This window comes from Synchiropus splendidus, chromosome 14 (assembly GCF_027744825.2).
Source record: "Synchiropus splendidus isolate RoL2022-P1 chromosome 14, RoL_Sspl_1.0, whole genome shotgun sequence".
Lineage (NCBI taxonomy): Eukaryota > Metazoa > Chordata > Actinopteri > Syngnathiformes > Callionymidae > Synchiropus > Synchiropus splendidus.
The window spans coordinates 841,650-985,828 of record NC_071347.1 but is presented as its reverse complement, the minus strand read 5'-3'; the positions used below and the strand labels follow the sequence as shown (position 1 = coordinate 985,828).

The 144,179-nt window shown below is 41.7% G+C and overlaps 6 protein-coding genes across 15 annotated transcripts; 4 read left to right on the top strand and 2 right to left on the bottom strand.

Annotated features, from left to right (window-relative positions):
- The first annotated feature begins 19,803 nt into the window (after nt 1-19,803).
- On the top strand, nt 19,804-27,371 carry hsd17b12a (hydroxysteroid (17-beta) dehydrogenase 12a). 2 transcript variants are annotated; one of them, XM_053886689.1, is made up of 11 exons: nt 19,804-20,051; nt 22,814-22,860; nt 23,171-23,246; nt 23,718-23,825; nt 24,535-24,599; nt 24,688-24,732; nt 24,988-25,022; nt 25,227-25,308; nt 25,591-25,656; nt 25,733-25,882; nt 26,545-27,371. In XM_053886689.1, exons 1-11 carry the CDS (start codon nt 19,880-19,882, stop codon nt 26,680-26,682), a joined length of 984 nt encoding a protein of 327 aa, XP_053742664.1. In that variant the 5' UTR covers nt 19,804-19,879; the 3' UTR covers nt 26,683-27,371. The 2 variants fall into 2 exon arrangements, with proteins under 2 accessions (XP_053742664.1, XP_053742665.1); XM_053886690.1 differs by lacking the exon at nt 19,804-20,051 and adding an exon at nt 20,078-20,871.
- A 12,078-nt stretch (nt 27,372-39,449) lies between these two features.
- Nucleotides 39,450-40,043, top strand: c14h11orf96 (chromosome 14 C11orf96 homolog). Its single transcript, XM_053885989.1, has one exon. It carries the CDS (start codon nt 39,450-39,452, stop codon nt 39,711-39,713), a length of 264 nt encoding a protein of 87 aa, XP_053741964.1. The 3' UTR covers nt 39,714-40,043.
- Nucleotides 40,044-65,696: 25,653 nt separating this feature from the next.
- api5 (apoptosis inhibitor 5) lies at nt 65,697-81,546 on the top strand. The gene is made up of 14 exons (XM_053886211.1): nt 65,697-66,034; nt 67,189-67,350; nt 69,585-69,678; nt 70,813-70,878; nt 72,269-72,420; nt 72,860-73,066; nt 74,001-74,105; nt 74,569-74,658; nt 75,469-75,650; nt 79,135-79,228; nt 79,318-79,374; nt 79,511-79,590; nt 79,675-79,817; nt 81,055-81,546. Exons 1-14 carry the CDS (start codon nt 65,963-65,965, stop codon nt 81,132-81,134), a joined length of 1,584 nt encoding a protein of 527 aa, XP_053742186.1. The 5' UTR covers nt 65,697-65,962; the 3' UTR covers nt 81,135-81,546.
- An 8,967-nt stretch (nt 81,547-90,513) lies between these two features.
- Nucleotides 90,514-103,716, bottom strand: tdg.2 (thymine DNA glycosylase, tandem duplicate 2). Of its 2 annotated transcripts, XM_053886242.1 has the most exons (10): nt 103,620-103,700; nt 103,333-103,432; nt 102,462-102,802; nt 102,049-102,245; nt 101,847-101,916; nt 101,362-101,497; nt 101,201-101,283; nt 98,654-98,748; nt 98,396-98,567; nt 90,514-92,814 (listed from the first exon to the last, which is right to left on the bottom strand). In XM_053886242.1, the coding sequence occupies exons 2-10, from the start codon at nt 103,389-103,391 to the stop codon at nt 92,735-92,737; spliced, it is 1,233 nt and encodes a 410-aa protein (XP_053742217.1). In that variant the 5' UTR covers nt 103,392-103,432; nt 103,620-103,700; the 3' UTR covers nt 90,514-92,734. The 2 variants fall into 2 exon arrangements, with proteins under 2 accessions (XP_053742217.1, XP_053742218.1); XM_053886243.1 differs by lacking the exon at nt 103,333-103,432 and having other exon boundaries at nt 103,620-103,716.
- An 815-nt stretch (nt 103,717-104,531) lies between these two features.
- Nucleotides 104,532-106,029, bottom strand: LOC128771044 (protein brawnin). 3 transcript variants are annotated; one of them, XM_053886152.1, is made up of 3 exons: nt 106,000-106,029; nt 105,621-105,759; nt 104,532-105,246 (listed from the first exon to the last, which is right to left on the bottom strand). In XM_053886152.1, the coding sequence occupies exons 2-3, from the start codon at nt 105,726-105,728 to the stop codon at nt 105,151-105,153; spliced, it is 204 nt and encodes a 67-aa protein (XP_053742127.1). In that variant the 5' UTR covers nt 105,729-105,759; nt 106,000-106,029; the 3' UTR covers nt 104,532-105,150. The 3 variants fall into 3 exon arrangements, with proteins under 3 accessions (XP_053742127.1, XP_053742124.1, XP_053742126.1); XM_053886149.1 differs by having other exon boundaries at nt 105,886-106,001; XM_053886151.1 differs by lacking the exon at nt 106,000-106,029 and adding an exon at nt 105,907-105,996.
- A 1,399-nt stretch (nt 106,030-107,428) lies between these two features.
- LOC128770574 (sorting and assembly machinery component 50 homolog A-like) lies at nt 107,429-141,044 on the top strand. Of its 6 annotated transcripts, none has more exons than XM_053885191.1 (16): nt 107,432-108,398; nt 110,259-110,317; nt 111,207-111,317; nt 113,409-113,510; nt 113,582-113,669; nt 113,787-113,893; nt 124,772-124,902; nt 127,247-127,334; nt 127,405-127,533; nt 128,887-128,958; nt 129,033-129,119; nt 132,047-132,117; nt 134,842-134,909; nt 134,992-135,129; nt 135,215-135,356; nt 138,067-141,044. In XM_053885191.1, the coding sequence occupies exons 1-16, from the start codon at nt 108,281-108,283 to the stop codon at nt 138,110-138,112; spliced, it is 1,557 nt and encodes a 518-aa protein (XP_053741166.1). In that variant the 5' UTR covers nt 107,432-108,280; the 3' UTR covers nt 138,113-141,044. The 6 variants fall into 6 exon arrangements, 4 of the variants coding, with proteins under 4 accessions (XP_053741166.1, XP_053741165.1, XP_053741167.1 ...); XM_053885190.1 differs by having other exon boundaries at nt 107,433-108,398; nt 134,989-135,129; nt 138,067-141,041; XM_053885192.1 differs by lacking the exon at nt 107,432-108,398 and adding an exon at nt 108,438-109,909 and having other exon boundaries at nt 134,989-135,129; nt 138,067-141,041.
- Nucleotides 141,045-144,179: the final 3,135 nt, after the last annotated feature.

The window sequence follows — 144,179 nt, the reverse complement described above, 5'->3', positions numbered from 1 at the left end:
CTCTGTCAAAATATGACCATCGTATGGACACCCCCTTAACGGTTGATATATGCCACTGTCGTGGTGTTGTCTGACCTCACCGCATCTGTCAGGTCAGGTCCACCGATGTCATCCTGTGTCAAGTATTGTCCACCACTTTGGAGAAGGTCCTCGGACCCAAAGAGTACCCGAATGGTAGTCAGTTGTATTGAAAATGATTGCCCTCTCCTGTGGATCTCCGATAATGTCTGTGATGTGGGAGGATGGGAATATAAATATATGCATCTGTCAGGTTCACCAAGTCTCTCCAGTCTCTTGGTCTGACACACTCAAGACGTTGGCTGACTGTCAGCATTCTGAGCAATTGTGATGAAATGTGAGTGTTTAAGCTCGAAAGATCCAGAATGGAAACTGCCAGCTTTTGGAGAAGAGAGTTTATCTCTCGTTCTAAGCACACCGGTTCCTGATGAGAGAGGGCCCTGCTCTGTGCATCCGGTGGAACACGGGAGGTCGGCGATAAAGCTGAAGTGCATAACCCTTGTGTAATGTTTATCCATCAACAGAGAAAGAGGACCGCACAGGTCTATCGTCCAGAAAGTCTGACTACCAGAAAGTCTGACTTGGCCCTTGGAGTGTGGTCACCCGGCCCCCGAGAGGAGGTGCCGCTCACAGTAAGCGATGGGCCATAATCTTTACATGCATGAGTACTATAGAAAACACTGAGTCAATGGATGCAACCAGTTGCATTAACGCCCTGTAAAGGTTGTTCACACTGAGGGGACCAGCGAAAGAACTCAGGTCAGATTGAGGCACAAACTTCATCAGAGCCTGTTCTGATCTGGGCATGAGTCCAGATAATCCAAGCCATAACAGTACATTGAAGTACCCCCATGAGCAAGGCTGCACATGGGAATTCAACCTCCACATGCATCTCAAATGGGAGTGTGGGAACTCATGATTGGTGTTAGCCGATTCCATGTTGTCGAGAACCAAACATCTGAACCATGAAGCACTTTCATGGCAGAAGTGTCAGCTATAATCAATGCTAGACCTCTGGTCACATCCATCAGTCCAAGCAGAGATGGTAGGCCCGCAAAGTCGCGATAAGAACAACATCCCAAGACAAGGTTAGAACAATCCTCAGGTCCATCTCCGAAGTGGTCCTGCTTCTGACAAAAGAAAGATGAATGTCCCAATTCAGATGATTAAGGTAGTGGCATGAAATGCCAGAAGGGGAGTGTGATGTTCTTAATGTTATGTATGTTGGTTTACTCTGAAATGCTTCTGTAGTGTTGATCTTAGTGGAAGACGAAACCATGTAGCTTTATTTCGAAGGTCCGTAATCCGGAAGTTACAGAGGAAGTACAGAGGAAAAACTGAGATCGCTGTGCAAAAGTTCGTCACGGTGTTCCCTGTAAGAGCTACGCACACACGATAGGCTGTTAGATGAATGTTACATTTATTCCCATTGTTAATTGTTATTTTCGTTATTGTCATTGTTATTGCTAATCATTAGCACGTTTTAGCCAAAGCTGTCAACTCAGAAGTCTGTGAATGACGCCATGTTCACTTGACAAGATTGTTGGCTATGTGAATGTTTACTATATTTCTTTTTTGTGTTATTTTTTAGTTTCACTCCAATTCGAGGTTAATCTGACCAAGTGGCAGATGCTGAACCCGTCAATAAAAGGAGCAAGGATGCTGTTTATCCATGTCCGCGCTTGGAGCAAAACACATGAGGAGAACAGAAGAGGAAAAATATTGTTGACACTGCAAGACTAAAGAAGCAAGTCACTGGCATATCTTTTCAGGCTGTCAGAAAATCAAATCTTTTTGGTCAGAAATCCATGGTCATGGTCCATGGTTTTTGTCATAAATATTCCCTTTAAATGAAATGAAAACTTGTACTTAGGTGACTCACATTAAAGATTGGAACCCAATAGATAGAAAATTGCTTTGTATACTGATGGTAGCCAGTAAAATAAATGTATAACAAGGAAATGGTAGAAAGTAGAACCCCCACCAATGAAGTCAGAACAATGTTGATTTGCAAAAAATGCATTTAGACTCAAGGTCCATTCCTTCCAACCACTGGTGAAGATCCTTTCGAGACTTTGTTCCCTAGTGCATTTGACTAACTGTAACTTTTCGATTGTGCGTACGTGTCTTTACTGCTGCCTTCTTGGTTTCTTCCTCACCCTTTTCTATTAGCCTCGTGCTTCGTGTGAGAGTTTCTGTAGCTCACCTTTTGTTTTCTCTTGTTGGCTTTCTTCCTCGTGTGTGTGTGTTTATTCCACCTCCCAGCGCTTTTTGTTGTTTGCGCCTCTTGAGTTTATCCAAGTGCGTTTTGGTTGACCCTATTATTTAGGCTTGACTTTAATTTGCCTATTTTCTGTTACAGGTTTTACCCCTCATTTAAGGAGGGCCTATAGCAGGGGTGGTCAATACGGTCCTCAAAGGGCCGGGGTGGTGCAGGTTTTTGTTCTAACCTAACAAGCTCACACAGTTTGACCGATGAGGTGCAGCTGTAAAAAAAACCATGTAAGACCATGTAAGCTGGACCAATGCCACTGAGGGGAGGAGCTTAGGAGGCTGGGTTGAGGGGAGACGTGCAGAAAGGCTTGAGGAGTGAAATGTGGAAGGTGGGATGGATACGAAGAGAGTCAGGGAGCTTGAGTCTGACAGCCGAGTCAAGTCGCCTTGAAGAGACCGACAAATCGGGGCGTTAACTTGAGGGACTCAAGCAGGGATCTGTAGGTCCCGCGTGGATAGCCACACCCATTCCCCTGGTTGGTGGGGCTGGGACCCTGCTCCGGTCAGCCAGTTGCTTAGTGCGCTCTACAGTACGTGAGAGGGCAGCTTGTGTGTGGGACCAGATCTCTCAGTGGCTTATGTGTTGGCTCACAGAGGGGACGGCAACTTCTGGAACAATAATCTGTCTGCTGGCCAGTTCCATTGAATCTTCCAGCATCTGATGGTCAGAAGTGGCCATAACAGTACAAGATGGCACAGCGTCTCGGTCTGCTGTAGAGATATCCTCTGCAGGCCTTCTGGAAAGCTTGACAACATCTTCTGTCCAGTCTTCATCAGAGGTGTCCGCGGGGCCGACCAAAAGATGCACAATAGCTGGAATGATTGGACACATGGATCATTTTGATGACACCAGAGAACAATGGACAACATATATAGAACGTTTTGAACATTATATCCTGGACAATGAGATCAGGTCTGCAAAGAGATTGCTGGTGCTGTTTAGTGTGATGGGTTCAAAGACATATGGACTTCTCCGCAGTTTAATTGCTCCTGACAAGCCCGGGGAGCACGACTACGACAGTGTTGTGGATGTTTTTGTGGAAACGTCTTCTAGCGGAGAAAGACCTGACATTTCAGAAAGCAGTGGATTAACATCCAGCAATTAAGCAGCTCACTCAAAGTGAACACCATGTTGGCACAGAGAGGCGGCATCCGCTGCTGCAGGAAAATCAATCAGTCAGAAGTGGTGATGGGCAAAACAGTTTTAGTTACTCAGTTGATTAACTCTCATTCAGTTAAAAGAACGAATCTTTTTTCGAGTCTTACACTTCTTAGTTTCGCCACCTTGTGGCGACATGCAATACTGCGATTGAATTGTAATTGCAGTCAGATTTAAGCGTCAATTTAATTGACTTTGCCAGCATATTACAAATAAAACAAAGTGTCAAACATGGCATGCTGTTAAACATTTTTGACCAAATTTTGCAATTTTTCGGTTTGCAGACATACTGTATGCAATTCACTGCTTGAATGAAGTGGTTGGACATCATTGCATGGTATAAATGTCCAACCAGCACAACGTCAGAGCCTCTGATGCCTTAATTAGTTTGATTTATGCATAACAACAATATTAATCATGAGGCATACAAATGACTCTCTCCAGCACATGGAACAGGTTCTGCAGCATCCTCCTTGACACCCCACAGGTCTGAGAGACAAGAATGTTAGTGGTCACACACTGCACCAGCAACATGGTTTTAGCATAGAAAAAGTACCTGCTATGGGATCATACACCCTGTATTGCCCACATGTATTTTTGTGTGAGGTCTGGCGGGGCATAGGGTTGAAAGGGGGAAGGGACAGAGAGAGATGGGGCAACAGGGAAGGGAGGGGACCCCAGATGAATGGAAAATGGCTTTGAACATTGTCACCATTCTTCATGTGTCCGAGATGTCGCAGAATGAGTACCATGAATTCTATAAGAAGGTTTGCCTGAAAATCACACACAGAATATTACATTGAAAATAATGTCAGTTATAATAAAACAGAGTTTATCTTTTACAACAGCAGACAAAATGACTCAAGGATCGCCTATGAATGAAGGAGAGTGTTTACCTTTGTTGTTTCCGAGACAGTAAATCCTACGTGAGTAGCATCATAGCACCATACATTTATTCTAACTTACCAGTCAGACAGTCTGTTCGGTGGTAGCTTCAATGTGGTGTTGGATCGTCTCATGGCTTATATCATCGTCGTTCGGCACTGAAAATAACAAAAGCCTCAGCACCATAAGTGTTACTCCCACAGCCGTCTTGTGAACCCATGTGGCAGACAACAGTTAATGACCTAGCAGCCTACATTTGCTTCGCATCCCGTTTTAACTTAAATAAAAAACTGTAAAAGAAAACCCGAGGGATGCGCCCAATTTAATGCACGCACTACCGTATTTTCCGGACTATAGAGCACACCGGAATATTAGCCGCAGCCACAAAATCTAAGACGGAAAATAGATCTTTATTGTACTGTTTTGTACTGCTGTTTTCGCCCTCCAGTAGATCGTCTCTGTTGGCAGAGCTGCGGACACGTGGGTGAAATTGAACTTTGAAGTTAAATCATGATGTGATGAAACCGTGATGTCATCGGTTTGATGTGACAAGCCTCAATATTTTTGCCAGCATGACGCTCTTTAGTCTGTAAAAACTTGGGATGCTCCTAGAGGCCGGGACTGGCTTGGTGAAATTAATGATTATTTCTTGGGCAATATGCTTTGCGTTCCGAATGTCACGCTCAGACCAGCAAGTGTCCGCGAGTGACTGAAAACTCCCTGTGCTCTGTCCAGTGCTGGTGTTTTAAATATTGTATTTTATTTGTGGCGTTAATGCCTTTAAACATGCATGTGCTGCAGGATGCAAACTTAACATGACAGACTGAAAGAAACCACTGCAGTAGTATGCCGTTGCCAAGCGAGCGGACACATCAAACAGCAGGTGGTGTTTCATCAGAGTGCAGATTTTATGATCGGCAATGGCAGGCAGTGATTGGCATTCACCGATCACGCCGAGATCAGCCTTTCATAATCAGTGACCGATAGATTTGAGCAGCCCTAGTAAGAATCCATATATTAGCCGCGTCGTATAAGCTGTAGGGTTCAGACCTTGAGAAAAAAAGTTGCGTCTTGTAGTCCGGAAAATATGGCAGTTAACGTCACGTACTGTATTCGCCCACGATCCCACAATGCAGCACACGCGAGCTGCTAGTGGGACAAACCATCTTATTTTGGTGCCCTATCAGACAGCGACGAGGAAATCATACATGAGCAGTCAAAGAAAGAGGAGCAACATATGGATTCATTTTATTGAAACTTCGGCCACTGAAGCAAAATGCAAGGTCTGCAAAAAGAAGCTCTCCACCAAAAATAACACTTCAAATTTAACAAGGCACTTAAAAACCTCACATCCGACTGAGCTGTTACCGAAGGTCGGGAGAAATGTTGCCACCACAGCAAATGGAGCCACCACTTCCTCTCCGACATCTGGATCAGCTTCTGTATGATGGGTGAAGAACAACTGCGTCTGAAGCAGGATGTGGCCACAAGGTGGAATTCAACATTTTACATGTTGCAGCGATTTATTGAGGTGAAAAACCCTCTCATCTCCACTCTGGCACTCATGGAATGCCTCTCTGCCAACACTGACACCAGATGAGTGGAAAACGACCACGGAGATTGTTACCATTCTTCAACCCTATGAAGAGGTAGTGTTAAGGTTCTAGACGCGGGGCAGGACCCAAGTGCAGTGGTGAAAGTGTCACAGGAGGCAGGAGCAAGTTAATACAATTATTTAATGACAATACAAAAATGTATAACAAAAGGCATCACCGAACTGGGAGAAGAAAACAGAAAACGAATCCAGAGAGTCACCAAAACTGGGACGAGTCCACAATGGAATGAGTCCAAACGAAAAGCGTCACCAAACCGGGAGAAAGAATGCAAGAGTCTGTAACAGGAGAGCAAACACACGATGAGCAATGAAACAAAGTACACCATCGAGGTCGTCAAAACGAACGCTCGAGTAGGGAGTTACAGAAAACAGAGAGAAAACCAAGAAGCCACACAGAGCAGGGAGAACAAAAGAAGTCAAACCACAAAAACTCAGAACACCAGGGTTTAGAAATAGTTAAACAGAAGATAATTTAAACAACAGATAAATGTACGACAGCAGAGATGAACGAATGAAGCAAATTACCAGTAGGAGCAAATGGAGTCGATCTGGCACACGTTGCTGGAGACCAGGTGTTCTTATTCACAGATGATCAGGGGTTGATTGGCTGCAGCCGTGTGCCACAGGAACAGGAAGAAAGGAGGGAGAAAACAAAACAGGACTCAAGGGACCAAAATAAAAGCGGAATCATGACAGGTAGTCACTGACGTGAGTGCTGAAAGGGAAGTAACATGAACATCAGCTGTTGCACCACAACAGTTTACGAATGTGATAACATGTTCAATATTGATGAATCTTATTCCACATACTTCTTTGGCAGGTTTGTGACTGCTTCAAAAGTCATTTTGATGAGCAGAGGTCTTTGCAGATGTGGCACTCCAAAATGGATGACCACAATTAGCCAAAAATTTGATATGTTATTAATGTTGATCAATTGGCTATTTAGTGTTCTTTTGGAGTTTTGCGAGTGTTTTTTTTTTAAATTACTGATATAAGACGGTGAGGCGGAACTATTGTCTGGGGTCGGAGTTGCGAGGGGGACACAAAGTGTTACAAAGCTCTGGGAACACGTTTCATCAGACGCCGCTCGGACTCCAGACGAGACACCTGTTGATATTTTGTTGTCTTCTTTCGTCTGCACGCAGTATTTGCTACAGTTGACCGTCCTGGGACCCGTAACACAGAATTGCTGCTGAGCATCAAAGAAATCCTTCAAACTTTGCACCTGTAAAGAGTCTGGACAACTCCCTGAAGTCAGAAATGACCAGACGATTTGGCAGAGTGGAGTCCATTGACAAGCTTGCTGATGCAACTCTCCTGGATCCCAGGTTCAAAAAGCAAGCTTTTGTCAACCAGCAGAAGGCAGAGTAGACAGCAAAGAGGGTCATAGCAGCTGCAGCAGCGATGACTCCCACTGAAAGTGATGTAGAAACAGAGGCGGCATCAGGTGCTGTAGTCGGCACAAGTGCAATGTTTTGGAAGGACTTTGATGAGAGAATGAAAAGTAGGAGGCCTGGAACAACATCAACTACATCAGACCTCATAATGGAGATGAGGGGTTACTTAGCAGAGGAACACATACCTCGCATGTTGGACCCACTGTCATGGTCAAAGAAATGTTGTTTATAAACGGCTTTCTGTGGTGATGAAGACCAGGTTGTGCATCGTGGCCACATCTGTACCATCAGAGAGAATATTTTCCAAGACTGGGCAGATCATCTCTGACCGGAGGAACAGGCTGAGTCCATCAAGGGTCAGCCAACTTGTTTTTGTAAATGCCAACCTGCCTTAAAGACGGATTTGTAAGTTCATTTTTGTAGTTCACAGTTCAAGTTTATCACTCAATAAAACAGTTTTGCTTTCACAACTGTATGCTCTACTTATGTCAAACAAAAACGAAAGCCATAGAAATACAAACGTGTATGATCATATTGCGATAAGTGTCAGTAACAATCATATCTATCTACATATCAATGTAGATAGATATGATCATCCAGCACTTCTGTTGGAGCTACAGCCAACGATTAAGCATTATTTATTAGTCACAAGAAGTTCATGACAAGACTTCCAGTAGCGCCTTTCAAAGTTAACTAAAAATGACGGTGATGTGAGGAAACCGAATCTGCGCATGCGCAAAAGTGAACTAATAACTCCGTGAGATGACTCGTAGTTCTCAGTTCATTTTGAAGAGTCGTTCAAATGAACGAATCGTTCAAAGAACGACCCATCACTAGTCAGAAGAGGACTGATCGTATAAGGATCGTGGTTGCTGTGGACGCACATTCCAAGTGGCCTGAATGCATATTATGGACTGTACCACAGCTAACTAAGCTATTCAAGTGCTTTTTAGTTGCCATGGCACCCCCACATTCTTGTGAGTGACAATGTATCTCAGTTTTGTTCAGAGGAATTCTGTACGTTTCTAAGATTAAATGGAGTGAAATACATCCTGACCTGCACCATATCATACTGCCACCAACCCCAGTGTTGCTGTGGTAGTACAGAGGTCACAGCAGGCACAACAACCTCTGCGCCAACAGCACACTAAGGACAGACAATTTGTTGTTGAGGAATCTGTCTTGGTTCGTGACTACTGAAGGAGGGAGGAGAAGTGGTCACAAGCGGTTGTGATGGAAAGACTGGTCCAGTGTCATATATGGTAAATGTAGGTGAACAAGGTGCATGGAAACGTCATGTTGATTAGATGTTGACACACCCTGAGTCTGAGTTTAAGTCACAGGATACAACAGTGAACGCACCTGTGGGTCCAGTGCGACTGCCTCAGAGTGGTAGTGACAGTAAGATAGCTCTCTCTTAAAAGAACGATGTTTGTGTTGAAATCACTGATTTACCTAAGAGCGGTCAGACTAGGGAACCCACACAGGCTAGACCACGGGTGGGTAATCTGGTCCTCAAAGGGGCGGGGTGGTGCAGGTTTTTGTTCCAACCAAACAAGCTCACAGAGTTTAACCATTCAGGTGCAGCTGAAAAAAAGCACCAGGCTGACAATCAACTGATTATACCCCTAAGACACCTGACCCTTTGTGGAACAGTTTGCCCACCTCTGAGCTAGACAGACAGTGGTAACACCACAAATCGCTAGACCCCAGCTTGTTACCGTGAGTAAATTCACATTGCATAGTTCACTATTAATGTAATGTAATGTTGAGTGATAAGGAAACGTTACAATTTGAATGTTTTAATGTCTCACCTTCGCCTTCTTCTGCCGCTTATTAGGGGTCGGGTCGCGGAGGCAGCATTCGGAGCAAGGAAGCCCAAACATCCTGATCCGCACAAACCTCCTCCAGCTCTTTCCAGGGGATCCCGAGGCGTTCCCAGGCCAGACCGAAGACATAATCTCTCCAGCGAGTCCTGGGGTCTCCTCCCGGTAGGACATGCCCGGAACACCTCCCCAGGGAGGCGTCCAGGGCGCATCTGGATCAGATGCCCGAGCCACCTCAGCTGGTTCCTCTTGATGTAGAGAAGCAGCGGCTCCACCCCGAGCTCCTCCCGGATGACTGAACTCCTCATCCTATCTCTAAGGGTACGTCACCACCCTGCGGAGGAAACTCGTCTCAGCCGCTTGTATCCGCGATCTCATCCTTTCGGTCATTACCCAAAGCTCATGACTATAGGTGAGGGTAAATCGAGAGCTTCGTCTTGTGACGGTCCGATACTGTGACCGCAACACTGCTGCCGCGGCACCCACCCGTCTATCAATCTCACGCTCCCCTCTTTTCCCTCACTCGAGAACAAGACCCCAAGATACTTAAACACCACCACTTGGGGCAAGAACTCTCCACCGACCTGGAGAGAGCAAACCACCATATTCCGGTTGAGAACCATGGCCTCAGACTTGGAGGTGCTGATCCTCATCCCGCTTCACACTCTGCTGCAAACCGCCCCAGTGCATGCTGAAGGTCCCAGTCCGATCAGGCCAGCAGAACAACATTGTCCGCAAATAGCAGATATGAAACTCTGTGGGTCCCGAACCGGATCTCTTCCGACCCCTGGCTGCGCCTAGAAATTCTGTCCATAAAAGTAATGAACAGAACCGGTGACAAAGGGCAGCCCTGACGGAGGCCAACATGCACCGGGAACAAGTCTGATTTACTGCCGGCAATGTGAACCTCCTGCTCCGGTCATACAGGTACCGGACAGCCCCTAGCAGAGGGCCCCGTACCCTATATTCCCGGAGCGCCCCCCACAGGGCACCACGAGGGACGCGGTGAAATGCCTTCTCCAAATCCACTCAGCACATGTGGACTGGTTGGGCGAACTCCCATGAACCCTCGAGCACCCGATGGAGAGTATAGAGCTGGTCCAGTGTTCCACGACCGGGCCGATAACCACACTGTTCCTCCTGAATCCGAGGTTCGACTATTGGTCGAAGTCTCTTCTCTAGTAGCCTGGAATAGACCTTTCCAGGGAGGCTGAGGAGTGTGATCCCCCTGTAGTTGGAACACACCCTCCGGTCCCCCTGTTTAAGCAGGGGGTCCACCACCTCTCCACACTCCTCCCAGAGAAACTCTCCCAGACTGGGAGTTAAAGACTCCACTGACAGAGGGTTCCGCCAGGCGTTCCCAGTAGACCCTAACAATAAGTTTGGGCCTGCCCGGTCTGACCGGCTTCCTCCCCTGCCAGCGGATCACACTCACCACTAGTGGTGATCGGTTGACAGCTCTGCCCCTCTCTTCACCCGAGTGTCTGAGACATGATGTGGTTAGATGACACGACCACAAAGTCAATCATAGACCTCCGACCCACAGTGTCCTGGTGCCATGTGCACTTATGGACACCCTTGTGCTCAAACATGGTGTTCATTATGGACAAACTGTGGGTGGCAAAGAAGTCCAGTAGTTGAACACCGCTCCGAGTCTTGCTGTCATTGCCTACGTGGGCATTGAAGTCTCCCAGTAGTCCCCGGTTGGGGCACTGTCAAGTACCCCTCCCAGGGGGGCGCTACTGAGCAGGCTATGGCATAAGTAAGTTTTCCTCGGCTCCTCCACTTTGCATATTTAGTTAAAATACATATCTCCAACATTTAATACAATACAAAAAAAGAGGCAGACAAGATGATCAAAGGCAAGAAAAAGTTCCCCGCTGAGTCGGATGTGCACTTGAGAGATAAAGAGGAGCGCCACTCTGACGAGCTAACCAGCGTTAGCTCACAGGGCTCCCCGGATCATGAGGCCATGTCGCAAAATACTTCGTCATCTATACTTGAAGCGATTAGACAGATGGACAAAAAGATGGACAACAGATTCGATGGATTGATGTTGGCACTCAATCCCATAAAAGCAGCATTATCTGAAAACTCAGGCCAAATAAGCGGACTGGAGGACGCTCGGGATGACCACGAGACACGCATTGCTGACTTGGAGAGAACTTGTGAACGGCTGACGTCGCTTAACCGGAGCTTGAACACTAAACTCTGTGATTTAGAGGCGCGGTCGAGGAGACAGGACATAAAAATAATGGGGATCCCGGAAAAAGCAGATAAAGGCTCCCCGACGGCGTTTTTCATCCTGGGAACGGACAACTTTCCTCACGGGATTAAGATTGACCGAGCGCATCGCGTGGGCCGACTGTCCAGCAAGCCCCGCATCATTATCGCGAAACTACACCACGACCCAGTGAAAGAACGAGTGCTGCAAATAGCTCGGTCCAAAACGCCGCTGAGTTATGAGGGACATCGGATCAGCATTTTCCTGGACCTACCGGCAGAAGTGATCAAAGACCAAAAGGAATTAGATGGAACCTGACGAGTTTTGAGACAAGCTGTACTAAGACACGGATTTCTTTTCCCTGCTCGTTTAATTCTCACACACCACGATGACACCAAGATATTTAATTCCAATACTGAGGCCGAAGACTATGTCGATAAACACATTCAGCCACGACAGACGTCGACGGAGAACACCTCTGCGACATGTCAGCAATGAAGAACGGTAGAATATAAAGTGGAGTAATAAAGTTGGTAATACTGGCATGAGTATCTCTTCGCATACGTGTGTGTCACAAAATTACTGTTTGACGAGTTATGATAATCGTGATATTGCCTGTTCTGTTCATTGAGTTCCACAATGCTGTTTCGTTCGGCCGGTTCCAGATACGTTGTTCTATCCTTGTTTATAACCAGTAATGCAACGTTGCTGCATTTATGCTGCCTTTTCTTTATTTTATTTTATTTATTTATTTTTAACTTCATGTACCACCTAAAGAACTTGATAATTCAAGAAAATAACATGAATATTGGAGATTATGCTAATAGATATTTGATAGAAGAGGAGAAGCTTGAGCTCTGTATTTGTTAGTTGTTACTGTTGACTTTAGAGAGCTGCAGTCAGGCCGAATCCAATGTGTCTTCTAAAATGGGTCTTTGATATGTTCTGGGGAGGGAGAAGTTGGGGAATTCTGTGTTTTTTTCTTTTTTTGTCATTGAGAAAGCAACTATGATGTGGGAAATCGGGAATTATTAGTCGTAAAACTTGCCTTAGAAGAGTGGAGGCACTGGCTTGAGGGGGCAGAAATACCATTTCTTGTCTGGACTGACCACAAGAATCTGGCCAGATGGGCACTCTTCTTTGGACGCTTCAATTTCTCCCTGACTTTCAGGCCTGGGTCCAAAAAGGCAAAGCCAGATGCTCTCTCCCGTATCCCTGAGAAGACTGGACTTTTGGAGACACCAGACACCGTACTGCCCAGGAATTGCTTTATCTCTGCTGCCGTCACATGGACAATAGAAGAGGAAGTTAAGAACGCCCTATCAGCAGCCAGATCCTGGCAATGGGCCCCCAGGTAGGCTTTTTGTTCCTGACTCAATGAAGACCAAAGTGTTAGAATGGGCCCACTCCTCCAAACTCACTTGTCACCCAGGAGTCACTAGAACAATCTCCTTCCTCCGGCGCAGGTTCTGGTGGCCCACATTAGAGCAGGACACCAGGTCTTTTGTTTTCGCCTGTCATGTCTGTACCCGAAACAAAACTTCCAATCAACCCAGCTCTGGCTTCCTTCGACCACTCCCGATTCCCCGTCGACCATGGTCTCATATAGCTCTGGACTTTGTTACTGGGTTACCAACCTCTCATGGTAACCCAGTCATCTTGTCCGTAATCGATCGTTTTAGCAAGTTTGCACACTTCTTCCCTTTGTCTAGCCTACCGTCGGCTAAAGAAACAGCCGACCTACTCATGAGTAATGTTTTCAGACTACATGGACTGCCAAGCGACATTGTTTCTGACCGTGGACCACAATTCACTTCTGCTCTTTGGAAGGCATTCTGTTCCGCCATTGGAGCCAGTGTTAGTCTGTCCTCAGGTTTCCATCCACAAACGGTCAAGCAGAAAGGGCTAACCAGGAACAGGAAAAAACCCTCCGTTGCCTCACCTCTGCTCAGCCTTCCACTTGGTCGACCCACCTGCCATGGGTCGAATATGCCCACAACACTCTGGTCTCTTCTGCTACGGGTATGTCTCCTTTTGAATGTCTATATGGTTACCAGCCACCGCTGTTTCCATCTCAGGAGAAGGAGATCTCCGTGCCCTCCGTCATGGCACATATCCGCCGGTGTCGGGGAACCTGGCGCAGAGCTCGCTCCACGCTCTTGAAAACTTCTAAGCGTTATGAGCGTTTGACTAAGCGCCACCGCCAGACAGCACCCAAGTATTGAGACAAGACTGATGCCAAGAAGCTGGCTCCCAAGTTTATTGGCCCCTTTGAGATCCTGAGGATTATTAATCCAGCCGTGGTCCGCCTTAAACTGCCCCGAACCCTCAGGATTCACCCCTCATTTCACGTCTCTTGCATTAAGCCTGTTTCTTCTAGCCCCTTGGCTACACCCACCCCTAGCCCTCCTCCTCCTCGGATGATTGATGACCACCCAGCCTACACTGTCCGGCGTATCCTGCGGTCCGGGAGACGTGGTCGTGGAGTTCAATATCTTGGATACGGCCCCGAGGAGAGATGCTGGGTCCCACGGAAGAACATTTTAGACCCTACTCTCCTACAAGACTTTTATAGAGACCATCCTGAGATGCCCGGTGGGCCGCCTGGAGGCGTCCGTTGGAGGGGTGGTACTTGCACAACCTCTTCCGCTGACGTCACCGCCCAACCCACCTCGTCACATCCACACCTGCCTCCAGTCTCCTGAAGATATAAAGACCGGACCAACCTGCCAGTCCTCGCCTGTTTGTCAGCCCTTCATGGTTTGTCTTCGAGCGAGATGATCTGCTATTTGCCACTTCCTGCTTATTGTATTACCTGAGTTATTTCAGTTGGTCTTTTCTGCCTCAGAGCTTCAGCCTGCCTGCACCTCCTGCACTGTCACCGTACAGCCAGCTGGACTCCTGGACTCTCACCAGCCACTTGTCTGGGATCTCTACCACGGCATCAGAAGACTCTTCCTGTTCCGCACAATTAAATAACCATCTTCTGCTTCCAATCTGCGTTTGAGTCTCCTGCTTCAGTCAACGTTACATATTTATACACCTGTTTTTTATTGGCGACAATGGCAGAGCAGATGACCCAATCCATCCTTATTTGGTATCTTGCTTCTGTCATCTCATCCGTTCTCCACCTGATTAATTGGTTTACGACGCCACAGATGGTCTCCAAAAGGTTCCTTCATCAAGCCTCATGTCCGATGCCATTCCCTTATTCTCCGCATCTGTTGAACTCAATCTTTTTATTATTTAACAAAACATTATACAATAATTCAATTTTAATAATATAGCTTGATGAATATATTTATTTTGTAATATAATATTATTCCCATATAATTTAGTGGATAAACTGAAAAATTATATTGAATACTGGCGGACTCTTCCAGTATCATTGATCGGAAGAATTGCAGCAATAAAAATGATTTCACTGCCAAGATTTCTATACATATTTCAAAATACACCTATATTTTTACCGAAAACATTCTTTAAAAAAATTGACTCAATGATTCTTCCCTTCATTTGGGGCTATAAAACCCACAGAATTGGGAAAAAAAACATCTATGCAAAGCAAGGGATTTGGGAGGCCTCGCACTCCCAATATTTCAGCATTACTACTGGGCCGCAATATGTCATACACTGACTTACTGGCAAAAAACATTTCCTGAAGCTCCAACGCATTTAACCCCATTGTGGCTGGCCATTGAACAAAACATTAAAGGAACTTCCCTCCCAGCTTTGCTGTATGCCCCTAAGGGGAATACAGGCTCTCTCAAAAAATATGGTTTCATTATCGAAAACCCTTTGAAGGTATGGCAGCAAATAAAGAAAACCCTGGATGTAAAGCAATTCAACCGAGCCGCCCCCATTTGTTATAATCATGCATTCCCTTCTTCACTCTCAGATCCTGTGTTTCTGATTTGGAAAAGTAAAGGATTAGTTAACATTCGGTACTTATATGCTGATAATATATTCTCATCATTCACCCAACTCCAAGATAGATTCTCACTTCCGGCATCACACTTCTTCAGATATTTACAAATTAGAAATTATATTAAAACTAACATAACTAATTTTGAAACCGATGATCCCCCTCACTGCATAGAGTCACTGATGATGAGCAAGCCGGATGCAAAACACCTGGTCTCTTGCTTCGTCAATGCATTTTCAGTACAGCCAGATATGTCGACACAACATCAAAGAACATCATGGGCAACTGAAATAGGCGTAGAGATATCAGATGAGACCTGGCTAAAGTGTCTGCAGGCTATACACACATGCTCAATAAATTCCAGACATCAATTAATCCAATTCAAAGTTATTCATAGATTGCATTACTCTCGGGTTAGATTGCATTCGTTTTACCCAGATTCCTCCCCAAGATGTACTAAGTGTCATCAGAGTGATGGTACACTGACCCACGTGTTTTGGTCCTGCACGAAACTGAGGAATTTTTGGGCCCGTATTTTTCAAATTCATTCTGAGATTTTCAGATGCAATATAGAACCTGATCCCAATGCTGCAAACTTAGGCTGGTCAAAACAACTTGCAGACCTAGGCCGTCTTAAGACCCGTGCATTTCGGTACGGAAGTATTATTGCGAAGAAAAATATATTGATGATGTGGAACAAGGAAGCGACACCATCAGTTGACTTATGGCTAATTGACATGGCTAATCTGTTGCATATAGAAGAAATAAGATTTGAAAGACTTGGAAAAATTAGGACGTTTAAGAAAGTGTGTCAACCTTTTTTTGATTACCTTTCATCCCAGTAAAAACATCTGTGTAGCTCGTCTAGGTGTCTGTCATGGATGATCGTCAAAGAATAAATAGATCACTCAATCTAATCTTTTTTTTTTTTTGTTTTTTTTTTTGTTGGTTGTTTTTGTTTTTTGTTTTTGATTTTTTCGTTGTTGTTCTGTGGTATATATATACAGATGTGTATTATAATTTGTGGTTTGTCAGTATTATAAACATATACTAGAGACCATACTCGAGTGAATTATATACTGCAATGTGATTTGTGTTTTCTGTTATGTAAAATGTAAAATAAAAAAAACAATATTACTAAGTACCGCTCCCAGTGACTCCAAGATGGCCAGGTGGTCTGCAGTGCTGTTCGGCCCGTAAGCCGCGACCGCTGTGAGACACCTGTCCCTAACTCGAAGGCGTAGGGACACGACCCTCTCGTTCACCGGGGTAAACCCCAACACGAAGCTGCAGAGCTGCGGGGCTATGAGCAAGCCTACGCCAGCCCGCCGCCTCTGTGCTGTAATAATTACTGAGTGTGAATAAAGAGACTGAAAAGAGTGCTCAAAAACAACAGAAAAAGTGTGTTGTTTAATCTAATATCCAGCTTGCTGTTTATGCGCATTCAGCGTAGGGCTGCCACCAAAGATTAAAAAAAAATAGAACCAATATCTATGTACCATGTACAGTTGCACAATGAACACTACGACCATCAAGAACACAAACTATTAATAAAAGGAAAACACAGTCTGAATCAATCTTTTTTTATAAGACTTGTATTACTCCTACTTCATCAAGCCTTGACATCCATCCACCTGTCAGACTTGCATTGCAAACTGAACAACAACTGGGCCACATTCAGGAATTTTGTCTGTCTCTCACTAACAAGCCTGAGAGGCATATTTAAGCACTTTTCTTTTGATTAACCTTCATCTGCATCATTTTACATCACTATTGAGGAGTTTCCCTGGCATCTACTTATCTCACTCCATAACAGAAGTCGATCTTATCTTTGTGTGATTGCATTTTTGGAGCACATTTATTTGATACTGCAGTTAGTTTCAAGTCAACTATACCATACTGTATAACATTGCTACTATAGTCTATAGGAACAATGAGCCTAGAAGAGTATGTCCAGGAGACCACGACTTGAAATAAATGAAAGTAATGAATCCCTTATGCAGCTCTCCAGTGAATTTAAATGTCAAATGCCTAATTGTGTAGACATTTTATGCAAATCTAACAAGTTTCTGTCTAAACTGAGGACAAATTTTCATTAAAAATTGATTAATTGTGGTTCCAAGTTAAAAAATTTGTGAAAAGATGAGCTCCCATTCATTAAAATTTTGCAAAGATCTGCCTAAACTAACATCATAATCAATCGCTCCAGGAAATCACAATTCTGCGTTCGCAACTTTATCAACAATTAATAAAAAATCTAAATCCTGGAGGCACTGCATTTAAGTTATCATCTGTCATGTGACTGGGATAGGAAACATTTTATTGTATCCAATTTGTTTTGTGGTTTACAATGAAAATGTAATTAAGTTACTGCTGCCAGTCAAACCAAATTTACTTCAGTGGACTTTGATGTAGTCCACATCCTCAAAATATGTCCTGGATTAACGTCCCTAAATTTGTGTTATAACAACTCAAATGTTATGTACAAACGTTTATTTTGACATTTATTTTAAGCTTGACTAAATGTAAGCCCAGAGTTCTCATGGCATTTATTTTCTTTTTATTTGCACAGCAAAACACAACCACAATGTCACGCTAGGCCCATGTTGTTTTTCAGTCAAATCCTATTTTATCAAATTTGTTATTTAAGTTTGGTGAAATTTTCTTTTATATCTGTTTTGTATCATGTCATATCGTGGGCATTCTTTCGACTTTCGTATTTGTGAGGTCACTGGTAATTGGATCGAGCTGAACTTGGCTTCCCGACTCCGACAAGGAACTGGAAGACAGCATATGGCTGCACAGTATTAAAAAGTTATACATCATTTAACATCTTGCGCATGCATTTTCTTATTGGCCTTTCTCTTTTCTCTTTTTATTTCTCAATTTACTGTATTCTATCAGTAATTCTTTTACTCTAGTCTCTTTTTCATCTCACCACTCCATTGTTAAAAATTTTACTTCTCTTTTTCTCTCTGAATCTGTTTCTACTGAAAAACAGAATCACTTCATTAGATAATGTGCATAGAATCGTATTTTAAATCACAAATGCAGTCATTTGAGTATTGCCATAGAGCATTTCTACTATCAAATCAAATCTGTGATGTAATATCCCCACTCAACTCTGTTTCACCAACCTGTTTGACCTGAAACAACTGTGGTATGATGTGGTATCAAGGCAGCAAGTTCAGCTGAGCTTTCAGCGCTTTTGTAATGCCACGTCAAAACTTCAAGCTAGGTATCCATCCACGTTGCAGTGATGCAACGACTACACAGATTTGTCCAAAGAAAACCATGTATTATGGTTATTTTTTTAGCTTGGGCAATGCAGCTTGTTTCTGTTCAACATTGTGCCACAGCCACAAAAAAATGCTTAATCTCATACATTACAGCTGACAGTCCAAAGTCACTTTGTGTCCTCAAATTCAGTTTTGGAAACCTCTCTTTTCTCCTTATCAGACCAAAGTGCTTTTTACATCTTTGCAATTGTTGGTCGAATACCAATGAAGTGTTTGATCTGAATTTTTCATCACATACGGAAATTCATTTTATTTTCTGATGTCACAAACATATTTGACTTGGGAAAGAACTTATTGCAATCCTTGTTCAATTGATCAATCAAGAAATCATACAAAAATTAAACAGTGACATAACAGAACAAGAAAATTTGTGATTTTGAGCAACTGTTAGATGATTCCAAAATAAACGTACAAACACAAGCGGTTAAAACTAAGAGTTTATTGAACTCAGTTGATGTGTGGGAGAAAAGGGATTTATGTGAAGTCTGAAACAAGTCACTTCATCTGTCGATAATCACTCCTCATCCTATCTATCTATTTGACACACAGACACACACACACAAAAAAACCACTACTTGGCAGAAAGTCTAATGGCATAATTTTGTACAAATCCAGACACAAATTACAATGAGATCACTTGCTCTGGAGAGAAGGTGGTTGTTTTTGTGATTTTAATTCAAAGTATTAATTCAAGAAAGTTATTTACGTTTTGGTAGTTTTCTGACCATAGGAGTGGTATTTAAGTCCTGTTCCTTCCACATCTGTTTGACATGCTATAAGAGAAAATGCTTCACTGTTTTCTGTTTGAACAGTAATTGCCTTTATTGTTAATTTTGTTGAATTTGTTAACTATTTAGACTATCACCAGTGAAACTGTCACTTCATTCATAGAGTGGCTCGGGCAGTTTATCTGCGTAAACCAGGGTTTCCAAATCACAACTGAAACCAACAAACCTGTCACAAACCTGTTCTGATGACAACTGTTCTAATGCGTGCCCAATCAAAAGCAATTCCGGTCTTCTCACCGTGAAACCGGTTTATGGGAGGAGCCGGACGAAGTGAACGATCTTCTTGATTGACAACACCAAAAACCAATGAAACGCAAACAGGGCAGCCCAACGTGACAGAAGGGAGAGAAGAGCGCCCTTATAAAGGGGCCGTCCTACGTAGTGTGGCCAGGATATCGTCGCACGTTGCGCACTGTTTGAGTTCTCCGCGCGTTTCATCACACACGCCAATACACGCTGAATCGCGGTTATGGATAAGACCCGGGACACCTTGCGCATGGCCGAGACGCCTCTCTTCTGGGTCGGCGCATTCACCGTCGCATCGTTGGCGCTCTGGCTCCTTTACAGACTGCTTTCCGGATTCAGAGTCTGGGTCTTGGGTAATGGACAGCTGCTCTCACCCAGCCTGGGCAGATGGGCAGGTGAGTAACTTCATTTTCAAGATGCGAGGCAGCTGTTTTAGGCTTGGAAACAAAATGGTTAATTGAATCACAGGTTTGAAACTCAAATCGTGATTGTCTTTTCTGGACGAATCGCAGCATTTCTTTGTTTGAGAAGAAGTTTGGCGTTGCGCGACAGGCTCAGATGAACGTTCGGTTGATTTCATTGACCGGGAAAATGGTTGTGTTTGGCAACGATCAACATAAAATGAATGAACTAGAGGTTGGTCCTTTTTTAACACCGTCTTTTTTGTTTTGTTAAATTATTATTACTGCCCGGATGTGATTTATGTTGTTGTTGTTGGTGATTTCGACAACCTCAATAAAGTTTATAAAACCACGTTACCATCCGCATGAAGCAGGGAAATCGCAACTAACATTCAGCTCTTACATGTCCCGAGCCTTTTTGCTTTGTCTTGAATTGCCTTGTCATGCGGCATCTTTATTATGTTTAATATTGTCTTTATAAATTTTCTAAAGGCTAGTCTTGACTCATTCAAATAGTTCTGCCGATATTTGACCATGTTGATACTGCCTTTTTTTTATTACATGGCCCTTATTTTATGTTCGTTTTAACTAACCATACTTCACCTAAATCATGTTTTAATTTCCGTCCAAATGTTTTCTGATTCAGACCAAATGAGGCTTTTTTGTCAATTTCGTACACATTTTGTAATCGTTATATCCTGGAGTAGCGGTGCATACTGATTTTTGTTGATTGTTTCGCGGTCACTGGGTGTTGTTATGGCACCATCGCAACCCCGAACCAGGTACCGGGATCATGGCCCAATCAGGATCTCAGGTTTGTTAGCCGTTTTAGTTACCACTAAGTGAAATGTTTTTTTTATTTATATATAAGTTATGATGCCACTCCCTGAAACCAGTTTTGAGGACTCAAAGTCACCAGTCTGACAGGTCATGATTGAGAGGCCATGGGAGGAGGTTGGTGAAAGTCAGTATGCGGCAGGTTCACTGGCAATACCAGATGTTCCTGTTTGGCCAGCTTAGACGGTGGTGTGATTTCTGTTCTGCCCTTTGTCAAATGGTTCATGTCATCTACTCGAGTAGGATTTTGTTGAAATATGCTCTTATATTTGAAACCTTACTATAAGCTACCATTTTTAACAGACCTTGTACTTCATTTAACAAAGATAAACACACAAATGCCAATACTCATTTGCTCCCAGGGAGGGGAAGGGGTGGAGTTAAAATTTTCAAAACTTGCTAACAGCAAGTTCAACTTGAAGGAAAATGACTTAAACCACGACTAACTAGGCTATCAGGTTAATCAGTTAATCAGTTATTGAAATATTTGACTGAGCCATTTATTTATTTTCACTTTGTTGATCAAAAGTATCTCAAACAAACCTGTTGTGTTGGAGTTATATCAAGGTAATAATTCCTGTGAATTCTCGCACGGGTGATCGGCTTTCAAATTGGACTTGTAGTCTATGTATACATTAACACATTATTTATACCATTTGTATAGTTACAAACACCATAGTTCATAGCATGTCCAGTAAAATGAGAGACAACAAAAGTGCTTTGTGAAATACACGTTAAATGATGCACTCTATTTACCTCTCCTTCCATCTACTTATGGTCCCAAATGCAAACTAAATGTCTCAAATATGTGTCTCACACTTGCAGTTTTTTTTTTCTGGTTCTCTACCCTCTGTGCTCTGCTGCTTGCCTCCTCTTTTAAATCAACTGTGACAGTCATCACCACTGTGCTTGGAAACTCTTCTTCGTCCCTCTTGATCTCTGTCTGTTACAGTGTGAGATGCCAGTTGCTTGAACTCATCTTTTTCCACTCTTGTGGGTGTTCTTTATTCACTTTCTCATTCTTTTTTTTCAGACATGCTTCTCTTATCTTTTTTACACGATATTTTACACAATACACTTGACAATTAAACATTCAGTGACATCTCATCGCTCCATAGGTAACTTGGGTAAAGTGTTTTTTTTTTTGTTTTTTTTTAAATAACTTGTTCTTTAACCCCAGATAAGCACGTGGCCTCAACTAGTATGTTAGTAAATTAGTTTATTCAAGTAACATTAGGCTAGATATGTGTAGCTAGTGTCAGATATATTTGTCTTACAAAAACACAAAACATCAAAATGGAAATTAATTACTTTGATATTTAAGTCAATTTAAGTCAGGTTCCTATGGTTGACTTTTTTTCTGTCATATTCTGGTGTTGTCCTGTACAAAATAACATGCCATCATAACTGTTGTGAAAACTCACTTGCTTGTTCAGCTGAAACAGCTGGCCACTATTTTACTGTATAAAAAAAAAAAAAAAAGCTTTTCTAGGTCCAGATGTGTGATGGAGAGCTTCTGTCACTTTGTTCCTTTTAGTTTCGTACATGTATTAATGGTTGAGGACATTGTCATAGTCTAAGACTATAAAACCATACTTCAGTGTAAAGCAAAGAAAAGCCAACAGTTTGAACAATATTTTAAATGTTTTGCTTTTGAAATGTACTCTTTAAATACACAGGCCACGTTTCTGTTTCCTCATGTGTATGTCCAAATGCACAGATCGATCTTTAAGATGCTGGATTTGTACTTTGGTGTTTGGGCAAAGCTTTCTCAAGAGCATCTTGTTTATGTGCACTGTTTTTAGCAGAGAAAGCAGAAGTAATATGTTGCTCAATGTGAATGTTTGACTAAGAGCGGCTGAACTAAATTGACTGGAAACCTCAAATGTCCCCTAACTGTTCCTCCCTTGTCCTTACAGTTGTTACAGGAGCTACAGATGGAATTGGGAAGTCCTATGCTGAGGAGGTGAGGTTATTCTTCCTTTTTCATGAAACATAAGGTATTGAATTTATTTTGCAAATGCATGCATTAACGCTGATTAATCAGTCGTCGTGATTGTTCAGTATGTCAACACAATTAACTGACAACTGACTTGTATTTTATGTATTTCCACTGATAAGTTTAATCATAAAACAGTTTCAACGTACTGTGTTTCCAACACATAGAATAGAATAATCGATCATTATTGTTATCGCTGAAATGACCAAATTTATCGTCATATTTAACAATGTGATGTGTTAATGTCCATCCCCCCCACCCCCCATCCCCACTAAAGCTTGCTCGCCGGGGTTTTTCAATGATGTTGATCAGTCGCTCTCAGGAGAAGCTGGATGATGTGGCCAGGTCACTCGGTAGGTTATTCTTATTTATGTTTATTTATTTATTTTTTTGACGCTCACTGAGTTGTTTCCAAAGACATTATTGGTTCCATGGGACAATTGTTTAAGGATTTTCGTGCTATAATGACTTATTCGGTCACTTATACACTTCCGTCCATCAACTTTATGCACAGTTATGATTCAAGTCCACCGAGCCAGTTCTGATGGAGAGTGACCATCCTTAATGATTTGCCTGGAGACAGGACAATAATCTCCACCAAACTTCTAAGTACTTGTTGAAAAAGTTTCTCCTTTACAACCAATCTGACTTGTGGTCCTGCAGTCAATGTCACCCAGTTAGAATTTTGGCCTGAACCAGTAGTCTTTGCAATGCAACAAAACAGGTAATTGTCAAATGGGACCCCTAGTTTGTTATGTATTGCAGACATTGTTTACATCTTTAATCATTGTTCCAGCGATTCATTTACCCTTTCTTTTTTGCAGAGGAGCAGTTTCATGTCCAGACAAAGACCATCGCAGTTGATTTTGGAAGGACTGACATTTACTCCAAGATCGAGGAAGGACTGGCTTGTCTGGAGATTGGAGTGCTGGGTAAGATTTTTTTTTTTCTTTATAACTCGGCTTCTCTTAAGTGGACTTGGTGGGTGATGGCAATAATGGAGATCAGGTTTTCAAATGGCAATTAAAATGGTTTGATTGTATGGCTTGATAAGAAAGTTCAAAAGTTCTCATGTCAGTCATGCATTTATTTCATTCGTATTATTGAGGTGGTAATCAAATTTTTGATTAGCACTTATTAATTTTCATTGAATGTTTGCATGTGAACTTGTACTTACTGAAGTACATTTTAAAGTTGGCATGAAACATGATATTCTTGTGATGGAACTGGTGCGCATGTTGGAGTGAGTGTGTGGATCTTAGCTCACTCCCAGCCATAGGATTGTTTTGTCTTGTGGAGACCAGGATGATTCAGTTGACACACTTCATGTCGTCTCCTTCAACAAAAACTGCCTTTCTGGATGGAAACTGGTAATCTGAGCCCGCAAGTTGCTTGTGTTGCACACTAATATGTGCGGCATCCTCTTGTGAAATGCAAACTATGTGCATTTAACCCACTTGCTTGCTCTAGTCTCTATTCCATGCACTGTGCACACATATTGTGTTACTTTCAACTTACGGTGGCGGTGGGATAACTCTTCAAAAATGAAATATTGGAGGAAAAATTTAGATTTTTCTAAATCTCAAAAATTCAATGTCCTGCTGTGGAGATATTAAGAGTTGCATTTTTTTCCCCCCACAGTCAACAATGTTGGTGTGTCCTACCCTTACCCAGAGTACTTCCTTCACATTCCTGATCTTGACAATGTGAGTTAAGTCTGTTTAAGGACTTCAATTTGCAATTCCAGTTCATTCCAGTGTGTGTTTGTAACACAAACTCTGTTTTCTTTTATAGTTCATCACAAACATGATCAACGTTAACATGACCTCAGTGTGTCAGGTTGGTATTTGAATACCCGTAATGTACATTTTCCAATGTTGACTTTGAAATGTAAGCATAGGGAATTCTGTCCAAGCTTCACCTCCTCTGTTTCTTTCTTGGTATAGTTATCTGTTGTTCTCAAAATAGCAGGAGGCAACAATAGTATCATGCTCATAACCCACGCCCCTCTTCTCACCAAATAATGTCCATCTTGCCGTCCTATTCCTTTTCTGTCCCACTACCACCATTTTTGACAACTGTTTGTTGTTCCAGATGACCCGGCTGGTGCTGCCCAGAATGGCAGAGAGGTGAGTGACTTTTTTATTTAAAAATAAAAAAAATAGAATATACAAGTATCATCACCCCTGCAATGATTACCTTGTAGCCTGTGGGATTGAAGTTGGCAGTTGTCATAAGAATAAAAAAAAAAAAAAATTAAGTATACTTTATTCACCTAAATTGTGAAGAAAAATATATTTTTATGTTGTTGATCCTCGTTTGTTTGTTTTTAGATCCAAAGGTGTAATTCTCAACATCTCCTCCGCCAGTGGCATGTACCCTGTACCTCTACTAACGGTCTACTCTGCTACAAAGGTCTGTGTCGACTCCCATTCTGCCACTTCAGATTTCAACAATTCTGCTGTTTAATTTTGAATTTTTCTTTTATGACTTTTGTCACCGATACTTATACAAGTGCTTTTGGGGATCAATATATAATAATTTATTAGGTAATAGGAGTCATTAGGTGAAGGTATAACCTTTAGTTTTCAAATTACATTTTGGGCTACACTTGGGGAATTTGCACCTGGAATCAAAGCTCAAGTTTCAACCAAACAGTAACTTTGTCCAGCTAAACCCTGTTCCTTCTGGTTTCAGGCTTTTGTGGACTTCTTTTCTCGTGGTCTTCAGGAAGAATACAGACGCCAGGGCATCATCATCCAAGTTAGTAGCTGATAAGATATTTGGTTGGTTTGTGAAGAGAGGTTTGTGTTAACAAACTGTCTTCTAAACCCTGCAGAGTGTGCTGCCATTCTTTGTGGCCACTAAAATGACCCGGATTCGGAAACCCACTCTCGACAAGCCAACCCCCGAACGCTATGTGGCAGCTGAACTAAGCACCGTTGGTCTGCAAAGCCAAACTAATGGTTACTTTCCCCATGCTGTTATGGTAAGACATCACACCCAGAGAAAGTTGGTTGTGTTTTAGATCAAATAGTTTTTGACTTCATTAAGTCAACATACAGACACCATAGAGGCACTGTTGTGAGAGATGAACTATGAACATAAACCAAACCTGTGTGCTACAAGGTCCAACGTGGGGCCGAGATTAAATCACAGGGGCACATTAAAAATGACAAAATCTATTTGAAAAATAAAATACATTTTACGAAAATGTATTGTAAAAACAACAATTCCACTACATGTTAACAAGCGTAGTTCCCACGCCTTAAATGAGTCGCCACGCCCCGAGAATAAAAGATTACCTCACATGCTCATATGCATTGAAACGAAGTGGAAATGTCTTGACAAACTGATAAAACATATGAAGAGCTGGACCGCTGCTGATTGGAGAGAGATTTACTTCTCAAGATGGCATATATCTTGACAAGTCGATGTCAAACCTTTCACCTCTGATTTGTTTCTCTGTCACGTCTTTGTCTGCATTCTGTTCAGTGTTTTTTTTTTTAAATGTTGCTCTGCCACTGTTAAAAAAATTTCAGTTTTGAATTAATAGTTGTGGTCTTCCAGACATCTCTTTCACTGTTTTTTTTTTTTTTTTAAAGCCTTTGATTGACTTTGTTTCTCTCTCTCTCTTATTAATCCTTGCAGGGATGGGTGACCACCAAATTGGTGCCAAGCAACATTGTCATCTTTTTAGGTGCGAGGATGAACCGCCTGCAGCGTACTGGTTATTTGCAGCGTCGTAAGCTACGACAGCAAAATGGTGCTGGTCCAAAAACTGAATAGGTGGTGGCCCAGTTCTAGCCTAGTACAGCCTTCAGGTGTTGTCTGTTAGTTATAATTATGATTAATTGACCTCACTGCCATGTTGCGCATGTGCGATTGTGAAGTATTTGTGGAAAGAACGTGTGTATGTGATGAATACTTACAAGGTATATTAGGTATAACACTGACAGGAAAAAGGGTACTGATAATAAATCCTGCTGTTGTAAGCAGTGCAAATGGTGGTGGTATTTTTTTTTTTTTCTGGACCGTTATTTATTTTAGACTTGTACAAACTCACAATTGGCTTGCTTAGGTATCAATCTGTGTATTCATGTTATGAAACCCAGATTTATGGGAAGTTCCACTGAGGCATCGTCTAAGCTACTTTTTACAATGACTGAGGCTCTTCTTACTATACTATCTCTAGGGCCTCCTGACTGAGTGGAATTTTTTTTTTTAAATGTATTTCAAAAATGTTTTCATAGCGCACACATCTTTGTTTCTTATTAAAAAATGGCGCAGTTACTTCACTGTCAATTGTGCCTTTGCCATGTTGAAATGTGAATTCTGTAATTACCCGTTGTAACCTCTCCCTAAGGAACTGCTTTGAATGGAGGAAAAACACTTCACTTTCATAGTGCAGGCAGTTTATTCTGTTGCACTACAGTTACATTTTCTATTTGTTATTAAAAATGCATATGCTGCACAAAGTTCTGTTTGAATTTTATGTTTGTTGCATTCTACGCTGTGATGATTAATTCCTGACGTGGGGTTTCAACCTGCTGATTTCTTCTTTTGCACTTTCTTCTGCTCAAACTTTATATCTGCAGTCAACCATAAGTCAAAGCGCCCCACACACAAGAAAAGAAACAATCAGAATGGATGACTTCACTCTTGGCCCATTGATCGATGCTGAAGCAAAAAGCCACATTTCAGCAAGTTCATGCAAAGAAAAATGGAGTTGCGGGGACAGTGATGATGCACAAAGTGTGATCGTTGGTCAAAGTTTTATAACACTTATACTCAACTTGGCTGAGACTGAGATATGAGGTCTGGTTTGGCTATTGTTTATGTACAATAATTTCTTGTTTGGGAGAATGTAGACAAAGCTGATGACAGTAAAGGGGCGTTGCATTACTTGCACCTAAAATATAATCGTGAATCATTTGTCAATGCCAGAGTAGAAGTTCTTTTCCAAGGCAACATCATCTTGAACTGAGTTCTTTGTCATCGGCCATTCTTTAACTTCTTTTTTAACTTCATTCAGCATAGTACCCTCCTCCAGAAGGAGACATCACAGATGCATATGTTGGCTTCATCTGTTTTATTTATTGTGATGCTCGTAAACCGTGTGCTATATTGGCCTCTCTGTTCAGAGAGCACAGTATCTTGCTTCCTGGATTTGTGGGGTTATATTGAGACAGTGGCACTGAGGCATGAGGTTTCGCGAGCTTAATCTACAGAAGCTACCTCTTTTTTGGCTAAGAAGTCTAGCTGGGTTTCCATGGAGGGTATTTGTCAAGGTGTGTCTTGGTCACCAGAGTCAACTTTTGTGTCTGCTTTTGCATACTGTTGTTCTCCTAACTCCTCCCACACCCGTTGTTTAGCTCTAGCTGGTGCTGTGTGTCTGGCTCCTGCTCTCTTGCAGCTGCTCATCTGTTGTCCCGCATGTCTGGCATTTCACTGAGAAGCTCGCTGCTTGGGGGCTGCAAACAAGGACACCATGCATTTGATGTTAGATGAATGTGAGTACAGCCCAGTGGGGTCGACCCCCAGCATCTACCCTCTGGATGAGACGTTGTGTCTGTTTCCAAGTCTGCGGGGGAGGACAGACCTGAGTGGTGAGTGAGGAGTGGTTCTCCCACCCAACAATGAAACTGACGCATCTTCAATGTATGCAAGGATGCAGATGAAGGTGTTCACATGTCCTAAGATGGTGTGGCTTTGCAGCCACTTGGTCAAGGACCTAGAATCCACTCTTTCCATGTGACCCTGAGGCATATGTCAGGTACAACACAGTGGCTAGGGCAGACTTCTCTAATGGGCTCCTACCACTATGTGATACCCTTGCCTTCTGTCTGGCGTCACCCACCTCCTTGTGGACCCTTTGCCCTAATGCCGTGTAGCAGCAAGCTGGAAAAAGCTCAGCTAATGCTCAGTCACTGGTCGCTGCTGTGCCATGCTTCCCTGGTGAGGAAATTCAGTGTGCCACTGGTGGCTGCACTGCATCAGGAATGACAGTCAAGCCCACCCAATGTGACTGTCTCTGACACTCGGCACCTCAACATCGGGTCTCCTCAGGGCTGTGTTCTCTCTCCATGGCTCTTCTCCCTGTACACCAACTGCTGCACCTCCAGCCACCAGTCTGTGAAGCTGATCAAGTTTGCGGATGACACCACCATCATCGGGCTCATCTCAGATGGAGATGAGTTGGCTTACAGGAGGGAGGTGCAGCAGCTGGTGTCCTGGTGCTGCCACAAGAACCTGGAGCTCAACGCCCAGAAGACAGTGGAGATGATCATGGACCTCAGGAGAATCACAGCTCCTCTGTCCCCTGTCATGTTGGCTGGTTCACCATTGTGGACTCCTTCTGCTTCCTGGGAACCACCATCACAGATGACCTTGTGGTACACATCGATTTAATATTTGTGATCTAAGCCAATGATTCCTAACCATAGGGCCGCTTAAACACCTCTGCGCCAAGAGACTTTCAGTTTTAATACACTTGCCACACATATGGTGAAAGTAATAGGTCATTGAATTAACTTGACAGCTGAAAATTTGTGTCTTCTTTAGAGTTCATTTATGAAAAATATTTATGATATTTAGACTGTCTTGTTTATTTTATTCAAAATGTGAATTATGATTTTCTCAGCAGTTTGCATCAAGTGTATTTTTTTATTCTTTTTTTTTCTTCAGCAAATTTGATGAATATGAATAGCACCTGCTTCTGCTGGTGGTTGGACTTTTTGATGACAAATATCTTGGCACCGATCACATGGTTTCATGTCATTTCACAAGGTTTTAGTTTGTTTGCATGTATGGTTATTACACACACAAATGAAATCAGTAATTATCGAATCAGTAATCAGAATAATCAGTTCCGTTCCATGAATGGGCCCCATACCCATTTGTTTTGGAAAAGGTTTGCCATGAGATCACAAAGGTTAAGAACCCCTGATCTAAGCCATACATGAACTAGTGCAAATAACTGACAATTGTTCTACTGGTTTTTCAGTTTTCTGACTTTGTTACCTCATTTTCAGTGGCACCCAAATCAGTTGTCAGTGTCAGAAGAAAAAAAAATCACAAAATAAAATACATTTTCAACAATTTTGGAAAATTACTATTGTGCTTTGGCCAAGGCTTCATTGGAGGTGTGGCATTAAAAAAATATGTAGAAAATTTTTTTGACGCATATCATATCACACTTATTTTCACCTTTTGTTAGCACTCAGAGCATGTGCTGACCAGTTGAGTGGAGTTTTCACTGAAATCTTCAACCTGTCCCTATCAATGTCCATTGTCCCACCCTGCCTCAAAACCTCCACCATCATCCCCATCCCTAAAAAGTCAGCAGTGGACAGCCCAAACGACTACAGGCCGGTTGCACTTACGCCTGTAGTCATGAAGTGCTTTGAGAGACTGGTCTGTCAGCACATCAGGACTTGTCTGGGACTTGTCTGCCCCCCACTCTGGACCCCCACCAGTTTGCCTACAGACCAAACCGATCCACCGAGGACGCCATCACCATAGCACTCCATACTGCGCTGAGTCACCTGGAGCACCAGGGAAGCTACATGAGGATGCTCTTCTTGGACTTCAGCTCAGCATTTAACCACATCATCCCGGAGATCCTGGTCCAGAAACTGTCCCACCTGGGCCTCACCTTCCCCATCTGCCTGTGGGTCAAAGACTTTCTGACTGACCGCCCACAGTCGGTCAGACTCGGCCCCCACCTGTCCAGCACCATCACACTTAGCACTGGTTCCCCACAAGGATGTGTCCTGAGTCCCCTCCTGTTCACGCTCTACACATCCGACTGCTCCCCGACCCATCTCTCAAACACCATCATTAAGTTTGCGGATGACACCACCGTGGTTGGACTCATCTCAGGGGGCGATGAGTCTCACTACAGAGATGAGGTCAACAGACTGACTACATGGTGTTCAGTAAACAACCTTCAGCTGAACACCACAAAAACAAAAGAACTCATCCTGGACTTCAGGAAGGGCAGAGCGGACCCGGCCCCTCTCCACATCCACGGTGACTGTGTGGAGAGGGTCCACTACATGAGGTTCCTGGGCGTGCAGGTCTCTGATGATCTCTCCTGGTCTGCAAACACCACAGCGGTGGTGAAGAAGGCTCAGCAACGTCTCCACTTCCTGAGGGTGCTCAGGAGAAACAACCTGGAGGAGAGGCTGCTGGTCACCTTCTACAGAGCCGCCATAGAGAGCGTCCTAACGTACTGCATCACAACATGGTACGCAGGGTGCTCAGCTGCAGAGAGGAAAGCTCTGCAGAGAGTCATCAACACAGCCCAAAAGATCACTGGCTGCTCTCTGCCCAGCCTGCCAACTCCCGCTACCTTAGCAGAGCTGGCAACATCATCAAGGACTCGTCCCACCCCTGTAACTCTCTGTTCGACCTGCTACCGTCAGGCAGACGGTACAGGTCACACAAAACCAGGACAAATAGACTCAGAGATAGCTTCTTCCCGAAAGCTATCTCAGTATTGAACAAAAACAATAAAACCAGATAAAACAGTCTACAAAATTCATTATCACTGACCACATCGCTCACAGTGCAATAAAGAAAAAACTATGTGCAATAACAAGTCACTGACGTTTACATCCGGATAAGTGCTACTTTCTGTCATTACGCTCTTTTACTGCTGCTACTTGTGTATATACTATTTATTTATTTTTTAGTACCTACTGGTTGTTCTCTGCATGCTTGACTGTTTTTTGATATATTCTTTTGTACATTGTTTGCACCAAGGGAGTAGCGCTCAAATTTTGTTGTACACTGTACAAGGACAATAAAGGCTATTCTATTCTATTCTATTCATAGAACCCATCAGAAAATGGTTTATTTTTCAATATTTTCTCCCATGGCACCATGCTGGGGGGCATGGTGCCCATTCCCTCATAGGAGATATAAATAACATAAATAAAAAAAAAACAATTTAATGCTGACAGAAAAGACCTGCATGTTTGTCTTCAACATTTTCAACAGTTTCATCAGTACCTGTAAGAACTGAAAGGTTTGGCAAAATTCTCTGAAATAGTTATGGAATTCCTAATATAAATGTTATCCACTGCAGTTGTGTAAAAAAGAAAATCAAATTTCAAGTGACTATGTGTAGTTTGACAATATTTCCTTTTGGAGGGGCCGCTGGTAAATGAATCTATTGCAAGCTGTCGTAATACTGGGTCTTCGGTCCCGCCGCCTGTAATATTCCTGGAATATGTTTGTAGCAGTCTAGTATTTACATTTCATTTAGTGTGGCGCCATCTATGATATGTTTGTTGCAATTGACTGATGACGTAACTTATATGGGTGTGATTAAAACAAGAGGATTCTGGGAAATAGAAGGGCCAGAGAAGTTGGTGAGCATGTTGCGCTGTTAATAAAGTATCCGTATTTTCATCTTGGTTCATCCTGATCATTTCTTGCAAGAACCCCAAGAACAAGACATGGTGTCAGAGTGAATCCGAATACCGAACAAGATGGAGGTTGCTGGAGTGCCTTCCCCTCGGATGGATTGGGGTGCCGTTAACTTACCTGAAGCATGGCGGAAATTCAAACTACATGTGGAGCTCATGTTTTCCGGTCCATTCAAAGGAAAAGAAGAACAAGTGATGTGTAGCTATCTACTCCTCTGGATCGGAGATAAAGGATGAGACATCTACAACACTTGGACACTAACCGAGGAGGAAAGTAAGAAACTCCAAACATATTATGATCGCTTGGAAGAATACATCACGCCGAAGTCAAATGTGATTTTCGCTTGCTACAAATTCCATGAGAAGGGCCAAGGAATCGCAGAGCCATTTGACCAGTTCGTAACCGACTTAAAACTGCTCGTGATGAACTGCAACTACGTGAACAGTGACGAGATGATACGAGGCCGCATCGTTTTTGGGATCAATTCGCCTCGAGTAAGAGAGAAGCAACTCAACGTTGGGTCAGACTTAACTCTGGACAAGGCCATAGATATTGCCACAGCTCATGATTTGGCACAAGCACAGCTTAAGACGTTCGCAAGCAGCAACAGTGGTCATCGCGAACAAGCAGCCTGCGCTGTTGGTCGCCAACCTCCAAAAGATTTGGTGTATAAAGAGCGCCGCGAGCGAGTGAAACACTTTTCCAGAACTCCGCAAGAGGGAGACAAAGACCGCTCAAAAGTATGTGGATATTGTGGCAACAGGGCTCATGGATTCAAAGAAGTGTGTCCATCAAAAGGAAAACAATGTAAAATCTGCAACAAATGGAACCATTTTGCTAAAGCTTGCAGGTCTAAAACAAGAAAGTCAATACATTCTGTCGACGAAAATGACAATAGAGACGAGGATAGCTTATTTATCGATGGAGTCACACAGAAAAATGACAACAATGAGCAAGCATACGAAAACATCCAAGTTGGTCTGAATAAAACAATAGTGAACTTTAAAGTGGACACTGGAGCAGTAGCGAATGTCATTCCCACACGAATATTTGAATCCCAAGAAATCCAGAGTGTGCTGGAGCCAGCACGTCGCCCACTGTATGGATATGGTGGAGAAAAGCTCGTCGCTCGAGGCAGGTGCTACATCAGATGCCAATACAAGGACATCAAGTTAATGCTACGAGTACATGTCATAGACACCCTTGCACCACCATTACTGGGATTTCAGGCATGTTTGGATTTCAAAATCATTAAGCTCCTGCTTTCCATCGCAAGCACGCATGAAAACTCAGTCTTGGATGAATTTGCAGATGTCTTTAATGGAATAAGGCTGTTCCCGGGTGAGTGCACCATCCATATCGACCCCAAAGCTGTACCTGTAATTCATCCACCAAGGCGTGTCCCCATTGCCCTGCGAGAACGCCTCAGACAGGAAATACAAAGCATGGAGGATCAGGAAGTCATCGTAAAAGTCACAGAACCCACTGCATGGGTCAACTCAATGGTGGTAGCCGAAAAGCCCCGCACAGGCAAACTGAGGGTGTGTCTCGACCCCAAAGATCTAAATAAGGCTGTCCAAAGACCTCACTATCCATTGCCTACTGTTGATGACATCACATATAAGTTAACAGGAGCCTGTTACTTTAGTGTCATGGATGCAAGGTCAGGCTATTGGTCGATAAAACTGACAGAGCAGTCGTCCAAACTGACCACATTCAACACTGTGTTTGGGAGATACAGATTTCTCCGTCTACCATTTGGACTGATATTTGGCCAGGATGAATTTCAGCGGCGAGTTGACGAGACCTATGAAGGGTTACAAGGTGTCACAGCAATAGTAGACGATGTTCTTATCTACGGTAAAAGCAAAGAGGAGCACGACAGGAACCTGCGTGCAATGCTGCAACGCTCCAGAGAGCGAGGTGTGAAACTAAATCCTGAAAAGAGTACTATATGTGCCACTGAGGTCACCTACTTTGGACATTGCATCACCAAGGATGGAGTTAAACCAGATCCTGCTAAAATGGCAGCTGTGAGAGAAATGGAACCACCAAAAGACAGGAGTGAGCTTGAAACAATTCTTGGTATGATCAACTACTTTTCCAAGTTTGCACCGATGCTGTCTGACATCAATGCTCCCCTACGTCAACTCCTCAAGCAGTCAAGTGAATTCATATGGGATACACAGCACGATGAAGCCTTCAGAAAGGTAAAAGAACTGATCACAAGAGATCCAGGTCCAGTCTTGGCATATTATGACCCTCACAAAGAGCTCAGGCTACAAGTCAATGCATCCAAGTTTGGGCTGGGTGCTACCCTCATGCAAGATGGAAAACCCATTGGATACGCGTCAAAGTCGCTGAGTGAAAGTGAAGTCAACTATGTGCAAATTGAGAAGGAGCTATATGCCATTCTGTTCGGATGCAAACGCTTCCACCAATATGCCTATGGACGTCACATCATTGTGGAAAGTGACCACAAGCCACTCGAGTCCATCATAAGAAAACCGCTTGCAGCAGCGCCTCCCAGATTACAGAGGATGATTCTTCAGCTCCAAAGGTATGATTTCACCATTGTCCATGTACCAGGCAAGAATATCCCTGTAGCAGACACTCTCTCCAGGAAGCCGTTACCTGACCAAGACGCCAGCCTAAGCAAAAGCATGGAAATGCAGGTACACACCGTTGTTCACAACTTACCTGTCAGTGATGCCAAGCTCAAACAAATCAGAGCAGAGACCATGAATGATCCACAACTCATGCTCCTGAGAGAGACGATCAAATCAGGTTGGCAGAAAGAGAAGAGAATGTGCCCTCAAAGTATAGCAGAGTACTGGAACTACCGCGATGAAATTTCAGAGATGAACAACATCCTCTTCAAGGGTGAGAAAATATTGCATTGTGATGCCAGTTAGAATTGTCCTGAAGTTACATTTTGAATTTTGTAGTTTTGAAAGGTCAAGGTTTGTTTTGATTAACGAAGTTTGTATCATTAAAAGTATAAATGCCTGTTGATCTCGACAGAGTATACTAGACCTGTGAAGTATATACATTTTTTTTTGTTTTTTTTAAAGAAGGGGGATGTAATATTCCTGGAATATGTTTGTAGCAGTATTTACATTTCATTTTGTGTGGCGCCATCTGTGATATGTTTGTTGTAATTGACTGATGACGTAACTTATATGGGTGTGATTAAAAGAAGAGGATTCTGGGAAATAGAAGGGCCAGAGAAGTTGGTGAGCATGTTGCGCTGTTAATAAAGTATCCGTATTTTCATCTTGGTTTGCATTTCTTGCAAGAACCCCAAGAACAAGACACCGCCCATCCCACATTTATTTGTTTATGCAGAAAGACGAAAGGCGAAACAGCAAAAAATGTAATCAGAGATAGCAATCTACACAACAATATCCAGCTTATACTTAGATAGGCAACTCTAGAAGCATCTATCATGCAGCCAGTGGGGAAAGGCAGGATCCAGCAAGGGACTGAAGCAGCTGCAAGACGCAGATAATAAAACTTTATTTTAACTGCAAAGTTTGGACATTTACTGAATTGGTGACAATTCAGTAAATGTCAGCAATGTTAGTCATGAGAAATAAATCTGTAAGATGCAGTGTCATCACGGGTTCATCTCCTTCACATGTCGGGCTGAAGTGCACTAGTTGAGTTCCGCTAGCAGCAGGCATCGGTCATTGTGATGTTTATCACTGGATTCTTCCATGAAAAACATGTTGAAAACCATCACATTGGCTCTCATTTCAGCTGTGGCAGTGCGCCACCATTGTCTACAGCGCTGTACAATAATAAAGACGAAGTCTGCTAAATGCTAGTGGACATTAGCCATTTTGCAAATCCATTTTGCTGGCAATATTTACACTATACTGTGATAAACACAATAAAATGAGTTAGGGACACGTACACATTTGTTTGCATCTCAAAATAAGTTCCCCACATTTGATCACACACCCAAGCCCAGCGGTAAAAACAAAGATTGCCTTCCAAGTTTTTGCTACTGTATATTGACTAACATGACTAGTGCGATTATTAGCATCGTGGCTAATTATTTTGCCCAGCTATATGTTCACTGTATGCTTCGACAGTGCAATAAAACAAACAGGAGACATCCATAATTGTGTTAGAACTTGAACAAGTCATTTTTGCTGGCAAGCAATTCATTGAAAAATAATTTTCACCATAGAGAAAGTATATCTAGCTCCCGGTTTAACACTGCGGTTCATCTGTTTTGCTGCAAACATATATACTACACTTACAGACAAACAACAAGCATATAGATACAGCACCACTTTTGGATCAGGAGAAAAGCCTTTCATAGCTCTCAGTTCTCGTCAAGCTGTAAATGCATCAACATCAAAGGAAGCCAGCTGGCTACCGAGATCGTTTTGCCGTAAAGTGTCACGGTGGGGGTGGTGTTGGGGCTGTAATGCCACTCTCAGAACACGCCTCTGGGTGCCTCGCACAGTAAAAGTTAAAAGTCCAAGGGAGCGTTTACCAGAGAGTCTGACTCCAGGATTTTTGTCTGTTCATACTGACACTTGTATTTAGGTCTTAATGTTATGCATTGTTGCTTTAAGAATAAAGAAGATAGGCGAACCTATACCTAAAATAGGGTGACGGTCTTAAAAAAGGCTAGGGTAAATAACTGAAGAAGGTTGCTTCTATTTTATGGAGCACATCAATGGGGACCTGGTAAAAGTTTAACATGGCATTTGCAGCGCTTGCCAAGACAAGAGAATCACTTGCGTGTTTTCTGTCACTGTATTGTTCTGCTTTGAGTGTCCAAATGGCTCAAACTGAAAGCTTTATAGAGCATGGAAAACGTTGTAATGAAGCAGTCAATCTGTATGACATTAGTATCAAAGAGCATTCCAACTCATTCAGCTGCTGGTGCCAGGGTTGCACAGATGAGGCGGAGGATAGTGGGGACTCTACAGTGTACTAACGTCTGTTACGGGAAAATCGATAGTTTGACTAGAAAATAAATTGAAACGAAAATATAGGGGACAATCTGAGGAAAATGGTAATACAAGGGCAAAATTTATAAGTGCTGGGCATTGTCAGCATGGAAGTATTGGAAGTAATTAGAATTCATTAGCCCATGTGCTCTGGCAGTATCTCAGTATATCTTCCACAAGAAAAATCTAAAGCTGACAATCTGTCTGGGACAAGAAAGTACAATAAAAAAGAGGGAGAAATTATCAAAACTGCTCTTCGCTCTGAGCTTTTTAAATTTCTTTAAATTGTTGGAAGAAATACTACTCATAGTACATGTGAAGTACCAGAAGATGTATGGTATTATGTTATCTAAGTATCAGTTACAACGCTGTGTAATCACAAAGACAAAGATGCAGCTGTTTTCCTGTCGAGCTTTATTACATCATGACTGTGTGTTTTCATATTGTAATGGTTTTGGGTGTGTTCGTGTGATGGGGTGAGGGGTCGTCTCGTGAGAGTGGCATGGGGAGGTGGTAATTCCGGTTCCGGGGTGAGGGCATGTGTGTGTTGTTTGCACCGACTGCATGAGTGAGCACAGACCAATAAAGAAGGATCAAGCTCACGACTTCGCCTCATCTGTGAGTCCTCCACGCCATCCTGTGACATTGCAATATGGAGCAAACAGCAATCAGCGTGAGCATCAAAATGTCCATTCACATGTTTATTTGATTGAGTTGACTGTGGACAGAGAATTAGAAACTATTCTTCTTCAATAAGTTCCACAACAATCACAGGGTATGATGAAATGTGGCGCTGGAAGAAGAAGACTCTGCTGCAGCAGCTACAAATAAAACATGACATATGACATATTACACGTGCCCAAACAAGACGGACCATAAACACTGCTAATGCTAGTGGATCGGCTAAACTATTTTTTCTATCTGATAAATGCTAGCGGTGGCTCATGTTGGAGTTAATCCATTTTGCTGGGTATATCTACACTATACTGTGAGAAACACTAAAAAATCAGTAACTGACATTGACACTTAAAACGTAAAAACAAAGAATGCCGTACAAGTCCGGTACAAACATTGTTTTTTTCCTACAATACATTGACTAACATGACTTGCGCGATTATTGGCATCGCGGCTGATTGGTTTGGCCAGCTATATGTTCATGGTACACTTCGACAGTCCAATATGACAAACAGCAGACATCCATAATTGTGTTCACACATGAGCAAGTCACTTTTGCTGGCAATCAATTCATTTGAAAACTATTTCCGCCATACATGAAGTACATGAGGCACCCATTTTAGCACCACACTTTATTTGTTTCGCCGCAAACATATATACTACCCTTGTATGCAAACAACAAGCATATGCACATTTGTTTCCCCTAAAAATGACTTGGTAACACAGCAGAGACAGCAGTGAACAAGTCAAGTAGAAACATTGCCACTTTAGGATCAGACGAAAAGACTTTCATAGCTCTCAGTTCTCGCATGGCTGTAAATGCATGTTCTGTATTGACACTTGTCTGGGAAAGAAATACTGCTTATACTACATGTAATGTACCAGAAGATATATGATATTATACAATATGATGTAAGAAACATTAATTCAGTAAAAAGTAACAATTAGATTGTATTAGATAACATTTGATTTTTTTTTGTTTATTAACTGATAAATAAAGCAACGCTCAAACTTTCATCCCTGAGGACAGATGTCTCAATAAAAGCAGTTCAGTGCTGCTAAAATATTGCCACCTGTCATGTATATTCTGAGTGCTGTAACCGGCTGACAGTTACCACATGAGCCAGAACCATGAGTTACTGAGTGGGATGAGGACAAGGAAGGGATGGGATGGAAACAGGGAGGGGGCGGAGGTTGTACTTTGTGGGGAGTTACAACTATAAAAAAAGAACATTTGAGTGGTCGTGTTTTAGTAAAACTCAGCTTAGCAACAGACAGCAGAAAGTGTCTGAGCTCAGGAGAGAAATCAACTAATTTTGAATTTTGGATTACTTGGACAGAGCCTTTTCTAGACTGTCACAAAGTCGGTGGACCAAATTGCACGTTCACTTAAGAGAGACAACACTGATGGATGCCTTGCATCCATTGGTTGTAGAGGCTTCTGTTTTCCACAATATTATAGCCTAAGTGATGACCTCAGCCATGGAAGAGTTCCCTCAGCGGTTGCCGATACCCAAGGGCCCAGCCAGAGGCAAGTTCTGCTTCCGCCGTCCACGTGAGGCTCGCTTCAAAACACAGCCAGTCACATTTGCTGAGATTGCAGAAGTTGAAGAAGAAGGCTCCTCTCCAGTGGAGGAGGAGAAGGCGCGTCGCTCCTTTCAGCAGTCACTGGAAAACTTGGTACGAAGCTCGCAGACTCTCCATGGCCCAACAACCACTCATCACGGTTTTTGATCTTAAGGCAGTGATGACCAGCATGACTCTGCCGCCCGCCATCATCTTACTGGATGATCCATCTGGACTTCAAGATCAATTTGTCTTTCTTGGATACCTCTAGAAAAGGCAATTGTACACAGATTCCATTTGCTTTCTGTTCTTGTGTTTACTACATAAGCAATTTGCAAGCTTCAGAAATGTAGAACAAAACTTTAGAAAATGTGCTTTATAATTGTGTATACATCTTTGTAACCATCAGAATTTTGTATCATATATTACTCATCATGCCAGAACTCTGTGATAGACTCAGTTAAGTAGATTCACATATGAAAATCCATAGAAACTTTAGCCTGTAATTGTGATCATGTCTGTCTCAATACCTGATACTTAATAAACAATGTTCATGTACTTGATTTTATTTTTGTTACTCCATACACCGTGCATGTGCACTATTTACGGGCTAATTTAAAGTCCAGTTTTTAAGATAACAACAGATAACAGATAAAACATAAAATCTGGGCATTTTCAAATTCATTAGAGATACTTATGAATATTGTAATTCAGGTGTTAAAGAGCCATTGTGTGAGGACCTTCATATCTCTCACCTCATCTAGGACTAGGATGGGATCGTCTGTGATCAGAAGCAGCATGCTCATTTGCATTCCTCCAATTGAATCCATTAAACAAATCTCCACACGTTAAATGTGGAGGATTTCTCTATGAGGTATGCCAGAACACCCAGAAGGAACGGAAGAGCCTGAAACTATGGCTAAAGGTTACATTCAGGAAACACGTGTACGAGCAGTGAGGCAACTCATTCCCGCTTCTCCTCTAGGACAATCACAGCCCTAGATCTGCTGTGATTGTTGTGTCTCGTCAATCACCATTTTTAAATCCCAAAACTAAATGCCTCTGTATCAGAGTGTCCAAAAAACAATTAAAATCTTGCACATTTGGTGTTTCATCTTTAATAACAGTGAAGTTGCACCGTTGGAATTATGCTCAGTTATTTGGTAGAAATCTGAACCTCTTTCAGGGGAAACTCCATCGTGACCCATACAGCCTCACTCACAATGTAGGGCAAAGTTGAAGCAAAGTGACGCGACTCATTTGGACTTGACGTGGTGGGAATGGGGATATTTGATGGCTGATATTTGAGCAGGAATTTTCTTGAGCAAAATTAATTCCATGACAGTGACATTGAGACATTAACTGCAGGGGGACTTTATTCTGAAAAGAACATTGTAATTTGGCTTGGCTTGCTTACATGCTTGATATTGATAAGAAGTGAGTGAAAGACATTTGTAGCATTGACCTCTATCATCCTTCCTCAGCTCCAGAGTTACAGCATCTAAATGACTGCCAAGTTGGTTTTATTGTATGTATGAACAGTTCTACACCACAAGTTTAGTTACTCTGGAACCTGTGTCGATGAGCGCAATGCATGAAGTCCCATTAATGATAACTCTTTGGGGTGAAGTTCTGACCTGAAGAACCGCACGCGGTCCTACTTCGATGGCAAATGTGGACACACGATTCATCTCCTTGCTGACATTTATTTAAACAGGTCCGTCTCTCTGCGCTGTCGTGGATGTTTCTGAGAAGGTGGAAGTAAAATGACTGCACTTCAGCCCCCTCTCATCTCTGCAGTGACAGCCAGTCAAGTCTGGCTGCTGCTCCATGATCTTAATCTCACCACCACCAATTGATTCTCACCCACCATTCCTGGAGATGGATGAGTAGACGAGGCAGTATCTGATGAAAGATCAGAGGCATGCTACAGAGACATGTTAAGGTACGTACACACCGAACGCGACATTTCTGTCGCTGTAGCGCCAGTCGTCAGCAGCAGGTAGCTTGCTCAAGTCGTCGTTAGTCGCCACCTGTCCGGATCGAAAGTAGGTCAGTCGCCGGGGGGCGTGGCCTCAAGTTGTTGTGGACGGTGGATTGAAGATGGCGGAGCCGGTGCTCAAACTATCGCTACTTATTAATTGAAAACATGGAAAAAGAGACGTCTCTCGTTTCGTAGCATTCGCCAGAGCCGCTCACACTGGTGAATTTAACTTCCTGCTCCAGCAGCGTCACCGGGATACGGCCGCTTCGTGCGGTACTTCAGGCGGAACCGCCGCGAGTTGGACGACCTGTTGGTCCGGATCAGTGGCCGAATACAGAACACCAAGTACCGCGGTCTGTCCTCTGGCGAACGTCTGTCTTCGGTAAGCAACTCCATGTGTAGTTATGTACGGCGACTTGTGTCCAAGTCTTTCTGAACTGTCATCAGTTCATGAACTCCGCGGTCGTATCTGCTGTATGCTTGAAGTAATTTTCGGAGATATATAATCTGTCATCGTCAATAATTTGTACACTAAAGTCTTTTCAGTGAGCGCCACTTTGTGGTAATCAATGAATGCAACAGTTAAATGCATTGTGATGAAACAATTTATCCTAGATGCACTGTTGTATGGTTGATATATACTTTGTTAAATTATCACCAACATATACATGTTTACATATCCATGTATGGTTTATATTTTGCAGATCTTCGGTAACAGGAGACTCATCACCAACTGCTTCTGTGTTGGTGACCGTCCACTTCCAGTAGCTGACCAGAGGACCACGGCCACCGACCACATATGTTTTTGTTGAAGATGAGGCTTCTCCTTTTTGGAAAAAAAACAGTTATCAGTGCAACAGAATTGCTCATTCAAGAGTCAGCCACCTATTTTAACAAAGCATAGGTTCTTGCATATATATTTCATCTCTGCAATAAAACAAAGCTGTGTTCAACTTGTTTTATTTTTTTCAGTGAATCCATTTTTCACAAAAAGAAATGTTCATTGTCAAACACTTTATTTGCAAAAATAAAGTAACCCCATTCATTTATACTCATTCAATACACACAGAATCACAGTCAAACTTGAAGTGAACTACGTAGGTGTGTTTTGAAGGATCTTCCTCAGAGGGACGAGGGTCAAGAGAGGCGGAGGAAGTGGGGCGGCATCCGGTTCTTTAATGAAACTGTGGCTAGAAAATAAGAAAATAAATGAAGGGTCCAAATGATTTCAGTCAGCTGTTGTTTTGCTTGGTAAAGTAACATGTTCATTTTAAATTTATGTGGAACCTGGAAGGAACGAGGACCTTGAAAACTGTCCCTTCTTCTGAGCTGGGTGTGTGGAGGGAGTACATTAGTAGATGTTTGAGCTCAGCTTCAGCATCGGGGGACCCCTTCCTCTGTTGGTCTCTTCCATCGGTGTCCTGCACATAATGAAGTCGTGAAGTTGAGTCCAATTACATGCCATAGTGATGAGTACGAATAAATAAAATCTGTATAGGACAGCAATAGTTAACCTAAAGCAAGTCATGTCACTATGACAGTGAATGATGTAGTACAATAACATTTAATAAAAAAAATAGAATAATACTAGAAAATACTATTTCTACATACATCAGGAGCAGCAGTGGATGAGGAGCTCCATCCTCCTCCTCTCCTTAATGACAGCATAGCGTGATTACATTATTGTACAAGCTATACAGAAAACAGCAATACAGAAAGCTACATACATTTTTATATTTATATATTAATCTAGTATTCAGAATGTCACCACTAAATGAACGTGCAAACCTACCTGCTGCCTCTCCAGTCATGTTGGCCGAGGTCTCTCTTGGAGATGAAGGGCTCCAGAAGAGAGAGGACGGTGAAGAACGCTCACTTCACGGCACTACAGTAGATGCCGCTGACCACTCCGCTCCTCGGTCACCGTCCTCCCCTCATATAAACAGACCCTTCAGGACGTCTCATCTGAATTAAATTAAATCAGAAACAGTACTTATTTATCCCGTCACCATACATACGTAGTTTCTACCGTCGCAGCGGTGCATTCGCCTCGTAAACTCGGTGGACATTGCGTTTAGGCGAACATAACTTTAGTAAACTTACGTAAATAAAGGTCTCAACTCACCAGGAACGCCACCGTTGTGGCGAACTTTCCCTCCGGACAAGATTCTTCCTATTTATGTTCCGGTGGAAATTAAAAAATGCACGATTTGAGCCACTCTCAGGACGGCGGAAAGTCTGCTTGTAAATCGCAGCGATTTGCTTCTCCTCCGCCGGGACACGTCACTCGCGGATCTGGTCTCTGATTGGTCAACGCTCCGCAGGTGGTGAACTTCTGCGACTGTCGCTGTACCCCGGTTGTGTCGTCTTGAGTAGCCGGAGTCGCCGTATGTAGCTCAAATCTTGTAGCGTTGCACACCCCAGTCGTGTCGCTGCCATGTTGGTCGCCGCTGGTCGCCGTCAGTCGCCCAACCCCATTGACTTTCTATGCAAATCAGTCGTGTCGCTCGCGGAAGTCGCGTTTGGTCTGTACGTACCGTTAGTGTTAACACAACAGGTTGCAAAAAAAAAAAAACAGTTGAACTCAAACACCACGTAACTATAACAAAACGCTTCTCAAGGAAGGAATCAGAACTCACTTTTGGTGAAATGTGGACTTACTCCAAAATTCTTGATTTGGTTCAGACTAGAAAACATGTGCACAGGCTAGACAAAAAGACGGTGCGCACTCAGATGGAACACAAGAACACAGGGGCAGATAAGGGGAACAAAGCCAAACCAAGGTGCAGAGAATAACGTGAGATTAGAATAGAATAGCCTTTAGGTATCCTGTTGTATCCTTGCAGGGTACAACAAGATTTGAGCGCTACTCCCTTGGTGCAAACAATGTAAAAAAGAATATATCAAAACAAACAAGCATGCAGAAAACAACAAATAGGAACTAATAAATAATATACACACAAGTAGCAGCAGTAAAATAGCGTAATAACAGAAAGTGGCACTTATCTGGATGTAAACTTGAATGATTTGTTATTGCACATAGTTATTTCTTTATTGCACTATGATCAATATGGTCAGTAATAATGGATTTTATAGACTGTTTTATCTGGTTTTGTTGTTTTTGTTCACTACTGAGATAGCTTTCGGGAAGAAGCTATCTCTGAGTCTATTTGTCCTGGTTTTGTCTGCCTGACGGTAGCAGGTTGAACAGAGAGTTACAGGGGTAGGACGAGTCCTTGATGATGTTGCCAGCTCTGCTAAGGTAGCGGGAGTTGGCGATGTCCTCCAGGCTGGGCAGAGAGCAGCCAGTGATCTTTTGGGCTGTGTTGATGACTCTCTGCAGAGCTTTCCTGTCTGCAGCTGAGCACCCTGCGTACCATGCTGTGATGCAGTACGTTAGGACGCTCTCTATGGCGGCTCTGTAGAAGGTGACCAGCAGCCTCTCCTCCAGGTTGTTTCTCTTGAGCACCCTCAGGAAGTGGAGACGTTGCTGAGCCTTCTTCACCACCGCTGTGTTGTTTGCAGACCAGGAGAGATCATCAGAGACCTGCACGCCCAGGAACCTCATGTAGTGGACCCTCTTCACATAGTCACCATGGATGTGGAGAGGGGCCGGGTCCGCTCTGCCCTTACTGTAGTCCAGAATGAGTCCAGACAAGACAGACAAGATATCCCCAGGAAGACGCACCAAACACTAATTCAAAATATAACAATGTGTAACATTTAGACATAAATGCATTATTTTCATATTTCCTGAGATGACAGATTTCAGTTTGAACAGTCAAAAATCCCAGAACCAGACTCTCCAGCTCTGTTAAATGCTACCTTGGACTATATAACTTTCTCTTGGCGAGCCACCCTGGGGCATGTTCTGTGAGTGGTGTCACAGCCCCAATTCCACCAACACTTTACGGCAGAGCGACCTCGAGCTCCTTTGTTTACATCATTGCAGAATGGAATGACAGAGCAAGATCCCAGGCAAGAGTCAGTATAGGAGATGCATTTACAGCCTGGCAATAACTGACAGCGATGGAACGCTTTTGAGATGCTAACAAACGTGTGTGGCAGGTTGAGCCAATGAGGGCACTTCCCCTTTTTACCACCTGGAGTCGCCAGAGGACCCTTTATTAAGGTGGTGAACTTCTACGGGTCCTCTTGATTTATACTTGGGCGTTGGCAGCTCCTGGCGTTCGGCCGCGATCGGGTGTTTGTACACGGCCCTGATCACCTACACACCTAGCTACAGCGGTGCTTGGGTAGGTAGGTTTTGTTGCCGAACACCATTTTGCTGGTTACCAGCTCCATTCAATGCTCACCGTATACTTTTTAGCTTTTTAGAGGTGGATGGAATCGTTACTCTGGTTGCAGGTGTGGGTCAACCCTCGCTGAGGTGGGCTTATCGCTGTTGTGTCTGCTGCGCCTATACCTTTCGTAGTTGATCAATCGAAAGTTTAGCCTATTGTTTTTAGCCTCCAGCTGGACCAGATCTGTCAGCCGTGCTGTAGCGGTGAGTGGCGGCTCCTTGCATTCTCCCCTCGCTTCAGTCACGAGTGCCGGTTCGGATCCATTGTGGTTGGATGGCCACTTCATCAAACCATTGCACGCTGCTGTTTTGTCTCCCCATTTTGTTTGCTACACTGTCCCACATCTTGGCTTTTCTCGCCAAGGCTCTCCCCTGCTACATTCAACAACTAAGGATCTGATCCAAGTGATCAGTAGTCGGAACGGCACATCAACGTGGTGTTCGTCTGTGCCTTCTTTTTGTGTTTATTTATTTGACTTCATATACTGATTTTGTTTACATGGTTTTGTTTGCAGTGTGGTTCTTTTAAAGCACATTTGTCCTATTCCTGTTGTGCGTTTTGTTTACCGCTACTCGCATTACTTTGGTGTGTGGGTGTGTGTGGGGAAGCGTAGTGGGCGGAACAAAAGATGCCAGAAGTTAATGCCGCTACCCAGCATGCCCGATCCCAACCCGAGCGTGCTGGGTAGCACCATTAACTTCCGGCGGGCTGTGTCGGCTGTGGACCACGGGGCACTGCTGGTACTCGTCCCTCTCCCTCTCTCTGCAGTTTAGATGATTCAGGAGTGGCGGTGGGTTCACTAGTGGTGATTAGTGTAGGGCCTCCTTCCTCCTTTTTCCCAGCAGCTGTTGCGGCCCAGCAAGTCCAACTGTACTCCAGTCTGTTGCAGTTTTTATTGTTTTTTTGACAATGTGAAAATATTTTCTGTTACTGCGAAAATACATCTAATGATGCATCTGGACACATCCTCAGTGATGTTCCTGGTATCATTGGGTGTTTCAGAAAGATTGTGCGACAAAACCCCTGCATCCCACCTCTACTGGGAAGCACCTTGCTCTCCAACCAGCCTGTTGACAGTCGCTGATCAGTCCTGAGTACTTGGAGAGCTTCCTTTCACAGGCTTCTTCCAGTCGATCTTCCAACGGGACAGTCAGCTCCAGCAGCACAGCTTGCTTAGTGGACTCTGACACCAGCACTAAGTACGGGCGCAGAGTGGTTGTAGCAATGTGGCTGGGGAACTTCAACTGCCGTTCAAGAATTAATAAATTGTAACTTTGTCTTTGTCCACATCTGTCTAGGGTCACTAACTTACGTGTCCTTCTATTCCTGGTGGTAAGATTGCCCAGGTGGCATTGTTTGCCAATAAAATGAGACAAGTTTGTTTTTGGTTTGTTGTCTGAGGTAGTATTTGTGGTCTGCTTGTACTGTTTGTTTGGTGTTGATCTAGATTTTCTTCTCTGGTCTCTATTGGTGTATTGCCTCGGTTTCATGGTATTTTTAGCATCTCGCCCAGTGACCTTTTAAGCCACAAGCTGAACATTTATCGTTGTAGGCAGGACACTGACGTGGTCAATGGTTAGTACAATACTTTCTAAATGACCGTCTTCTGTCTTAGACATGTATTTTCTCACTTTGATACATGTTCAGTTTTTGCAACTGAAGGCTTCATATTTCCGACCGTCTGGTGGTACTGCAGTGAAGGAATATTCTTTTGGTGTAAAGTTCATTTCTCAGAGCATCATGGTCTGTGCTGGCGATGATCAGCTCAATGCGCCTACTTGTGTGTACTTTAGTTCCGTGAGGACAGTTCTAACCCTATCATCGTTCCTCACAGGTGCTCACCGCTGCCACCATGAAGTGTTAATAGAGGGTTTTCACCACGTCATCCAGTCCAGAAGTTGGAGATACACTTTATACAGAGACGGACTTAAAAAAAAACATGAATAAGGCACGATATTTAGAAAGGTTGAGCTTCATCGGTGGTGCAGACCCACATAAGATGGCTCCTCATCGTGTGTGAATGACCCGGACAGTCTGCTGTCTGTGACTTTTTTTTTTGCCTAGTTCATACTCTGCCGAGGACCTGAAATGTTACCGAAGTTTGGAGGTGTATAACCAGATGGTGTGCGGATGGGTGAGGTTACACTATCCTTAATATCCATGTCACAGACGATGTCGTCCATGACACACTATTTTCACTACAGTAATATCAAGTCATCGACAAGATTTGTGTTATGAAGGCTAAAGTACTTAATTCAGTGACGTCTTCCACACATTAAGTGTTCAGTGTCATTGGGATAACCAAGGTGGAGCTAAGGAATTTCATTTCATAGACCCCTAGTTTGTTCTACATACGTCGGAATTCACAGTCTACAAACCTTAATTCATGGAATGCTGAACAACAGTTTAAAATGCCTGTATGTCAAGACCTTGTGCCAGTAAATAAATGATACTGATATAAACTTACCTGTTATTTATTTATGTTTGGACGAAATCATGAGAAACTCTTGTCATTTAACAGTGTTATCACTTTTCAGTGCTCTTAGAGCAGCTTGATCAATGTCTGACATTTTATCCCTTGCTGAGCCTTGTTCAACATCTTTGTTCCCAAAGTTGTGGGGAGAAATTTGCATGTGAAATGTGGATGCACATAAGAAATCTTGTGAAAATGAAATTCGCGAGATAGGATTCTTCTATCTATCCCAGTGTGTCATATTTGGGTGTGTCTCCTGATAGTTTCGTGTCTTGTGATTGTTGTGATGAAATGAAGTATCCATTTTGCGTGAAAAGTGACATGTTGGATAGTGTGTCCTATTTGCAGAGGGACAGTGAAGGAAAACTGACACTCACCCGCAAACATCAATATTGCTAAACTCAACTTGGAGTGTGCAAACTGGAATCTGCCTATTTTGTTGTTTGGACAGAGAAGGAGTTGCACGTTAAGCACATTTTATTTGATGAAGAGTTCTGGGACATTATGTGTCAGAAAAGCAAGAATATTTTTGACACCGCCATTTTGCAGTTTTACACGAGGCTTTCTTCTACCAGCTCCAGAATAAAACCTGGTGCATCTATGGTCAGACTGAGTTTGGAAAAATGATTCTGTGTAACAACACAGAACGTTATTACACAGAATCAAAAAAACACCATAACGTGCGCAGAGCGATCAGCTGACCCACGACGTGTTTTGTTATTGTGTATAACGCAGCCTCTGTATGCAGACGTGTCCCGTTGGCTACATTTACTGACTGTTTTTTGTTCATATTGAGGTGTAAAACCTTTCCTGTCTCCACACTGGACCGTGGTAGAGTGTCACAGGGGAGGTGCTGGAGCACGCACTCCAGGATTTTATGTCCTGTTGTCGGCTGGAGCTCAGACACGGATGAGGCGAGTCTCGGACAGAGCGTTACTTTATTACTGTTACTGTTACTTATTACTTTGTCACAGCCAAACTGCACAGAACCGCACATTCAGAGCTGGACACGCACCAGGCACCTCTTCTGGAGAGACGTCACTCACTCGGCAATCCCTCCCACATACAGCGGCCACACAAATAGACGAACAGCGCACCTGCAGCAGACACTCTACATTCACTCCTACAAAAGCCTATTTTAAGGCTTGGAACACATTATTTCTTTTTCCATTAATTGTAATGGGAAAAATCGATTCCAATTTCAATCAAAATCGTGATATGTCTCCACCCCAAGAGTAAATTCTCCTCCAAAGTATCTTTGGACATCTTTGGAAGGTCAGGTAAGACCTCATTGATGGCAGTACGTAGAAATGTTTTTTCTATGTCAATCATTTCTGAAATCAAAAAGGCACCAGACCAGTTTGAAGATTACAAATGAAAAAAAAAAGACACTTCTGCATAAGAGCGTGTAATGTAGTTTTCCTTGTTTTGTACATTTTAAAAATACTCAACTATTGTATTCTTCCATGTTTGTCTGTGGTTCTATCACAGAGAACAAAACTATACTCATCTTGGCAACACACTGTGCTGAAGAGGAATGACCTGTTTTCCATTAACAATGTATGATGCTATGGATGTAATGGATAAAAATCTACCAGGTCATTGATGTTCAAACATAGCCTTGTGCTCTGCTTTTTCCCCCGAGATTGCTATCAAGGCCGCCTCCCGAGGACTCCAGCGTGGCTTCCCAGCCGCCGCCTCCCGAGGACCCCAGCGTGGCTTCCCAGCCTCCGCCTCCCGTGGACCCCAGCGTGGCTTCCCAGCCTCTGCCTCCCGAGGACCCCGTCCTCCTAATGACCCCAGCGTGGCTTCCCAGCCGCCGCTTCCCCAGGAGCCCAGCTTGCCTTCCAAGTCGCAGCAGCCAAGCTTTTTCACTCGCTCTAATGAGCCTCCTCCTCCCCTCGTCTCTGACAACCGTCCATCCGTGAGTTTGAGTCTTCTCCATGTAGCGCTTTTAGTTGATTGGACCTCGTGAATTTATATCCGAGTGTGTTTCAGTTCAGTGTGCCTTCTGTCAGCCTGCAATCATCTGCACCTGGGTCACTTCTAAGGCAATTATGACACTGAATTCCTTCACTGCATGTTGAATTGCATCACTTTACAGCTCAGAGTAAAAAGCACAACTGTCTTTTACTTGCAAAAGCTCATTGCACCTTGGTCCAGCTGAAATGTGAAATGCTTGATACATCTGATGTCATTCAGACAGGGTTAGGCAGATATTTTTGAAGTTTTTCAAATGTCTCAAACATCTCTTGAAGTAAGTGTGCTTACTTTCAAAATGCATTGCCCATAACCTAATCAATGGACCAAATTTCAAAATAAGTGAAGGGTAATGACGTAAGAAATGGTGATTTGGTTTTAGTGCAGTCTCAGGAAACACTTCCTTGATTCCAAATACTCTTAGATTAGAATGTCAAGGTAAGCAACCTGTGACCGAGAACTCTTTCGCGCACAAACCATATCTGAGTATTTTCCACTTTGTCACCAATTAATAAGGGACAAAATCTCAAATTCCAGTTTTGAATGGCCTGACCTGAAAATTCTGGCAAACTCAGCATTGACGGCACAGGGCTTGGTTTGAGCATCTGACCCGTTGTATTTGAACTGCTTGATTCATCGGTTCAAAAGTGAATATGTAAACCACTTCTTTTTCTTGCAATACTTCAAGTATAATGAAACATCATAGGATAAGACACACTCAAATATGTCATGCCCTAAACAAGGTGGGAGGCCGTGCTGGCAAACATGGAAAGATTTCAGATGATTGAAAACTGAGTTTACCTTTATGCCTTTGATGTCTTGTCTCTGTTCAGTCTGGAGATCACCAACAGCTGAATCATAACTTTTAGGGGTGTGCTGTGGACCACAAACATTAGGATGTAGGCTCTGAAACTAATTTCTTGTAATCTCACAGTATCTGCAGAAGTAATGTGAGCAACTGAAGTTTTCAGTAAACCTACCGATGCAAATTGTCACCAGCAATACAAAACAGAGCCCCTTTGACTGTCTCACCACCTGAGGACACCACCCTCCCATGCTCTTCTAAATCTTTTAACTCTACCAATAAATCTGAGAAAACCTTTGCACTTCCAAACTGAAGCCATTCTCTCCACACAATAAGACAAGGGACATGTGATCAGTACTGGATCGCACATGAACGGGTAAGTTTGCCACAGAGAGATAGACAGCAACTTTATGTTTGTTCTTAGCAGAGCCAAGGGGACTGACTATTTCAAATGCATCCTGATACAGAATAAGCTTAAGACAGCCTGGACTTTCAGCAAAGAAATAATTACACTTACTTATATTATCAAAAAAAACATCTGCACACATTTCTGTGGTGTGACCACCCCACTAAGCCAGTTAGTGTTTGCTTCACAGATACATAGTAAGCAAACCTCTGTTTCATGCTTTCATCATTTCCTAACATTATTGGTTTTGGTTCAATGTATGTGAACATTTTTTTGGAAGTGTGAGTTCTGGAATATGTTGTTCTCAGTGGTCCCTGGTGACTGGTAGATAACAGGTCAGAGTCTTCACACAACCACAGATTTTAGCAACAGCATCATCTGTCAGACCCATGTCATCTGTTAACAGTGTGCGTAGTGTAATCCTGTCCAAGACTGTGCACATTCTACATTGTTTGAATTGTTGAAGCAGGAAGGAGGAGCTGCCCTTGCAGTTTTAGGTAGAACAGAGATAAGATGATATGTTTCCTCGAAATTAGTAAATCAATGCTTCATTTACTGTTGCATCATCTGAGTTGTGAGAAACATCTTCATAAGCCATTACAGCTGAAGACTGAGGAGTGCTTCCTTGATGATGTTACTAACGGTGTCCACTGAGCATGCGCTGTGTTTCCGGGACATATGTGCAGTAAAAGATGATTTCACAGTGAACATTTTTACAACCAGTTACTGGACATGCCACTGGCTGCCCCTCAGTTATATGCTCCTACAGGTGGGCTGTAAGTTCTTTCACTGTTTGAAACTGGCGGTCACTCAGCGAAATGGTGCATTTTAACTCTGCAGCAACGGCTGCAGGAACAGTAACAGTAGCTGCAGAGATGCTGTGAACACGGTAGAAGCAGTGTTGCCAACTTAGCCACTTTGTCGCTATTTTTAGCTTCTTTCTGGACTCTCCTAGCGAGGAAATTAAACAAAAGCGACAAGCAACAAATCCAGCGACTTTTTTTGGTGATCAGAGGCTCCAAGATTGCGGGAGGGGGAAAAATAATTGCGGTGTTTTCCATATTTCCCTGTTCAGAGAAAGAGACAGAGAGGGGCAGTGGAAGAGAGACACAGGCAGACAGGGATGGGGCGGAGTTGATAACTGCCGCGTCCTTGTTTTTTTTCCCCTCAACCTCCCCAAGTCTGGATTGGACCGCTCGCTCGTTTAGCTACTTTTAGCTACTTGTGGGGCGGGCCAATAGCTACTTCTGATGCCGGGGAGTTGGCAACACTGGGTAGAAGTGAGCTTTAAAAGCGGCGCTAGCAGTTCACTGCAAACGACACTTCAATTTAGTTTTTACTAATCCAGCAAAGTACACGGCGGTTCAAATCATCATCAGCGCAAAGGTAAAAACACATCACGCCGCACAACGAAACCTTCCAGGTCACAGTAAAAGAAAAGGTGTAACGACAATAAGGTGAAAACTATTAACTACTATTACTATAACGAGTGTCTCCCGGGTTTTGTACAGACAGCCGTTTTCTCGGAACAGTCTGAGCGCCAAGTCGGTCCATAGAAAAAACGGACCAATTGGAGAGCAGAAGCGAGCTTGCCGCTGCTTTGCGTTGTTACGAGATAGAGCTAATTTTCTAATTCAAATGCAGGTCTCCTCTGTACTTTCACTGTAACTGCAAGCTAAAAATATGCATGAATAAATATGAAATAACGTTTTAAATGATAAAAAATATGAGAAAGTGTATTAATAATCAAAGGTTTCAAATAATTATAACTGATCAACAAATGGAAAATTGAGATTATGCGATTATTATTCATTCAATTTCATTATATATGTACAGAGTAGCAAAAAAGTATTTCATCAAAATAAAACTGTAAATTAAATGTCTATATATAATAAAGACAAAAAAATGCCACGGGGGTTCTATAAAGAAATGGAAGGTCTAGCAACAGAAGGCTACACCATCAGAAATGGGAAAAAAAAAAAGCTGGGAAACCTGACAACCACGTACAAATGGACAAAGGACAGGTCCAAACGAGATACAAAAGAGGAAATGACTCGGCACTAAAGTAATACGAAAAACTTCACCAACCTCCACTTGTCCTCTTGTTGGTCTGAAATGACTCTTGAAGTCTGAGCAACTGCATAAGGAGACAAAGTCCTCCGCAAAATAAATTACTTTTGCAATTAACCTGGAGAAATTATGGAGAGTCAGTTGCAACCTACCGATTGTTTCATGTCGATGAATATAAAAATATGTACACTCGTATGTTTATTGTGCATTTCAAAATGTTCGGATAATTTGACTTGTTGCTGACTATTTCGGGCGCCTTAAATGTTTCGCATCTTGCCTTTTCTTGATTTGACAAAACTACGTACACTCCGATAAAGAAGAGTTCCTCCGCTTCCAATTCCACAGTCAGTAAATCAGCACAAGCGATTTTCTCCACCACGTTCTTCGTACAAACGACAATCAGACTACAACAAACTGAGATTTTCCAGAATATCCTTCCACTTCGTCATCATCTCGGAACTGCCCCTGGCAGCCACTGCCTGGTCTTGTAAGCTCTCGCTGATCGGTGCTGCGTCCGTTTGGTCGCATGTCTGATGACAGCTTCTCTGGAATTCCCCGTCAACTGTAGGAATTACTTCAGTACGTCACTAGAGCTTTTGCCTCAGATAATGCAGTAGCATACTTTGTAGGAAGGGTCAACCATAAGCAAACAATATTTTTTGTTTTCACACAGACTTAATTCAATAAAGTTAAGAATTACATGCGCAAATGGTCTGAGCAGCATGAACTGCTTGTCTACTCAAAGGTTTTGGTCGACCTGGTAAACCAGTGTTGTTGGATTGCAGTAACAATTTGACACATGATGTAATCCAGGGGTGGGCAATCCGGTCCTTAAAGGGCCAGGGTGGTGCAGGTTTTTGTTCCAACCAAACAAGCTCATGTATGGCCGATACTATAATTTTGGGTGAATGTGAACAGGTGGAACATTTTTCACCAAGCCCACATGATATTTGAGCCAAAGCCAGTTAGCATTCAATTGAGTAATTTCCAACTCACTCTTTTTATGATCCTTGCGGACATTGTTGCATGCTTCAGCATGTTGGTCATGACATAGGATTTCAGGCATACGATAAGTTTGCCACCCACCAATCAGGCTAGATTCCATGGACTTGTGGATATCAGCAGAAACTCCAGAGTCAAACGGCATTTTGAGAATTGCTTCAAAAGCTGACTCAACCGGTGTGTGCACATTCCCTGCAGCTTGTCCACTGTGTGCAACACACTCATCATAAAAATGATGATAATATTCTGTAACAGACTCACCAGTTTTTGGCCACATTCACGTAGCTTTCCGAAGTCCAAACGTGTAGGACAGAGAACACGAATTCTCTGACAGATGTTGCTAACCCAGGTTTCCCACTGTCCATTGTTGTCCCACGTGGCATTTACTGCTTTCAAATTTTCATAGTTGGCAGCTTGGACTAGAGCAGTGATTTGTGTAAAACCTTCAGGCTTGAGATGAATGAGGAGGAGTTTCCTCAGTTCAGGGTCGGTTGGGTGCCAAGCACGACAAAAAGTCTCAATTGCTGCAGCGGGAGCAGCGCCTCCTCCAGGGAGGGCCATTCTTTGATTGCTTCTCTCATTTCAGCATCCATTTGATACAGCATTAGAACTGGAGCTCCGTCACCACCAAGATATTCAATCATTGGAGCAGTCATTGCAGGAGCAGTGACTCTTCCTGTCACCTATTTTTCGTGACAACATCGTTTTTCTTCTTGTTTGGTCTTTTTTGTTTTTCACTTCTTCGTTCAGCATCTTCCAATGACAATTTTAAATACTGAATATTTTTTTCGAACAGTTCTTTTTCTTATTTCATCATGTTCAAGATGGCGCAGACAAAGGCTGGCCTGGAATTATTGTGCATGTTACGGTCTTGAGCCAATCAATATTCCTCACTTTTTTTTAATTCTCAGTGTTGAGTCATTGAACTCTCACAGACGTGCTCCATGGTCTTGGAATAAAAATGTATTTTAATTCTCACGGATTTTATGCATGCCGTTTTGAAATATGCTCTCACAGATTATTTTACACGTTTCTTAAAGGTCATGAGTCTTCTCACATCACAAATGATTCTTGAGCAAAGCAGTCTCTGAAGTTTGACTTCTCACCGACCCTAGTCAGCCAATGCAATCTTGTGGATTCTAACTACTCACGTCCAAACAACCTTTTTTCCTTTTTTTTGGCAAAAACTCTGTGAGACAAGATATATTTAGTGCAATCCATCAGGTTTGAAGTCCGTCCGACCCCGAGGTGCCAACCAGGTTCAGAAGCAGCCAGTCCTCCCGTTCCTTTATTGTCTTCTTATATTCTTTTATCCGGCGGTTGTTCTGGGATTCCACTTCTGACCCCAGATTTTTCTGGAAATTTTTCAATGAAGACCGTTGAATCTGACTAGTCTCCACACAGTTTTATTCAAAGCAGTGCTGGGTGTTCACAGAGTAGCACACAGAATGTGAGGTACAATGGAAGACAAAAAGAACTTCTTTGCCATCCTCTTTATACATGTTCAGCCTATCACAGTTCGAAGTATCACATTCTCCACTGCACTCAATTGGAAAAAGTGAAAACAAGTGAACACAACGTCAGAAGGTACTTAGAAAAACACTGAATGATCTGAGAAATTTCAGTTATTTAATGAATATACGTGAAGACCAAAAACGTTACTTAAAAAACAAAGTTAAAACGCCACAGATTCCGAAGATGAGCCGCTCACGATGGTCCTAATGGAGGCGGAAATGCGTGAATACTGTCAAAAAATGTCCTTCTCCAGAACATGGAGTGCACTGGCAGACGCCGTGATGATGTTCACCAGAGCCTGGTGTCCTACAGGCCCAAATTACACCGCCTTCTAAACTGCCGTCTGAAATCAACAAGTAATTTATGATCCCGGCAAAATCAAAGCTTGTTCCCAAAAGCCAGATGAAACTGTCACTGAGTAAAACTACTGGAGGAAGAGTGTGTGGCGCATTCTGGACAATGGAAGCCACAAACCTATACTGGTGATGAGTCTATATTTGAAACGATTTGGAAAATGGCATTGTATGATGGCCTTGATGCTGATATCTGCACAGATTAATTCCAGCCCCAAGGGGGGATGGAGAGAGAATTGGGTTCCAGACATCCTGTGACACGCAAAGATGCTGAGAAGGTGCTTTAAGAGTCCAACTCTGAAATGCCGTCCCACAGTCAGACAGCCAAGGTTAACACCAACCTTGCTATGGTCCAACACACTCATTCTGTAGTTAGGACATGTATCGAGCTAGAATGGGGCCAGCTTACATTGGCATTGAAAAAAAAATATTGGCCATAATACAGGCATTGAAAAATTATTGGCTGAAAAATAAATATAGAAATATATTTTTAGTTTTAATTTTCATGCAGTCCAGTTTTCTACTTCAATACAAAATGGTTCTGCGAATATTATTATTATTTTTCAATTCGTGGATTCTTTTTTTCAGCCAATATTTTTTTTTTCAATGCCTATATATTTTTTTCAATGCCTATATTCTTTTTTTCATCCGATATTTTTGCCAGTGCCAATGTTACGTCTATCGAGATCTCTTGCAACACTACGGAAGAGGATTAGGGCCAGTGAAGAAAAAAACTCTTCACTGACCGTCTTCTGTAGTGTTGCATACACGAAAATCAACGGAAGGGAAAATGAATCTCAGAATTAAGAGTTCTGAGATTAAAATCCTTTAATCTCAGAATTCTGACTTTAAAATAAGAAGACTTTGACATGAGAATTCTGACCTTAATCTCAGAATTCTCACTTTAAAGTCAGAATTCTGAGATTAACGTGAGAATTCAGACTTTAATCTCAGAATTATGACTTTCTGACGCTGAACTATGAATTGTGGGGAGGAAAACATCAGACTGCCGTGTAGCTGTGAGGAGAAAACATATCAACCAGTGACTTTTTGCACAGTCAAGGAGTATCGGAGGACATCATCTTGGAGTAGAGGGTGAGTAAACATATTGCCTTCATTCAGTGACTGTTGAGTCGTTAAAGGATATGCTCCATGTACTGTAGCTTGTAGCTTCGTTGCTAATTCATAAAAAAGGGACAGACGTGACAATCCAGATATGTCACAGTGATGTCATATACACATAGACACATGTATTCACAGACACATCTAAATTTTACTACTAACTGGAATGGTTGATCAGTGTAGTGAAGTTCATAACTGACACAACACCATAAATGAGAACATTAAATTACAAAATATATAATATGTATACTGTTTTGTTTCTGTTTGTTCTGTTTTTTTCAAAGTTCCTCGGTGGTAGGGCCCCGGGAGTGGATGAGATCCGTCCTGAGTATCTGAAATCCCTGGATGTTGTAGGGCTGTCGTGGCTGACACGTCTCTGCAACATCGCGTGGTAGTCGAGGACAGTGCCTCTGGATTGGCAGACCGGGGTGGTGGTCCCCCTGTTTAAGAAGGGGGACCAGAGGGTGTGTTCCAACTACAGGGGGATCACACTCCTCAGCCTCCCTGGAAAGGTCTATTCCAGGGTACTAGAGAGGAGACTTCGGCCAATAGTCGAACCTCAGATCCAGGAGGAAGAGTGTGGTTTTCGTCCCGGTCGTGGAACAATGGACCAGCTCTATACCCTCCATCGGGTGCTCGAGGGTTCATGGGAGTTCGCCCAACCAGTCCACATGTGCTTTGTGTCCCTCGCGATGTCCTGTGGGGGGTGCTCCGGGAATATGGGGTACGGGACCCTCTGCTAGGGGCTGTCCGCTCCTTGTATGACCGGAGCAGGAGCATGGTTCGCATTGCCGGCAGTAAATCAGACCTGTTCCCGGTGCATGTAGGTCTCCGCCAGGGCTGCCCTTTGTCACCGGTTCTGTTCATCACTTTTATGGACAGAATTTCTAGGCGTAGCCAGGGGTAGGAGGGGATCCGGTTCGGGAACCACAGAATTTCATCTCTGCTATTTGCGGACGATGTTGTCCTGCTGGCCTCATCAGACCGGGACCTTCAGCATGCGCTGGGTCGGTTTGCAGCCGAGTGTGAAGCGGCCGGGATGAGGATCAGCACCTCCAAGTCTGAGGCCATGGTTCTCGACCGGAACACAGTGGTTTGCTCTCTCCGGGTTGGTGGAGAGTTCTTGCCTCAAGTGGCGGAGTTTAAGTATCTCGGGGTCTTGTTCTCGAGTGAGGGAAAAAGGCAGCGTGAGATTGATAGACGGGTTGGTGCAGCGGCCGCAGTGATGCGGTCGCTGTATCGGACCGTCGTGGTGAAGTAAGAGCTGAGTCACAAGACGAAGCTCTCGATTTACCGATCGATCTACGTTCCCACCCTCACCTATGGTCACGAGCTTTGGGTAGTGACCGAAAGGATGAGATCACGGATACAAGCGGCTGAGATGAGTTTCCTCCGCAGGGTGGCTGGGCGCACCCTTAGAGATAGGGTGAGGAGTTCGGTCATCCGGGAGGAGCTCGGGGTGGAGCCACTGCTCCTCCACATCAAGAGGAACCAGCTGAGGTGGCTCGGGCATCTGATTCGGATGCCCCCTGGACGCCTCCCTGGGGAGGTGTTCCGGGCATGTCCTACCGGGAGGAGACCCCGGGGAAGACCCAGGACTCGCTGGAGAGATTATGTCTCCGGTCTGGCCTGGGAACGCCTCGGGATCCCCCGGGAGGAGCTGGAGGAGGTTTGTGCGGACCGGGAAGTTTTGGGCTTCCCTGCTCCGAATGCTGCCTCCGCGACCCAACCCCGGATAAGCGGCAGAAGAAGGTGAAGGTGAAGGTATACTGTTTTGTCAGACACTAATATAAATAATAAATAAAGAAATACTTGCAGTAGTGGCACATCATGCTTAGACTGATATGAGTATTCAGACTCAACTCAAACTCAACTCGCTGCTGTGGTCGCCCTGCCCTTCTGGCGTAAAGTGTTGCGTTGGAGGTGGAGTTGGGGCAGTGATGCCACTCACAGAACACGCCCCGGGCGGCTCAACCAGAGAAAGTTACATACTCCAAGGGGGCGTTCAACAGAGAGCTGCAGAGTCTGACTCCGGGATTTTGGACTGTTCAAAATGAAACCTGTCATCTCAGGAAATCTGAAAATCATCAATTTATGTCTAAATGTTACACATTGTTGCTTTAAGGACTGAACAGTCACTGAGGGTGCTTTCACACTACAGGATCTGTCTTGAGACAAAGGTCTTTTGGGTCAGAAGTCTCAGATGTTTTGGCCACGGACTTGATCCCTGGAGAGCTGCACCTTGTCTCGTAAACTCTCAGTGGGTGGTGAGCTTCTCGCCTCAGGCGACTCGGTGACAGATGCCGGAAACTACATGTACAGCCCGACTCCACACACACATGATAGATGCCGGCCAGTAAAGGGTCTGATTGCTGTCATTCAAAACATCTTCAAAAACAACTTCTCAAACTCCCTGAACACTGATGTGTGCAGCTAGGTCCTAGCTGTTAGGAGTTGCAGGTAAATTGTGCTCGGGAACGGGAATGGGAGCGCAGCGCAGGGGTCCAGGACTTGCGATGTGTGAGGGTTTTTTCTAACTCTCATGTTTTCGCGTCTATTAGGCTGATAAACATCTGATTTTATTGAAAGACAGATTTGCTTAAATGAATAATGCTGTGCTCGATAGTAACTGTTTTCACTGCTGATCTCGCTGCAGCGCAACTGACTGCATGAGGACAGCGAAGAGGAAAGACGCTGATTTTTCCCAAGTTACTGAAGATCACGAGATGATGCATTGACCATTTCTGATGTCGGGATCTGAACTTCACTGATTAAAACCTTCTTGATTGTCATAAATCTCTCTCACTGCGTTCAACATGTTGTGAGAGCAGCGTGGATCAATCAAGACGCTCTGTATTACATTGCATGTTTCCACTATTTTCTCGTGAAATAAAAATGACAACACTCTTTCATGTTTAGTTTTAGCTGTGAAACACCACATTCTGTTCCAGCCGTGGCAGAGGTCCGTCATTAGTTCATATCTGAGGATGGCTCGTAATGTTAAGAAGTGACAGAGAAATAAGGTGCACAACAATGGTGGTAAATACGTTGTCACGCAGGTCATGACAACTTCCTTTAGACGTGCTTCATCGTAGGTCACAAACCAGCTATTTTTCCCAGAGCGCCGCCAGCTGAGCAGAAAAAAAGGCCTGAGGCTGTACAGCAGGGGGCGAATCTGACTCAGGCCACCGAGACAGAACCTGCGGTTTAAAAGCCCCTGAATGAAGGCAATATGTTTACTCATCCTCTGCTCCTCCAGAAGTGAGATGATGTCCTCTGATACTCTGTAGCAAGTTGTTGAAGCGGATGCATTTCATCATCATTGTTTAAAAACAATTGTTATATTTCACAATACTAGTGTTACTGTAATTTCTAAACTTCTCCACTTGTCCTGGATTTAATGAAGATGACTGATTGTATTCATTGGATGCTTGTAGGTGCACAAAGGCAGTCCCCAAAATCATCAGCTTTTGTTGAAACCATGATGACTGAAAAAGGACAGATAAAATTAGACATAGCTGAAGACCATCTGGAGAACCTCATTGACATGCAGCTGCCCATCCCCTGCATGACAAAGCTTTTAGGTGTCAGCAAGAGGACTGTAAAACGTTGTATGAAGGATCATGGGCTGTCTATAACGGCATCATACAGCACACTGAGTGATGAAGATCTGGACAACCTTGTTCTGTCAATTAAGTAAAGGATGCCCCATTTCGGTGCCAGAATGACTAAAGGAACACTGCAATCAATGGGCCACATGGAAAGAGGTTTTCATGTGCATGAAGAGAGTTGATGCGTCTGGGATCTTTAAGAGAATGCTCAACTTAGGTTGTGTACAGAGACGGTTTTATTCTGTCAAGGGTCCCCTCTCACTTGTTCATGAGGACACAAATCACAAACTTATCGGGTTTTTACACGTGGAACGTTTTTACAGGGCTAGACGGGTATTCACGAAAGGTAATATGTTAATCAAAGAAGGCATGTTAAAAACAAGAAGCAGTCAATTAAGGGGTTTGTCACTATGTTTCAAATAATGTACCTGTCTGCTTCAAATAACAACAAAGCCTCAACTGCACTTGAATTCTTCATGGGTTCAGTGGAAGAATTTGGATTTCCATGAAAGTAATGTGTCAGTAAGCAATAGTTGCTATTTTTTTCCACCTGAATGCAATATTTGAAACATGTCTTATGTTTTTAGAGTCAGAGGAGACCAAAGGGTGGAAAATGTTGCCATTGAACAACTAATGTTCACTGTTCGTGGATGTGGCAGAGGAAGCCACATATCAGGAAAAAGTGTTCATAATCAAAGGCAAGAAAAGTTACTGGTGTAGTTGGTAAATCAATAGAAATTACAACAAATTAAGAGAAATGCATCCATCCATCCTCTGATATCCCAATATTACTGTTGACATAACCCCTTTCCTCAGTCGAGCTAAAAAAAAATAAATGCAACCATTCTACTTTGTTTGCACCTCTTAAATCCACTCAAAAGTGGCTTTTGTCAAATAATTAGCCAGTTTACTTCTTCAATGTACTGTTGGGGAAAGATGACGATATGAAAGGATCATGATGCTTTGTGATGTCACAGTATTGTCATGCAGTGGGATATTCTACAGAGAACATCATAATTTATGCACAAATAGTAATACAATGGTAATAGTAATGACAGTTTAATTACTGTAAGCACAAAATGAATACATCTTATTCAGTTAACATAACTAAAAAATGATATTAAGAGTATTATACAAACCCAACATTTAGTCCATATGGGCTTTCTACATACATTGAATAATTTCGTATTAATATACAATATGACAAAAGAGACCACTTTCCAGGTCATTGATGGAGTTCTTGGGGCTCTTTCCATTGGTGCCATTTCCTTCAAATAGCCGCCTCTCCATACATGACTTCTGAACACCAAAGATAACAAGCATCCATAAAAGAAAATCTTTAAATCTGATTTAGTAATTTTACCTGTCAGAAACTCTCCACTTAATGCCACAGCGTCAACCCCTGCCTCTCCAACAAAAGTGACGTTCAGTTTGTGCCAAGGGGAACTTTTCTTTTGGCGTTGCCACTGATTGAGACCTCGGTTCAAAAGATTATCAGGCAAATTTTCTCTGTCATCCACTTGATTAGAAAGCCACTGGATTATAGAGAAGAAGGCTATTCTTATGACCTTTTGAAACTGGACTATTTCATGGGTTAAAGCACTGCCTATCGTGCTTGCTTACATGTGTATGAGGAAGAGAGCAAAAACATATCTGAGTCCTTTTGAAATATTGTTCGGCAGGCCTCGTCATCTGGGCATGAGTCCAAGCAGAAGCGTACTCCCCTCCACAGTTCTCTGCCAGGAGGGAATGCTTAACTATTGGAAAAACCTCTCCGGTGTGCTTTCTGAAACATCTCAGGTGATCAAAGTTGCACTTCCTGTCCCGACTTAGACAGATCTGCACTCCTTCAAGCCCGGTGATTGGCTGGTCAACTTCCGGAGGAAGGTCCTTTCCAAGTCCTCCACGACTTAGACAGCATTAAACGTGAGCCTCTGCCGAAGGGTTCCTGTGACTGGCTGCTACCAGCATGACTTCACTACATCGACCAGGACTATCGTATTTGGGTTAATCATCGTCATCGCCGCCACAAGTGTCTGGTGGTGCGTTTCACCTGCTCCCATGTTTGTTCACCTACTCCAAATGTGCCACTGGAGACACAGAATGGCTTGCTTCACTGCCGGCGTCAGTAAAGCACAATATGAAATGGGAAATGTTTCTTTGTATCATTGTGCAAATGTTTCTCTTCCATGTACTCCACTGAAAAATTATTCTATTTTTCTCGATGAGTCTCAGACAGTTCCAACTGTTGCTTGCGTCTCATATTATTGTGCTCCAGATTTTATGGGTTAACCTTCATCGGTCTGATATGTATTGGTTTGGCGGATATTTTTTATCCCTACTCCACTGGGATGGAGGGGCAGATGTGCTCCTGTGGCTGTCGCCAGTCATCCTTATGTTGTTTTAGTGGTACAGGATAAGAGAGATAAATTTGCTCTCTCTTGTGTCGTGTCAAACGTTCACTGTTTCATAATCACAATCTTGTTTGGGCTAAAATGAACCTGATGACATGAAGCTGTGGTCTTCTTCGAGCAAAGTACTCCTTTCTCTGTTCCCTCCATTAGAAGTAGGTAAACCGAAGCTGCATGTTAAGTATCAGCTTGAAGGTTTTGCTAACTCAACCATTGCTGCGCTGTCAGACATTAAAGTTGAACTCACTGATCTTGGGTTTGTATCTCTGCAGAATCGCCTCGTGCTGGACCAGCAAACTGCTGCTACAGGAGGAGTGTGTGCTATTGATGGTGATCATTGTTGCGCTTCCATTCCAGAAAATGATGCTGATGGAGGCGCAATCACTGTGCAATTCCACCACCTTTGCCTCAACAGCTTGTGATCCAGGTCAGGACACATATAACCTTACCTATTCTGACACACATGATAACATTGACCTTCCCTTTCAGTTTGACGGTACCGATTTTCATTTATGTATGTGGAACTTGACCAGAAATAGAATGAAATTGATATCAAAACAAACATTATTTGAACAACCATACAAACCAAAAAATGTCTATGTACACACAGGACCAAAACAAGTGAGAAACTGTTTCTATGTCTGTCCTGCAGAAAGCACAGTAGACATCTGAGTTAGTTTTCAAATTTGTTAGAAACTGTGTAAATCTGTGAACTGCTTTAAATGATATTTATTTTAATTTCTTTGTGAGAAAGAATTTTTGTGGCAACTCCCATACCTTTTCCCAAGGAATATTTTGAAATAAATTGGAGCAAGACGATTTGTCTGAAGGGATTGAGGCAAGATCTGCTTGAAATATAGATCTTATTTTAGGGATCTTCTGTTAATCCTTTGCGAAACAGATCTTGACAGCAGCAGAATCCATTGGTTCTGGGCGGGCAGATAGTTGGAGACATTGCAGCTTCTAAACAACGTGCATAAATCTGAGGCAAGGGCATCAAAAACAATGGCAAACTTATTTGGACTTACTGGGAAAATATATTTGTTAAGAAATTCTTAATATTTGTAATTTTGCTGAGCCACTGTCATTGAAAAGCTGTCTCACTTGCACAACGCCTCTGTCAAACCATGTATTAAATAATATAGATTTCGGTCTGTAAAGGATGTCCATGCAAATGAAACAGTTATGCGTGGAAAAATTGTAAAAGTGAAGCAGCTTCCTTGACAGAAGAACCTGCTGATGAAATGATGACAGTTTGATTGGCATTTTTGAATGTTGTAATTTACACCTCACTTTTGAGAATATATGTTGAGAATAAAATTCCACAAGGATTTGGATTCATGAGGAACTGATCTTATCATTTAGTTTTCAGTGTGTTATTCAAAGAAGAGAAATCTATGCAATTCAAGTGAAAACAATACAAGTGTTACAGTAAGAGCAACAGAAAATTTAGATGGATCTTGTAGGAATAAAGCTGTGTCATCCGACTTAAAATAATTTATCTTCCAATGTTGATGCCTTTTAGTGGACCATTTCCAATCTGTATATTTAATTTATTTAATTGCTGTGCCGCTAAAAGGATGAGATACACAGAAACCGGCAGCCTTACCTCACATCTACATCTAGTGGGAAACTTGGAGAAGTACCACGACCAAGTTTTAGGGAGCTGTTTCCATTTGAGTACAGAGTACGTACAGAGTTGCAAAAAAAAAAAAAAGAAATCAAAATCCAAATTCCAATAAAGCAGCCATTATAAATTGAGGCTCTACACAGTGAAAGGCTTTGTAAAAATTAGTATCAAGCTGTCATTTTCAGAGGTCAGAGTAATCTATCAGGTCTAAAACCAGCCAGACATTGACATTGATGTCTTCCTTTCATAAATCCTGACTGACTTTCATCAATCATATCATCAATGACTCCTTTTAATCTTGTAGCCAAAATGAGTGCAAAAGTCTTATAATCATTGTTTAATAACGTTATTGGTCACCGATTATCCAGCAACAGAAGGTCTTTGGAAGGGCTTGGAAATTAGAGTCATTTATTAATCTATTTGTACAGACGCTCCGAGATCATGCCTGGTTAGGATCGGGAAGTGACGTATTTATCTGTGCGACCGATGACGCGATCCTCTTCGCTCTTCTACGCACGCGCTGGTTTCATTGTTCCTTATGTAGCAATTAGCAGCTCTGTTGGTGAATACTCTGGTTGTCGCTAGCTTTTGCTTTGGTCATTCACCTTCTCGCTATCGTTCCTTTTTGTGTCAGATTTCCGTTGTTGACGTATTCGGCGTTGATTAACCGTGCAAAATCCACGACAGGGAGAATCCTTGTGCTTTTTTGAAAAACGTTTTATATACAGGCGGTTTCCTCGTTCCCACGCTTATGGCGGTCACTATCGAAGATCTCTATCGAAACTACGGAATCCTTGCTGACGCAAAGGATAATCCTGGCCAGGTAAAAACTATATATCGATATGTCCGCTTGCCATGTTTGTTTATTATTACGGGTGAATGGGAAGTACTGAATAGATGAATTGAACGTTGCGTTGTTGTTGTTAGCATGCTAGGCTAACTGGATATTCTAAAAAAGATGGTGGCACTCTAATATCCGTTGAAGAGTCATCTGGAGGCTCTGGAGTCCCAAATGACTGATGGCAGAAATAGTGATTTCACAAAAGCATGACATGAGAAAGCTCGCTTTGTGTTTTTGCCTTTGTCAAAAAATACTGTTAGTGATTTAAACCACGTGAAGTACCGTTTGAAGTCTCGCTAAACTTTTGAACATGGGCGTTTATGGACTACAATTAATGATAACCTATGTATGCCAACAACTCAATTCGTGAAAGGTACGATGTTTTACATTGAAATGAAGTAAGAGGCCATTAATTTAATCAAGGTGAATTATAATCACATCCGTTTAGCCTAGAAAGAGACATAATGCACTCAAAACAGTAATACTCTCCATATGTGTGGAGATTGCATTTTTGCCTTTGAACACCACAGTACCTTTTTAAGATAAATATTTCAGTAAGTGATAATCTATTGACCACATTTAGGGAAAGTACAGGCACCATGTTGGTGTTGATCCTACAGCATAACGGCCATTTCTGTGAGTGAAAAAGAAGGAAGGAATGCGAACACATACAAACTCTCACGACTTGTGCATCAACTTTAGAAAGAAAACAGCAAGATAAAAAATTTGATTCAGATTTTGAGAATGAATTTAGTACAATATACAATAACGTCTCATGGAATTGGACATGTTTTAGTTATTTGTTGATAATGCATGCATTATTTATAATATAAAATAATGACATTCCTTTTGCACAAAAATCTGTTAAATCTAAAGATTTATGTAATTCCTATCCCTAAGTGCAAAAAGCAGAAGTCAACAAATGCTTGGGAATGAAGGGCCTAAATTAATATTTGGCATATGATGTCTTACGGGACTAAAACCTTTCCTTGCATACTATGCCACATACCTGTGCAGCATGGATTTGTTGCTTATTGTAATTGCATTGTTGAAACAAACAAGTAATAATACGGCTTCATTTTGTTGTGAAAAATCTCTTCTTCTTGCCTTAAATGTGTGTTTCTTTCTTTTACCAGCATAAAGATGCCTATCAAGTTATCCTTGATGGTGTGAAAGGTGGACCGAAGGAAAAGCGCTTGGCAGCGCAGTTCATCCCTAAATTCTTCAGCAGCTTTCCGGAATTGGCAGATGCAGCTATTAATGCACAGCTTGATCTTTGTGAAGATGATGATGTTTCTGTAAGTGGAATGGAATGGGATGGATGGATGGCTGCTTGGGAATGTGGGAGGAAGGAAGGGAAAGGAGGGAGGGAATGAATGAAAGAAAGTATAATTAGGGCTGCAAAGGTTAGTAACAAGTAACAAAAATTCATCGACTTCAAAATCTGTGTGTCATGTTGCTGTTTGGGCATTGAGAACTGGTTGTTATTCAGGAGCAGTGAGAAGTTTTCAGATTCGCAGGAATATGAGGCTTCCAAGGAGGCAGGACGACAAAGGTCTTCGTAGAAAAAAGTTCTTTAATCGAAGTTAACACGACAGACTACCATCCATATGACCGGGATTCTGTCTCTTCTTAAACGTCAACACGTATCCACATATACACATACGTCATTTCGTGACACTGAAGATATGACAATTTCTAATTCTCTCTTTCTAATTGGTTCCTGACTGAGGTCTGACTCCAACTCGCTGCTGTAGCTGTGCGCCCCCGGCTCTGTCACACCACCTCTGACTGAACGCTGCAGTTACAGTCACAGACAAGTTCGAGCAGCGACGGGTCATGGTGGTCAAAAGTGTCCCTTTGTTTGGTTTGTGAAGATAACACGTCTTTAAGATGAGCAAACCCATTCGACACCGTGGTAGAATGTAGTATGTTCTGTGATTGGTCTGTGACGCCACACACACTCGAGCAAACGACTAGCATGTCATTTAGCTCGGTGCTAATAGTTGCTGTAAGAAGAGCTTGATTTGTTTGTAATGATGTCACGTACGTCACATAAGCTCTACGATAGTGTGGGTTTTTTATTTATTTAAAAAAAAAATTTTTTAAAGTGATGTAGTGAAGGGTCCTCTGTCGTCTCCTCTGAATAATAACCAGAACTGAACTATGGAGCTATGCTGAACACATCGTTTTTGATTATTATTCAAATAAGACCTTTGATGTCCATTTTGATCAGATATGTTATATGAGATACATATATGAACATTGATGATTTTAAATTGTTCTCAAGGACCAACAAAGACCTCCGTTTTAAAGAACTGGAGCTGTCGACTGTCAACCGTATCATAATCTATGCTTCAGAGGGTTAATACATGTTCCTGGATTATGTATACTTGTTTAAAAATGTAGTAGTGTCAGAGTATCACAGTTGAGTTCAAAATAGGACCAAACAAAGGTAATCGCGATTAGTTGACTAATTGAAAATATAATAGATAAGTTGACAACGAAAATAATACATGCAGCCCTAGTCATAATGAAATTGCTCACCAATTGACTAAGAAGTGAATGTCAGTTAACTCATGATTGGAGGTGGGTTTTGTCCCCCAAATTAAGCCTGAATATTATCCACTAATAGTCTTTTTTTGGATAAGGAGCCTCAGTAAAGACAACTTCAAATCAATACAGCAGCTTTCATTGCTTATGAGCACATGGAAAAAAAATATGTATTGATTCACAGCATGTTGGAAAATACGACAGGAATCAAACGGGAGATTTGCAAATCTCAATGATTAGCTGGGCCACCTGTGATGTCAAGGTCTACAAGTGCAATCCCAGACCATTGTTCGGTGAAATTTATCATTTTCATTGCACTTTCAGGGTCACCACCAGGTTTTTTTGAAACGGTGGTGGTGTGATTTTCATGTTTTGTCATTTACTCAGACTTTGAAACAAAGCGTTCAAAGCCTAATTGGATATTTTGGGTATCCTGCTGAGAAAAAGTGGGTGTCCATTTATTTCAGATGCCCCCCTAGCTAAAAGCCTGCTTTAATGAAATTGTGACAGTAAAAACACTTGTTTTAAATCTGCCTCCAATCCAAGTGTCCTCACACCGTCTGTCTTTTCGTATGTTCCGCACTGACTGCAGTCATGTTTCTTTCTGCAAAAACCTCCATATGTCATCTGTTTGTTTCGACGTTTCCACTTTGTCTTAATATGTTTGATCACGTGAGATTTCATCTTTAAAAATACATTATTTTCCTGGTACCGTGGAACACCAACGCACTAGTTCATGTGGCATCATTTGAACAGTCATCTACTTCAATATTTCTTACACTAAAGAAATGTTGATCCAAAAGGAAAACAAAAACGGATATCACTCACCACTATTTAGTATGTATTTATTCTTACATTTTGCCAGTTCACGACATAATTCTGAATACATGGAGATGGAGTGGAGCACCATCCTATTTATTAGTGGATTGTGATTCATCTTATTATTGTATTAAGTTCTATGTTTCTTTTCGACACTCAGATTCGGCGCCAGGCCATAAAGGAACTCCCTCGCTTTGCTGCTGTGGAAAATATTGTGAGGGTTGCCGATATACTCACCCAGCTGCTTCAAACAGGTATGACTCTTTTGCTGCTGGCAACTGCAGTTACAAAGTAGAATGCGGCACGCGTTACATTTTAAGTTATATTTTAGAATATATAGGGATCAATCTTCCCTTTAAGCGCACTGCTGATACGGTCTTGGTGCACAAAAAAATGCTGTGCACCAAAAATCCATCCTGCCTCGTGACATCAGACCAATAATGGTAGGCGTTCACTGTGCTGTTCGACCGTGTGTATTACCATTATGCGTTTTCCACCACTCCTCCGGTGCAGAGTTGACGAGCAGTATTTCTGACACTCAAGATCATCGTCTACATACATAATGAAATGAACAGCACATGCGTATACGCTGAGCCAATTATGAGGGAGGGAGAGCCATCACAGAATACGGAGGCCTCAAGTGGACAATATTTAGTCTCACAATAGACGGATCCATGAGCCTTACCAGTTTCTGAAAGGATAAATATTTTTTAAAGTAGGTTCAACTTCTTTGACGTACAGCACGTTCAATTGTGTAATGTGACTTCAATGACAAAAGTTAATTTTACTAGTTCTAGATATACATTTTGATTATATTTATTTTTGTATGTTCAAATATGTAATAATGTATATAATTCAAAGACAATTGAAAGCCTTTTTCTATATTTGCCCTACAGACACAACTTAAGATCATTAAACTGGATTTGCCTACAACAAATGAATTATTCTTTTGACACAAGTCTGCTTAGCCACAGTTGACTAGTTGGTTAATAATGTAAAGACAGTGTTTGGCACTACCTCTCTGTCGAACACTCAATGCAAATTGCTATTCTTTTTTCGCTGACTAACATTTTAAAATACCTCCCTTTGCTGAAAAATGAGAGAAGCAATAATTACTTATGACTTGTGGCTGACTTGAGACTCACTATTGATTTGACTCACTCCACTGAAGGCTGAATTTGGCTTTTTTCCCCCAATATTCTACCAACTATATTCCGTTATTGAATATTTTGTGCTTCCTTTATGAATAAGCCATTGTGAAAATATGTTATCCTAATTTCTCTCTTTGTTTAGATTTCTAAATGTTGTCTAATCGGGAAAACATCCCTAATAATCCAACTGAACATGACTGAACATTATTAAACTATATGACCTTTCTATGCCCACAGACGACACAACAGAGTTCAATCAAGTGACGGCATCGCTCATTTCCATTTTTAAAATGGATGCCAAAGGTAAGTTCTCACCTGTCCTTACTCTTAAGTCTACTTCGCTTCTCAGCCAATCAGCAATTTCCTGTTACAGTGTCATCCACCTTCATATCCAGACACGCCCCTGGCTGGAAAACAAACGAGCACATGAGTTATTTTCTAAGATTACTGAATTTATTATATTAATTCAGTAATCCTAGAAAATAGTTTCTGTTTACATGGTGACTTTGGCATTTATTCTATTCAAGTTCTGATTCTAGTCAAGTATTATTGAAGTCGTCAAACACGTCAATGAAAAATACATTTTCGGAGAGAATTGTGGAATTTTTTTCGTCACACCAGACAAAAGACTGCAGTTTGTATAATGAGTTGGAGAATTGAATATGATAAAATACAAAACAATAATTTCTTATTATTTCCATTTCTTCAATAGCATCTAGGAAATGTGGCCAGATGGGTCCATGGTTAAAGTAAACTGTCAAGTGACATGAGATAGAGCAGACATACAAACAGACGTCAGTTTAACCCTTAACCTCTAAATATAACTGTCAGAGCACATGACCAAGTTCTATGAGAAGTGTGAAACATTGAGTTTCTTATCTCTATTCCTAGTTAGGTATTATATTTAAAAATCAACAAATGATGAGTTGAACTCATCAAAAAATCCTGACAAGAATCTGTTCTTTCAATGGCTGCGGTGACATGCAAAGCATAGCTCACTTAAGGCAATAGCTTATTTAAGCTTTCCAGTCTGATTGTGCCATGTTCTCCCTGTTTACATGCAGTGCATTTAAAACTGCGAAGAGTTTACCTCCGTGACAAGGGTGGCGCCGGGAGCTCTTCAGCTCTTCAGTTCTTTTGGTTCCTATGAGCGTTGAGGAAGAGCAATCGAAGCTGACACATAGCAAGGAGCTTTTTCAGACTGTTATATTGAACTCTGTAGACAGGTATTGTGCTGACTGATTATCTCGTTTAACTTCGGCGGTCCAGAATCAGCACATCAAGAGTGTCATGGAGACGGCATCATTGTCAACGCGCTCCCTTTGGCAGATTTTGGAATTAAAAAAAAGTTTCTGAATCATTTTGAATATACCAGAGATTGTTTTCTTTGTATCACAAAAATGTGGATGTGGAATATCGAGAAAGAGTCACGCTTTTGATCACTGGTGTGAGCCCCAACTTTGACAACCATACTAACAGTTGCTATCATGGAGGTAGGGTAGTATCCTTAAACTAACAAATCACGTCTTCTAATCTTCTTGTGAGAACTAACGATAAAATGACCTGGCTGAAGAAAGTTGAAGACAAATCTACATATCTGCAAATCATTGTCGTTGTGAATTACAAAACACCTGTATAGCAATCACTTGCATAGTATAATTCAGAGCCTTAATTTTGTCCCCTTTTGTGCTAGGGACCCTCGGAGGCCTTTTTTCTCAGATCTTACAGGGAGAGGACGTTGTGCGGGAGCGAGCCATCAAATTTTTGTCAACAAAGCTGAAGACCCTCCCTGAGGATGTAATGACAAAGGAGGTTGAGGAGTACATCTTTGCAGAGACAAAGAAGGTAATAAGATAGGAATGACTGTCCTGCAATGTCACAAAATGTCAACAAAATTATATTTTGAACTATTTTCACGCCACCCATGCAGTGACACGAACGGCAAGTGAACAAATTCCTTCACGTTCAAGATGGAGTTTGAAATACATTTCATCAGTGCATCACTGGTGTGATTTATAACTCACACTTTCAGTTTGAACCTCAACTACATTTTATTAATTATTTCACAAAAAAGTAATACTGTCATGACCTATGATCTGAAGTGGGGATTGGGAGGAGTACTGTAACTGTAGCTGCTAGGCATGGTCTCTTCAGACTTTTCAGAAATCCATGAACATTTTATGCTCTTATTTTCCACACAAGATACTTGATATTCAGTTTTTCATAATCTGGGTCGTTAAACAAAATTGACTTTGGTTTTAATTCATTGTTCACAATTACACAGGTGCTCGAGGATGTGACTGGAGAGGAATTTGTCCTGCTGATGCGTGTTGTGTCAGGACTTAAGGTGCTACAGACAGTGAATGGGCGCCAGCAACTCGTCGAGTTGGTGGTGGAGCAGGCATTCTTGGAACAGGGCCTCAACCCCTCTGATCCAGACACAGTGGACCGTCTGTTGCAGTGCACCCGCCAGGCTGTGCCTCTTTTTTCTGTGAGTGGTATGACCCTTAGCAATAATCTGAAGGTAGCCATTCAAACGAAGGATTAACCTTAAGTCTCTGCATTTTGCTCCTCTCTAGACAGGCCCCACTTGTCATTTTGCACATCAACATTCAGTGGCAGACAATGAATAAATATACATGTTAATGTACTATTATGCTCAATGTTCACCGATACACCTCAGGAACAATGCATAATTATGCAGTACGAAATGATCATCTATCAACTATTAAGGTGGTTCTGAGGAATTATAATTCTAAATAAGTGTAAATCTAGTTCCAAGTGTATCAAAACCAGAAACAGAAAGCAGCAAATGAGAACCAGAAACAAGATTTTGTGACGATCACTAGAGAATGATCCTGTTGGCGCACCATTAGAATGCATGTATAAAACCTGCATGTATATGTTGCATTACAGCTGGGTGTCCTAATCATGCCATTGAGCATCAAAGCCTCTTCTTCTATCCAAAAGATCAAGCGTGTCATTAGAAGTAGGTAAATCAAGTTTTAAAAAATGTAGCCCGAATAGATTTTTCTTGCCCTGAAAGTTGGCCTCAAATCGGTTTTGGAACCGACTGCAAATGCACTCACAAAAGAGAGGCTATCAGGCGTTGAGTCACTACTCGCCTGTATTTGACCAAGTCCCACAGGTTACCCGAATTAAATTAAATTATACCCATTTACATTACAGTTGGCGTTGTCGGACATCCTTCTCTGACACAGAGTTAAAGCCCATTGCTTGTTCTTTGTAATCATAGTATTGGTTGATGTTGGTGTCGATGACACTTGAAGGTAATGGCAAGGATTATATTTGTTTTATTTTTAAGAAAAAATGTGAGCTGTGTAAAAGTCCAACATAATCTTGAAAAGTGATAGTGTGTGTTAAATGTCGTCGTTCATGTTTTTTTGTTTGTCCTTTTCCTATAGAAAAATGTTCATTCTACGCGGTTTGTGACATACTTTTGCGAACATGTTCTGCCCAACCTGAGCACCCTGACAAGTCCTGTGGATGAGCTGGATATCCAACTAGAGGTTAGTTCTTCCATTTTGTCTCTGACTGTTAGGCTAAGGTTAAGTTGTTCAGGTTTGGTTTTATATGACCAGTGTTGCCCCAAGGTTTTTGGATTTGGGTGTGGGACACAAAATAGTAGTAAAAAGGCAACAGAGTGAAGAACTTCCCTGAACTCCTTCACGCATGCACTCACCACTGCTGGGTGGGATTGAACAAGTGTTATTCGCAATGTCAGCACTCTCAACCTGCCATTCAAAGAGAACGCCACCATTTAAGGTAGGCCATTAAAGGAGGACCTAGAAAGATGTGCAATGCGCTGTTCCACCGTCGTCAAAACTCCACTGTCATCACTGTACCTCGGGGACACCCTCCACCTTGGGGAAAATTCTTTGGTAGATTCCTGCTTGTATATTACTCATTGTTAAACCATGTCATAGCACTTTTGGTTTTGACATGGCATTAAGATTTCCTTTGTGTTTGCAGGTGCTTAAGCTTTTAGCTGAAATGAGTCCCTTCTGTGGAGATATGGACAAACTGGAGGCAAACCTTAAAATCCTTTTTGTCAAGCTATTGGTAAGGATCCTGTGGTGGTAATATATCAAAATGCTGATAAGAAGTACTAATAAGAGGTCAGCAAAGTGACAAAAAAGCCTGACTGTCCTGTATTCCCAAAAGTCTGACCTATGAATGTGTTCAAAATCTCTTGCTATTTATAATGTGGTAACGTCATATCAGGTTGGTGTTTTTTCAAATCATCAATGTTCTCCTTTTCATTCAACATGTGTGATAACCAGACTCTCCTGAAAACTTACGAATTGCTGACGTCAACTTCATGTTTTGCTGTCAACTTGCTGATTGATGATGATGAATGCTTTGTCATTGTACCGCAAGTAGTAACAAGGATTGGACAACACATGCACTTCTCACAATTATATTGCAGTGATGAGAGAATGTGTAAGACTTTGGATTACTTTCGTATTTTAAATGTATTCTTGATACAGAGCGAACGCGATAAAAAAATGCACAGTTGCCATCTAACATTACATGCAGAATTCAATTTACATTCAGAATGCATGTGTGTAAATGAGAGGTAGGAGGACCCGTGCAGATGAGGAAGAAAAGGTTGTGAAAACAAATGAGTTCAAGTATTTAGGATATATCATCCGGAAGTAATGGGCAGAGATTAATAGAGTTGAAGATAAGAATGCAAATGACAGATCTCTGTTGGGTGTAACTGCCTCTTCAGCGTATATTATAGCAAATCTATTGATTGCCTTTTCTGGCTATGGCATGCACAGAAATGTCTTTGTTCCCAGTTGTAATACATTCTATATTAGGTATCCTGTTCTTTTCACCTTTTACCTCCTATTTCACCATTTACAGGAGTTAATGCCACTGCCACCAGAAGAAGCTGAAAATGGAGACAACTCCACCAACGAGGAGCCCAAGCTGCAGTTTAGCTACGTGGAATGTCTTCTGTTCAGCTTCCACCAGCTGGGCAAGAAACTGCCAGACTTCCTGATTGACAAAGTAGATGCTGAACAGCTAAAAGACTTCAAGATCCGGTACATATTTCACTTTCACTCTCTGTTTCATTGATGGGCTGTCTAAAGGGGACCCAGTGTCCAGTTTTTCATTTTATGTTCCAGACTGTAAGCTGCTACTTTTTTCTCGATCGCTGAATGCCAGTTTGAGTGTGACATTCAGACTAAGCATATTGCCCGAGAAATAATCATTAATTTTACGGAGCCAGATGACCAGCCTTTCTCTGTATTGTTTTAAGACACAAACGTCCGAAACCGCCGGTGTTTTGTGTGTGTCGGATGCAGCGTTCTTAAGCCACCTGAATCTAAAACTTTTGCAAACGTCCAGAGTGGAACTTTCATAAAAGAGGTTGAAGACAGCTGTTTCCGCTGAGTGCTCTCCCTGTCTCTCGGAGCGTCCCTAATTTTTACAGTTTGAAGAGCAAATGCAGCCGTGAAGGGGGGCAACCCAGTTTTCTTCTTACGCCGTTCCCAAGCCCGGATAAATGCAGAGGGTTGTGACAGGATAGGAACACTGAAGGTCAGATGGTTGTAGACTTTGAAAAAGGATGGAAATGGCTGTGGTCAATACTTTCTTCCAGACAAGAGAGGAGCATTGGGTGACTTACAGAAGTGGAGGTAGGAGCACACAGGTGGATTTTATCTTGTGTAGACGATGTCACTTGAAGGAGATTAGTGATTGTAAAGTAGTAGTGGGTGAGAGTGTGGCCAGACAACATAAGATGGTGGTGTGCAGGATGACCATGGTGGTGAGGAAGGTGAAGAGGGCAAAGGCAGAGAAGAAGACGAAGTGGTGGAAGCTGAAAGAGGAAGAGTCTTGTGTTGCCTTCAGGGAGGAATTGAAGCTGGCTTTGGGTGGCCAAGAAGGACTTCTAGATGACTGGACAACTACAGCTGAGGCGATCAGGGAGACAGAAGAGTTCTTGGTGTGCCATCTGGGAGAAAAGTGGACAAGGGGTTTTGGTGGTGGAACGACAAAGTGCAGAACTGTGTACAAAGGAAGTTAGCTAAGAAAGAATGGTACGTTGAGAGAACAGAAGAGAGTAGACAGGAGTACAGGGAGGCCCAGCAAAAGACAAAGGTAGTGGTGTCAATGGCCAAACAGAGGGCCTATGAGGACTTGAATGTGAGGTTGGACAATTAGGAGGGTGAGAGGGACTTGTACAGGATTGCAAGGCAGAGAGATAGAGATGGGAATGATGTGCAGCAGGTTAGGGTGATCAAGGATGGAGAGGGAAATGTTTTGACTGATAACAGTGTGTTGTTGAGATGGAAAGAGTACTTTGAAGAGCTCATGAATGAGGAAAGTGACAGAGAACAAAGAGTAGAAGGAGTGACCACCGTAGATCAGGACGTAGCAAAGATTAATAAGGCTGAAGTGAGAGGGCATTGAAGAGGATGAAGAGTGGAAAGGCAGTGGGTCCTGGTGATATACCTGTGGAGGTGTGGAAGTTTTTAGGAGAGGTGGCCGTAGACTTCTTGGCTAGAACTTTTAACAAGGTCTTTGAGAGTGGGAGGATTCCGGAGGAATGGAGAAGAAGTGTGCTGGTGCCCATCTTCAAGGACAGGGGCGATGTCCAGTGTTGTGGCAACTATAGAGGTATAAAGTTGATGAGCCATACAATGAAGTTGTGGGAAAGAATACTGGAAAGTAGACTAAGGGCGGAAATTAGCATATGTAAGCAACAGTTTGGCTTCATGCCAAAAAAAAGAGCACCACAGATGCCGTGTTAGCTTTGAGGATGTTCATGGAGAAGTACAGAGAAGGTCAGAAGGAGCTTCATTGTGTCCTTGTGGACCTGGAGAAAGCGTACGACAGAGTGCCAAGAGAAGAGTTGTGGTATTGTATGAGGAAGTCTGGTGTGGCAGAGAAGTATGTTTGAGTGGTGCAGGACATGTATGCCAGGTGTGAGACAGTGGTGAAGTGTGCTGCAGGTACAACAGAGGAGTACAAGGTGGAGGTGGTACTGCACCAAGGCTCAGCTCTGAGCCCCTGTCTTGTTTGCCATGGTGATGGACAGGTTGACAGAAGAGGTTAGACAAGAAGCCCCTTGGACGATGATGTTTGCGGATGACATTGTGATCTGTGGCGAGAGCAGGGCGCAAGTGGAAGATAAGCTAGAGAGGTGGAGGTATGTCTTAGAAAGGAGAGGAATGAAGGTTAGCCGCAGCAAGACGGAATATATGTGTGTGTGAATGAGAGGGACCCAAGTGGACAGGTGAACTTACAGGATGGAGAGATAGAATGTGGGGGATTTTAAATACTTAGGCTCAACTGTCCAGGGCATTGGAGAGTGTGAGAAAGAGGTGAGGAAGCGAGTGCAGGCAGGGTGGAACAATTGGAGAAAAGTGTCAGGTGTGATGTGTGACAAAAGGGTGTTTGCAAGGATGAAAGGGAAAGTATGCAATACAGTGGTCTGGCCAGCAATGTTGTATGGCTTGGAAACAGTAGCACTAAGGAAAAGACAGGAGGCAGAGCTGGAGGTAGCAGAGATGAAGATGCTGAGGTTCTCTCTCTTCTTGTTTTATGGCTCAATAGATTCCATCACTTCGAAACGAAGACTCAGCGAGGAGTAAATTTTTCCCGATGATATCTGCTTTCAACGAGTCCATCATTGATTGCAGAAGCTCAATACTATGGGAGCTCTCAATGTTGGCCTCCGTGGGTTTGCCGCTGCCTGCTTTTGGTTAGTCCAGTTTCAGACGTGTGGATGACATTGCCGTCAGTTTTTTTCTCCAAGGTATTACTGAAAATCAAAAAACTTCTTGTCGCATTTTTCATGCAAGTTGAATTTAAAATGTGAGTATATAAGTCAAATTGGATCACAATTCCTAGAGCAACAGAAAAACACGTCCTACATGTTCAGCGTCCAACTCCGCCCCTTCCCCCAAAACAGCGTATTTTGAACTGTTTACATGTAAATAAGATGTGAGGAGTTCATGATTCAAGTTCAGAACATTGCCAAGATTGTTTCATGAGTCGGTCTCGATTCTGGACTGGACTAGCATGCATTTTCTGCGGCGCAAACAGCACCTGCAGCTTATAGCCCGGTGCGGCTTATGTACGAAAAAGATGGCTAATGGTGCGCTTTATAGTCCGGAAAATACGGTAATCAAATCTCACATGCCACTGGAATAGCTTCACATCAAGATAAAGTTTAAAATGTTTATAATTTCTTAGTTATTACAAGTTTCAGTTTACAAAATGGCTACATCTCTTAAACACTTTACAATGAATGACCATCATGGACTACAAATGACTACAAACATGGCCATGAATCCCATCCTTGGAAAGAAGACATTCCAACACACACAAAACTCCCAGCTGCAATTCTGAATGTGAATTATGATCAGTGACCGATTGATCTGAGCATAACTATCTGGTGTCTGGCAGTATTCTTAAATTGTTATAAGGCTTGTTGTGACTCGTGGTTTCAGTGACAATATTTCAAAACATTACTATTGCTATTATTATAGCATTACTATTTTTGTTTCGTTGACACAGGTTGCAGTATTTTGCCAGAGGTCTGCAAGTTTATATCAGACAGTTACGAGTGGCACTGCAGGGGAAGACTGGTGATGCTTTAAAAACAGAAGAGGTAATTTGCCGTGTCTTGGTTCCGTAGGATATCTTTATGCACTCATTTCTCAACCAAGAAATGAATAAGAATGATTTTTGTGTTAACAGAACAGGATTAAAGTGGTTGCACTGAAGATCACTAACAATATAAACGTGCTGATCAAGGTATGTAGGAATTCTCATCAAGTTTACCTTTCTTGTATTTTACCGAGCTGGCTGATATTTTACTATCACCATTGATTTATACACTGGCAACAACCCTTCCTGAAGAGTAAATTTCTTTAAACTCTTGTGTCTGTAGGATCTGTTCCACAACCCTCCATCATTTAAAAGTGCCATCACACTTTCTTGGAAGCCTGTCCAGAAGACGGATGCAATCGCGTAAGTGTGCTACTGCTCGGTAACTATCGGGAAGGATTTCCCATTGAACATTCAAGAATAACAAGCCATTTTGTCTCTCCCTAGTCCTAAGCGTGCTTCAACTGAAGAGATGGGTTTTGGTGCCAGCATGAAAAAAAACATTTCTCCACAACCACGAAGGGACTCCCGGCAAATCTACAATCCACCAAGCGGCAAATATAGTGCCACTATTGGCAATTTTGCTTACGGTAAAAAGCCATGTTTGTGATCTTAAAAATGCATTTGTGGCTGTGTTATTTTTACATTGTGTATCAGCAGTACTTAACAATAATCAAATTTTCCCTCACTTGCTTCCTGACTTATTATCAATGACATTTGGTGGTTACTGAGACTCATATGGAGATATATAGTAAATTTTGCTTTGGGCGTTGGTTTCATATCAAGTAGGATAATCATCTAAAGCATTGTCATCTTGACATCGCAGGGCAATTTGATATATTCCTTTTATTGTTGTTTTGGACAGTTAAAATTTTAGCTGACTTCATTTCAGCACCACTGATAGTGTATTTTGTCCACGGCGCTTTAGTTCTATATGATGGAATCACAGAATTGGATGATTTAAACAGAATCTACAGTTTAAACCTAAACATAGCGGAATTTGACAAAATGTGCCTGAACTGCGTTTGTGTAGAAGAGGGACCTGTTTAGGGAAAATTGCACTGTGAAGCTACTAGAAAAGCCATTGTGCCCCCACTACACGGAGCTGCCTGCACCTCTGTCAGCCAGAGACCACAACCATTCACACCGTAGTGTGTAGAATGATAGTATTATCCACTATTAGGCATCAACATGTCCTTTTCAACATCAAAGCCGCCCAGGAGCAAACGCCCGTCACAACAGATGTTCCGAAAACCAATGATTATTCCCAAGTAGATAAATGCATCAGAACAGTCGCTCACGCTCAACTTCTGAATATGGTGAATAAACCCAAGTGACGCAAACCCAAGTCATTTTAGGTATGCCAGCACCCTCCCTGGTCACCAAACTGCACAACCATTTTTATTGTGTACATTTATTACTCATATTTATGTCTTATTAACTACAATGTTGATTTTTGTGTCATTGTTGGGTTTTGTGACCAAAATACCTCTGTTCTTGACAGAATATCCATGACAATCAATTTGTGCACTTTTTTTTAGAGCCAATGTTTTTTTGAGGCTCAACTTATTCCAAGTGCCAATACTCAAGTTTTCTCGTGAGAATTCTTGCTCATTTGTGTCCATATTGCAAAGAAAAATAAATCGCAATGTCAGCGCTAATAAGAAGTTGACGTAATGCCGCTGTTCAAGATTCATTCAGGGTAAACATTGATTTGATTAACATTGATTGATTGGAAAGATGTTGAATTTCACCGTGGTCTTGTTCATTTTTATTGTTACTGTTTTTGACAAAATCTTTTTAGCGTTGTCTGTTTTTACATTTCAGAACAGGGCAGCGGCTTTCGAGGTAGCCGAGGTCGCGGCTTCAACGGCAGAGGCAACAGAAGCAGAGGCCGAATCTACTGAGGCTCCTCTATAGCTTTGACTTCATATAACTCAATTAATGGTCCATTTCCCAGGATGAGTGACTTTCATGGTTTTTAATTTTTTCAGTAATGTCGCCACAATGGGCCATAATACTGCGCTTCACTCATAGATGATTTTGTGTATTGTGTACAACTATACCATTTCCTTTTCAACATGCATTTGTATCCTTTTATTTAATTTTTTTAAACAGCTCTGGCATGTATGCTGGCCATGTCAAACTTGTTCAATGCTGATTGTAGTTCCTCAAATACACAAAATTGCCCTGCATATTGCCACTAAGTCTTTTCAGTGAGCATGTGTGTGGAGCACCCCTTCCTGTTAGATAATTTTACCTGGGGTACTCACTTGACTTCTCGATGCAGCAAAATAAAAAAAGTAAAAATTGGACAACATTTGTCATCTTATTTTTATGTGAATTTATGCGAGTAGCTTTCGGATTAGAAGGTTCCCTTGGTACTTTAGATTAAAACAGAATTAAACTCGATACAAGACACAATAGAATCTGGCACAGTGAATGCTAAGAAAAACAGTGAGGAACAGAGCAAAGGGTTTGAATCAGGTCAACCGGACTAGTAATAGTCAAAGAAAAGGTTTCGCCTCCTATCCAGGCTCTAGGCTTCGTCAGTTCTAATGAGCTGGGTTGGTGTTCAGGCTTATATTAGGCCAGTTGAATGGGCAAAGGTGTTAATGGACAGGGCTGGGGCCAATCCAGTGTGATGGGTGACAAGAGTCAGCATTATGCTAATGTGTTTATGGGTTGGCTATTGATGGGCCATTAATGTAGCTCAGGTCGCCGTTGGGGCTATTCAGATGTTGACACTACACTGTACAGGTGTGAAGGACCTGTCCATGCCTAGATCAATGGCTAAATCTGCCTGGGGAGGGTGTTCAGGACAGCATTGTATGAGGATGAAAGATGGTGTCTCAGTCCTCCACCTATGTTTAGAGAGGGTTTTTCCACTTTGACAAAAATGGCCTCTTTCACTCCTCTTTCAAACTACCAGTATTCTCTTGCCAAAATGCGGACATTGCTGTCTTCCAAAGAGTGTTTCTTGTCCTCTACATGTAAATGGACTGCTGAGTATTGTCCAGAGGAGTTGGCTCTCATATGTTTCGTTCGTGGAGAGGTTGTTTAGTTTCTCCAATGTAAAGATCTGGGCATTCTTGGCTGCACTGGACTGCATAAACCACATTACTCCTTTTGTGGTGAGGCGTTTTGTCCTTGGGATGGACGAGTTTCTGTCTTAGGGTGTTGCATGGTTTGAACTGGACACAGACTTCATGTTTGCCATAGATTCTTCGAAGTTTCTCAGAGACCCCAGCCACATGCCGTTACGCGCTGGACATTGCTTTCCTTGTTCTTTGTGTTCCCTTTTGATGTTTTGGTAAAGGCCCAGCTGGGTTAGCCACATTTTTGAAGAGCATTCCTGATGTGATTCTGCTCTTTCTCCCTCCCCCAGGTGAGCCGGGATGTTTTGGGCTCGATGTCTCGAAGTTCTGATTACTCAAAGTTTTTGTTCTAGTGGGTGATGTGAGTCAAACTGGAGGTATTGGTCGGTGTGTGTTGGTTTCCTGTACACTTGAATTTGATGTGTCCGTCTACCAAGACTCCTGGAGGGAGGCGAAACATTTTTATTGACCATTACTAGTCCGGTTGACCTGATTCAAACCCTTTGCTGCGTGATGACCTGGATAACTAAGCACTCTCACAGTGAGGAACTGAGATAACAGTGCACAAGTGCACAATGATAAGTAAAACACAACAAACCAGAATACATTTTCACCAGGCAAATCCAGTACAAAGGCAACATCACATAAAGGCCAGTCTATAAAAATGTGTTAAAAAAGACATTTAAAACAATGCACAGACTCAGCTAGACTAATTTCCTTGGGCAGCCTGCTCCAAAGTTGAAGCTGTCCCCCATTGATTTCAGCCTCGACTAGCTAAAAGGGAACTGCCTGAGGATCTAAGACTGCAAGCTGGATGACAGGTGGTCAGGATATATAGACCACGATAAGCTTTAAAATGTATTTGAAAATCTGTTCTGAAATGCACAGGAAGCCAATGTAGAGAGGCTAAAACAGGGTGATGTCAATGTACAAGGAGATGGACGACAGCAGTTCAAATGGGGTTCTACATAACTCCTCCAAAACCACATGCAAACTCCATCTCGGAATTAGGCTCCTAACTGGAGGTCTAATACGCCGAGCACCAACGAGGAACCTTTTAATTACCGGATGACTACTTACTGAGACACGACCTAAACCTTGGTATCCTGCTGAAATGGCGGCTGTAAAAACATTCAAGGTAGAAGCCGGCCGACCCTTGTCCAAGAGATCCTGAAGGAATGATAGAACTTCAGCAACAGAGAAGCTGGAAGGCGAGAGCTCTCTAGCTCCACACCAGTTTGAAAACACACTCCACTTGGAGGCATAAAGCCTATTAGTCGCCGTGGCACTAGAACACCGACCCATGTGAATGACTGCATCTGACAGTCCTATGTCCAGTAGTCTCACGCTTTCAGCAACAAAACTTGAGGGGACGTCCTAGTACCGGGCAAGATCGAATCAATCCTCAAGCCTGCATTAGGGCCCCGTGAGAGTCCAGGATTGGCCATGGTGGGCCCATCGCCATGCTGACCAGATCCGGAAACCATCTGGTTCCGGGACTGTCGGGAGCCACCATTATCACCGACAACTTCTGTGTCCTTACTCATAGATGGAACTGCATCATCAGTCTCAGTAAACGCATACAGTAGCCACTGTGGCCACGCCGCATGAGCGAGAGCATCCACCCTGGCTCCACAGGTTAGTTGAGGGGCCAGTGAATACCCGAAAAGGAGGCAATCGAACTGAAAATAAATTGTCTCCCACCTTCTGAAGAAGCAAAGTTATCTCCTGCTTCAGCCATAGCCGCTCCGCTGGAGTACATGGAGACGTCACACCAATCCCAGCAAAGACGGGAGGACGGCGACAGAACTGAAGCGTGTAACCCCTGATCAGCGTCTTGTTTAACCATGCAGACAGGGGGCCGCACAGATCCAACCGTGCTGATTGAAATTTGGTAAGGGGTGGGGCCAGGGGAGGAGACAGCCCGCCCGCCACGTTCCATTTGAAATGGACAAGAAGCGCCTCGATCCTCTGTCTCACCATCTCCAAGCAAGTATTTCAGGCAACAGTGGTGAAGTCATCAGCAGGGGTTGCTGGGAGATGGAGTCTCCGACACAACACCGTACTCACCTGAGCGCTTGGAGCAGCTGAGCTGGACCTCCCTGACGTGGGTGGTGCAAAATGGCCACCAATCAACACAACATTAGCTTAGCTTCTTTAGCTTGCGAGCTTGGTCCAGTTGAGCGAGAGGTACCAAAGGGCTCGTAAAAGTGCGACCCATATGTTGAAACACAAACATGTCAACATTACCTGAAGAAGGACTTGAAGACAGGACATGTCTTTTAAAAGATTTTTTTTAGATTGAGGGGCCGGGAGGGTCGCAGAGTCTCAGCGGGTCCACCCAGACTTCTTTGCACCCAAACTGCTCCCTGGACGGGGATGAGGAGAACACAGGAGCATGCTGAGATTGGCGGAAGTGTTCCGAAAGATGAGCAAACTTCTTGATCCCCATCTTATCCAGATAGTCGGAGACTCCGTTCCGCTTCTCAGACTCCTTGAGGCCCGTCTTTGAGAGCCAGAGTTTGCGATCGGCCATCTGAGTGAGTGCGCAGATGCGCGCACTGTCATCTTCTGGAAAGCAGCCGCTGTCACCTGAGCTCGTAGCAGTTCCTCCCCTTTCAGCCTGTCCTTCTCAAAGAGGGACCTGTCCAAGGCTGCCGGCAGGAACGTCATGTTATTTGACAAAGTCTGGACGTGCATGCCACAGGCATAGGCTGTGTTGGGGAAAACTGCGGTAGTGCGGTTTGGGAGCCGCTGCTTAGCTCCTGTCCAGAGCGTAGTCAAGGGGGCCAGGCAGAACACCGGCATGTCACAGAGAGGAGGAAGAGTGGAGTACACGGCAAAGCCTCTAGGGGTGCCTTAATCGTCAAGGTAGCCGAGTGGCTCCACTGCTGCTTGGTTTAGGAGCTGGCTGAGAAGGTTGAGTCGCTGGGACGCCGACTCCAAATATATAAGAGCAGATGCATAATAAATAAACTGTGTTACATATAACGTGAAAGGGTTGAATAGTCGTAAGAGAAAAAAAAGGGCTGAACCAATTTTAAAAATTAAACTGTCATACATACTGTGATGCTCCAGGAAACACATCTTTCAGAAAATGAGCACTGGGGAGGGAGTGGGTCAATCTGCAGTATTGCGCTTCTTATCAGAATGGGGAAAAAGGGGAATGGCAATTCTAATCAAAAAATCTGCATATTTTTGTCATGAAAACACATTCAACAATACAGAAGGGAGATATGTGTTGGTAACTGAAAGTATAAGGAGTTAAAATAACTACTCAATTTATATGCTCCAAATGAAGACAGTCCCACCTTTTTCAAAAAAGAGTGCATCACTGATAGCAGCTGAAGCAGATGGATGCGGAGGGAGACTTTAATTGTGTCTTGAGAGGATTTGTTGATAAACTTCTAGCTCTTTTGGGCTTAAAATCCATGGCGCCATACATCTGGTGAATGTATGGCGCCACTTACATCCGAGGAATAGAGTATTGACTTTTTTTCTCACATGTGCATGGAACTTATTCAAGATTATATATGCTTTTGATGTCTGGGGTGGATTCTTTTAGAGCTACTCAGTGTAATATAGCGTCTATCACGATCTCTGATCATGCCCCAGTCTCTCTGAAATTGAAGATGAGCCAACATAAGATATTCAAATACTGGACAGCTAATGTATCTATTTTAAACAAAGATACTGTTAAACAAGAATTATCTTACACTTTACAACCAAGTATCCCCATCAGTCCTATGGGAAGGAGCTCAATGTTTCTTGAGGGGGAATGTTATTGCAATTTGTTCAAAGTTAAAAAAGAACGACAAGCAGAACAGTAAGATTTGGAAAACAAAATCCGGAAACAGACAAAAACTCAACAACCTATTAACCTATAAAACAGAGGGACAACTTAGATTCACAAATCAAAAGTATTATGAACACAGTAATTGGGCAAGCCGGGAATTGACAATTCAAATGCGTCAATAACAATCAAACAGAGTTTTACAAAAATCAAAAGTAAGAAACCGGTGATTTAATGCTCCAACCCAAGGAGATTGCAGGAGCATTTGCCTCATATTACCAATATATGGATAAGGAAGAAAACTGTCCAAATAAGACAGAAAAGACTGAAAATCTTCTTAAATCAATCAAACTGGGAAAACTAACAAAACATATAACCAAATAACGTGACTGGTTACCACAGAAGCGATTTAAAAAAGCATTAGGAAACTTAAAAATAGTAAAGAATAGATGAAGCTTCTTGAGCCACTGAGGCATTTAGAAGAATTGGTTAGACTCATGAGTCGACTCTTCAAGAAGGTTCATTTGCGCTCTGGCACCACCACGTGGACATTAAATATAAGGTTCTGCAAGCATGAACTTTTATTGCACAAAGCTTTCAGTAGCATTGTCATCAGCAATATAAGACATAGATGGGGGTAAATGCTATAATGGTGTTTGAGAAGACATGGATAAGATATACACACAGCAAAATTTAATTTCAATTATTTTTAATCAAAAAAAAATTTTTCAACTGTTTTTGGACTGAGCCAGTTTCTTTTCTTTGACATAATTTCCCCCGCCGCTATATCTGTAATACATCATACTTACCTTGTTGGCAGAGATAAAATCGAAGTGTTCCCAAACCTGGGAAAGCTTTCTCTTTCTCGATGGTGATGACAACAACCTTCGCCTGAACGTGGAGAAGAAGGATATCGTGGTGGACTTCAGGAGACGACCCGTCCTGCATCCCCCGCTTCTCATCGCTGGTGCCACAGTGGAGCAGGTCACCAGCACCAAGTTCCTGCGTGTACACATTTCCCAGGACCTGACCTGGAACACCAACACCACGGCACTGCCCAAGAAAGCCCAGCAGCGCCTGTACTTCCTGCGGAAGCTGAAGAGAGCCGGAGTTCCGTCCCCCATCATGTGCACCTTCTACAGAGACATGATCGAGAGTGTTCTGACCAGCTGCATCACAGTGTGGTTCGTCTCATGAACCGTCGCCTGCCACAAGACCCTGCAGCGTGTGGTGAGGACTGCTGAGAAGGGGTCCCTCTTCCATCCCTCCTGGACATCTAGGCGACCCCACCCACCCGTCACACAGCCTCTTCACCCTGCTGCCATCAGGGCGAAGGTTCCAGAGTCACTGTGCACGAACTAGCAGACTGAAGGACAGCTTCGTCCAGGCTGTCATGATGTCCTGCTCTGCCCCCGGATCTGTCATGAGCTAGGTGCTTCCCCCGGTGGTGGATTTTGTTGCCATGTATCCTGCTGTCTATTTATCAATTATTTATTATTTGTTCCTGTCTGTTGATTTTTATGGCATGCCATCCAGGTCTGAGAGAACAGATATTTCATCCATGCTATATGTCTTGTACTGTAGCATATTTGACAATAAAGTTACCTAACCTAACGTAACCTAATGGTTCCATGGCAACAGTAATCGATAATCGATACGGAGCTGCTCACAAAACGTGACAAAACAGGGAACCTCCATTGCGTTTCGTGCCGCTTAAATCCAGAATTGAACTGCTTGATCCACTTCCTGAACGTGATATGGCTAGTTCGAGGCTTCGACCGTCTTCAGCTATGTCATTGGAGCATTTCTTGTGCGCTGTTCACATACTCCCTGCAAGATTACTCGGTACTTGCACAGAAGGGTCGACACAGTGAACACATCACTAATAATTACACTCTGAAGGTGATCCTCCTCAGTCATGGTCTGAAGCCATTATGGGTGTTATACACAAAGTTGGTAAAGATCCAACTCTCTGTACATCCTATCGTCCAATTTGTCTTCTATGCATGGATCCGAAAATATTAACAGCAATTACTGGAATGTTAGATACTATGATAATGTTATAATGTTATAAGGATCTTAAATGGAGCTTAAGTGTCCCAAAAAAGGGACACCCCTTCAATGTTCCTCAGCTTGGACGCGGAGAGAGTGTTTGATCGGTTGGGTTGGTTGATTGGGCCTTTCTACAACAAACTCTTAAACAAATGGGCCCCATAAACATAGACCCCAGATCACTGCTCTGAATTTTTCCCTCTGGGACGCAGCACTAGATTGGGTAAGAAAAATCTATGTGTTGCAGAGTTTTATTTACAGTCACAAAGTCCACTGCAATGTGGGACCAGGGGCGACCTGGAAGTGGCAGAGGTCGGAGCAGACCAGCAGGAGGGCAGTGGGAGGACTTGGACCTGTTGCAGGAGGTGCAGGCTTTGCAAAAGTCTTTTATGTCATGAGTCATGCCTGGCCACCAAAAACATTGACCAATGAGACTGAGTGTGTGGAACGTATCAGGGTGGCATGCAAGTTTACAAGAGTGGCCCCATTGAAGGATCTGTAGTCTCAGGGGTTCCGGAAAAAACAGGAATCACAAAAATAAAAGCATGGAAAAACATGGACATGACAATACCAATACATGGAGCAAGCAGACATGACATATGCAGTGTTGATGCTGCCCATCCTTTATCCAGTGGCTCCTGGAGAAAAGAAAAAAACACCACACAGAGGTCAACTAACCAGCATGAAGCCTTTAGAGTCACACCGGTTCACAAAGATGCGCCCTGTTTGTGGCTGGAGCTGGTCCGCTCTGTACCGTTGAAACAACTGCATCTGACAATCCCATGCAATTTCAACATTGCTTGACATTCAACATCCAAACCTTGAGAGGATGTCCCAGCAATGGATGGGTCGACACACACCCCCAACTTGGATCAGCGCACCAGGAGCCTTACGGAGCCATGTAGGTCCCACTCCTAGTCTGACCAGGTCCAGCAACCAACTCATGCACGGACTGTCCGGAAACTCCGGGTCCATCAGAACTGCAGAATGGCATCATCAACCTGAGCAGGGGAAAACGCATAAAGCAGACCCTGCAGCCACACTGGATGGGCAAGCGCATCCATCCCGAGCATGGACTTGTCCACCACCCTCAGTGAGAACAACAGTGGAGCTAGGAGGGATGCATCCGTGAAGACGTGCATGCATCGCTGGACACAGCCCATAGGCACTCCTGCCAAAAGAAGCACTCTGGAGTCCCAGAACGCCATGTGCAAGTGAGCTTGAGCCGATAGATTCAACCACCTGTTCCTGTCTGGAACTGGGTGGAGACGGTGATGCGCTGCGCTGAAGCCATCTAATGTGTAGCAGCCCCAGTTTCACAACCGGATGTGCTGCTGACATGATACATAAGAGTGGCAATCACATGATGCGCTCTCCTCATCATGGTGATCTGCTCTAGCAGAAGTGACATCTGCTCATCTGAGAGACGCACTGTCATTGGGCAAGACTTGAGGAGGATCCCCAGGTATTGGGCAGAAGTCCTGGGACGCAGTTCCGTCAACAGCTGTCGTATGACGTATGACCAATACTGATGTGCAGCATGACCCGACAGAGCACGTTTGTGATCACACGAGAGCAACCCGGTGTGTGGGAAAAAAATGCCGGCAAAAATGCCGGAAGCACATGTTTGTGGCTCCCAGTGATGTCTTTTCCGTGGGAACCAGGTCAAAATGTCTCTAGGAGTGTTAAATGTTGCCGATCCCTGGTATGGAGGGTTGTAAAGAATTGATCTGATTGTAGTTCTGTTCCCATTTCAGTGAGACGAAACCTGGTAGTGATGATAGTTTTACTGAGTTACCAACTCCCATGTAATAGCATCAGCCAAATTACACTTGTCAAACACGCGCACTCACGCCACACCTCCCATTCCTCTTGCCTTTCTGGCGATGCCAATTCATAAATTGCATGTTTGCCTCAAAACACTGGAGTTCTAATTGACAGCAGCAATTAATCCACTTCTCCCAAGGCTGCTACTATGTGTCTGGAGGAGGAGTAAATGGCAGACCAATCAACGTCTAACAGAGACAGAAATTGCACCGCGCTTTTCGGAGATTGATGGCAATCAAATCAATTTGTCACAGGCAACTATGACCACCTGATGCTTTCATTGAGGAAAGAGTGCTGGTTAGAGTAGGATGACTAAATGATGTACATGAGGTTGAGAGTGGCTGGGGTCCACGTAACTCGAGACATAGTTCGAAGGTTTGGTCACATCCTGACCGAGATATTTATGATGGAAAAGAATGATCTTTGTAAGGTGAAAAAAACATTGTGATAACAAAAGTTACCACAAGGTAACTGCATTTAAAAACAAATAAATAAAAATCAATGGTTAACCATGGCTTTTGTCAATATTTGTTTTTATTCACAGTTTTTGCTAGACAGGATCTGAAGTATGAAGACAAGGTGAACAGCTGGATCAATGATCAACTCAGTTTAATGAAATGAACTCTGAACCTGTTTGTGTGACACAATATGAAAACAAAGGGTGCGTACAACAACGGATATGTCTGGGACATTAGTGAATGAATAAATATAATGCTGACCCTGTTCAGGGTCAGTACTCATGGGGAAATAACTCTGATACTGTGTTTAACCAGGGACTTCCAAGGAAGTCTGGATGGCAACCCAGGAAAAGCGTGACGCTGGAGAGACACCTGACACCTGAAAGATTGGCAGACCAACAGGGACAGGCATTTGCTAGAGGACACCAAGCAAGCTACAGAAACAACAGAACAGCAGTGGATGAGAGACTCATGACGACCGATTCATGGGCTGAGTCTGAGAGTGACACAGTGACACAGACTCAGAGAGGCCTGAGAGCATTTTCATTGATGGAGTTTGCTGGATTGTCTTCAATGTTATCGTGACATTTAATTCAGCAAAATTTACAAAAAAGTGAATGCCGAGTCATCTTGTTGTTGCTAATGTTGTAACATTGTTTTTCTGCCCAGAAATTCCTGAAATAAAAATAAATGAACGAAGAACTGACGATAGAAAAATATAACTGATATAAATGAATTAACTTTGAACATGACGGGTAATATGACTGGCAGGATTATTGCTGAGCTGCTCTTCGGTAAAAAATGTGCTGCAAGGACGCTTACTGCACAGACAGATTGCTACATCAGGATGCTACCATTATTACTGCAGCAGACGATGCATGTTTTAATGGCACCGCGACTGGGACATAAACACAGAGTAGGTTAATAGTGTCGGTACACAATCTGGGAAATCAATGATCCATTTAAAAAACAGAGCTTTGTTTGTATAGTCGATACTGTAATGTCTCTTCTTACAGGAAAGCAACACATTTTATGGACAATAAAGACAAAAATTATTAATTAAGTCTTTGTGCACACTACTACTTTTTTCTTCTACTATGTAGGACTGGTACAAATATCACACCACTACTTGCTGATTTATCTTGGACACTGCCTAAAATGGGGATTTGGAGTTGGCCCAAAAGTTGTCTGGGATCTGCATGCGGTTGTGGTTATGGTTCTCAAATCATCTATAAATGAACTGATTGAGGGAAGACACATCCCATGCTTCAAATATTCTCCTCCAACCACCTAAAAAAATGAATTCCATTGCCATGGTAAAGGCCAATGGTGAGATTGTACAACCATTATGCCAATTGCTAAGTGTTGCCAAGCAGTTTTTGCCAAGCAGCCATTCTGTGTTGTAATGCAGAATTGGAGGTCCTGGAAATAGGCGGATTATAGCACTTCATGAGGTAGCATATCGAAGGCAGACGTAAGAAGACCACACGCAGGTCTTTTTCGTCCTAACAAAACTATCTGGTGCCAGATTTAAGGCATCCTGGGAAGCCGCTTGTGTCTGTCTTCTCCGCTGAGAGGTAAAATAGTAATGAAAAACAGAGCCTTACTATTTAAGGACTCGACATGTATTCTATGGTATGTCACGCAGAGACTATACATGTCTGAGCTTACAAAGAACAGATGCAAAGATTAAAAAAAATAAAAATAAAAAAATCCCTCAAAATGAAGACAGTAAATCAAACATAAATCAAAACCAAACACTAATAGCAATAATGTGATCTACTACAGATGGTGGAGTCAAAACAGGTATGGTGCACATTTTATCGATGAGGATCAGTAGAGTGCCTTTGTTTACAATTTATGTCTAGGATAAGAATCTGCAGAAACTCCTCCTGCATTTTCTAAATTTGGCACGTCCTCAATCCCGTATGGTCAACTGACAACTTTTGTAGAATACTACAACAGGAAGGTAACTGGTAATTGGAACATTGAACTCTTGCATATATAAAACCAGAAAACGCCCAGAACAATACAGTTAAAACTGTCAAACTGAATCCCGAAAGGGTCATGTAGGTTCAGATGTTTGTTCCAACTGAACAAGCTGCACTGACAATCAACCCTTTAAAGTCTTCAGACCTGATCAATTGGAGCGAACCAACCACACAGCTCTTTTGGTCTTCAGTTTGACATCCGTGCATTAGAACAAGAAATATCATACACTGTTCAATTTTAAAAAATGACTGGCAAACCTCCTGGGACAGTCCATTTTTAAAATTGAGTTAGAGTTGCTGACTCTGACTGCAACTTTCATACTCCGGATCCATCTGCTCTTCTTTTATTGCAACCTTGAGTGCATCTTCTGCAAGAAAAAGATCACACAGCACCACAGAAAATGTTAAAATGACTGACAACTCTGAAAATAAACCCCGTACTCTCCTGCAGGACAGTTTAGAATATCAATAAGGTAAGGTAAGGTAAGGTAACTTTATTGTCAAACATGCTACAGTACGAGACATATAGCATGGATGAAATATCTGATAAATGACTGATGGCAAAATAAAATTGAGAACATAGCAGTAAACACCACGGCATCTAAGTGAGAGGATCTTTTGCTTTTAGGCAGACTTTTAGCAATGATTTTGAGACAGAGCTTCCAAAGCCCTAACTCCAGCCCATTCCCCTCCCGACATGCCACATCATCTGACATTTTGGCCTGTCATCACAAAGTTTAGAAGGTTAAAACGTCAGTATAAGTAGTTTATTATAATGGGTGCAAGCTTGGTTCAGTGTCCTGGTTAAGTATAGACATTTGTTTGGGATGGTTAAGTTAAAGGGGAGGGGCTGGGGAAAGCATTAATGCAATGAAAGGTCCTCTTTTTTTTTTACAGAAATACAAGCGCAGGCAAACTTTAAAATGTATTAAATATTGAAGTACACATGTCCATCAACAAATGTACACATGTCCTTCAATAAATATTGAGTCCTTCTTGTATTTCTGTAAAAGTAAATGAATCTGAACTCTTAATATTTAAAAACTCCTCATTCTTGTTCTGAAGAGAATGGTGTTTAGTTTGGAGAGGGCGTTTAAATTTACTAGCACTGTTGGATAGCTTTTCGCCACAAACCAAGCACAATGTTGTCAGTTTCATTGCAACCCTGGTGAAAGTAAATCCAAATGAAAGATAGATTTTGCTGCAATTGCTTGAGCAAACGTTTTTGCTTTCTGTATAACTTTTTTCAAAAATTTCTCACCATCACCTCTACCTGACGCATTATTGTGCCAAGTACTGTAATTAGCTACATGTTGCACATGGATAATATACTGTATATTTGTTGAATATGTTTGTAATGTGTGTTCTTTTTTATGGCTTGATGAACAACAACAGGTAAGGGACTGAATGCAGGGCTGGCTTTTCATGGTGTAACAGCCGCCTCTGTCAAGTACTAGTATACATGAAATGACGTAAATTTTAACACGCTTCACGAAGCATCACAACCAGTGGGGCTTCATCAGAATGCCGGTGTAGGTACAAAATCTGTCCGCTTACCAAATGTGTCCTACCCTGCCGGATCCGGGCAGATATGACTGGTATTTTTTACAAATGTTTTAATGAGAACCCTAATTCATGATCTTTTCTGATATACTGTAAAACGTGCAGTAGAGTTGTAAAAATGAAATGTTTTATGACTTTACCAGTTGTGATGTATGAAATTATACATGTGCGTCATCAGGTGCTTTCAATTTTGAAATGCATTAACCATTTGATCTCATGTTATAGATGCAAGCTGGGGCACCAGAGAAACATAATAATGGAAATCTGTAAATATTGTGTAATGTAGGAACTCTAAAGAGATGAAACAGTGCATATGTGTGAGATTTTCCCTGCCTATTCATGAAGATGTGCTAATCAATTCAACAAAATTACACAATTAAACATTAATGTTGCCAATGGCAGGAGAGTGACATTATTGCTCTTTTAAATTATTTCCGCAGGGAAAGAGTTACTTCGGAAAGACGATGGGCTATCTAATTGGAAAGAATTTGACTTTGACGGAAAATCATTTTGAATATATATTCAAAAGAAAAGTAGGGAAGGGAGGTGGAAATGACCAGAAACTGAGTAGCAAAGGGCCCCCCACTACCTGATGGAAGTAGGGGCTATCCCTCAAGGTGGGAACGGGAGGAACAGTGTTCCTCACAGGAGGAAGTAGGGGGAATAGGTTTGGATGTTCTATTTTGTTGTGTTGTTGTACAAATCAAGTTCGAGGGTGATTGTTTATATTTGTGCGGCATTCAGTTCAAAAGGGCAGTTCTTGAGAAATATTTTGAAGGGGATGGGGTTTTAAATCCAATAAAGAGAAGCAACATTTCATCAGAATTGAAAAAAAAGAAGGTACATGATGCATTCCTTCAAGAAATTCACATGGATGATTTAGAGCATCAAAAGTCAATGAGACAGGGCTTCCGGCATGCTTTTTTTCTTCTCATAAATCAAGACATAAGAGATGCGTGACTATTATTTTATCAAATACAATTAATTATGAGCATATATCTGACTACAAGGATGAAGAGGGAAGATTGGTCAAGATAATAGGGAAAATAGAAGATTTGTGATTGGTTGTTTGATATAATGGTGAAATCAGAGGGTGTGGTGATATGCAGGGGAGATCTGAATATGAGACTGAATGCAAAGCTGAACACTTTAAGAGCAATGAACCAAAATAAACCCCTAGTTAAGAAGGTGGGATCATTGATGGAGGACTTGGGAATAATAGATGTATGGAGAGAACACAAACAGAGACTATACTCACTACTCCTCTTCACACTTGGTGTATTCAAGAATAGACTATTTTATGGTGTTTACAACAGACAAGTTCATAATGAAGGAGAGTAATATTGGAACCACTGATCTATCAGACCACAGCCTAATTTCCTTGGTCGTAGAAGAGGAATACAAAGAAAACACTATGGAAACCGAACTTGAATATTTTGAATGTTAAGGGAATAATAGACGAATTTAAGACGATCCTTGAAGAATATCTGGACTTCAATGATACGGGAGAGGTATATCCAACTTTAGTATGGGATACAATGATGCAATGAATCATCATTAACTGATTCACAAAGGGAGTTAAAGCGTCTTCAGAAGGCAGACAGCAAAAAAGCTAATACAAATGTGAAACAATATACTAGTAGGAAATAGGAAATAGGAAATATAGGAAATTAGTTTTCCTAAAACAAAGACAGCATGAAGCAGGAAGTAGGTCAGCAAAATGTTTCGCATGTAAATTAGGTAAGCAACAAATGGAGAATACAATTTGTAAGAAAACAAATTAAAAAAATGAATAACATGGAAAATAAAATGGAAAAAAAAAATCAAAAAAGTATTGTGAGCTTCTTACAGGAGCTATACTCTCAGCCGGTTGCACTAGAAGAATCACACATTTTTAGATTAATTGACTGTACCTAAATTACTCAAATACTTCTTATAGCATTTAATTGGGTCCTAAAGAAAGGAGAGATGCCACCATCATGGCGGGAAGCAATTATTTCAGTGATCCCTAAAGATGATAAAGACAGGAGCAAATGCAAAAACTACAGACCTGTAAGTGTTTTGAACTTTTACAAATTGTTTACTTCCATGATGGCACGAAGACTAGAAAAATTGCTGCCGGATCTAATTAATTTAGATCAAACAGGATTTATTCAGCAAAGACAAACTACAGATAATATAAGATGAACAGTACATATATTGGATTATATTGAAAAAACAAAAGTCTGAATCCATGATAGTTGGGCTTGATGCCTAGAAAGCTTTTGATTCGGTGAGGTGGACATTTTTTTATAGGGTATTGAGAAAGTTTGTATTTGAAAAGGGATTTATTAAAGTAATTCAAGCATTATATAACAAACCGACTCCTCGTGTAAAAGTGAACTAGGACTTATCAGAATCTTTACCAGTCCACCGTGGCGCAAGACAAGGTTGTCCAATTTCTCCCCAGTTATTTGCTCTATTTATTGAACCATTACGCCAGTCTAAGTCAATAAGAGAGAGTGGAAGGGTGAGGGGCATTAAGGTGGGAAAAGTGGAACAAAAAGTGGCACTATTTGCGGACGATGCATTGATTTTCCTGGAAGAGCCAGATAATTAATTTAGGGCATAAATGGAAATACTCAGAAACTTCGGCAAATCATCAGGATACAAGCTAAATACAGAAAAGACACATCTTTTGACATTTAATGAACCCTCAGAAGAAATTCAAAATAGCTTAAAACTCACATGGAATAGTGAAAGGTTAAAGTATTTAGGAGTAAATTTAACAAAAAATGTATAAGAGCAATGAAAATCAGATCTACACAGATGGAACCTAAGATAATTACCGTGTAATAGTTCCAGAATTAACACAATAAAAATGATGGTTGTACCCCGATTCTTCTGTTTTTAGGACTCTGCCAGTGGAAGTGAGTAAGTGAGTTTAAAGAATGGGATAAAGGACTTTCCCGTTTTATATAGAAAGGGGAAAAAAACAAGAATTTGATACAAAGGCCTGCAATTGGGAAAAGGAGGGTTATCTCTTCCATGCTTTAAAAAATATTCTAATGCTGCACAAGTGAACCCGATACTGTATTGGGGGATGTGACTGTTATAAGGCCGAATGGAAAGATACTGAGATGGGATTGTGCTCAAATTTCTCTCAACAGGCTGTAATAGCTGATACAGGACTGATTAAGGAAGCATTGGACATTGACAAACTTGAACATTATTACAACCATAAGAATATGGAAGAAAGTTTTGAGTCAATTACATCTTAACCGATCGTTGAAAGTATTTAGATGGTGCGCATTTGTACCTAATCCAAATGACCAAAGGTTTAGGTAAGGATAGACACAGGGCTAACAACTTATTTGTCTTTTATATCCAAAACAACACAACAAGTTTTCTGTGCCTAAAAGGAAGATATAACTTATATAAGGCCCAATTTTATGAGGAAAATAACAATACATGGAATATTAAAGAAAAATGGGAAATAGAGAGGGAAATTAATTTGTCAATTGAAGACTGGGAGGAGATATGCCACTTTCACAACACACACTGTTGAAAGTATGTGATGCGATTCTTCAGGACCCCTCAACAGCAGGAATATCAAGAAACACTTTGTTTGGTGTTTGTTGGAGAATGTGTGGGGCGCCAATTGCAAATCACTATCATGTATTCTGGAGTTGTCCTGAATTAGAAGGATATTGGAAAAGGGTTCATGACTCTTTAGTAAAGGTTTTTAAAATGCAAATGCCTCTCAGTTTATTGTCTCTACATTTGGGCAAAATTGACATGTTGGAGAAAAGGGGGGATGTAAAATTTATTGGCAGCCGGTAAAAAATCAATCACAAGAAAGTAGCTAAAGCCAGAACCCGCTTCATTAATAAATGGGCAATCAACTATTTTAGAAATATATAAAATGGAGAAAATGACTTACCGTAGAATGCAAAAGGAGCAATTTGACCTTACTTGGAGTAAAAGGATTCATTTTGTAACCCCAGAGATGACAGAGTTTAACTTGAATTAAAGCCTCTAGTCCCTTGGGGATTGAATGGGATATTATTGTAAGTAATACCCCCAGTATTTGGGTAGTATTATTTATAAATTTTTTGGTATTATTATTATTTTTTCTTAATTTTCATTTTACTGTTTTGGCTGTTGCTTGTTGTTATAGTTTTGATCCTGTAGACACATATAGGGGAGAACTAATTACTTTTGATATTTTTCTGTATTTCGTGTAATTGGGTGAAATAGTTTGTTTTTGTGTCTTTCTTATTATGCTTGCAATCAAAAATTTAATTACAAAAAAAGTGGCTTATGTACCAATGTTCAAGAATACTCTGTACCAATTGTTGAGATCAAAGAGTGTAGTAACTGATTTGACTGAAGGCGAGTATTTACCTTTAGCAAGCTGGAGATCAAAGGTGTAGTTGGTTTCTCTCACATCAAGAATTGGTGCAATGCCTTTCATTTGGTCTCGTAGTTCCTTCAGCTTGATGTAGAAGTGCACTTTATCCTGAGCACGTGGGAACTGGGCACACCGTGGGCTTGATGACGGCATTAAGAAACAAACCTGTGAAAAAAAAAATGCATCAAAAAAAATCTCAATGCTATGTCAAAACTGGGGAATGTTTTTTGAAAATACTTATTTTAATGTACCGTGGAAGTTTCAGGAACTTTGTAGGGCTGCAAACCGAAATCCAAATTCTTTGCCTTTACACCAAAAATCTCTTTGCAGAAAATTTCATAAATGCCTACAATGTTTTGTGAAAAGAAACAGGACTGTTATTATAAACCAAAAAGTGAGTTCCTTGGAAAAAGCAGGCAATTGTATATCAAGCATATTCTATACAGAATATATCCAGACGTGGTGTTTGAACCAACATTACCACTTTCACACAGTAGGGATTCTTTCAAATTCTCAAACTTTATCCGGGAACTTACTGTTTCAGTTTACCAAATATTTATATACTTTGGGAATCACTTCATTCAACACACTTGCTAATGTTCTTAAAATCTGAAATCTGCCAAGTATGTGACTGTGAAGAAGTGGACTTATGAGGCCAAACAGGAGCTTCAGGACTGTTTCTAACTGGTGTGTCTTTGAAGCAGCCAACATTGAACAACTTGCAGAAACTGACCTCTGAACCAGGTCAGGACAGTGCTTCTTTTAAGGTTGGACTTCCTTGAAGTGTACTATCCACTCATGACACTGGGGGTCTTAGGCTTTAGACAGCAATAGGCACGGCAGTGGGTGCTGAAGAAAATGAATCTGGTTCGGCCAGGCCCCTCGTCAATCTTATTTTTGCTTGAATTGGGTCAGCCTTAAAGCCTGTTGGCTTGGAGCACTTGCCCAGAGTCTGGTTCAGGGTGCATCCTCAAGTTCGAGATCAGGGTCAGGCAGGGAAGTAATAGATTGTGTTAAGACATCAGTCTCAACAGTGACATCATTTGTGAGCCCTCATTCTGTGACTGCATCCTCTCCTCTGACAGGTGATATCACTAGCTGATATCACTAGAGTGTCCAAGATATCTTCTGCATATTCTGCATATAGTGCATATACACGGCCACCATCCTGGCCTGCCACCAACACCTGCACCTCATTGCAGGTTGCAGTGAGTCGAGGGAACCCACTAATATGACCATGTTATTGAATAGGACTACAGAAAAAAAAAAACATTTTCTCAATGCATCGTCATGCCGACCGAGTACTAACATTTGAGTATTCGCAGATACCGAGTACCGATACAAGTAATTAATAGTAGCATAACAGCCTTTTTTTCAGCATATGTTCCTTGAACAAACATGACACCACTGTCATGGATTTCACTTTAAACAAATTTAGCTTGGGCAATCTATGCAAATGCTGATACATAATATCTAAGATCCGAGCATTACATACTGTCTTAAATATGCAGTGTTCCCTTGTTTATCATTGAGGTAACATTAACTGTAGTTGAAAATCCATGGAAGTAGCAGCACCAAAATATAACCTGGCGTTAGCATGAGATGGGGCACATCATCAAATAAATTCTCATTTCTCTCGCAGCAGCTGGAGTGGGTCATAAATCAGCTGATCAGACATAAGAGCAGATGCACTGGTGGATCTCATCAAATCAACAGTGTGGACTGTTGAGTTTGTTAAAACTGTTGTAATGTGAAAACATTACAACTAAGGTCATGAATTCTAGCACGCTCTGCTTTTGGTATCTGGTTTCACACAGCGCGGAGCTGCAGTCCATGTCGTAATGTTTCAGTTGGTACTTCAAAGTAAAGAAAGAGAGAAGTTGTTACTCTTTTGAGATTCCTTAAGAACTCTACAGCCTTCTTAAGAGTTTAGGGCTTATAGAATTAGAAATAGAGGCCAAGAATGGGTAAAGCTTTAAAAAGAGCTTTTTTACATCTGAAGTCTCTTTCTTCTGATATTATCTTTTTGTTACAGGAGACCCAAATAGGTCCCTCTGAACGGAGGAATTTAACAACACAAAGGATATCAACTGTCTATCAATTACAATTATTCTGAATTTGTATACGTCACACTCGGCAGACTTCAACTTTCTGTTCCACGGGCACCACAGTTATGTCAAACAAAAAAATTATTATTTAACATAATTTATCAAATCAGGGAGTTACCTCAGAATCTATAATGTACCATCAAATATCTGAGATGAGCATTGTTTGCCCACTCAGAGTAAATTGTCACTGGATCATATACCTACAATAAGGGAATTTTGTCAGCCCGACCTTTTTAGACGTCTACCCTACCAACATAGTTTGTATCAAAAAATGAGCAAGTCCTCTCCTCTCTTTTAAATGAGGCATCCCCATTGGCGCATCTAAAAGAGGCATGGGAAAGGGACCTTGGCGAGAATATACCTGATGATGTATGGGAACAGGGATTGTGCAGGATCAAACTCTGCTCTATAAATGACAGACATCAACTTCAACAATCAATTTGAAGGTGCTCACTGGTTGTACTTACTACTTACTACAACTTACTACTCTAAAACTAAACAATATAATTTATTTTTTTTACAATATCAAAGTGTGTTGACTGAGCAACAAGCTCTTCCTTCTTGGTTGCTTGTCGCAAAGAGAGTTATCCAGAGTGAGGTGGACTTGACTTCTCCACCCTTGTTCCCCTCCAGTATGTAGAGGAAATACACGCATGCACGCACACACACGCACACGCACACACACACTACCTTTCCCGTTAAAGGCTGCAATCAGCGGCTTAAACTTCTGTAACTTGCATAGAAGGTCTCTTCCTCCTTCTCGAATCTCTTTACTAAAACAATCAAAGAACACAGAACTAAATCAATCTTTGTCACATTTACACTTAACAATTCTGCAGATGCATAATTACTTGCTGAGGTCCTTGCTTCCAGGTGTAGTTCTCTCAACCATATTTGTGAAACCAATGCTGTATTTTTCTGGAAGGGTTTGGTCATGCATGAAATTGAGTTGCTCCTTTGTAAGACCAGAGAGAAACAAACACTTCCCTAAAAAATAAACAAGGATAATGGACAGATTTCAGTAAAAATTGGAACTAAGAAAGGAACACAAAGGCTCATTTGAACAACGGTACCACCATTATTAGCATTGAAACAATTTACAATGGGAATTTTTAGATGAATAACCCTACTAGATTAGATTACAGAGAATGAAATGAAACCAATGATATCTATAAAAAGTGCTGAGTGATTCCGTATACAGACTGGACCTTCTAAGAGTGTGTCTCAATAAAATGATGCCTTCACTCAAATATCCTTATTATAGCTAAATGAAGAACGATATTGCAGTTGGATATTAATTTGCATATAATGGGTGTGAAATTTGACACAAACGTACAGAAGTGGTTTCCTGGGTTGGGGTAATGCCGTCCTTTGTAGGCAGACAGTAGTCCTGGATTAATTCCAATCTGAGAAGGAATATGAAACCGGTTACCATGGATAAAGATATAAACTTGTTGATTTCATGCGCTCAGGTGCTGCTGATTTTAGCAGTATTACTTTTGGCAAATTTAGATAAGGTAATAGGGCAAATAACTTACTATCAGGATATCAAGGTTGTAAGTAATAACATCTGGCAAGGTTTTGGCCATGACCTCTGCCAATGACATTCCACCGAAGCGATTAAGTGACCTTCTGGCCTTCTTTGAAGGTTCCTCCTGACTAGCATGCTGTTTCAAGGTCTCCTCTGCGTTTTGTTTTGGAGGACGTCCACGCTTCCTTTTCACCACCATCTCAGCTGTATCAGGACGGAATACACATAATGAAATGTTAATAGCATCTGTGTTTCTAAAACAAATCCATTATTTGATGTTAAAGCAGAGGAAAAAAACACAATTGAACCAATAAAAACAACATGATGTGAGATGCTTGTTCTCTTTGACCTTGCTGGACATAACATTCCCATAAAGCATTCAAACCTGAGTCTGACCCGACATACAACAAGAAAGTTTACCTGGATGTGGGACAGAATTGCAAGTTTGAAGAGAGTGGACTGGTTCAGTCTCAGTGTGTTGAAGTTGTGAGGCACAATTTAAAGTTGGTTGAAGTTGTCGTTGATGCTCCTGCATGTACTGAGGCTGCTGCTCATTTCTGGTGTTTTGGTGAACCTTGAGTATTTGATCATGGCCAAGGTGGTTGCAGTTCAGGTAAACAGTTTCATGATGATGAGGTGGTTCCCAGTGAACAGATAGCTCAGTCATCACAGGCTCCTCTCTGGATTCTTCTGTGTAATGGGCCATACTTTGGTATGGAATTGTGAGCTGGGCCTGAGGGTGCTGCTGGTTGGACTGGTACCTAAATAATTGACAAAAATATTTAACAAGACTGTGAACGACAATCAAGAGGATAAAACATGATGTTCAGATAAATATTTAGGGGGATGATGCTCACAGATGCGTTGGAATAAACGGAGCATGCAGTAAGAATTTGCAGTCATTGTAAAGTGCCTGGAGGTTGTGACCCTTGTTTCTCAAACCTCTGTTCCTCAGTAATAAGTGCCTGCATTCAATTGTGATTTAAAAAAAAACAAACATCATATTGATCATAATTAGAGAGGAATATGTCCCATATATTGGTCAACAGTTTAACTTAACTTGAACCATATATATATATATATATATGGTAAGGTAAGGTTAAGGTTTTATATATATATATATACATATGTGTGTGTGTGTGCTTAATTATAGATATTATAGATAGATAGATAGATAGATAGATAGATAGATAGATAGATAGATAGATAGATAGATAGATATGCGATCCAATGAACAGCAACATATGAAGAATGTAGTGAAATGATCTCCGCCTTGCCAGCACTAACTCACCACTGCTGGAAATAATCCGAGGCAACCGTCAATGGTGTAAAGTGGTTATCCTCCATCATACTTGTTGGTTTATGTGATTTGATTGATAATATGTCGACTTCTGATGATTAGAAACCAGAAATATATATATATATTGTGATACAATCGACAATAATTACTTGCATCGTCCATTGCAGCGTTAGGCGAGAGTCAGCGATTCATTAAAAATTACAAGTCGAACAGCGATGATTTTCACTGACATCCATCGATCTACTTCCAACACTACACTATTGCACAACTTGACATACCTTTGAAACTTTTTGAGGAATTCCTTTCGTAAGTGTGGAGAAAAGCGATGGAGGTTTTCAAAACAAAGAACGCTAACACGGCTACACAAAAGCGGCTTTACTCCGGTGGAATTGGAAATTGTCGCCCCCTTGGTCTGGAGACGAACTACAGCTACTAAAGCTTTCCAGAACCTATACGGTTGTACTCTTACTTGCTACCGATCATTGATGTATGTTCATAACAATAATAATAATATCGTTTCTCTTACATAGTGGTGAGCAATTGCCAAATTTACGTCAAAATTAGTCCTATTAACAAAACGATAAATATTCCTCTATTAATTCAGTGAAAAATTGTTTTATAAGTAGCTGATAGATTCCTTCTACAGTTTGAAAATTTTTAAAGACAAACATTAGATGGGTTAGGGTTATTTTGTATTATTATGATCATTAGCATTTTTACTATTTACTAACACACACACACACAACCATGTTGCAGCATTTTTGCATCAACAGGCTTGTATTTACCATGCGATATTCAGTTAAAGTAAACCAAATGGCTGTCTCACTGAAAAGTTCTGTTTAAAAGGGAAGCGTAGCAAAGACCCCAAAAAGGGCTGGTGCGCTATTATGACAATCCAACAATCTGGTTTCAGCCTATCAATACATAGATATATTTAGCTCAAGTCAAACAAACCTGCAAGTTCATAAAAAAAAAAAAAATCATGTCATTTCAGTAGTGATTTGATTTTTCTGCACGTTTTCTGATACACGATCCCAATATCACATAACACTTCTCTTTCGACTGCGTCACTGATAAGGGGGGGCGCTGCATTTGTGTTGTGGTACTCTTTCCCTCACTCCCTCCCTCAGTTAATAAAACTTGTCTTCAATATTGATGTAGACAACATAGACTTCAGTGCTATTCATTCCAAACAATGTTCATTTATTTGTGTTTTTGTACATGGCAGAGGCATCACATACACTTCAGAACAGACAGTTCTTGCGAAACTTGATTCACAGGGAAATAAATGCCCAGAACCAGGATCAAGCACTGTAAGAGCTCCTGAACTTAACAGAAATAAAGAGTTTCTGCATCACATCCATCACCATCATGTTGCAGTTGTTCATCCAGGGTGTATTATCGATCCAAAGATCCTCTGAGTAGGTGACAATGAGGACAAGGAAACCAGTAGTCTGAACAAAAAGGGTCACACAAAGCATAACGTAACAAATTCGAACAAATTCCCTCTGAAGTATAGGTTTGTTCTTGAGTTACAGTTAATAGTTTCACATTGTCAAGAAGTTTCATTAAACTAGGTAGAAAATATTTAGTCGTAAATTTAGGACACACATTATGTCCATTGGAAGACTACTCGTCCACATTGCAACAACCACTATGCAATTCTTCTTTCCATCTTTTTTCACAAAACCGAACACTGTATTCTCAGGGGAGTCAGCAAAAGTCAAATTAAGGCATTAGATTGTAATTGTTCAACACGTTTGGATATGATTATACAGCTTCAAAAGCATATGGGCCTCATCTGCAACCTCAGCTCCTTAGTGCTTTTGAAGCCTTTTCTCTGGCTTGGTTGCCAAGCATTGTAGTTTTCAGCTCTCCAGGTTTTGGTGGTACATCTGGTATACTCTGAAAGAAATGACATTGACCATCAAACTCTACAATGTATCACTCTTGAAAAGTCTGTGTGCTTCCTGAACATTGTCAGTTCTTCACACACGAGGTATTAGATCTCTACAGATGTACAAGACCTCTTTAGACTGTCATGAGACACGTTAGTGTTACCCGACTGACGATGTGTTGCAATGGTAATGCTACTTCAAAAGGTCTGTATTGAGATTACCCTGCTGTATTTTTGTTTCACTTTGCTTAATTTACACGAATTGTAACATAACAGTGGCATAACGGTGACCAGACTCTGTGTTTCGACAAGAGCATCAGTGGAATGAGTTACTTAACATTTGAACTCTAAGGCACGCTAGCCCAGTACGCATGGTGCTCACCAGATCAGGTAGGTAATATAGATGGACCAACTGAGCTCCGGCAAACATGGAGAACACACTGGCCCCAAGCATTCTTAGGTACCGAGGCCATGAGACACCAGCCGGCATCTGAACAGACGTTCAGACGAGTCAACTTGATCTGTAGGATTATAAATGTCACACCATTAGAATCAATAAATTAGCTGGCAACAATGCGTCCCTTGTAGCGTAGCTTTAACAAAGGAAACATTAATAGGGACAAGTACAATGACGTGACAAAACTTACATAACCGAAGGTGTCAGATAAAAACAAATCCACTTATTTAACAACGTTGTTGTCATTGAACCGTCACCCTAGGAACTAGACGTGCCGGTGTAAGTACCAAATGTGTCCGCTTACCAAATGTGTCCTACCTGACGTGGAGTGATGATGTCACATCCGGCACATACGATTTAAAAAAATGTTTTAATGAGCCAGAGGAATTTGAAATAAAGGATTTCAAGGCGATTTCTACCACATGCGCAGCATTTATTTCCACAAAATGCGTCGCTTGTCATCGAATCGTTTGCGAAGTTTATGTTTGTCTTCTCCGCAGTCTGCGGAACAACGCGTCATAATTGGCTGACATGAAGGGAGCTTAGTTTTTCTTTTATATCGCGCAGGAAATCACAATAGTCTACGCAATAGGCACTTATACACATCCAGAAACATTTTTATTCATCTACCAGGGAAAATATGCATCTATGAAGGAGTTTTCACCCCTACCAAATCGGTCCTACCACTTCCATGGGGCATTGTTTTTATTTTATTTTCTTGCTGCGCCGCACCGATCGGCGAGAGCTTGCGAGAGCTTACGAGACCAGGCGGCGGCAGCGCGAGGCGGTCCCGAGATGATGACGAAGTGGGAGGATACTCCGGAAAATCTCGGTTTGTTGTAGTCGGATTGTAGTTTTTACGAAGAACGTGGTGAAGAAAATAGTTTATGCTGATTTATTGGCTGTGGAATTGGAAGCGGAGGAACTCTTCTTTATCACAGTTCGCTCACGGAGAAGGTTAGTAGTTTTGTCAAATCAAGAAAAGGCAAAATGTGAAACATTTAAGGCGCCCGAAATAGCCAGCAACAAGTCAACTTACCCGAACATTTTGAAATTCACAATAAATATACGAGTGTACATATGTATATATTCATCGACATGAAACAATCCGTAGGTTGTAACTGACTCATCATTTCTCCAGGTTAGTTGCAAAAGTAATTTATTTTTTGGAGGACTTTGTCTCCTTATACAGTTGGTCAGACTTCAAGAGCCATTTCAGACTAACAAGAGGCCAAGTGGAGGTTGGTGACAAAAGTTTTTTGTATTACTTTAGTGCCAAGTCATTTGCTCTTTCGTATCTCGTTCGGACCTGTCCTTTGTCCATTTGTACGTGGTTGTCAGGTTTCCCAGCTTTGTTTTTTTCTTTTTATTCCCCATTTCTTGATGGTGTAGCCTTCTGTTGCTAGACCTTCCATTTCTTTATTGAAAGCCACCGTGTTTTGGTGGGCGAGACCAAGGTGACTGCGTGTGAAGTCTAGCAGCAGAAGGGTGGCTTCATGTGTGGACTCAATAACATGAATATTGTTCAGAATTGCAGTGTGTCATACCCTGTAACTCTGATTCAAACAATAACCCTACCTTTCTGTTTTGATGAGGTGGAAGTGGAGGGGACATGAGTGAGATCAGGAGGACCTTCATGAGCTGAGGTCTCTTCAGGTGACTGAGGAGTCAGCTCCATGCCACTGGGACCTGGGAGCGGCACTATGGAGAATGTGAATTTTGTCATCCAAAGCACACTGTACACTCATATTGTCCGCAATTGAAGGTACTTTATCTAAACGGTGACCTGCAGCTCTGATTTGTGCCAAAACTCCAGAGGCCAAATTATTGTCTGTGAGAAACACATGAAGATGTGTCCAGCTCTATGGCTAATCTCCATCTTTACTTTGTGAAAGAGTCTAAATTATTGTAACAGCTGTAGTCCATTCTCTTTCATGCATGTTGACTATTTTATGACCAAACACGAATCACAACATCTTGTACATGACTGGAATTATCTGTTGCACATTTATGCACTTCTACTCAGTAAATGTGCCACATCCTATTCCATAGTAAACATCCAGGTTTTACTCTTCTATCTTCATTCTTTCAGCAGTCTCTCTGCTGACCTGCATCTGGACAGCACCCTTGCAATCACTTAACAGAAAACATTGACCTTCTCCATCATGTTTCCTCAAAATAACCCAGGTTTGGTCAGTTCCTTATATAGCAGGTCAGTAGAAAGCTGCACACCTGCCTGGGGTAAAACTAACGTGCTATGTAAAACGTCAAGCAAATGCAGTTCATTATAGTAGTTGTTTTTCTAACCAGTGCTTCTAATTGCTGATTAATACGATGGAATTATCCAAACAAAGAGCAGCTTCAGGCATCAGCGCAACTTGAAATGTCACACCTCTTTTAAATGTTTCTAAGCAAATGGTGATAATTGTCCAAATGTGGTGTGCTTCTCCTTGGCCTAGACTGTAACCATGAATTATGTATTGTGATCGTATTAATTATAATTTGTAATGTAAAGACAGTGGATGGTATTGTGTGATGTTTTTGTCGTGCTCCAGTGTAATTTTGCATTTTGTGTCCGCATGTGAATGTGCATTTGTGGATGTAGGACGAGTAACACCACTGGAGGCTGTTCACATATCTTTCTTATAGTTGATGTTCTTACTGCACTAGGCTCATTCTCAGCAGGCCTGGGAAGTGTATTAGGTATGTATATGCTTTTAAACTCATCAATGTGAATGTCAAGCCATAAGAGGGGTTCTGGAACAGGTAAATCATTTGACAGAAACTGCCTCTTGTTGCAGTTTGCTGGAGCATCAGGGTCTTATCTCACAAGAAGACGGTTATTAAATTGATTACAGCACCTGGAATGACCAACCCATTGGTGATGATGAGAGACAGATTCTCCCATCATCACCAATGTCAACAGACCTGCAGATTACTGTCAAATGTTTTGTGGTACATACTAACCTCCAAAGATTGTCATATTCAATATGAAAATGGGGAACAAAACAGACCTCAGTGTGCTATTACAATTTGTGAGCTTAGAAACAAATGTCTTTGAATATCGTGTGATGGCATAGATTTACATGATATGAAAAGTAGTGTTCACAACTTCAAATTATCATTTTATTTTTAAACTAGAACTCAAGCTTACATTTCATGGGATTTTGCAATTGCTTTCCACTGCACGGATTACAATGGTCATATTTGGCATTATATCTGCAAATAACTTTGCGACCGAAGAGCCTAAAATATCCGATTGTTGTCAAAATCCAGAGCCAATCAGGTCGCAATCCACTCCACTCCATCCCAGCATGCACTGGGAGCAAGGCGGAAGTCAGGCTGCCGCAGTGGTTCAGAAGCAACTGCGGGGCACCTGGACCCCACCCCCTGTTCTTGGGGTGTCAATGCCTGATGTGGTCCGCCGGAAATTCCGGGACTGGAACAGATGTTAGAAACACGCAAGTGCAAGGTTTACGAATTATATTGCGTAAATTTGTGGGTTTTTAAAATAGTTATTAAAATAGTCTATATTTAACAGTAAAATCTGGAAATTATTGCGCATGCGCATGCCAGTAAACATGCAATTCTGTGAATTGATTATTTTTAATTATTAAAGTAATCTGGAGATTGTACGTTTCTATCGGCTATTATAACTTTTGAATCCAGTATTATTGAATCATTAATAATTTCAAACTCCTCTTGTACATTAGACCTGCGCTGTGCATCGCTGCCAATACAATACGGAGTGTATGGGAAACATTTCTCCTTGAATTTGTTTCATATTGATTTAAAAGTAGCAGGAGTGAGCTCATCTGCCCCTGAACGAGGTTTATATGCCTACCGTGGTGCAGCGCTTGAGTCCGTGTATGCTGTTGGATTAAAAAAACAAACTAGAATATCATTTAAAACATACAATTTCTTAATCTAGACTCTAGAAGTAAAAAAAAAAAAATTAATAAGTTAAAAAAAAACAGCGCCTGTGCGCGATATAAGCATGGACGCATGCGCTTACCAGTAAACGTCATTTGGTAAAGCATGCGCAATTTCCGGTTCCAGTCCAGGAACTTCCGGCGGACCGCATCAGGCAGGCGGACCACATCGGGCAGTGACAGCCCGAACGCACCCGCTGTCTTTACGCGTGACGTCATGAACCGTCCCAATTCTTAGGGACACCAATTACTTCACTTCCTCTTCGGAGGGCACATCATAGTGTAAGGAACTCAAAACCAAGTGCTAGTGTCAGGGTGAGAAATGGGACACAGCTTAGGATTCAAGGGGACTTGTTGGTGAATGAGAGGCTTTACAGGCATTCTTTGAATGATAATAAGTCAACCATTTATATACCTTTGTCACTCGCTTTCTGTTTTAAATAATACATAGGACCGGAAATCACTCCGTGCCCTGTTCTGCCTTGCGCGTTCACGCGAATGCGCGCATCACAACAGGCACGCAATTTCAGGCATAACCGGATGTGACGGAGGCACTCGCCGCAAATCGTGGTTGTCTTTTGTCGTATTCTTGTACGCCAATAACTTCGTTTACTTTTTGCCTCTTTTTCAGGGAAGACTTTGACTTCTATAATATCTGCCAATTTCGCCATGGGGACCGTTCATGCTCGGGTAGGAACCTTCGACACCATGTTCTCTCATGTCTCGCAACTTTTCGACCCGTCTCACCTTCAGAGCTTTCGTATCCGTCACCACCCTGCCTTTTCTTGCATTCCCTGAGACGTCTTTCATTTCAGTGTTGACCCGGGCTTGCGGCCTTTAAATCTGCCACTCTAATATTTAGTTGAAGACAAAACACTTGAACATGTTCGTTAACTCTAATATGTCACAAATGTTTTTTTTTTCTGAAATCAAAAACATAAATACTACAAACTGAAAAAACATACCTACTAGGACATGACACAATTATAATGCTAACGTGCCGACTGATACTATTTAACGGTCTTGTTAGTTTTTGTAAATTAAAATATCAGATGCGTGTAGAGGGCTTTAGTCCCTTCCTCCAGTCTTTCTTTAAAACAGACAAAATTTGCATTCCCACTCAGTCGCGTGAAGATGATAACCTCGCAATGTCATTGTCGCATTTCAAGTGCCCATTGTCCCCAGGAAAAATTACTTTGCTAGTCCGACTCAAGTCAGCGAGGAGCCTATTTTGTATCTGACAGAACAGTGTAAACAAACACTGCCTCTGCAACACAAAGATGCCAGATTCTTTTGGAGTGACTAAGAGTAGAGAGTAGTGTAGATTGTTCATCCTCCATGCTGTAAGGCTATCTATTGGAGATTTTTATTGTGACAGTGGTTAATGATGACACAGTGAGATGAGGGCCGCTTTTATTTTCTTCAAGGGGTCTGAAATAATTTTCTACAAACCAGCCTGTTCACAAATCCAAAGTCATTCATAATTCTATGGCCGTATACTGTATGCACTTTGATATTGGTGCATATTTTCATGATTACAAAAACTAATTTTGTTTAATATGTTTTTTTTCTGTTGCAGAGCCTTGATCCTTTGCCCATGCAAGGGCCAGAACTTGGACTTCATTCTGATGACATTCAGTCTCCACTAATAGAGCAGAAGGCAGAACAAGCAATTCTTGAAAACAAAGACGTAAGTTGAGAAGTTATTTTCTTTTATTCAGTGACCTATGCTTCTTGTTTCCTGAACCTATTGCCTACAATATATTAGTAATTATTCTACAGTTTTGTCTATATTATTTTATGTGATTCATACAAGACCCTAAAAGACAATGCTTCTCAAATATTTTCACTTATGTAATTATCAGTCATAATTTGCCTTCCATCCATTGCCTTGGAAGTCTGTTGTGAGCGTGACAGAGGATAGAATTTTTTTTATTTATTTACTTCCTGATCAGGAGATGATCACTTTGTTACTTAAGGGAGAAGATAGTTGAATGCTGATAGTTACCCCCCACTGGTTTGCTGCTCAGCTCCTCCCCCTTTCTTATTTTTGGCTGAACATGATGGGTTCTTTACTGGCCACTCCATAACACCAATCCCTGTGGCAGGGGTGCACCAACTAACTGGGATTTTTGCAGGTATCAGCAAACCTCAGTCCATGCTTTTTTCAGGGCACTTAAATCTAATTTCATGCACATGTCCGGCTGCAGATACTTTCACACATACTGTAGACACACACCTTTTGTATTGCTATGCCTGTGGGGACATTGTGAGGTTTCTCATTATCATAATATTTTCCCCTGCTTCTCCCCCTAAACTCCCCAAAACCATTCAAAACAAATGGCTAACCTTAACCAGGACTCTGAACAAAACTTAAAGTTAATTATAATGACCCAGTTATTTTGAAGTCTTCCTCCTCAAATTGAGATTTAGACCAGTGGGGATCGTTTGCCTATCCCCACGAAGACAAAAGGTCCCCCCCTCTCCAATGAGTAACAACCGTCTCTTCATATATCCAGCTGGAAAGCATGGCTTGAGTTCTGCAAACGATGGACTTCAGTTATTATGTTTCTTTTGGGATTTTTCCTGGAAAAGCACACCAAATACTCCATGTTATATAATACCTCCATGATGCAGTATGTGTTATCATTTTTTTTCGATGTTTCCACTTTGTTTCAATACGTTTGGTTAACTGAGAGATCATGTTAAAAAAGTGTTGTTTTTTTTTTGTTTTTTTTTTTTAATGGCGTCGTGCTGCTCATTTAAGCCTGTGGCGGTTTGCCACTATTGTTAACATGAACTGTGAACAGAAACCCCGAATTATATTCTTTTCACATTTTTTTGTGATGACAAGTTTCATATTGAACAGACCATCCACCACATTGTTGTATTTATTGCTGTCTGGGCTTATATTTTTTGCTGTTTGGTCTTTCCTTATAAACAAACTAACATGGGATGGGGGCTGCAACTGGGAAGCTTTACAACATTTTGCAGTTACACTATGTTTTTGAAATGTTGTGATCAAATGTATTAAAACAAAATGGACACGTTGAAACATTTATTGCATCAGGACGATGGACATGATTATGGTAGTGTTCAGCATGTATTTAATGAAAAAAGCTTGCAGAACTAAAGTCAGTATCCGGCCAGACAAATTAAGAGAGAAACAGAGTCATGACAGCTGCAGATAGGAGCGAGATTTATATCTCGTAATTAAAAACTACAGTTATATTTGTCACTAATTCACTAATGTCAAAACTTGGCTTCACTTCTGGTTTCGCTGCATTCCATTTTGATTTTGGTTTTATGCTTATTATTCCAGTCAATATTTATAACATAAATCAACTGGAAAGAAAGTATTTCTGTAATGAAGAGAATGTTTAACATGTTTTGTCTTAAACTTGACTAAAATACATTGAGTTTTCGTTTTGACTAAAATCAGACCAAGTTGTTGTGACTTTCAGTTGACTAAAGCATGACTAACAAAAATTATATTTGAATGACTAAATGCGACTAAGACTAAGAATTAACTTTGGCACCAGACTAAGACTAAATTGAAAAATGGGAGACAAAATTAACACTCAGTTAAAACATCACTCTGCATACGAACTTAAGTTATCTGCAGCCCAGTTTCTCCTCAAACTTACCTCTGTCTCTGGTTACCGGGGCAACTGAATTTGTGATGCTTAGTATCAGTAGCACCGTTCAAGGAATGATAGGTATTGGGAAAATGTTTGTTTGCAGATTAACTCGAAAGCATTTCATTTCTCTTGTTGTCCAGGTCGTCGTTCAGCGTGTGCACATTGACGGACTTGAAAGAACCAAAGAGGACATGTTGTCGTATGAAATTGCAGACCTCTTTAGAGCAAGAAATTTAATAGATGTGTGTAAAATTTTAACATCTTAAACATTTCCATCATGATTGCATAAACCTTTTTGTCTTTCTTGTTACAGGTTATGAGAAAGTCGCATCAAGCCAGACAAAAGCTTCTGCGTCTTGGAATCTTTAGAACTGTTGAAGTTATAATTGACATTTCTGGAGGTGAATGTGCTCACGTTTTCCCCAACAATTTCATTTCCATTCAACTGGAAATAATGACTTAACAGGGCTGTCTCTCGGATGTTTCATTGATTTGATATTACTTTCTGTTGCCTGCAGGTGCAGATGCTTTACCTAATGGCCTGGATGTAACATTTGAGGTCAGTGAGTTGAGACGGATTACAAGCAACTGTACAACCAGGGTTGGAACCAATGACGGGAATGTGGTAGGTACAAATAATATCATGACACTATAGTATTCAGTGACATACCATTAAATTTGTGTTTGCTTTGGGCCAACTAAGAATAAATTCAATGAGAATTGGCTCACCCTATATAATTGGTGGGGTGTTTTTTTTTTTTGTTTGGATTTAACTGGCCTTAAGCTGTAAGGAACGCTGCTTTCTCAGTGCAATGATATATGACAAATGATGATCGCAAAACAATAGTCAAGAGTACAATGTTGTGAATGTGTGCACATTGAGTTGCCTGCTACATGACTGAAGTGTGGTCGACAACACATCTTTGAATGGAACTGATGTTCCTCTAACTTGACCACAAATCCTCTCCTGCATGGCCACTGTTTCTCTCAATGCTCTCTTGGTAGTAGGTGGGGGAATTGTTTCAGGTTATGAGACTAGTTTGTTGTGCTGCTTTGCTTCACCTCAATTTCTGCCTCCCTTGCTGAACTCCTTCCCTGGTGGTTGTCATTGGTTACGCTGCGACAGTGCAGTACGACATAGGGCTGGGTGTCGATTCTAATTTCAAGAATCGATTCGATTCCGATTCTCATGACTTGGAATTGATTATCACGATTCAATTCGATTCGATCCGATCCGATAAACCATTTTCTGAGCTGTTGCCATAATGACATGACAACTCACGCAACGTATTAATACTAGCGTCATATTGACATTCCGCAGGAAATTAATGAAGGATTCATAGTAAATGATAATAAAGATCCAGACACAGAACGCCAGTGACTGCTCATGGGACTGGTGCATTATTAGAAATATGACATTAAAAATTCACCCAAAAGATGCTGCTGTTTAATACTAATGCGTTTTTATGTTATTATCAAAATGAAAAAAAAGATATTCTCAGCCAATGAAAATATAAACAGAGTGCCGGTTACTGACTTCACAGCGACCTGACGGTCATTGCGCAGTATGTAAACAGTTCTCTGTGGTCTGTAGTACGTACGAGAAGAGGTTCCACTCCTCATCAATATAGTGAGTTGTCAGATTCGCGTAAGATTGCGAAGATGTCCACGTATCACTTGTAATGTCCACCCTGACTGCTGACTGAAGCTTACTTTTCACATTTTCTTTTACTGACTGGTGCATGTTTGGGATAACAGACGTTTGCGAGACACCATAACGTAGTGTGGCTCTGTTACTTTCATTAGCCGCCTGAAGCCCTCGTTTTCAACGACGGAAGACGGGCGCATATCTTTGCAAATGAAGCCCGCAATCGCTTCAGTTATTTTGACAGTACATGCAGAATTACCCGGTAGTGGTAATGTTCGCTCGAGTTTCATTTGTTGTGGCCCAGTGGATGGCTTGGAAAGGAGCGCTGGGTGATGTCGCGTCACGTGATTCGTGAGGTCGTCAAAGGGGTTGGACTTCACCCGGAGAATATGTGTTAAAACGTAAATTAACTAATCCGATCTTTGGACATAAGAATCGATTTTATGGAATTGATGTACGAATCGATTCAGAATCGGAAAATCGATTTTTTAAAACACAGCACTAGTACGACAAACAGCAGACATCCATCGCGTTAGAACATAAGCAAGTCATTTTCGCTGCCAATCATTGATGGCAATTATTTGAAAAAAATATTTTCACCATACACGGAGTACATGTATCCCGTTTTAGCTCAGCAGTTCATCTGTTTTGCTGCAAACATACACTGCTCAAAAAAATAAAGGGATCACTGAAGTGACACGTTGTAGATCTGAATAAATGAAATATTTTTATTAAATACTTTGTTCTTTCCACAGTTGAATGTGCTGACAACAAAATCACACAAAAACTATCAATAAAAATCAAATGTATCAACCCATGGAGGTTTGTATTTGGAATTAAAGTGGAAATACACACTCCAGGGTGATCCAAGTTTGATGTAATGCTCTTTAAACAAGTCAAAATGAGGCTCAGTCGTGTGTGGGGCCTCTGCGTGCCTGTATCACCTCCCTACAATGCCTGGGCATGCTCCTGATGAGGCGGCGGATGTTGTCCTGAGGCATCTCCTCCCAGTCCTGTGCTCGTCCTCTTTGCACAAAGGATGAGGTTGCGGTCCTGATGTTGGGTTGTTGCCCTCCCACGGCCTCCTCCACGTCTTCTGATGTACTGAGTTGTCTCCTGATGGCGCCTCCATGATCTGTATACTACGCTAACAGACACAGCAAACCTTGCCACAGCTCGCATTGATGTGCCATCCTTGATGAGCTGCACTACCTGAGCCACTTGTGTGGGTTTTAGACTCACGTCTCATGCTACCACTAGAGTGAAAGCACTGCCAGCATTCAAAAGTGACCAAAACATCAGCCAGAAAGCATCGGAACTGAAAAGTGGTCTGTCGTAACCACCTACTGAACCACTGCTTTATTGAGTGTGCCTTTCCAATTGCCCATGATTTCCATGTGTTGTCTATTCCAGTGATTCTTAACCATAGGGCCGGGGCCCATGGTTGGGCTGCGAGCACCTCCTAGAAAGCCGTTAATTTTTTTGTCTTACACCTCTGGGCCGTGGGGGCCGCGAGACGCTCAGTTTTAATACACTTGCCGCATATGGTGGAAGTAGTGTGTCACTGAATTCATTTGGCCGCTGCAAATCTGTGACAGTTAACAACAATGAGGAAGTTTTTGAAAAGAAAAGAAAATATGAAGAAAGTGATGGCGCCGCCCCAAACAGTAAAAACTGTCCATGAAAGCAACTGTTGAAGCACTTTTTATGGCGGTACTTTCAATTACTTACTTATATCTTCAATGAAGTTTTAATAAATGGATTTTTTTAATGTTATTATGTTTAGACATGGATTTATTATATTTTTTTTATTCAGAATTTTATTCAGTTTCTCCAATGTTCTCAACAGTTTGCATCAAGTTAATTTTTTTTCTTTAGCAAATTTGATGAATATGACTTGCACCTGGTTCTTCTGCTGGATGGACTTTTGGTGACAAACAAATATCTTTGCGACGGTCACATGTGTCATTTCACAAGATTTTGGTTTTTTTTACATGTAAGTAAGATTTCACAGAAGTGTGGTTGACTTGGACTTACATTGTGTTGTTTAAGTATTCCCTATACACAAGCATATACACATTTGTTTCATTATTTGGCAGCACAACAGAGATAGCAGTGAACTTACTTACAAGTAGAGTAGACACATTGCCACTTCAGGATCAGATGAAAAGCCTTTTGTAGCTCTTTGATGCATTTACAGCCAGGCTGTAAATGCATCTCCTATATTGACACTTGTCCGGGATCTTGCTCTGTCATTCCATTCTTCTGCCATGGTGTAAACAAAGGAACTCGGCTCGCTGCCGAGGTCCTTCTGCTATAAAGTGTTGCAGTGGGAGTGAAGTTGGGGCTGCCACTCACGGAACACGCCTCCGGGCGTCTCGCCCACAGAAAGTTACGTAGTCCAAGGGAAGTTTAACAGAGAGCTGGAGAGTCTGACTCTGGGATTTTGGACTGTTCGAAATGAAGCATATCATCTCAGGATATATGAAAAGTATATATCTGTGTCTCAATGTTACTCATTGTTGCTTTAAAATGACATCCAAGGGCGGTAAGTCTGCTCGGAAGGAAGTGCCGGAGTAACGATGGAACCATTCTCCACACTCGTCGAACAACAGGATGAAGCATACGCGGCTGACTTCAGGGCGGCACTCACTGTCCTCGAAGCAAAGTTTGACCTAGTCCAGACAACTGTAGAAGACCACGGTCAGCCGCTCTCGTCATTGGAACTCACCACGGATGGCCTGAGCCTGCATGTCAGTGATTTAGAAAGCACTTGCTCTGCTTTGAAAGACACTGACACGAAGATACAGTCGTGGATTTGGAGGGCCAGAGTCGATGTCAGAACCTACGCAGCTGGGGTCTGGTGGAGTCTACAGAAGACGAAATTAGTTGTTGAAGTTTTTGGACCAAAGACTCTCACCTCAGCCTCAGAGGTTGACCGTGCACATCGCTTCAGGCCGCGCCGACCACAACCTGTCATTCTCCATCTGCATCACTACCAGTGACAAGTAATGACGGAAGTTAACAACCAAGGACAGAAACCCTCGCTGTGTTTCCCTGCTTGGCTTCACATCACCCTCTCCAACGGCGAAAAGTAGGTGGCTGAAGAAGCCTGGAGATATATCAACTCTCCTCCGCAACAATAGCCAAAGAAAGGACAACGAACACCATTTTGGACATTTTTGGGTTGGCCAGTGAGTGAGTTTGGGAGGACCATCAGCTGGGACTGACAGAATTTATATTTTCTAGGGGGACACCAATACTCATTCAATACATGCATCAAGTAAAAGGATATGGATCGTCTAACTTTTCTAAGCTGGAATGTCAAAGGGTTAAATCATCCTGTAAAGAGGAGGAGAGTGTTTTCCCACATCAAACATCTGAAGTCCTCAATTGTATTTTTTTACAGGAAACACACATATGAGGTTCTGACAAGACATGTCTTGTGTCCAAATGTCCGGGCTAAGGCCAGAGGGGTTTCCATCTTGATAAGTCATAGTACTTCATTTGAGCAGCACAACATAATTTCAGATAAAATGGCCGCTATATTATAGTTTGAGGCAGATTTTGGGACACCCTTAAAGCGCATCTTCAAGGGCAACTCTTATTCGACGAACATGAAAAATAATTCGCATGAAGTACGTCCAGAAATAAAAAAAAAAAAGAGATTGAGCAACGATATGCCCAAAACAAAAACTCAGTGACATAAATCTCATATTGAATTTCAAACAAAGTATGACCTTCTCATGACGCACCCCATCAAAAGGCAACTATTAAACTTAAGAGTCTGTTCTACACACATGGTCTGAGAAACTATTAGTCAACTGAGAGGTACAAATGGTAAAACAGCTGACCTCAAAAATAAAAAAAGGAGGATGGGACTATCACTTCAGATGTCATGGAAATCCATGATACATTCAGACATTTATATAGTCAACTTTATAACTCCAATCAAACAAATAATGAATTTTCTTTGAATAATTTTCTGCATAACCTAAACATTCCCGCTCTTTCACCTGAAAACAAGAGCAGACTAGAGGAGCCACAGTTACTCAGGAAGAAATAGCCACAGCAGTTTCCACTCAGCAGTGAGGAAAGTCTCCTGGTCCTGATACCTTTCCAGCAGAATTCTTGAAGAAATTCTCCACATTACTCGTCCCACAACTACTGTTGTCCATTCAGCGTGCTCCACACTTCTCAGGGCATAGAATTGGGAGCAGAAAGAACCGCAGAAGTAGTGGGATGCAGGCTTCGGTTTATTCCAGATCAGCATCAGCATAACAAAGTATCATCATTTGGCATTGCTCAGCATCTCTTTGTCTCGCTTGGCATCAAATTGTTCAAAGTACAGACACATTAAATAGAGACTGGATCGAAGGTGTTCCTCCTGCCAGATACACAATATCACACACACACAGGTCCATGTGTACTATCGTAGGCTGTTCAATTACTGGAAGTCTACTTCCCAGAATTCAGGACGCTTGGCTGGCTCATCATGACCCTCACGCACATGATAGATGTCTGTTTGCACCTGAAGGAAGCTGGCTCTGCTGTATTTGGAAACTTGGCTGAACATTCTGTTTGTGCAAAAGTTTGTAGGTTATCATTAAACTGACCAAATCCAACATGAGTGGATATCGGTTCGACATTCCGTTGACATAAGGAAACAGATTATCATTTAACTGTTGTGCATGTTTCGAATGAGACATTTCAGATTATTCTCCAATACTTGGTGCTGTCTGAGTCTTTTGATCATGGCAAATTAACAGCATCACTATTTGAAGTGTTTATTACTCTCATTGCTAAAATGGAGATAGATCTAATTGAGAGTATGTGCAGTCCTTGGATGCATAGAGTGTTTGATCGCGTTGAATGGAAATACCTCTTTGTAATATTAGAGAAATTAGATTTTTTTTAGCTGCAAAGACAGGGATATGGAATATGGAGGAATGGTGTTGAACACAGGGTCTCACTATATGCAGACGACATACTGTCGACGTCTCTGACCTAGATTGCTTTATACGTTATTACTCAAAATTCTGTCAATTTTCTGGTTACAAATTGAACATAAACAAAAGTGAACTTCTTCCTATTAATGGTCATGAATTAATCAATGAATCTATCTAGATCTATCTAAATCTTCCTTTCAAAATGGTTGAAAAATAGTTTACCTATCTTGCCACTATAGTAACAAGATAACACAAAGTTTTTTGACGTGAATTTTTTTCAAATTGTAAATCAATTAAAAAAGACCTCACTCACTGGTCACCTCTATCTACCACTATGATTGGCCATACTCTGTTACTAATAAAAACAACTCTATTACAATAAACATTCTTCCCAAATATTTGTATCTCTTTCAAGCCATACCTACCTTCATCCCCAAGTCTTTTTTTTGACTCATTAGACTCCATTATAACTTTGTGTATATGGAAACACAAACAACCTAAGTTAAATAAATTCGATCTTCAAAAATCCAAAGCTAATGGTGGATTGGCTCATCCAAATGTTCCCTTTATTACTGGTCAGCTAATTTGTGTATTCAGATTTTGATAATAAGGAAGCTCTCCCACTTTGGTTCTGTCCCACCTGAAATCCATCATTGCTCCCCTCCTGGACTCAATGCTGTTTGCCTACAGATCTGTGGACGACGCAGTAAACCAGGCCTTTCATTTTGTTGTGGAGCATCTGGACTTGCCAGGAACCTATGCCGGGATTTGTTTGTGGACTTCAGCTCAGCTTTCAACACGATTCTCCCAGCTCTGCTTGAAGACAAGCTTCACCAGTTCAATGTGCCTGACTCCCTCTGCAAGTGGATTACAGACTTCGTAACCAACCGAAGGCTGGGGACGACTGTTTCTGACACTCGGACCCTCAACATCGTGTCTCCTCAGGGCCGTGTTCTGTCTCCATGGCTCTTCTCGTTGTACACCAACTGCTGCACCTCCAGCCACCAGTCTGTCAAGCTGATCAAGTTTTGCCGATGACACACTTCATTGGGCCCATCTCAGATGGAGATGCCCAGAAGACACTGGAGATGATCATGGACTTCAAGAGAATCACAGCTCCTCTGTCCCCTCTTGCGTTGGCTGGATTGCCAATTTCCATAGTGGACTTATTTTGCTTCCTGGGAACCACCATCACCTAGGACCTAAAGTGGGAGCTGACCATCAGGTCCCTCATCAGAAAGGTAGAGCAGAGAATGTTCTTCTTGTGGCAGCTACGAAAACTACGACTGCTGATGAAGTTGCTGGAGGAGTTCTACACAGCGATCATCAAATCCATTATCACCTTCTTTGACAGTGTGGTACAGCATCGCCACCTCTGTGGACAAAGGCAGACTCCAGTGAATTGTGCGTTCTGCTGAGAAAGTGATGGGTTGTAGACTGCCACCTCTTCGCGACCAGTATGTCTCCAGGACCCACAGAAGTGCGGGTCGGATCATAGCCGACCCTTCTCACCCTGATCATGGACTGTTTGTCTCGCTTCCCTCTGGCAGGAGGCTACGGTCAATCCAGGCCAGAACCTCCCGTCGCAACATTTTTTTCCCGTGCCGACGTGCCGAAATACAAACTAGCAAGGTTTTAAGAAGAGGTTGATTGGTGGTGTGATAAATGTAAGGGAAAGGAGGCCAACGTTATCCATTTGTTTTGGATGTGTGTGCCCCAGTCTAGAGATTCTTTGGAAATACATCTTCCAAGCTCTGTCCACAATTATAAGTATGTAATTGTAAATATTTACCATGATCCTTTGCTGGCTCTGTTTGGCACCTCAGGTGATGATGTAAGATTTACCACGAACAAAAGATTAATAGATTTATTTTGGGGGTTTTACGTATTTTAGTACATTTACATGAATATATGTAAATGTCTTCTAAAATCAATAAAATATTTGAAACTCAAGGAATATTTAATCAACACAAGAGTGGCCAATAATTATTGAATATTTTCAGTGCCCCTGAGGTTATTACTCTGTGGTTAACAAATAATTTACTTGGCAGTAAAATGAGAATAATGACACATAGTATTGTATTGTGAATTTTTTCCGGATTCACAACGCTTTTCAATGATTTCCTGTCTGAACATTTCTTTCACAAAGTGTTTAATATAAAGTGAATTTAATTGAACAATGAACACATTAAACTTCACCTGTTAAATACTGGAATGTGTCCTCATAACCTAACAGAACGCTCCTCTTTTTAGTGACTATATGTCTAGGGAATGAGTATCTGGGGTCCATGTGCACTATTAACTGAAAGCTCTGGCCTTTGAGAATGGAACTCGACTGCTTGTCAAAACCGCTAAACTCCGCAGCTCTGCCAACAGAGACGATCTACTGGTGGGTGAAAACAGTGTTTTTTGAACACTTTAAATGTAAATAAGATGTGAGGAGTTCATGATTCAAGTTGCCGAGATTGTTTCATGAGTCAGTCTCGATGCTGGACCCCATTTTCAAAACTAGAACTTGAGGTCCCCTAGAAGTGATCTTTAATGAATTTTCTGCAGCACAGACAGCAACAGTGCACCCGCGGCTTATAGACCGGTGCGGCTTATGTACGAAAAAGTTAAAGCTATTTTCCTTCTTAGATTGCGTGGGTGTGGCTAATGGTGCGCTCTATAGTCCGGAATATATGGTATTATAATTAACACAAATTAATGCAAATATTATATCATAGTGTTCGTGTGTCTCTGTTATTTTGGAACTTGTTCAGGCCAATGAACATGCACCAAACTTAGCCTGCCTTTCTGAGGCCTCAACACCCTCACTGCTGCATCCTCAGTATAAAAAAAGTCAAGTCAAAAATCAAGTCATGTTTTGGATTTCTTCGTGGATGCATCAAGACGAGAACAACAGCATCACAAGAACAGTGAGGGAAAGATGCGGATATTTTAAGTCATTTGAAAAGATATAATTAATTTACTTATCATTCTTTTTTGTGTTCTTGTTTACAGTTGTGTTTTGATAGTTGCCTGTGTGCCTTATCTACGTGTTAATGTTTGCACTAATGTTTGCATATATGTTAAATTGGGATTTTTGTAAACTTTTTAAACCTTTTTTACTAGTTTGAGTGTTATATTTCTATTAATACACATAAAAATGTGTATTAATACAAGTGAAGCCCAAGTGTCTTAATACCAAGGCTTACTCCACAGGGGTACATGTTGAAAATTAAATGCAATTATGTTGTCATTTTCCTTAAAGAAGTATTTCCAAATGGCTGCCATCGTGGCTGGCTGGTTTTAATGTATGCTGCTGCAGGTTTGCAGATGGGTCTGCAGCATTGCAACATTTAGTGTTTTTTTCCGTTTAGATGCCTGCTTTGTTTTCTAATTTTTACATTGTGACGTCAATTAAAATAAACAAAAACATCTATAACTTGGAATGGACTGCTGTTTATTAAAGAAGAATCCTCCATGCAAGGAGTATAACTTCCAAAAGGTTGGTTACTTGAGTTTAGACTGGTGTAAAATGAAGACACACCTGACTACTCAAGTTGACGGGTCTCAACCGGGTGAATCACAGTCTTGCGTTAACTAGCACCCACCACAAAAAACAGTACATCGAGAAGTTTTCATATTTTGATTATCACAATGTCTTGCATATATTTGTCATTTGATTGGCTGATCATGATGACGTCATAAATGCCCATATCGGCTGGCTGATCAATCTTGAGCCATGTGATATGTCAAGTCTTCCCCACAAATGCACATCACAGTCAGTACCATTATTGAACACTGTGCTGGTCAAGGTTCTTGTGTTGCGGCATCTGCGCATGTGCTGCTTGGCTGAAGGGCTGCACTGCCATTCAGTTTGTATGTCATCATATCAAAGTCACATTCAGTAAGATTTGCGGTGTTTAGATGACATTTCAGTGATTTGGTGAATTTGCAATAACAGCTCTTGGTTTCGAGGTATGATTTGCCCGCCTGCATTCTGTCAAGCAAGGATGGTTGGAAGCCTTGATGCAATTACTGCCATATGCGTACAACATTTAAATCATGTACCTTCGGCTATAGTTGTAAAAGAGAAAGAAAGAATAATAATAATAGAAATAATAATAATAACTAATCAAAAAAGTTCTTAATCTGCTCTGGTGTATGTGTCAAGCTCCAGCTCTAAGACTTAGTTATACAGTGTAAGATCACAACTTCACATTGGACAAAAAAAGGTCATAGTGGGTGTCAGATGATGCTAAAACTGAACATGTAGTGGCGAGCCACAAAACTGCATCCTGTGGGCTGTGAGGTTCAGACCTCTGTGCTAGACTGATGTCACATGAAGTGCCGTATCATAAATAACATAATTGGAAATCACATGTTTTCTCTTCACCTTGAATGATGGTTTAGAGCCTAATGAAGACATTTCTACACAATACAGATTATGGTCTCTTATCACGAATTCTCTTGGGTAAATTTGTGAACACTATTCTACAGTTATGTATCCTGCTTGCAAATGCTACCTACATACCTACCTACTTCCTTCCCTCTCTCCTGCCCTCTCTCCCTCTTCATCTGTGGGGTCTCTGGCAGCTTAAGATTTTCAAAATCTTCATGTGTGTGTGTCTGCCAATGGAGTCCTGAAGATTCATGAGGATAGACTTTGTTGCAGAATGAGTAAAGCAATATTAAATTCAGTGGTCACAGAAAAGTCCAAATGTTGAGCAACTGTGTAATGTGTCATCTGTAACTTCATGCCATTTGGACAGTGTTTTATACTCCACTTGCTTAATTGTACTTATGCACAAGCATATTCACCATCGGTACCCAAACGTTTGCATGCTACTGAACTTTGCAGAATTACTAACATTTTGTTGATGTGTGTACAGGTCGCTCACTTAAATTGTTTTCTCATCAGGTTGTGGGAATGAAGCTACCAAATGTTTTTGGTCGGGCTGAGGATTTGAGTTACCAGTGCTCCTACGGCACCAATGAAACCTCCTTTGGCCTGTCCTTCTTCAAACCACTGCTAGGACACTTCGAACGCAAGTATGCTAACTTGTTTTCAACGACAAAATGTCTTTTTACTTAAAGCAACAGGCCAAAAGTACAATGAACGGCTAAGGGGTTGTGTGCAATGTTTTCTCGAGTTTACAATTTTAGAATAAACTTGCATATCATCCTTATGAATTATATAATGTGCCACCGGACAATCGTGTGCTCCTGCAAAAAAGTAAACATACAAACAAACAAACAAAAACTCTTTTAATCCAATGTTTAAACCCCTAGCTCCAAAATGTTACAAGCTCTAACAGAAGTGAAAGACCTTATGAAGATGGCGGCAAGTCCACAGAAATATAAATACAGAAAATCGACCTTTGTGGTCGAGCAAGTAAAAAGTCTTCAAATGTACTACTTAAATAATGCTTTGTTATGCTAATATTATTATTGTTATACGTAGAGCAATCTGACAACAGTATTGGCCCAAAGACGTTGGAGAATGGACCGAGAGTGATCATCAATCACTGGTTGGTTCACATTCTGCAAATCCTCGTTTGACCGTCTCGCAGACTCACTCTCCTGTCAGCGAACACCACCGCTCTACTTTATTTATGTGTACTTTGGGTTCCAACTGACTAAATACAATAAATGCTCCACATCCCACTGAAGTATTTCCACGCAGCGGACATGTAAGCGGGTTTTAGCTCCACATTCATTCTGCTAAACACTCCATGCTCAACGGATCCGTATTTCTTCATGAAGTTTGGACTCGGCTCATGGTTCGGTCTCCGCTGTTTAGAGCAGCAATCCCCAATCCGTCAAAAATAGGGATATTGACGCCTGATACCGATACTGCATCCAATATGTCCCATTACAAGAAACCCATTGATCAGTCTTTGAACATGACAAACTGTCAAACCAATGACCTTATCAAGCTGGAAAGAGGAGACAAGTTGGTGTCTTGATCCAGAGATGCGTCATTTTCACACATCTATACATAAAGACAATGATGACTGATTAATTGATCCAGTGGTGAGGGAGACGAAACTGCTCCGCCTTTCACGTTTTCTGCTGTCAGGTGACAAACACCAACACTGCTAATGGCTATCATTTCAATCAAATCCAAATTAAGATGATCGATACTTGCCTGTTGCCTTGATATACACAAGCTAGACCAAGGGCTGTTACTATGTGACACTTGTGATGCAAACCTACACATGATTTGATTCATTATTTGGTTAAAGAATGTTGAATGTGAAAAATCTTCAACAAACTCAAAATCAAGCCTCGATGAGTGAGTAGCTGTGGGCTACTTTGCGAGGGGGCTACTAGCGAGTGGCACTACGTACGAAACATGCATGCTTTGATTAATACTTATTTATATATATATATATATATATATATATATATATATACCTTCGACTATAGTTGTAAAAGAAAAACCAAACAACAAAAAGTTCTTAATCTGCTCTGGTGTATTTGTCACGTTCCAGCTCTATGACTTAGTTATACAGTGTTATCCCAGAAGTAACAGCGATATTGTCCCAACCCCAATATTTGCCCAATGAAGATGATCTTGACTTTATTTCCTTAATATTCTCTGTAATGCTAAAGCAGTATCCAATTGCCAGGTGGAGACTTAAATTGTATACTGTCTCATATCGACGGACAACCCACCTACACTTCTGATTGATCATGGCGTAGCACGTAAATGGAGGATTAAATTTTAGGAGTAAAGATTTTGTCTTTTACTTAAGCAGACACTCATCCTAGAATTCGTCACTTTGGCCACTTAATTGAATGAAGTGATTGTTGTAGTCACACACATGGAAGGGAAAACCCACTGAATCATGCTGACCCATATGACTATTGTACAAATATTACATGGCGTATGTAATTGGGATGTAATGGTATGAAACTTTCAAAATCATTTTCAAAATGATCACAGTATTGTGGCAATGTGCTCAAATGTTTAAAAAAAAGAGTACTTGATTACATTGAAATCAGTTAACCGCATTTTCGTAAAATGTCCTTAATAGCATTGTTTTGGTGTCAGCTTTCACACCTTTGAGGTGGGTCCATAGTACCGTTTGAAAAGACCATGCTCTTGATTGCTGGACTAAAATATATTTTTGTTTTATAATATTTTTTGTGTGTATGTGTAAACACTCATTTCTTTTTGCAAATACATCATATTTAGTTAAAATTAATAATAATTCATTAAAATTATGTTGCTCGATGTCCATAAATGATTGCAACTTTCACCAAAATAAAAAAAAAGAAAAATGTGTCCAAACATCAGAAATTTTTATCTACCACAATCAATAAAAAAATTCTGTGAAATCTTTGAGCTACTCATATATATGGGTCTGTGTGTGTTTTCCACTTTGAGTGTATCGGTCTACCTGTATAAAGTCACTGGTCAGTTTCCCTGGAGTCCACTTAAGGAGGCAGATCGTGGAGTCACTGCAGAATTTAGCGTAAGTATTTAACTGCGTTTTGTGGGTTGTTTTTTATGTTGTGACTCATCTTCAATGGTTTTATTTGTAGTTTCCATTGTGGAAGACTAACCAAACTCTTAAGTGGGAGGCAGTGTGGAGAGAGCTTTGCCACCATGCTGGAAGTGACTCCTTTCCTGCTCAGGAGAAAAGTGGCCTGTCTTTTAAATCTTCAATTTCGGTATTGATCATTTTTTTGTTCATGATTTAACATTATATAATTTGCTCTGTGCAGCATTGTGTTCCATCTGCTGGAGTCCGTTCCTTGGGATTTGGGGGCTGTTACTGACTGTCAGGACCAAATTATATTCTGTATACGGTAAACGTAGAACTGGCGGAAGTAGGTTATCATTTCAAGATGAAGGAAACATTGGATTTGATAGTATTTTCAGTCCATCAGGTCCATCACTGTTAGTCATGGCACTGCAGATTAACTCTGTTCTGTTTTATTTTCTAAATTAACTTTATAAATAGGAAAAAAAACTCATAGTGGATTAACCAATCCATTAACCATTTTAGAATCTGTATTTCCGGTTTATGAACATATTGTAGTTTGCCTGTTCGCTCGGAATCTTCTATTTGCATAGATGCCTCTTAGTCACGCTCCATCCTGGAATTGCCTGGTGAGGGACATGAAACTGCTTTGCCTTTTATAGAGTTTAATGTAACAGTGCCATGAACTCGAGATGTTAAAAAACATTCAATAGACTCCAAATTAAGATGATCGACATTTGCCTGTTGCCCGAATGCCACTATGTGATACTTGTGAAGCAGCTCAACACATGATTTAATTCATGATTTGATTAAAGCATGTTGTGAACACGAAATATCGACCGTCAAAAAACCTTAAACAAACTCAAAATTAATCCACGATGCCAGCTATTTTGGCCTTAGTCATTAGCTTTGCTAACGTGAATGGCATTACATACAAAACAGCAACACACGTGCTTTGATGCAGAGCTTGTTTATTCAAACGTTCCAGCCAAAACCGCTGTGAACACACCAACGTGTCCATTGATTGCGTCAGATGTTTGGAAGTCTCACTGCTGCTATCCTGGCTATACATTGCATTGGTATTACTTACGGGTTCTTGGCTTCAGCACTATAGCCACTTAATGGAATGAAACGACTAATATACAAATATTAGTGTAGTGTATATAACACTGTCCCGGCTGTGTCCTACACAATGTTCCCACTTATTTTTCATGTGCCTGAGGAAACACACAAAGCTCACTCTGAGCAATCAGTCAACGTCAGCTGTGGTGACTGCTGTAATAGTTTATAAGCGTTTACAACAGAGATGGGAATTGAGGAATCGAAAATGTGTGAAATTTTAAGATTAAGAAGATACAAATAAAAGCCTTTCCTCTGTCCTGGCTGTCTGAAACGTCAAGGCATGTCCATCACTGTCAAAAAGACATTTCATTGTCTTTCAAGACTATAGTTATCCACACTCTGTTTCTCATCCAGTGTAGTATGTTTTAAGTAGAAGTAAATACAAAATTATTTAACTAGTAATATCAAATGTTCTCAGCACGCAATGATCATCGACACAAGAAACTCTTCCATTCTTCCAAGTAAAGGCAGCCTGCTAAAGATCCATCAGGTTTGCATTTTTCTGTAGATTTTATTCTTTCCCTCACAAAATGTCGGTCACTGTTAAATGCTGAATTTTTGCAGGAGCTAGCTGGTTATACTGGAGGAGATACCAGTTTCCTGAAGGAGGACTTCGAGGTTCAGATTAACAAGCCACTTGCCTGGGATTGTGTGAGAATTTCCTATATTCATGAACATATACAAAGTCATTTTTTATTATTTATTAATTTTGTTTTTTAATTAATAATTTAATTTTTTCTCGTTTGTCCAAGTGTGAAAGTGATCTTGTTTTGTTTTCACATTACAAGGCATTACAATCAAGTAATTACAACAAACATGGAACTCTATTGCCATCATAAAGGCCATCTTATCTTTATCAACAATCACCGATATTTTTTTGCATTATGCATGGAGTTGCCTGACTACCAGATAAGGTAGAGACCATTTGGACATGTGGAGAGGAGATACTTCAAACATGTTGGACAAACAAAGACTTCCACAAAGATTCATGAAACCATTCACTCCATTCACTACCTACACCTACAGAACATACAAATCCCATGCCGAAGGGTCATGGGTCTAACCTGATAGTCGATTTAAAGATATATCATAAAAAGTTATCATGGAAGTTAGGAAATTACAGGAACATTTAATAAGTTTATTGACAGTCTTCAAGATGAATTCTCAGTTTACGCTAAAAAACGTGAGGTTAAGATTAGCATATATATGGCCTTCATCCATTTGTTTTCGTTCTTAGCCTTGAAACAATAGACGACTTTTGGACCAACACATCTGAAATATAGTTAAAGCCAATGAGATAATTAGCGCTGAGTAAAACTATTACAATATTACTTAATCAATAGAAGAATCTTAAAATTGATTATGAAACATCAGTCACAGGAGGATGATGCAGAGACTTTATAAGTATTGTATCTCTTCACCTGTTTGAATATACGCTTTTAAAGTTCACGGTGAATATGTAGCATGGGATAGCTACATCATGACTGAACTGTCTCTCAATCCACCACAGTTTTTCAACAGTAGACAGAGCAGTGTAGTGGAGAGACTTTTTAACCATCGCTACTACTTATCGGTTATTAGTTTGGCTGTTTTAGTGACACCAATACTGCTTTTGGGAAGTGGGTTGCAGTATTCACACTCGGCCAAAACTCAGTTACTCAGAACAGAACAAATCACTGAAATGTCGAGCTGAGCTACACAACAATTCATCACTGCTTTTTATTCTCAGGCACTCCTAAGAATGAATACATTGCAAAAGTCAGTATTTTATTATTGAAAAAGTGTTCACACTGTGGCACTGAGGATTTTATTTTGAGTTGAAAATGGTTGCATCATAGTGTCAAATGACTGTATTCAGTTACTTGTCACTTGTATAGACTTGATTCCTCCCTATAAAGAAAGGAAGTTGCAGGGAAGTATTAGAGAATGCCTTATGGACAGGTGAATAAAACCAAGCGTATACAAGTCACAAGGGACTGAATTAGGGATGGGTGATATGGCAAAACTGTCATATCATGAATTTTTTAGCGTCAAATCTTGATTTTGGTTTTTAATCACAATTTTGTATTTTGGACTCTAGTTTGAGTCTTTCTACAAAGTTTCAACCAAATCACTTCTGTATGTGAAACTGTCATAAAGGGAAAAATACAATTTCGGTCAAAGAACAAATTTTGCCGACGACTATCTGTATGTAACATATAAACACCCGGATAAAGAGCACTCTTGCAACATAAAGATTGCTTTCAATCAGCATGGAACTGAGTATAATTCCAGTCAAGACATGACCGTTTTCTTTCATCACCACGGTCATTTTAACAGGATTTCAGTGCACCAAAACACTTCTTATTGATTTTATTGAGAAGTAATGATGGACTGATGAGGTTTCATGAAACATTTTCCTCATTTTCAAAGCCCATTAGATGGCGCTAAGAGCTCAAAAATCTTTGGATTTTAACAACCACTTCAATGAAACCTCACATAATTATTAAAGCAACGGTACCATCTACTGAGCACTGAAAATTAGGACATTCTTTCATGAAGCTTCATCAGCCCACCACTATTCTAAAGGGTCATCTGAAAATCCAAACTGAGCCATTTTGAACAGAAAAGATCGAATTGCAATGTCTGGTTATTAAACATGTTTATTACAGGTGCTGCAGCATTTAACCATATGACTATTTATTCGAGTTTCAACTTCTTCAAAGAAGACATCCTTGATTCCTGTCACAGTTTATTGGCTAGAAAACTTTATCTGGCTTGCACTGAGTTAAGGATGGTGTTTTGTTCCCAACTTACCTTCTTTTGCATACACTTTTGTGCAAATAAAGGTTTCAGAAGACGTCAAATTAGCAATTACTTAGTCTTCCGCGTCGCAGGTCAGATCAGAAAACTCATTTAATAATGCAATTATTCTGCCGTGAAAGGGTGTGGTCAAGATGTATCAGATTAAAAAAGTATCAGATATCAGATTAACAAAAGACCAAACAAAATGCCGGACTCCTTCTTTTGCTAATTACGCTTCAATTATGACAATTGTCTCTGTCGGTCTTGACCGGTCTTGAATAGAAATCCAGAGTATGCCCATTTTAACACCAAGACGAGACAGAGTGACAATGCATACAAGACCCTAAAAAAGTGGCCTTCAGACCAGACTTGTAACCAATACCGATCTCAAGTACTACACCACTAAATAGCTAATCGTGTTCGTGTTTCTTTTCAAAGTAACTTCTTCCGTGCAAGGGTGTGAATACTTTTGCAACAATGATATGCAGACTTATGCAATCTGTTCATTATCAAGAGTTCTAACAAACAAAAACAGTGATGGATTGTACATAAGTAACCCATGGTACAGCTATAAGTTAAATATTTGTCTGTCTGTCCACATGAAGCCCCGCTGGAAAAGGACACCACAAAGATGCACAACTCGATATAATGAAACAAACTGATCATTATTATCTCCCATCAATGCAAGGAATACTTTTCCATACTCTAAGACTCAGATTTTGTTGGTCTCTCCTGTCCAGTCATCTATACAGTCACAAACTTCTGTTCTTCATAAATATGTCTTTTGTTTTTAGGTCATGTCTGCTTCATTCTGGGGTGGTTTACTTGTACCCATTGGTGAGAATCCTACAATCATTTCAGACAGGTATGCATTTACTCTATTACATACATTTGTTTATTTCCTATTCATAAAAGACAGAGGGGTGCCAAAACGTTTGGATACAACTGTAGACTTTCCATGAAAAGGCACAAAGAAGAAATAATGATTGTTATTTGAAATTAATTTTCTCTTTGAAACTTTGCTTTTGTCAAAGATTGTAATTTACAGCAATTGTAGCATTGCAGATCTTATGCATTCTAACTGTCCTTCCCACAAGTTAGAATGGCTTGATGGGCATGCTTCGTTCATTGCAAAAAGGATCTTCGCAATTGTTCTTGGTCAAAAGTCCTAATTTGTGAAAAATTCTGGCTTGGAGAATTTCCAGACAGATCTAAATATTACTTGCCTCATCTTGCTTCACAACAACAACAACTATCCTTTCTGTCTTCACCTTACCTCCACCATGCTTGACATATGCTGTCAGGCTTTCATCCGACATCTTCCCAGTTGTTCTGAGTCTCACAAATTTTCTTCTGTGTTATCCAAACACCTCAAACTTCGAATGGTCTGTTCATAACACTTTTCCCAATGGATCAATGTGCTCCTTTGCCTTTATGCGCTGGGCACTCCAGATAGAATACAGAATAAACTTTTTTAAGCCACAACTCACTTCATTCATTGAGAAAATCTAAACTAAATCTAAAGTCACCACTAAATTAACGTACAAACCTACCTGCTACCTTGCTGCTGCTGCTGCTGCTGCTGCATCTCCAGTCATGTTCGCCGAGGTCTCTCTTGGAGATGGAGGGCTCCAGAAGAGAGAGGACGGCGAAGAACGGTCACTTCACGGCACTCGATGCCGCTGACCACTGCGCTCCTCGGTCACCATCCTCCCCTCATATAAACTGACCCTTCAGGAAAATAAATCAGAAACAGTAATTATTTATCTCGTCACCATACATACGTAGTTTCTACAGTCGCAACAGTACATTCGCCACGTAAACCAGGTAGACATTGAATATAAGTTAAGTAAACTTATGTAAATAAAGGTCTCAACTCACCAGTCACGCCATGGTTGTGCCGAACTTTCCCTCTGGACCAGATTCTTTGTATTTATGTTCCGGTGGAAATGAAAAAATGCACAATTTGTGTCACTCTCGACAGGATGGCGGAAAGTCTGCATGTAAACAACTGCAGCCATGAGCTTCGCCTCCTCCGGGACACGTCACTTGCGGATCTGGTCTCTGATTGGCCAACGCACTGCGACTGTCGCAGTCGCCCAGTTGTGTCGTATTGAGTAGCCGCAATTGCCATATGTAACTCAAATCGCGTACCGTCGCACACTCCAGTCATGTCACGGCCATGTTGGTCGCCGCTGATCGCAGTCAATCACCCCAACTCCATTGACTTTGTATGTAAATCAGTCGTGTTGCTCGCGGAAGTCGCGTTCGGTGTGAACGTACCTTTAGTCTGTTGGATGTGAAAGACTCATTGAGACAGATGTGTGTCAAAATATTGAGACTACATAAATCTGTTTGACAAAATCAAAAACTAATAGTGCATTTATCCTCTATCTGTTCTCATCTACTTGAGAGCAAGGGGCTCTCAGGTAACCCAAGAAAAAAGTGTCCTTAACTTGGTGTGACCTCCTGATTCTTATGCTAATATTATATACACCAATCCAGACAAATTAGCGCATGAACATCCCAGTCAATTGACCTGGATTATCATTTATTGACTCTGCACAAAGACGGCCATTTGCCGCTATTTAGCATACCGACCTGGGTGATTGCCTGGTTCACCCATACCTAGAACTGCCCAGTGTTGGTCATCTTAGCTTAGCCATCATCTATCTCTTCCACACATCCGGTCACAGACTTTATTCATAAGACCCCATCCTGCCACCTAGCAGAAATTCTATGATGGTTCTGGCATCATCAGTCTCATAAAGGATGGACACGACAGAGGTCACAGGGAGCTGACACCGGACTTTGTGGACTGGTGCCTGAGAAACCACCTCCAGATCAAAGCAGTTAAATACAATTAGTGGTGGACCTTCCAAGGTGCCATCACACTTGCACAGGGAAACATTCTGGGTATTGACATTGAGAGGGTAACATCACACAAGTACCTGGGTGTTCACCTGGACTGTTTCAAGATGATGAGATTCTTTGGTTTGCAGGGAATGGTCTTGAGGACCTATGAGTTTGTGGTCGCATATGCAATTTTCTATGGAGCAGTCTGCCAGGCTGCATAATACTCATGTTCACCTTTGGCTGTGAAACAAGAGAGTGTTAAGAACCGGCAGAGAAAAAAGGTAGTCAAGTGGATGTTCGTAGATAGGTTTGGGCTTGCCCCAGCATTACGAGACTGATGACGACTTTCTTGAGACTATGTCAGGTGCGGCACATGTCCAAAGCGAAATGGTGGGGCAGTGAATTAAAACTGTCCATCTCATGGCACACAGGTGTAAAATAAAACTTTTAGTGGCCCACTAGGAGGTACTTGCGGCCCAACCATGGCGTTGGGGCCCCCAATACGTTAGGAATCACGGACTTAATGTAATGACTGAAGAGAAAATCTCATTAGTTTTTTTTTCTGTTTTACCAGTAAAACTGTCTCCACAACTGTAAAATTGTAATTTTCATTGCTCTGCCTAAAAATTTATTCAGTTGAACACCACCCCCTTTTTTTAAATGAATATTTTTTGTTTGTTAATCTTTCAATAGTCTTAACACAAAGTTACTTTGTTCATTGGTCATCATCCAGGTTCAACCTTGGTGGAGCCACCAGTGTCAGAGGTTTTAATACGTACAGTCTTTGTCCAGCAAGTCATGGTGAGGTGTTATATTTCTCTACCCGAACATTGGTATTTAATGTGTGAAATATAACGTGTGGCATGTTTATCTTTGACAGAAGATTTCCTAGGAGGAGAGGCCTACTGGGCTGGTGGACTCCATCTCTATACCCCATTTCCATTAAGGCCGTGGAACTCTGGTGATGCCTTACGAACACACTTTTTCCTAAATGCCGGAAATCTTTGTAACCTTAAATATGGTAAGTAGGTGGAAAGGGAGTATGTTTGTATTAAAACAAGTCTAGCAAAGTTTAGTCACTGTTTTATGTGAATTGTTTTTATAAGGAGACTGTCTTCAAGTGCATCTGGTGAATCTGGCAAAGTGCATCCGATGGTCATATGGACTTGGAATTGTTCTGCGTATCGGAAACATTGCAAGACTGGAACTAAATTACTGCATACCAATGGGAGTCCAGAGTGGAGACAGGTAAAAGTAAATGTATAGTTTATTGCTGATTGCAAATGAGTGACATATCATCACAAAAGATATGCCGTCCTCATCCTCCCATCGATGCTATTAATGCGAGGTTGACTCTGGAAGCAGAGCTGAATTTTGGCTATGCCTGTGACTATGCCTGTTCTTCTTCCTCAACTTGGAGAAGCCACAGCTACTTTCGTAGGTTAACCACTAGCTTAACCGAGGGGTTTTACCAAGTGGCAGACAATCCAAAATAATATTGAGTTGATTTAGTTGAGGCATACCAATCAACTCAATATAAAGTGTAATGTCACATTCCAAAAAATTGTGACGTGATGTTACGCTTTACTTACGTGACGCGGAAAGACGGTGTATATTACGTGAATATTAGCCTGATCGTTAGCCGACTGTTGAAGAAATACCGACATACTGATGAATATTGTGTTGTTAATTTTGTCGGACATAGTAGAGCCTTTAGGTCACTAGCATGTGATACAATGAGAAAGTAAACAAACAGAAGAGGGTTTCTGTTGTCCTGTCAACCATTGTGATGATATTCAATTCATGCTTGATATCCTAGGAATCTGTCCTCACTTCATCTTCCCACTTCGTTTCAAGTCAGCTCCGGAGCTCTCTTGGTTTGTAGGTGTCATTTGAAGTGATGAACAGTCTTAGGAGTATTATGACACACTGTACTTACAAGTGCACGTGCAAAACCGAGTGTTAGGGTGAGAACTGGGACAGTCTTGTGCAAAAGTTAATTCTTAGTTTTTTCGCCATTAAAATATTATTTTTCTTAGTCATGTGTTAGTCAACTAAAAGTCACTACAATTGTGTCTAGTTTCATGTGTTTTACTCAAGTTTTAGCCAAAATATTTATTAATTATTTGAATTCCAGAGATGCTTATTGTTTATTCCAGTTGACTTACAGTATGTTCTACGGCTAAAATATGGACTAAAAATCGAAAAAATCTTGCAATCTTTTAATTGTTGAGTTTTTATTTACAAATGTTCCCCCCTGCCGTCCCCACCCCTCAAAAGAAATAAGAAATGTAAAGCAGCCAATCAAGAATGGAAGCCAAGTTTGGACATTTATTGAATAGGTGACAATAAAAACACTGTTTTTTATTAAGAGACGTAAATCTCTCTTCAGTCTACTGCCATCTTCACCCAGTCCGTCACTTCATTTGTCCAGCTGGATGTGCAAGCAATAAAAATCAGTTATTATAATGTTTCTGTCGTTTTTTTTCTGTTAAAACATGACAAAAACCATGTCATTATGTCCATGAAGTCTCCATGAAGCGTTATGTGTTTTCCGCTTGTTTCAACGTTTCCATTTTGTTTTAGTACGTTTGGTCACGTGAGAGTTCATCTTAAAAAAGACATCAATATTCTGCATGGCAGCTCTCATTTAAGCCGTGGAGGTGCATCACGCGTGTTTATATGTCACCCTTAAATGGCAGACCTACTGTCTCCAGCGATTGATGTGCAACTATAATGCACATAATTTTTTTGATTAGTCGACTAACCTTTGTTTGGACCTATTTTGAATTTCTGTTAAACCTAAAGTTTCTCAACTCTTGAATCATCTCACTGTGATACTGGACACATACATTTTTTTTTTATTTAACAAGTAAAATAAAATATTGACACATAATCCGGGAACAAGTATTAACTCCATGAAGCATGAACCATGAAACAGTTCACACAGAGCTCCAGTTCTTTAAAACTTAAAAATCATCAGTGTTCATATATGTATCTCATAGAATATATCTGCATGCTCATAAGGTCTTATTTTAATAATATTCTGAAACGATACATTCGGTGTAGGGCCCAAGTTCGGTTCTGGTTATTATCGGTGCAGAACACTATGCATGCTTCCCCATAGACAGGGGACATTTCTGTACATCACTGTAAAAATTGCTGTAGTTGCTCAGATGTCACGTCACAAACCAAAAACAAGGAACGAAGCCTCACTTTTGAACACTATGACCCGCCGCCGCTCAAACTCCTCCGTGACTTTTACTACCGTGGTCTGTTGGATGTGGTGATGTGGAGCGGGGGCTGCACAGCAACTGCAGCTGGTTGGAGTCGGACCTCTGTCAGTAACCGATTAGAGGAACAGAAATTAACTTATTGTAATGATTCCAGAGAATCTGATAATTTCTCTCTGCTTCTGAACAACTGAAAGATCTCGATGCCCATCCCACGGTCCATGTGTTTACACAAACAGCTTTTAACTGATCTTTCCAGCCCTAATGTTATCATGACATTGGTGCCAGCTCATCTTCTCTTCATCATGGGAAAAGGGGTCGTTGACAAACGTGTTTCGTCTCATCTCATCTTGTCTTCTCGAAATTAGAAGACAAGATGAGATGAGACGAGATGAGATGAAATTAACAATACACAGTGCACAGCAGGATTTCTGTGTTGCTGTCACGTGTGAAGCCGTCAGTGCTGGCACCAAATCACATCACAGGAGCCATAGTTGGCCAGTTTAAATTTTTCATTGAACCGCACCTTTTCAGCATCGACGCAAAGTAAACCGACCCCAATTACAGCTAAACAAGTGCATTGTCCCTTTTCAGTTTATGTAGGCAGGCATAAGAAGGCATAAAAGGTCTGTGCATGTTATTTTTCCTGCCAATAATTACCAGTTCTGTTTTATACTAATTTTCACATTGCACTTCTGACATTTATGTTTGTATTGCTTTTCCAGGGCTTTGGACGGAGTCCAGTTTGGAGCAGGGATCCGTTTCTTGTGAAATCGCATCACATCATTAGCTGCATATCTGAGTACCAATTATTCATTTTTGTTGTCACATCCCTGGGCTTTGTACAGTACGATATTTCTCCATGAATTGTGAGTGGAAAGTTGCTGATTAATCAATTCCTACTTTACATAACACATACTCAAAAGGGATGAACATGTTTCTCTGCGTGAACCCTAACAAGCAGACTTGCTCTGGTTTGATACTCTTTACAGCTCTAATTCAACATGTTTCAAATGTAACATGCCATTTAAACTGCACTAAATATAATCTCAGGTGTAAGCCTCAACTTCATTAATTTATCATTAATGCCTTGAGTTTATGTTCTTCTTTGCCACCGTCTAGCAATATCAATTTGCTTTGCCAATTGTTCTGGAAATGTTCAATGAAGAAAGTTGTATCAAACTTGGTCTCCAAACAGAGTTTTATTCAAAGCGTTGGGTGATCACAAAGCAGACATCACATGTAGTGAAGGACGACACCAAACTCAGCTCTGTCATCTACTTCTATACCAAGTGCCTGGAAGTACTAAGTATTTGCTGCAGTATTTGCATCCCAGCGTGGTGATAACAAATGCGAAAGCTGAGGATGCTGTTTTGAAACTCACAGGAGACATGGAGGGAAACGACACATGCATGGATGTGAGGAGGTGGGGCTAGTGGAAAGTAATGGCAACTCCAATAATGACAACAAAAAAATGAGCATGACGCAAAAGGGGAGCATGGTGAGAAACAAAAATGACACATTGAAGGTATTGTATAATGTGAGTTACCACAAAAATCGCATAAGCAAAACAAATTACCCCACAAAGCACATCAAATACATTAGCACTAATTATACACTATTTAAAGATTACGGCAGGTCAGATAGCAAAATGAAAATTGAATATACCGTACCATATTTTACCATACCATATTTATTTATAAAGCACTTAAACAATGACAAAATATTGTCGCTAAATACTGTACACACTGTAAAATCAGGATAAAACAAAAAATAATAAAATAATAGACATGAAATTAGGACACGAAAGGCAGCAGAACCGTTAAGTCTGAAAAAAAAAACAAAAAACTATTGCACTAATAAAATGACTAATAAGATCAGCTTTGTGGTTGTATGAAAGGCAAAGAGTGAAAGTGCATTTTAATTAATTTAAGTGTTTAATGGTTGTAAAACTGGTTGGTGCCTGTCTAACATGAGGAGGGAGGACACGTCTTGATGACCGCGCTGATCTGAGAATCAAATTTAAAATCACTGTCCGTCTTTAAACCAAGTTTTCTACTGGTGGGTTTAACATAGTCAGACAGAGGACTCAAGTTACATGACAGAGGATCACTGACATTACTGGGCCTTAAAACCATCACTTCAGTCTTTTCATCGGTAAAACTCAGGACATTTAGGGCCATCCATTCTTTAATGTCTATCAGAAAATCCAAAAAACAAGTGGATTCACAGCGAGGCCAAGGGAAATATAACTGACAGTCATCTGCATAGCAGTGGACAGAAACACCATGTTCCTTGATGACGGCTCCAAGTGGCTGAAGGTAAAGTGAGAAGAGTGGCCTTAAAAAACCCTAAGGAACTTTATGCTCATAATTCTGTTGGACAAGTAAGATTTAAACCAATTGAGCGCAGACCCGGGGTTCCCCAGAGAGGAGGAGGCGCAAAATTGAAATGTTGTGTTGACTGTATGTCCAGCAGCACCAACACACTATTCTGCCATATGCATTGCATACAGAGGATTGAAATGTCATGACTCGGCAGCCCATGCAGTGGCATATACGACATTAAAACATGTATAAAATACAACATAACAAAAACTATGTAAATGACAACAAAAACATAAGCCTGCGACAATCCTGCCGAACAGCAGGGGTTGTAAACATTGAACCGTGGTTCAGGCTTGGGCCTGAATTTAACCGGATTTTTAAAGGAAAAACAGTGTTTAGAATAGACTGACAGGAGGAAGCCAGGTGGTGAGCTGTTCAGTATCTGATTGAATTGACTCTGACACAGTGATATATTCAAGGGCTGACGAAAATTGACTGGTGGAGGAGTTAACAATCCGACAGCATCAAACTGCTGCTGGAGTTTTAGATACTGCATCCTCAAATATGACCAGTGTTCAGAAAAAAATAGTTTTCTCAACCTCCAAGTTGACTATGAGAGAGGACCAAGTCGAGTGTGCGTCCTGTCTATGGCTTGGGCTTACCTGCTTCGTGTTTAATGATTCCAACATGATCTGAAAGTCCTTCATCAGGGGCTTCTCCAGACAACTAACAGAGAGATGTTGCTGTTGCTGTTCCTCTTCCCCGGCCTAATGACCGTGGGGATTTAATATAATCAGTTTTCGGGAAGCAAAGCCCGCGTCTTCAGCTGTCATCCACGCCACACTGTGAACACAGAGAAAATCCAGTTGACGCAAGTTGAAGAAATCCCGGAGGACAGAGATCTTGCTTTCATTGTATCATACATTTCAAGATGGTGCCAACGAAAGCTGACCTGGCATAATGCAAGTTATTTTCCTGCTTTTACATTTTTGACAGTGAATCTGTGTGTTCTTACACTCGAGATGAGTTTCAGATTAGATGAGAATCTGTTTTTATTTTTTATTTTTTGTCAGTTTCGTAGTTAGCCCACTTGTTGGCTTGAGGAAAGAGACTGAGGAGGAGACTGTTGTTATACTTTATAAGCGTTTTAAAAAATTGAGGAATGGAATATGTGTGTAATTTAAAAATAAAGGTAGAAATAAAAGCCTTTCAATTGTCTTTGAATCGTGTAGATTCTTTGCATGTTCGTTCAACTGAATAATAATGTAATATATTCTCTCTCTCTCAGGGTGTATGCTGGGAGCGAGGTGCGTGAGTGGGTGTCCTGAGCGAGTGGATTTTTCGTACTTTATTTCATTTAGTGTTAATTAATAAATAGTAACTTCACGGGTGTAGTGTTTGTAGATCACATTAGTAGTTAACTTTGTGGGCTGTTTCGTGGGTTACAGGTTTCAACTCCTGTTGTTGGTGTCTTGCCCGCCGCGTGTCTCACGCCATGGCTAGCGCGAAGTTCAAATCTTAACCTGCAAACACGGGATTAAAATCACTGCCACTTTCCCCTGCAGCGTGGAGGACATTAGTCTGGCTGTGGGGGAAAAAGTCGGGCACAGCAGCATAAGATCGGCTGCTCGGATGAACAGTGGCGTGGTCATATTCCTGGACCAGGTGGAAAAGGTGGTGGAGTCGGGAGTTGCCGTAAACCGCTGCTTCGGCTGCACAGCCACGAAGATAGTTCTATCCAAGGTCCCTCCCTTCATCACTGATGAATTTCTGACCAGGGAGTTGTCCAGACATGGGAAAGTGGTGTCACTGGTTTGTAAGATCCTGTCTGGATGTAAGTCTCCTCTGCTGAAGCACGTAGTGTCTCACCGCAGACAGTTGTACTGTCTGCTCAATAACCGGGGAGAGGAGCTGAACCTCCGATTCCTGGTGAGAGTAGATGATTCTGATTACACGATCTATGCCAGTTCAGCGGTGATCAAGTGTTTCGGTTGCTGAGAGGAGGGACACATGGTGGGCTCCTGCCCAAACCGCGGTGAGCCGGACACGCCGGGTCCAAGATGCACGGCCTGCTGAGAGAGACGCTTCATACGGGCAGTCGGTAGTGGACCCCCGGACACTCCGGGGAACGTCAGTGGCTGTGTCCGACCGGTATAAAGGGGTGAGTAAGTGTGGCATGTAACCAATGAGAAGAATTGTCATTCAGGTCGGATTGCAGTATACTACCAATTTCAGATTTTGAACTTAAGTCAGAAGGCATCCATCTCATCACACCAACATACAATATTTATTGATATACAAAACAAACCAAGATAAAATCACCACGATAACACTAAATGCTGCCTCTTAAAAAGACAGTATTTCTCAAACAAGCTTAGAAAAAAAATAGTTCCATTGTTTAAGAAAAGAGTATCAAACAAAATACTCATTCCCATCCAGCGAGGTGAGAAATGAAGACTTGTCCTTTTCTGGAACACACTGCTCACGTCCTTCCTAGATGCAGTCCGACGTACAACGCACATTTACAAGGGAGATGTGACAAGGTTTGAACAGCCGTTGAATGGCAACTGAAGTTCGGAGCACCAGTTAGATACTAAATAATAAAAGTTCACCACTAATGTGGATGAAAAGACAGACAGATACAGTGAAAGTAACGAAACAGAAATGACAGTAACCAAACAGGAGGAAGATGTAGGAGAATTTATCAAGCCCAGGGTCGCAGCAAAACGTAGAAAGAAAACCAAAAACACAACCGAAGCAAAAAATAGCAGCACTGAACCAAAAATGAAGACAAACACGGATGAAAGCAGTGATGAATGTGTGTTAGACAACAGCGACATTCCTAATTTTAACATTGAAAGCCTCAGAATCAAAAAGATGGCCTTACCCAGCCTGTTGGACAGGAAAGTACAGGGTGCACTTGTCAGGTCCCGGTTCCATACCGTCAAGGAGATGGATGCTCCGACCAGTTTCTTCTTTGGCCTGGAGAGAAGGAACGGGCAGGGGAAAGTGATCCACGCACTGTTATCTGACACAGGCCAGTAACTCATGGAACCATGGCAGATTCGGGAGCGGGCGGTGAGTTTCTACTCATCACTGTACACCAATCAGCATGCTCAGGGATCCACAGTACTGGAGGGTTTCTGTCAAGAACTGCCTCAGGTGTCGGTGGTGCAGAACTCTGACCTCGAGCGACCCCACCGGATGGAGGAACCATCTATGCCAGGAGCCCGCCCACCCTGCATGTTCTGGGACGTCTTGGCACCAGATGTCCTGGAGGTCCTGAATGAGAGTCTGGCCTCTGGTTCGTTGCCAGTGTCCTGCAGGAGGGTGGTGCTTGCCCTTCTCCCGAAGAAGGGCAACCTGCACGACATCAGGAACTGGCGGTCTGTGTCGGTGCTGTGTGTGGATTAGAGACTCCTGTCCAAGGTCCTGGCCTCCAGGCTGGGGGGACTCATGGAGCATATTGTCCACCGGGACCAGACACATAGTGTGCCCGGCAGGTCAATGGTGGACAATATTGACCTCATTCGGGATGTTTTGGATGTCTCTAGTTCACTGGGCTAAGATACTGGTCTGATTTCCCTGGAACTCTTGGATTTTGATAGTGTGGAACACCAATTCCTCTGGAAAGTTCTGGAGAGTTTCGGGTTCAGTGCTGGTTTCATAGCTAAGATCAAGGTGTTGTATAGTGTTATATAGTCTGTGTGCTCCTTTTAGAGAGTGCAGAGGGGTCCGCCAGGGCTGCGCTCTGTCAGGGATGCCCTACGCACTCTCCCTGGAACCCCTCCTCCACAAGATACGCTCCAGCCTCCAAGGTGTTGTTTTACCGGGTTTTAATGAAGACATGGTTTTATCTGCGTACGCTGATGATCTGGTTGTTTTATTTAGACCTCAAAGGGATGCAGACCTTTTAGAGAAAATAATCAAGGATTTTAACATAGCATCGGCAGCGAGGGTCAGCTGGAGCAAAAGCGAAGCCCTCGCTATCGGCGAGTGGCGTGGCGGTCTCCCAGTTCTCCCCCAAAATCTTCAGTGGGGCAGAGATGGTTTTAAATATTTAGGCATATTTTTAGGGAAGGAAAATATAGTTTAAAATAACTAGGAGAAAGTCGTGGAAAATCTTGAGGATAAAATGCAGAAATGGAAATGGCTGCTCCCTCAGATGTCTTTTAGAGGCAGATCGCTGGTTTTAAACAACTTGGTAGCATCCCAACTGTGGCTGTGTGACAAACTAGCCTGTGTAGACCCTCCCCCAGGTCTGCTGTCAGTTATACAGTGAAAAATGTTGAATTTCTTTTGGGACGGTCTACGCTGGGTGCCACAGGGGGTGGTGTTTTTAGCCAGAGATGAGGGGGGGGCAGAGCCTTGTCCACCTAGCCAGTCAGGCTGCTACTTTTAGAATACAGTTTTTACAGAGGTACTTGATCAGCCCGACAGATCTGGTGTGGAGAGGTGTGACCAGCTGCATCCTGAGGCGTGCCAGTTACCTGGGGTTGGATGATATTCTT

Bases quoted from the DNA above. Each gene is read 5' to 3' on its own strand.
- hsd17b12a (XM_053886689.1), top strand. From the start codon at position 19,880: ATGGATAAGACCCGGGACACCTTGCGCATGGCCGAGACGCCTCTCTTC. The intron at 20,052-22,813 runs GTGAGTAACTTC...TTGTCCTTACAG, and splicing joins CAGCCTGGGCAGATGGGCAG to TTGTTACAGGAGCTACAGAT. The intron at 25,883-26,544 runs GTAAGACATCAC...TAATCCTTGCAG, and splicing joins ACTTTCCCCATGCTGTTATG to GGATGGGTGACCACCAAATT.
- c14h11orf96 (XM_053885989.1), top strand. From the start codon at position 39,450: ATGACCTCAGCCATGGAAGAGTTCCCTCAGCGGTTGCCGATACCCAAG.
- api5 (XM_053886211.1), top strand. From the start codon at position 65,963: ATGGCGGTCACTATCGAAGATCTCTATCGAAACTACGGAATCCTTGCT. The intron at 79,591-79,674 runs GTAAGTGTGCTA...GTCTCTCCCTAG, and splicing joins CAGAAGACGGATGCAATCGC to TCCTAAGCGTGCTTCAACTG. The intron at 79,818-81,054 runs GTAAAAAGCCAT...TTTACATTTCAG, and splicing joins TATTGGCAATTTTGCTTACG to AACAGGGCAGCGGCTTTCGA.
- tdg.2 (XM_053886242.1), bottom strand. From the start codon at position 103,391: ATGATGGAGGATAACCACTTTACACCATTGACGGTTGCCTCGGATTAT. The intron at 98,749-101,200 runs GTAGTGTGTGTG...AAAACATTGTAG, and splicing joins TGCAGCCTTTAACGGGAAAG to GCATTTATGAAATTTTCTGC. The intron at 92,815-98,395 runs GTAAATACTCGC...TTTTTCTTGCAG, and splicing joins TGATCTCCAGCTTGCTAAAG to AAGATGCACTCAAGGTTGCA.
- LOC128771044 (XM_053886152.1), bottom strand. From the start codon at position 105,728: ATGCCGGCTGGTGTCTCATGGCCTCGGTACCTAAGAATGCTTGGGGCC. The intron at 105,247-105,620 runs GTGAGCACCATG...CATTTCTTTCAG, and splicing joins TATATTACCTACCTGATCTG to AGTATACCAGATGTACCACC.
- LOC128770574 (XM_053885190.1), top strand. From the start codon at position 108,281: ATGTGCATTTGTGGATGTAGGACGAGTAACACCACTGGAGGCTGTTCA. The intron at 132,118-134,841 runs GTATGCATTTAC...GTCATCATCCAG, and splicing joins CCTACAATCATTTCAGACAG to GTTCAACCTTGGTGGAGCCA. The intron at 135,357-138,066 runs GTAAAAGTAAAT...TTGCTTTTCCAG, and splicing joins GGAGTCCAGAGTGGAGACAG to GGCTTTGGACGGAGTCCAGT.